This window comes from Mercenaria mercenaria, chromosome 6 (genome assembly GCF_021730395.1).
Source record: "Mercenaria mercenaria strain notata chromosome 6, MADL_Memer_1, whole genome shotgun sequence".
NCBI lineage: Eukaryota > Metazoa > Mollusca > Bivalvia > Venerida > Veneridae > Mercenaria > Mercenaria mercenaria.
This window is the reverse complement of record NC_069366.1, coordinates 45780749-45902644: the sequence shown is the minus strand read 5'-3', so window position 1 is coordinate 45902644 and position 121896 is coordinate 45780749. Positions and strand designations below refer to the sequence as shown.

The 121896-nt window shown below is 34.0% G+C and overlaps 6 protein-coding genes, 1 long non-coding RNA gene and 1 pseudogene across 7 annotated transcripts; 4 read left to right on the top strand and 4 right to left on the bottom strand.

Moving 5' to 3' along the window:
* Positions 1-239: 239 nt before the first annotated feature.
* Positions 240-5021, top strand: LOC123550150 (SLIT and NTRK-like protein 2). Its single transcript, XM_045338588.2, has 7 exons — positions 240-697; positions 1619-1766; positions 2279-2513; positions 2870-3057; positions 3618-3703; positions 4138-4147; positions 4627-5021. Exons 1-7 carry the CDS (start codon positions 551-553, stop codon positions 5019-5021), a joined length of 1209 nt encoding a protein of 402 aa, XP_045194523.1. The 5' UTR covers positions 240-550.
* Positions 5022-5621: 600 nt separating this feature from the next.
* Positions 5622-13035, top strand: LOC123549031 (lysine-specific demethylase 8-like). The gene is made up of 2 exons (XM_045336796.2): positions 5622-5779; positions 7501-13035. Exon 2 carries the CDS (start codon positions 7506-7508, stop codon positions 8802-8804), a length of 1299 nt encoding a protein of 432 aa, XP_045192731.1. The 5' UTR covers positions 5622-5779; positions 7501-7505; the 3' UTR covers positions 8805-13035.
* Positions 12906-18405, bottom strand: LOC123550151 (CD63 antigen-like). Its single transcript, XM_045338589.2, has 7 exons — positions 18311-18405; positions 17831-18061; positions 17449-17523; positions 15218-15325; positions 14571-14771; positions 14137-14220; positions 12906-13180 (listed from the first exon to the last, which is right to left on the bottom strand). The coding sequence occupies exons 1-7, from the start codon at positions 18383-18385 to the stop codon at positions 13043-13045; spliced, it is 912 nt and encodes a 303-aa protein (XP_045194524.2). The 5' UTR covers positions 18386-18405; the 3' UTR covers positions 12906-13042.
* Positions 18406-22013: 3608 nt separating this feature from the next.
* On the top strand, positions 22014-27713 carry LOC123550152 (uncharacterized). Its single transcript, XM_045338590.2, has 7 exons — positions 22014-22139; positions 22336-22560; positions 23738-23899; positions 24119-24231; positions 24711-25391; positions 26038-27266; positions 27456-27713. The coding sequence occupies exons 2-7, from the start codon at positions 22336-22338 to the stop codon at positions 27689-27691; spliced, it is 2646 nt and encodes an 881-aa protein (XP_045194525.2). The 5' UTR covers positions 22014-22139; the 3' UTR covers positions 27692-27713.
* Positions 27714-29598: 1885 nt separating this feature from the next.
* Positions 29599-39542, top strand: LOC123549032 (uncharacterized). Its single transcript, XM_045336800.2, has 6 exons — positions 29599-29696; positions 35439-35567; positions 35891-36032; positions 36446-36596; positions 37329-37438; positions 38120-39542. The coding sequence occupies exons 2-6, from the start codon at positions 35456-35458 to the stop codon at positions 39540-39542; spliced, it is 1938 nt and encodes a 645-aa protein (XP_045192735.2). The 5' UTR covers positions 29599-29696; positions 35439-35455.
* LOC123549033 (uncharacterized) lies at positions 38984-53697 on the bottom strand. The gene is made up of 15 exons (XM_053545719.1): positions 53081-53697; positions 52709-52807; positions 49692-49790; positions 49130-49231; positions 48402-48481; positions 47655-48006; positions 46823-47020; positions 46303-46586; positions 45157-45704; positions 44501-44643; positions 43695-43822; positions 43126-43316; positions 42162-42310; positions 41496-41620; positions 38984-39868 (listed from the first exon to the last, which is right to left on the bottom strand). The coding sequence occupies exons 1-15, from the start codon at positions 53198-53200 to the stop codon at positions 39799-39801; spliced, it is 2688 nt and encodes an 895-aa protein (XP_053401694.1). The 5' UTR covers positions 53201-53697; the 3' UTR covers positions 38984-39798.
* Positions 53698-54155: 458 nt separating this feature from the next.
* LOC128557713 (uncharacterized) lies at positions 54156-54497 on the bottom strand. Its single transcript, XR_008371343.1, has 2 exons — positions 54354-54497; positions 54156-54293 (listed from the first exon to the last, which is right to left on the bottom strand). It is a non-coding gene; the product is annotated as an uncharacterized LOC128557713 (long non-coding RNA).
* Positions 54498-58436: 3939 nt separating this feature from the next.
* LOC123549034 (putative tyrosinase-like protein tyr-1) lies at positions 58437-94811 on the bottom strand (annotated as a pseudogene).
* Between the last annotated feature and the right edge of the window lie 27085 nt (positions 94812-121896).

The window sequence follows — 121896 nt, the reverse complement described above, 5'->3', positions numbered from 1 at the left end:
AAAGATTTTAAAATGTTATTTTGAAAGCTACAGGTGACCTCTTAAGTAAAACTGTACACATTTAAATCTGTCAATCAAATAAATATATAATAATTGACAGGAGTGTTTTGATAATCAAAATATCATATCTCAAAGGATACTTAGAAAGTGTACTGAAAAAAACATTAACTTAAGCCAACAATTAAAGTGTCATATTTGAAAATGAAAATAAATTACAAGTAAAATTGCGACGTAATATCAGTAAAATCTACCTGACTGTATAAGTAGTATCAATAGTTAATTAGTGTATTTATCATGATCGTTTCATATAATTTCTTGTTCTTATTCTAAGATTTGACGGAAGATAAAATCTTTTGGAAGTGTAGAAGGATATTTAAACTCAGTTCTTATGTTTTAAAAGACGATTTCTTTACCGAAAAGAAAAGCTGTTAACAATTTTGTGGTTTTAAATATAAGTTGGATATAAAATTGTATCTATATATAATTTGTATAACACATAATCGGACCTCTGCTGAAATTCATAATTATTAGATATAAATCGGAATAGATAATGTCGGCACCGGCGGGCTGCACGCTATCAAGTTTTGATGCCACTTGCAGTTTCAGTACATGGAGTCCACCGTTAATTGACAACCAGTTCTCGACATCTCCCGGAAATGTAATTGTCAACGATATTGATGGCACCATTCCGAGTGATGTGAGTAGAACCTGTTTTCTTTGTTTTGTTTTTTTATCAAATAAGTTCGTATTTCAGTTAAAAATGAAAACAATGGACGAAACTGATGCACGAAAATGCAATGATTACAAATTGTATTTTCAACGATTAAGCTTAAAGCCCGTTGTCACTATAAACGTTTTATTTGACACGTTTCCAATCATTTTGATCATGGACGAAGAAAACTTTGAAAAGTTTCTTTCTTTTTTCACTTATAGTATCGTCATCTATTGTGAACTTTTCCAGTTTTGTTTTCTATTTTGTATTAATAGTGTATATTGTTTAATTTAAAGTATATTTAATCTGGTATCGTGTCGTCCATTGACAGTTAAAAGTGGGGACAACCTGTGTCCTTTGGACACGTACCTAGCTTTTTTTCTATTACATAGATAGTGACAGTAGGCCTTTAGTAACAATTCTGACAACATAGATAATACGTGCGCATTTTTAGCTCAAACAATCCTAACAAATCTAAAACAGTTATTGACAGCATATAGATAATACATGCACATTTTAAACTTTAATCTGAAACAGCGATTTAAACATTTACTTCACCGTACGATGATTTTAACAAAACAGTTTTTCCCGTCTTTTATGTTTTTCAATATTAAAAGACGACATATGTTATTATAAACATAATTATGTGAAACAATATTCAGGCAAAACAGCGTTTAAGGATCGCCTAATTAGACTTTTGCCAACTTCAGTTGGAATCTTCATCTGAAATTAATCAGATCTACATACAAATCGGTCTTGTACCTTGTTTATAAGGATTGTTTATAAGGATTATTGCCAAACGTCTTTCACTCTGTATTGAAACCATAATTAATCACTTTAAATATGTATACTAAGTAACAACTCACCAAAAATAACACATTCATGTAATGCATGACATTTTTCCAGGCGTTTAGTGGGCTCGCAAACAGTGGAGGCTACACAGGGACCCCGCAGTTAAGCCTGGACTGCGGGTTTGGAAATAATAACCAGATGACTTTACTTAGTGACAGTTTGTCCTCAAATTTGTCCTGGGTAGAAAATATGCTCATAACTGGTAAGATACGCTGCCCTTTATTCTATAAGACATTAAGAAATGTACAGAACATATTTATCTTTATAGATGTTATAGTGATATATGGGACTGTTAATCTTTTTTTTTTTCTTGTTTATTTAGTTGAAGAGCTTCAACGACTTCCATTGTGACATTTTGTGGAAGACAAAGATAAATAAATATTTTATGTATCTTATTAACTACTATTAAACACAGAACTTAAAAATGTCATAAAAGTCTGCGGAAAAATGTAAAAAAATGCTGACATTTTAAAGTGCAAAGTCATGAAATCGACGCTAAGACACCAAAGTAAGTCAGTCATTGCTGATGAAATTAAGTATCGTCAACTATTTAGGAGTTTATATTGTGTAGACAATTTTATTCAAATATGCCTGAACTGATACCAAACTTTCATTTTTTCAAGACTGATATGAAAAGGACAAATATTTATAAGTTAATATGTCAAAAGTACCTGGAACTCCCGAAGCTAATTTAGACTTTTCTTCTATTTGTAGACTGTTATGACATGGAGGTACAGTCCGGAGCCTTTTCCGTATTTACGGGGCTTACTATACTCACAGTAATCGGAGGAAATTTCACTACCATTTCCGGTTCAGCTTTTTCCGGTATGACAAGCTTAACAACATTGTACCTCTATGCTGGGTTTCCAACTTCCGGCATACCGTCAGGATTGCTGGACGGTTTGACGGCACTTACATCAATTGACATGTCTCGAACCGCGCTAAACAGGTATTTTATCATACGACATTCTTAATCGTAACCAACAGATACAAAGTCAGTCATTTCGTCATTATTCACACTATTTGAAGAGCAGAATTATACGAAATGCACTTTCAATGAAACTGTATTTTAATTATTTCTTAAAAAGAAATACAGCAGTTTTAAATATGCATTTAAAACGATTCTGTGATATGACGAAAAATTGCACCAAATACCTGTTTCATTATTTTTATGAATCTAAAAAAAGAAAGCAAATATTGTTAAGTTTTGCGAAAATCTTTGAATATCATGGGCACAGATCTGGTCAAATACTCGATAATTGTAAGTGAATATTTATATATAAAAACTGCGTATTTAATTGTCAGTATACCCAGCGGTCTTTTTGATGGCCTTACAAGTCTGACAAGCCTACAGCTGCTGGACAGCAGTCTGACAACATTGCCAAGCGATTTATTCTACCCTTTGATAAGCCTGACTACCCTTGATATCAGTGAGAATAGTTGGGAGTGTGACTGTCAGCTGCAATGGCTCGGCACCTACCTGACTGCCACAGGTAAGCGTTGTAAAAATTTGAAGAAAAATATTATGATGCATTTTTGCTATGTAGATAGTTAGTTGAAACGCGTTACTAGTACCATAGCTAGTAATCAAAACTGAAAATTATGTTGTAATTTATAGCTGTGCTGATTCTACAGAGCAATGCAGCAGCCATTTTAATGTTTAGTGTAATATCCGATTGTACAGTATAAATGGACTACACAGATAAGTAAATGTACTCGCTTCCTTAAGAAGACTAAGGACAGAACAAATATAAAAGATAATTCATTTCCTGACAAAAGGGTTGCTAATATGCTTGAACTCCAGTACAGGTTGTGTGCTGGGTTTGGGAGGTACATATATATATCTTATGGTTTTGTATCTTACCATTGTTTATGTTGCTTTATATAAGGATAATGGTACATTAACTATTGTCATATAAATCCTCCAGACATAAGGCTTATTGTCCGTTAATTTTCTTGTCATGTGCGCGTAACTTCTAATTACGTTTGTAATATTTGAAATGTAGTTGCTGTCTTTGATTGAACTGTTAATATGTCTCGTGTTCTACTTCAGGATTAACCACCGACAACTGCAGTTCACCAGCCAGTCTGGCGGGATTCGACCTCTCAAGGGCACTTCTGTCACTTTCTTGCTCAACGGTAAAATATTCATATCACAGTTCATGTATACACAAGTGTTTGTTAATCTTTAGCCTGCTGGCTGCAAGTGACTCTGCCATTGCGACTAGTGTAGACCATGATCAGCTTGCACGTCCGTGCAGGCTGATCTTGGTCTGCACTGTCCGCTATTCAATCAGTAAATTTTCAGTGAACACCCCTTTGAATAATGAGTGGTTCTGTTGAAATTGAATGATGGACCAGTCCATTTTAGAAATTTAGCATGGTAGATGGTTAAAATAAGATATAAAAAGATGCTACAGATATTTATGCAATTGCACCTTGTATGACGTTTGTAGCCATACAAATATTGCATGTATTCAGTTTTTTAATTAAGGTCAAATGAGCTATATTCTCATATAAACTCTTTTCCTGAAGCCAGTATATGTTTAATTAGTGATATTACAAACTTTCAGACAAGCACCTGTAAGTATTTATTTTTTTGTTCATGGTGCTGTCAATACAAACTTTGGTCCTGTTCTGTAGTTAATTAACTATTCTAGCTATTCTGTAATAATCCTGTGAACATTCTGAAATGTTCTTCTCTAATTATTATGTATTCCATTTCTCTTGGCATTTTTGGCTGACTTGTACTTATAAAATAACATATACAATATATCATACCTGTTCTTACTCGTATGATCTCTTTAACATCGTCGTACTAACACTTTGAATGTGTTTTATTGCAAATGATTACAATCAAACATTGAACTTAATCGGAAAAAATGGGATTGATGTTATTAGAAAATTAATGCACAAATCTCTAAAATGCTTTTTAAATTAAATTCATTTGATATATTGTTTTATTTTATTTGACCAACTACGGGTACATATTTTGTTTTCTAAAGTAGTTAAGCTGATCTTTGACACGTTACATAATTTATTTTTGTTTATTCTTTACTCAGCTGACGACAATAATGAAAATTGGTACCATTATGGATTAATAGCTGGAACATCCCTTGCTTTCATACTGGCTTTAATTGCGATCATCGGCTGTCTTTACCAACGTATGCAATATGAAGAACTCGTGAAATCCATGCAGAAAAGTCAAACTGCGGAACAAAATGGTACCACGAAGATAACAAATATAAAATCGAATCAAGAAAGTAAGAATGCACATGATCTGTCGACGGAAGATGGCGTGAACAACACGAAAGATAAGAATGTTTGGACTGTTTCCAACGAAGAAATCAACAGACACCAGGGAAGCCCATTTAATAAGCGCTCCCGACAGGTGATGCCATCCCGGTCCAAAGTTCAAAGGGGATGGGCATCACAGCGTGACCCTGACGAATGGTAAAAAGGAAAATGAGAAATAGAAAGTTGCAGATAGCTCTCAGTAATTTTAAAAGTTACAATCGATTCAGTTATTATAACCTATTGCATGCATAATATCTAAATTTGATTAATGAACATAGAAATATGTTTGACCGACAAAGTGGCAATCCTCAGTTTGAGTAAGAGGATAATGTTTTTCAGAAAAACAAAAAGTACTTGTATGTGCATGTTAAAAGACGTAGAAGGATAAACATATGTATGTTGTATTTAAATTGTTGTTTTTCCTGCCAGCACTATATAGTGTACATTCATGTGTTCTTCCTTACTGCATTTAAACCCTTCAAAAATGTTAGAATAACCCTATACAAACGGGTTTTGAACCCGTCGGAAGAAGAACAATTTCTACGCTATTCAGAGTCCATTATTAAGCATAGCTATCGTAATTATTATTATTGTTATAATAATAATAATAATAATTATTATTATTATCATTATTATTATTATTAATTATTATTATCACTCATACCTATGCACTGCAGCAGTATCGGGAGTATTATAATATTACATACCTACAGTAATAATTTATTAGGATATTTTCGTTCAAATGTTACTTCCCTTTAAATACAGAACGCCATTTGTAACGAAGTACATAGGACGTGCGATAGGATGTAGTGCTTTGCGAAATTCATAGGTTGCATCTCATTTTACCGATTTGTCAAATGAGACATTGAAAGCGTTTCGGACGAAAAGAGTCGCCTTGGATATAGACAGCATTGCCAGGTACGATAATCTTCAGTTGTTTTGATCTTATATCTGATTCTTAAGGTTCATCAAAAGTGTTTGGAGACCATCCCACAGGTGAATTTTGTTTTTGGAAATTTATACCTCATAGACCATTACTACATTGTAGTTATAATAAATATACCTGATAGTTTAGAGGAAGTAGGAAATACTTTAAACAAAAGTAAGCTTCTTTGAAAATATAATATAGATCTATTGTGTTTAAAATTACGTGTAGATCTACATTGACTGTCAATCACATATTCTTTTTTTTTATATATAGGAGGGGTCATTTTTATATTTAGCCATTTTGGAGCATTATAGATAGAATTTCAGGCTCCTGTGCTGTCAATGTTCTATATTTGAATTTTTTGTAGAAATTATCAAATTCCTTTTTCGAAAGTATTTGTTCTTTAACTTTGTTTTGGTTGTGTGTGTAACATACTTACCCAGGTACTCCCAGTAATGAAATATGATTAACATATATATTTTCTTAAATATGTATACATGTAGCAGGATTTTGTCATTTTGACAGCTCTACTTTCACTTTCATTTTCCATTTTTGCAATGTTTTGAAAGGAACATGTTTTGTAATACTTTCAACATTGGGAGTATATAGAGATTTATGTTAGACACACAATAATTGTAGATATAATGTCAAAGTATTTTTGAAAAAGAAGTTTGATATTTTCTATATAAACAGCTCGGAGACTTACCCCGGATTGAGAGACATTCTCCCGATCTAAACATTGTCTCTCGTTCGAAAGACAAAATGTATTTCGATCGAAAGACTCAAATTAGCTTAAGCAATGAAAATCGATGAAAGAGTAATTAAAACTCTCTTTTTAGAATGCGCAGATTTATTTCAAATATAGAAAATTATCTTTCTTTTATCAAATTTTCAAAATCAAAATTATTTCGGAATTTTGTTTAAGCATTATAATGCTTAAGCAAACTTCTATGACAATGTGTTTCTTGTAAAGTTTACTTGAAATAACAATTTGTTTCAATGAATAAATAATGCGACTGTAATGAAATGATTGTTTTAATACTTAAGCTAAATACAGTCTTTCGATCGAAAGACATTTTGACTTTCAAACGAGTGGCTATGTTTAGATCTAGAGACTGTCTCTCAATCCAAGGGAAGTCGCCGACCTGATAAATGAATGCGGACAGTTAAAGAACCTGTGATTCAAGAGAACATTTAATATTCTAAATAGAACAACCTGTCTTCAAAGACACTTCTACTTGGTACATATTTTATGAAAAAACTAAGGGGGAGTAAGGCCAATGAGGCGTAAAAACACAAAACAAAAATTCACCCGAGGGGCAGTTTCAAAACACTTTACATGATCTTGAGCACTTTAAGAAATATTAATAAACCTAATTAGAATCACAACTGAAGCTATGTACATTTAAAGGAATCCTGTAATGAAAATACAAGTTAATATTGTATAGAGAATCTACCAGTCAGACTTCCTTTAACATCAGGTTATATTTGGATTATGCTAGAACACAGGGGAGTAAATGTATAGTCTCTATTATTTGTTTTTCTTTGATTGTCGTGCATATACATTAATTAGATTCCGAATATTATAAGATTTCTCACATTGTGTGACATAGTAGTTTAGGGAGTTTCGACCTTGTGAAATATCCGAAACATGTGAATCATGTTTCAAGTAGGCCTATGTTTAACAGATTATTTTTTTTATTTTTTTTAGAGAAAATGAATGCCACCAATAGCGATGTCTTAGTCAGTTTGGAGGCTTTCTACAAAATGGATCTACCAACTTTGTTTGGGGAAATGGTTAATAAGAAGGTCATAGGGAAAGCTGTAGAAGTGCAAGTGTTTTCTGCCCTTGGTAACTTATCATCGAGCAGGTTTAAAGAAAGTTTTGGTGAATGTAAAATAATGCTAGATTTTATATGGGAACAGCTCAATCAAGGACACTGGAAAGATGTAGATATAAGCTGGCGGTATGCATACACAATTGTGTCAGTTGTTAAGGCTTTGAGCGAATATGCACTTCTAAGAAAAGGGGATAATAGTTTTACTTTTGACCAAGTAATGAAGTCATGTGACATGGGCTTACTTATGGGGGCTCCAGTTAAGGACAACATACTAGCAAGGCTATGCTCGAATCTCAGGGAGGATTACCAGAACATGGCTAAATTCAGCTTTGACGAAAACCAACAATATGGTAAGATCAAAGAAAGCAAGCCTACACCGGATTCCAAAATTGACATAGAAATAGCAGTCAAACGACCAAAACTGGTGCAGGAAGAACTTGTTGAATCAATGACAGCGGAAACGAGTATTAACAAAATATCCTGTCCGTCGATTGAAACATTTAGGAGTTTATATTATGCAGCCGAAACTCCAGTCATCATCACAGATGCAATGGAAGGTTGGCCAGCTCTAGACAATAGAAAGTGGACCCTAGATTATATCAAACAGATGGCAGGGTATAGAACAGTTCCGATAGAATTAGGGTCCAAATACACAGACGAATCATGGTCACAAAAGCTCATGACAGTCCGAGAATTTATAGAGACTTACATAGAAGGGAAAACTGGCGAAACTGATACAGGATATTTGGCACAGCACCAGCTGTTTAACCAGATTCCCGAGTTACAGGATGATATATTGATACCAGATTATTGTTACCTTGGTGACAGCGAAGATGTTGATATAAATGCGTGGTTTGGGCCTAAAGGAACAGTGTCACCAGTACATTATGATCCAAAGAATAACTTTTTAGCCCAGGTTATTGGTGAAAAATACATCAGGATTTATCCCTATTCTGAAACGGATAGATTATATCCGCATGATACAACCTTACTGAAAAATACAAGTCAAGTCGATATAGAACACCCTGACCTGGAGCGATTTCCGAGATTTAAAGATGCAAATTATGTCGAATGTGTCCTTAAAAGTGGACAGATGTTGTATATTCCACCAAAGTTCTGGCATTTTGTAAAATCTCTTTCTGTAAGTTTTTCTGTAAGTTTTTGGTGGGAGTGAAGCAGTTCGAGTGGCAGTTGGTTTTACTGCAATCAAAAGATGTGTTAGAAATCTTTAAATATGGATTTGATAGCAAGTTTACACGTCAGACATAGTTGAGTCAGTCATTGTAAACATTTAAAACAACTTAAATATTTAGTGATTGATGTAATAAACCATTCTAAAGGATGATAAAAATAACAGGGCTATGTTTTGTTTGTAACTATTCAGCAGGATTGAAGTATGTAATTCCAGGTAATGCTCTGTTTCTCTGTTGGGCACTTATAGCCACGCTTATAAGACATTCGATATTTTCTTTAGCAGAGACAAACCATGGACATATAAAGATTGAAGGTTATAGAAATCTGGATATGGAACAGTGACTTTCCATAACTCCTTTTGTCAGAAGCAGACATTGTGGCCATTTCAGCAAATCTCTATATGTCGTTCATTTTTGAAATTAATTAAGGAGTTTTTGCTTAGAAGTTTTCAAAAATGTTTACGGTGATCTACATGTTGAATATAACATAAATTCAACTTTGGTCCATATACACAACCAAAGAAATGTACAGTTTTCAGACTTTGCAGACCCGCCGCTTAGCTCTCTAGGGAGGACGCAGGTCTACGGAACGCGGGACCGTAAGTTCGATCCCCGGGCTGGCCGTATGTACTCCGTGACGATTTGTTAAAAGACATTGTGTCTGAAATCATTCGTCCTCTACCTCTGATTCATGTGGGGAAGTTGGCAGTTACTTGCGGAGAACTGTTGAGGTTTGTACTGGTACAGAATCCAGGAACACTGTTAAGCTAACTGCCCGCCGTTGCATATCTGAAATACTGTTGAAAAATGTCGTTAAACCCAAAAGGTTATAACACACTAAATAGTTGTTGTTCTTTATTCTATATAAAATTGACCTATTTCCAATGACCGCAGCACACATCAGGACCCATTTTAAATGTCTGTAACTTACATTTTCTTGAAGAATATTGTCTGCGCTAACTAAAAATCAAAAGAAAAGTGGGGGTCATGTTTGATGCAAGAAAAATAATTTCAGTCAAACACAAACTGCAAAATCAGCTGAAAAATGAGACCCCAAATTATACTGGTGGTGTGGTGGTGTATGATCTAAGTTTCCATGAAAATTTTTGTCATGTTGTTATTTCATTATGAAAATGCTACCTACATGTCAAACATAGATCTGTCATGTGATTTTAGCAAAACAATTGCAAAAAAATAAGGAAAATAGCTCTACAGAGCAAAATAACTGAGGACTATTTGTATCCGCCATTATGCGACTACCATTTTTTTCGCGCCATTTTTAGCTCGACTATTCGAAGAATAAGTAGAGCTATCCTACTCACCACGGCGTCGGCGTCGGCGTCACACTTTGGTTAAGTTTTTCGTACCAGTCCACATTTTGACAAAGTCTTTTGAGATAAAGCTTTGAAACTTTCAACACTTGTTTACCATCATCATGGCCAGTTATAGGCAAGAGCACATAACTCCATCAAGGAAGTTGGCTGAATTATGGTCCCCTTTGACTTAGAAATCATGGTTAAGTTTTTCGTACCAGTTCATATTTTGAAAAAGTCATTTAAGATAAAGCTTTAAAACATTCAGCACTTGTTTACCATCACCATAGCCAGTTATAGGCAAGAGTACATAACTCCATCACGGATTTTGGCTGAATTATGGCCCCTTTCGACTTAGAAATCTTGGTTAAGTTTTTCGTACTAGTTCATATTTAGACAAAGTCTTTTGAGATAAAGCTTTGAAACTTTCAACACTTGATTACCATCACCATATCCAGTTATAAGCAAGAGCACATAACTCCATCAAGGATTTTGGCTGAATTATGGCCCTTTTTGACTTAGAAATCTTGGTTAATATTTCGTACCAGTTCATATTTTGACAAAGTCTTGAGATAAAGCTTTGAAACTTTCAACACCTGTTTACCATCACCATGTCCAGTTATAGGCAAGAGTACATAACTCCATCAAGGATTTTGGCTGAATTATGGCCCCTTTTGACTTAGAAATCTTGGTTAAGTTTTTCGTACCAGTTCATATTTTTTGTAAAGTGTTTGACATATGGCTTTGAAACTTTCATCACTTGTTTAGTATAATAGTCTCTATCTGTAGGAAAGAGAACATATTAACTCTGTCATCTATTTTGGCTGAATTATGGCCCTTTTTGGACTTTGAAATTGGTTCTGTTTTCATACAAGTCTTGTGTTTTGTCAAAACTATTTGACATATGGCTTTTAAACTTTGAACACTTGCTTATCATTATGATTTACATCTGTAGGCAAGAGTACATAACTATTTTGTCTGAATTATGGCCCTTTTAGGACTTTGAAATTGGCTCATATATTGCCATTTAGTGCAAGGCTTATCGAAATCAAAGTAATACAGGAACATCGTTTGTCTAATCTATTTATTTCTTTTGTCTGAATACCCGTGGAAATATTTTGACCCCATTCTTCAATCAGTTCTTCGAATAGTCGAGCGCGCTGTCATCAGACAGCTCTTGTTCTGTTTAGTGTCTGTATGCCAAAACAAACAAACAAAACAGACTTTGCAATAAACGACGAATCCCTCCGGTATATATGTACACGTTCAAAACGAGCCAAAAAGGCATTTATAGCCAAAAGAATTTTAAATTGATATGAATTTCATAATAAACATGTGTTTCGCCTTTTGCATGACACTTTGTTATAAATAGTCCGTCTTTATTTGAAACACACTGTAAAATTTACAACTGATGATACTTGGTTTTAGATAAGATTCCTCTAATTGTTTTATTAACAAATTATCAAAAACTTAATAAATGGAGATTAAATTTTATACGTTAATCAATTCCAATGTCCAGGCGATGACGTCACAAAGCAGTTCGCACTGGCTTTCACGGTTGACTGATTCGACTGTTCAACATCCAGAAAGATGTCTTCTGGTATTGTTATTTAAAAGAAATATTATTTGAAGTGTTGGCTTCGACCATATTTAGGATTTACGACTCGTGATCATTGCGGTTCCATGTCCTTTCTTTTGCAAGCTAAAGGTTAATCATTTGTTTCAGGAAGGTCTAATATCAGTTGTTCAGGTTGTTTCAAAAACTGACTGTCCAACAGAATCTAGGTTTTGGCAGCTTTTTTGTTAACCAGGGCGTCCCGAGTCACTAATACAAATTTATATGATATTTTCACAACGGACTTCTCGAATTATATAACTGTAGGCTTCCTTGACAGTATGTTAGTTCCTTTCCTTGAAATTGCATCATTTACCAGTTTGATTCAAGAAATAAAAAAGTAAAGATGATACGTACATTTTTATTTTTCTTTGAAGGAAACAATGAAATTCAGAACAAGCATTTAACTCATTTGTTAGTAAATCAATTTTAGGCATTCCTTCCCTTGGAAATCATTATATTGGTGTCGTATGTGTTCGTATGGTATATATCTTTCATAGACTTTTGCGACAGGCACTTTTTCTGTTCTGAAGGCTATGTAAATGAAAATTATACAATGAAAAGCTACATGAAGCGAAAGATAATTCTCTCAACAAAATTAAATGAAAGAAGTGGATTTCCATTAATTATATATAAATAAAGACAGTTCCCGATTTTTTGCAGTATTTAAATCTCTTGAAATAATCGGTAGCAGTTTTTGGGGTCATATTTCTACATACCGTATACAAATAGTTTACAACATCTGTGAAAAAGAATTAGCGAAGGTATAAGTACACTTGTCCTTCGTTTTACATACGTAGCAAGAATACAAGAAAAGTCTTATCAATAAACAGAATTTCACAGCATTGTGAGAATTTTTTGTAGTCGGTAGCGGATTATATGCAAGAAATGACGCTTAAAATGGCGGCTAGTGCAGACAGTTTGTGCAATGTGAAAATCATCAGTTGATTTATGTCCCGTATTGTTTTCACAAAATATTTTTAATTGTCGTCGGTACTATTTATGATATCCAATCACTTGGTTTATTCCAGTTTCCAATAAAAGGGGCAAAAACTAGCTAGCAGATTTTTTTTCTCTCCATTAACAATATTTTGTACATATGTATACGATGCTTTCAATGAAGTTCCGCTTCGATTCAAACGGATTTAGTAGAAAATAAATCATATAGAAATTCATAAAGTCCTGCGTTTTTCCTTTTCCACATAAACAATTTTGTAATATTCAAGCCGATTATCACAAAAATTACTGTCGTCTCATTATTTGATAATGTAAATAGTGAGCTGCAACGAAATCATCGTGGTTTCGAGTCTGGAAGCGCTATTTCGTGTGTGCCTTTCCTGTACACATTACTGTTGGTTGTGTCCAAGGAACCGCGTTTCTCTTTATTGATGGCACGGATCATCATGATGGCTGCAATTATCGCTAGTATCTGAAATTATGTGGATAGATATACTAGTAGCAGACTACTTGGGGTGTGTGTGGGGGGGGGGGGGGGGGGGGGGGGGGGGGATTCCTGGGCCGAGTGGTTAAGGTCACTGACTTAGATTGATGTGGGTTCGAAACATCGTTTGTGGCGTCGAATTCTTCATGTGAGGTAGCCATCATGCTGGCTTACAGAAGGTTAGCGCTTCTACCAAGGTGCCCGCCCGTGTTGAAATAATGGCCGGAAGGGCACATAACATCAAAAGCCGGAAAAGACGCCTTAGACCTAAATTGTCTCTGTGTGACTCTTATCCCAACAAAAACAAAAGGTAGTATGTTCGTAATTTTGAACATGCCGGTGTAACATTAAATTTTGACCCCGTTGAAAATTGACCCAATGTTACACCGGCAAATTACAGCGTTCATTATGACTTTTTTGTTTATAGTGGGTTTGACTTCACACTACACAGGTCATATGGCGATTTGTACAGGAAAACCTCAGGTGTCTCTCCGGGCATTATTTCCGGCACGTGCGGGCACCTGGGTAGAACCTCCGACCTTCGTAAGTCAGCTTAATGGCTTCTTAGTATGAAATAATTCAACGCTTTTATGTGAAGTTTCGAACCCGATGCGATGAGCCTGAGGGGCAAGCGATTCAAAGTCAGCTATCTTAACCACCTGGCCAAGGAGCCGATGATGACAAGTAACCTGACTAGTATCAGCAGCTTTTGACAAATTTGACGTTGAATGGTAAATATAATTTGTATGAACTTATCCATATATGATTTGTCTTTTGAAAATAATACCACAGATCATTAAACAACCTCGTGCTAAGAAAAGCTTTAAAGGGAAGTTTACTATGGTGGCATGTTTCTGCCACGAGATAACTAGGTACACAGAGTTTTTGGTAATACATAGACATTTCTACATGTATTCAAATTGGTTTTTTTTAAAATATCATACCTCTGTTATGATGAGTAGCACAGAGAGCGCGATTGCACCAGCAGAAATATTGTTGAGCAGATCCCGGAAGGCACCATAGCATCCCTTAAATAGTAAATATATTGTGAAAGGTTCTTCGAAGATAACAGACAATATGCTTTAAAAGGGTCTTCAGGTAAGCAATGATTTACTGACTGTATTTTTTTTTAACAAATTCATTAATAAAAGACTTTGATGTATTGAACGTTCTAAAGTCAAGTAAATGTTTTTTTGTTGTATAATGCTAACGAGATTTTAATAAATGCATATATACTACAGTTAGCTGTATGGCAATGCTGTACTTATGTCCTCTTTGGAGCCCGGATCGTGACCTCGCCATTGTATCGAACACACGTCCTCTGTGGCGAACGACCGGCAAGATATTTACATTACACATTGATTGTGTATGAATTTACCCTAGGTCTGTAGAGTTGTTGCTGTCCAGCCTGTGTACACAGGGGGTTTCTACTAAACCTGTAGTTCTGTAAAGTTGCCTCCTTACAACACGAAAATGGGATCTGATCCTGTAAACGGGTAGGGTTCGACCACCAGTATGTCTGCAGGGCCACAAAATCGTTCCGGAATGTGGATACCGGAGAAGAACCACAGCAGTCCAGCTAATAAAATGGACAGTAAAAGGTATATTAAAAATGACAACATATTAGGTTAAGGATAGCCGCGTGTATTAAAAATGGCAACATTAACAAGGTTAAGGATAGTTGTAGATGTATCCTGATTAAAACTTAGGTATTCAAAATGCACACAAGATTTGCTACAGAATGCGAAAGTATGGATTTTTGAAATCATTTATCTAAAATGATACAAGGACTTGGGCATGAGCATATCGTGCAAAACTGGCTCTCACGGAAAATGGTACTTTCCCTCCCCGGTGCATTCTGGTCAGTAGTATAGTTGACAGTGGTGGTTTTAATTCAAAATGTCTTGACTTTTACATGCACACAAGTTGTCACTAAAGGCACTCTGTGAAGATGGAGTCACTGTTAAGAATTACACTTTGGATAACTTGCAAACCGTAACAAGAAATCGGAAAGAAATATTTTACCAGAATGAACATCAGATTCCATCCATCTGAGTAGACATCGGTTGCTCCTTGGATGCCATTATAGAAACGCAGCAAATTATCAAACTGCTGCTTTAACCAGTTGTTTGTCTGAAAAAGAAACGAGTCAAGCAAATTTAGAGTACATATGAATTTCAGTTTAAGATGGTGATTTTAAATATATATATATTTATTATCAATAATAACAGCAACAATGACCAGAATATCATGTTCGGTCACAGGTCATTTTCACGTGTGGCCTTCCACACAGGTATAAAATACAAACATAAAGATGTAAATATTAAATATAAAGAAAATGTTTGAAACATGGCACGATTTAAAAGTGTGCGAGTGGTATTTTCGATATATTTGTTTCAAAAATGTGCGAAGTGGTGGCGTTGAGAAATATTTTCGACGCATTTTTATCAAAAAATATGCGAGTAGTGGCGTTGAGAAATATTTTCGACGCATTTTTATCGAAAATGTGCGAAGTGGTGGCGTTGAGAAATATTTTCGACGCATTTTTATCAAAAAATATGCGAGTAGTGGCGTTGAGAAATATTTTCGACGCATTTTTATCGAAAATGTGCGAAGTGGTGTCGTTGAGAAATATTTTCGACGCATTTTTATCAAAAAATATGCGAGTAGTGGCGTTGAGAAATATTTTCGACGCATTTTTATCAAAAATGTTCGAGTGGTGGCGTTGAGAAATACCTTCGACGCATTTTTATCGAGACAATTTCAGCGTATAAATGTTATACAAAGACAGTTATTTTCTGTTTCATGTTATCTAAAATGTTAGACATAATTTCAAACGATATTCCACAAAATCCCTCCACAAAATCCCTCCACAGAAACTAAGTTGAACCTAGTGGGTCAAAATAATTGAAACGTCATTCCTTTTCTATGAATAATCAGTGTTCTGCGCAATTTTGTCACGCATTACGTAAATCAAAAATATTAATTATACATTTTATATCATGTCACGGGGTGACATCAGTGTAACTGGCACGTGCATGTGTACAAAAATTTGTAAACATCAGTGACAGGTCGTCTCTAATTAGCCCCTTTGATAATCAATTACAAATATAGCCCAGAGGCAATAAATATACAAAATTTGACAGACTCATAATATATTAATTTACCAAAATATCCATTTTTAGACTTAGAAAATATTTCGTTCAACTTTTACTTGTGAATCATGCAGGCAATTTCAAAAATTTGCTTTTAATATAAATTTATGTAGAAAAGTCCAAATATATATTGATATAAGATTGCAATTTTAAAAGCAAATTATGAAGTATCAATATATTTTAAGAGCAACTATTGCATACATTTGACTGCTCCAGTAATCTAAGACATATCAGTATAAGATATTCTAGTTTCTGTAAATATTCTAGTATAATTTCATTTAAGTCAATAAGATATTCAAGTATAATCACGCTAATTTGAATGTCGTCTGCACGAGGGTCTGCTAAGAGTCTAACCCTTATCCTGCTAAATTTCTATAATAACGTTGTCCATCTTTCAGTATGGACAGTACCATTAACTGTTAAAAGGGGTGCTTACCAAAACGAAACCGACTGAATGGCGAACAGTGCAGATCATGATCAGACTGCACGGATGTGCAGGCTTATCATGATCTACACTGGTCGCAAAGGCAGAATCAATCGTGGCGAGCATGATAAGATTCTAACACGGGTTACCATTCAGTGTAGCTTTTCATTATATGACAAAAGACATGTGGCCGTTTTGTAATAAAGTGTGCCATATTTTAAGGGTATATTTTTCCAAGTCTGATAAAATACAAATATTTACTATCCTTGTTTATGTCGATGCTTTACTTGTTAGTTTGAAATTTGCATTTATATTATATGATTATTATCGTTGAAGCCAGATGTTACTTCGTCTTAACATAAACAAAATATTTTTTCAGAGTCCTCCGTGAAGATAAGTTCAGACAGGAAGGGGATTGGAGTGGGCGGTGTTTCTATTTTCCATATTTACGACAGTAAAATTAGTTCTTTTAGCTGTTTTATACCTCAACAATAACATCTAAACAATTTATCTAAAACTTTGGTATACTGACGTCATGTATCGAACAAAATAGAAGTTTTTTGATAATTCATATATCCTCATAGAAAAAAAGATCTCTGCAACAATCCATGCATCCTATGTAATAACAACACTTCGTTTTAACTGCCGAAAAATAGAAAAAATAAAGATGCACTTACCCCAAAGTACAGTTTACACCACAGAATGAAAGCAGCTATCTCGATGATCAAGATCAACAAAAGAATCACCACATACTGAAAAAAAAAATACCCATCATCATCATCATCATGATATTGGCAGAGCTAATTGTTAGCATAGTTTTATATTACAAAGTAAGTTCGTAACTTTTTTGTACAATATAACACAAAATCTGTGTGTTATCAACAAGGTTGATTTCGATTTTAATGTTATAATTTATCATAACAGTTTTTGTTGCTTTATAACTGAAGTTTGTTAAATATAACCTTTGGGTAACAGGTCAAAATTTGCTCGTTTGTGTTAATATTTATAAGTAGAATCTATTTCAGAGACATTTTTGTGCCGTATTTTAAATTTAAATACCACTATTAGTAGCCCTTTCTTCCTGAAGCAGGCCCCAAACCCTCCGTCGGCAGACATCAACAAAGTAAACACTCCGACGACAATGATAATTGCCGACAACGCTACGATTATATCACCAAGGTTGAGACCTCCAAGCTCGCCTTGCCGGAGCATCTGTATAATTCTGCTGTCAGCAATGCCGCGGTTCACACGTACGAGAACTCCGATCACGATCATTCCTATACCTAGAAGCTGAAAGAGAAGACAAATAACTTGTTCGATCAAAACTCTGACCCAACTGAAATACTTAATGTCCCAAATCTGAACTTGGATTGGATGGGCGCTACTTCATGTTTTATGTAAGCGTATGACTGAAAAAAATGTCAGCAATGAGCCACTGATATAATAAAACTATTATTATTATTATTATTATTATCAAAAAACCCTTTTCAACAGACTTTCATAACGCACAGTGGTGTTGTGCTGATTCCGTTTACTTACAGCGAACCAGATGTTAACAAAGATGAGGAAACATTGGCCAAATCTGGCCACAGCCCCAAAGTCTCGAATTCCCATACTTTCGTTTTAAGCGCCCTGAAAATAGACGTGAAAAATTATAAAATATTGACATATAAAATGATATTATTCTTAATTTAAAAAAAAACAAAACTGCAATAGATACAAGATCGATGACTGCAAAGTTCCTTTTCATACCGAATATTAAGTTTCAAGTGAACGAAATAGATGCGGAAATTATATGAGAGCTGTTTTTAATCAGTTAAAGAACAAACCTTATATACGGTAGTAATATATTTCCCAAAACAGAAGAACGCTTCCTAGATTATATATATTCCTGTCTCTGAGCAACACTTTTCCTGTATGAATGCGAAGAAAGTAACATTAAAGACGGGTAAATTTGATATGGTAAACCAGATTAAACCGGACCCTGTTTCGGTAATACGCAGAAAGGTATGCTGAAAACGTTGAAATCATTAAGGCCCTTCGAGACATTTGCCATCATTATAAATATAAATATATCCATAATGAGTATGAAATAGAGCATGTTCTCGATGGATCCCTAGCCTGTACCTCATTAAGGGATCGATCATACCTGACACACGGGGGTAGGACAGGGTCAAACCAATCGGTCGCCTTGTATAGTGATTGATGGCGCACGCCCCAAGTTTTCTACAGTTTTAAGTTATGAAGCATCAACTTAATACACTAATATTTGACAGTCGCACCCTTGAAAATTTGCGCTTTTTAAGTACAAAATGGGTTATTACGTGAAATCACGAAACTAATGGTAAGTGTGCAGATGGTTTAAACCATGTCTTAATATATTCATTTTATTGAAAAATGAAATGCTTCGTTCATGGCCAAATTTACCTAATAGCTAAGAATCCAGAAGACATAAAAGTGAACAGTAGCATTCTTTTGATAATACTATTTTTTTCCCAACACGTATTATATACTTTAACTGAGAGCAATGTGTTAATTGAATAACACCGTTAACAAGTATATTGTAGAAATTCAAAGATTCAATTGTTTGACGCCGCCAGAAGGCGGTGTCGAGTATATGGGATACACTTTTATTTTGGACCCTGTAAAGATGGTAATGGATAGTTTCGGAATGATAAACTGAACACAGTGAATAGTTTGTAAAAGGACCCACGATATTGCACTATAGATTTTAGTGAATAAACAAAAAGAAATGGCAAAAAAACATAAGAAATGTATGTAATGCAATTTATTATGTGATATAAAACAATGTTATCTGTCTTTTCTCTCTTTATTTGTAGAGCAGAAAAATTTTTTTTTTATTTATAATTTCGTCAAAATATTGATCCGATTTATTGATAAGGGAGGTTACTCTGTAAGTCAAGTTTTCTATTTCTGACCTTAGCATGACCTACTTACCTATCTATAAATAGAACACACCGCAGATATATCATACTGCAACGCGTGAGGTCTATCGCGGACAAGGGAGCGTTCATGTATAGGTACAGTGATGTAATTTCAGAATGCGCACATTTTTACAGAATCCTTTTGCAGTTGTATATTTATATAATTGTTATGGTTACCTTAACTTTGAAGCATAGAGTTTCCCATTTGTGACCACATGTACAACTGGTCAGAATATTTCTAAATATTTTATAAACTCATCTTGATTCTAACCTTTGACTTTTTTTTTTGTTTATGTGTCAAATGCTTATTGTTTACAGATATTCAATGTCAATTAAGGTGTGCAATAAAGGGCCATCATTTGGCTGAATTTGTCAGTGACAATTTAATACTTCTTTAAAATATGGTTAGATCGAAATATCAAAAGCCATTGGACCATAACTAATCAAAGCATCAGTGACTTTCAAATGGATTTCCTTGTTGAATTTATATTTTCATTAATTTTTTATGACTAGTAAATTGCTCTGGTTGTATTATATCTTTTTTTGTCTTTTTTTTTTACTTTTATAGATAGTTTGTTTTTGTATCTGTCCATTCCTGTCTAACTTAAAAAAAAAGATTTTCATTAAAACATTTTCTACACTTTGGCAGCGGGTTATTATGCTTGCTAAATTTCTTGTAATATTAGATTTGAATCTACACACTGACATATTCCTAGTAACCTTACGGTTCAACGAGGACTTCAAGTTTACCGTTCGTCCAAAAGAAAAAAAGAAAAGAATTCTATGATATTCCAAAAGTATATAAGAAAGATTCATGACATTTGCTTTGTGAATAGGGGCAATTTAGAGATTATTCATGTTATATAATTCTAAACACTGAAATTTACGTTTCCGAAGCATTTGGTTCAATATATTCAACTTTTTTTTTTCATTTTCAACTTCAGTTAAGTACACTTGTAGTAATGAAGCCGTTTTTTAAGACAAGGTTTGTAGCATATTTCCCAGGCTTATGTGTACATATAAAAGACCTTACGATGAAAGCAATTAACTACGCTAATATGAAGCTACATGTTACTAACATGTTTTCAGTGCGGTAACATTTCCTAATATAAAAATTATGCGCAACAGTAAGTTAATGTTTTGATCACACATGTAAATGCGTATATTCAAATGTTATATTTTATTATAATTCAAACGAAGTTTTTCTATAAATAAAAAAGCCTTGTATCTGTATCTCCACCATGTCAAACGCCTATTCACACAATGTTAACACATTTTTAATGACCTCCGCTTTTGTCTCTGACATTCAAAAAATAAGGAAGGACAATAAGAAAATGACCAGAAGATACTGTCAGGTTCGGATTGAAAAGTTTAAGATTTTTAATCTGCAAGCATTATAAATAGATCCAGGCCCGGTTAAAGGGCCGGACCCAGGGACCCAGTTGGCTGAGAAGTGACCTTTACTCATACAAAGTGCACCCAACTAATTTTACAAAGGTATAATATTTCTCAAAATGTAGACCCAAAACTGCACCCGAGGCTATATTTTAAACTTTTTCAGGGGAACCCCCTGACCCACCTAAAATGAAGGGGTTACCCACTCCCGTACCTCAAAATTTAGACCGAATATTGCACCAGATGCCACCATTTCATAACTATATTTAAAAATTTTCCAGGGAGAAACCATGACCTCCCTAACACGAGCAGAGGGCTCCCTCCCGAACCTACCCACACTTCGTTTTAAACTGACCCCCCCCCCCCCCACCACCCCCCAATACACACACACACATTCAAATATTTTTGGATCCGGGCCTAAGATCAGTTAATATATAAAATGTTTGATAATATTTTCATAAAAGAGCCTATTCTATAATCAATTATGTTTTGGCAAAATATGTATTTATTACTTTTATTTTTTATTAAAAGCAAACGGAATTAATTTTGAAAGTTTGATTATGTTTCTCCTGTTTCGTACATACATTTTTACATAGAACTATTCAAACGGAGCAAAAAGATCATGGTTACGGGATAAATAAAATGAATTTATACCATTTTGCTGTGGTACAATATCCCCTGACTAGTATATTAAATTCGTTAAAATTGATATTCTGTTGCTCCGAATATTTAAATGTGTTCTGGAATACATTTAAAATGAGACTATAGTCTGAAGCTGTATTGTACTTTTTTTAAAACACTTAAGAAATGAAGCGGCCTAAATGTTGTGAACCTATTAATACTTTGAATGTGTGAAACATGACACCAAAATAGCAATATCAGCAAAGTAACAACTTCTGAAGGCGCCATCTGGATTAAGTGCGTGACGAATTGTGCGTTCTGCAAAAACAAAATGGCGGACGCAATGACATAGCGTCGGCCTTTTGCACTCTTTACGGCGCGGGACTGTCTCTCCGGTTTAAATAAAGGTAACACTATTTAGAAATAAATCTTTAAAAACATGTTTGTTTACAATTCTGTTCATGTGTTTTTATAAGAAGCATCGTCAATGATTGGAAAGATACCATCTGAAGATATAAATTCAAAATCATTACTTAGGATTTGATATAATTATCTTCAAAAAGATGAGAATTATGAGAATTAGTAAATCATTCCTACTTTCAGATGAAGCTGATCATACTAGCTCTGTTTGCCTCTTTCTGGATATGCAATGGTATGATTGAGCATATTCCACTACCCGGTGGCCTGGTAGATTGTTTTTCCCGATACTCCGAGAAGACAAATGTCGTGGACACCGTGGGAGAGTCGATTGCTTCTTTTTGTTTTGGACAATACATGTGGCAAGCTTCCAGAGAGCTGGGACTTCCAGGATTTAACATAACTCGGGAGGTATGATTCAAAAAAAAAAAATATTAGAATTTTGTTATGTTTTAGAAATGCCTTGCTTAACAATGTCATACATATTTTATTAATTACTGTTAGTTTCACAACAGTTCTTCAATTCTTTTGCTTCAGATGAGGATATTTTAATGACCTGAAAAATGACGTTGACGCCAAATTAAAAAAAGATCTCTAATGAAATTTGCATTGCCTCATTTGCAGCATGATGGAAATTAAGTTAAAATTCTACTGTTATGTTTGTAACAGTCACATTAACTTGTGATCTTGCTTTTAAAAAAATGTATCAAAGCTTCCCAGCTTTTACATTTGTTATACGTGCGACAAAAATATGTTATTATGCTAAAAGACATTATAACGAAAACAAGTTTTTGTATTTTCAAGTGCTTTGGAACTTCTTACAGTATAAATATTGGCACTGCAATTGAGTAATGTTATGTTTGCAACCTTGCGAGTCACAACAAGAAGGCACGTAATTGCTTTTGTCTGTGTTGCAAATAAACAAGGTTTTCGTGATTTAATTGTGTTCTATTTTTGAAGAAAGACACAGCTGTATTCTATAAATTTTTATCTAAACAGTTTAGAACTTTTCGAAACAATGGAGTTCTTTACAACGGAAACAACAAAATCATGTCATGTCCAGGTTGTTAACGTAATGTGTCAGAATAAAAGTATTTCGCACTTTCTTTGACAATACTTGATGACATGTCCTGCAACATAAACTCACATGTTACACCTACCTGTACCACATGTTCACGACACTTATTGCTGCTGTCGTACTTATTTTCACACGGCACTTGGGGAGCATTTTAAGACGTAATGTTGTATATGTTGTCCTCTATCTAGCAAACTCTTTTACTAGCAAAATTATGTAACCTCTCAAGATTTGTCTGTGGGAGAAAAATGTATACAATTGTATATTTGGGTCTGTTGTGATAAAACTGTGCATGATGCCTTTGCCTCTGATAACAAAAAGTGTGTACTATCTGTGTCATAAACGCTTCACACAACCTTAGTGTTTGAACGAAAGACTAAAATGATATCAGATGAGTTTTTTTTAATGAATTCAGGTATGTCTAAACATCCTTATAAAAAAATTAATATCTATCCGTCAAAACTGCCACGAGTCACCCTTTATATGAAATAAGATGATCGTTTGCATTTGTAGGCTTACAACTGGGCACAGAGCCTACTACCAAAACCGATATCACACCGACATACTCGCCAGGCTATTTCCCCTAACCTTAGAATTAGGAAAGAGTACAGGAGACTAACTGACTTTGAACGAGCAAATTTTCATAGAGCCGTACAACTGCTGAAGGCTGATACGGTACGTATTTACTAAATATATTTTTAATTCAAGCACAAAGTTATACAAAATAGATATTTCAAAAAGAAAATATTCTTGCAACATTGACAGTTACTTGTAGTTTCAAACTTTGACCTGTCTAGTCTCTTTAAGGGAGAGAATGATCAAGTTCTGATTAGTTTGATATTCACCAATGATACGTAGATAATGTATTAGAATGTCTTTTATATGTGGTTCCAGTCAGTGGCTCCTACCATGTACGATGCCCTGTCTTCCATACATCAGGGTATGATAACTACATCAGCTCACGGTGGGCCAAACTTCCTAGGATTTCATAGGGTATATCTCATCATGTAAGTATAGGTAAAATAAGAGTATTTGTTTGAAAATGCATCTCTAGCTACTCCAAGAATTACTGCATTTTCAGCTAATAATGATCTGTCTTTTTAGTTTGAATTTCACAAAATATATCTTTCCAATATACATTGTAATTATACTGAAAGAACATTTAACTTTAATATTATCAAAGGGCCTATTTCCGGTTTGGCACAGTTATACTTCATAAGGCTTCTGCATATCTACGTAGCTCAATGTTTCCAAGTCCTCCCGAACGTTGTGAACTACAACATTGATAACGATTATGGTTATACTGTTTTTACTGTTGTTTGTAGTTATACCAGTAATACTGTTGTTACAGCTATTTCTTTTACTGACCTACCGATACCGTCACGCTGGTGGATTTGGTTCAGTTTTCCGAATTGACGATTTATAAATATAACTGTATTTGAGATATAACATTGGAGAAAAAATAAAATTCATTTTTTATTTTCAGGTTTGAGAATGCTCTACGGACTAAAGTTCCTTCTGTGACTGTGCCTTACTGGGACTCGACTTTGGACGAACCTCTAATTAATCCTACCCAGTCAATACTGTTTACAGACTCGTTCCTAGGAAACGGATTTGGTATGGTGAACAGAGGGCCATTTGCTGGTTGGACAACCTTGTCTGGGCCTCTTATCAGAAATATAGGCCAAGCAGGATCACTTTTCAATGCAGATGCTATGGCACGAATTGTATCGAGTATAAGACTCGCCCAAATCACAGAGCCCAACGCTCCTGTTAATTCAAGTTTAGAATTCTTGCACAATCAAGTTCATTTGTGGGTTGACGGTCAGATGGGTTCTCTGGACACTGCAGCCCACGACCCGATATTTTGGCTTCACCATTCGTACGTTGATTATATCTTTGAGCTGTTCAGACAAAACCAGCGACGATTTGGAATAGATCCAACCACTGACTACCCGGTTTTTGTAAATAACTCAATGCATATGGCAATGTACCCTATGGGGTTGGCTGGGTTGAGAAACATTGATGGATTCAACGACAGATTCACAAGTATGATTTACCAGTACGAACCATCTCCTAGATGCTCCCTTAGATTTCCCGACTGCGGTTCGCCTTATCTCAGATGTGTCGTAAATGGTTTTCAACCAAGATGTGTCTCCGTGGATTGGTACGTTTTATTTTAATTATCTTCAAAGATATTCAGTGCCAATGTATCACTAAAATATTATTTCTTTGGATATTTTCCTAAAATTCAGAAAACTCAAGAAATGTGTTTAACGTTCAAATCACTAAAGATAAAAAATATGAATTGTGTATGTAGAGCTACCTTCATAGTTTAATGTCGTGTTGTAAAAATCCAGTTTTTTGTACACATATATATTGTGTTTAGCTATACATTTTTCAAAGTATGTACTGTTGAAAACTTAACGGATGTTATTTTTATGTTTACAGAAAATGCTTGTACATGTAGTAATTGTTAGATATGACATTTTGGTCCTGTACAATCTTTAACCTGTCTGGGAAATTTTACATTTTGCTTTTTTCTTTACTTTTTTAAATCGAATTGAAGAACTGACATCCATGATATTAAATCATTACAAAACATGCATTTCAAATCGTGCTTTACATTCTTATCTATATATCTGTACTGGCCTTTCAAAGGAAATGAACATATGTTTGTGCAATTACTTATACTTTTTAATCAATTTTGTTTTTGTATTTATTAACATGCATTTTTTCCCCGTTTGATCAGTGTTCATTGTTTTATTTGCACTACGACATATTGTTGATTAAGAATATTGCATCCAATACAGGTCGGGAGCTTCCCGTGTTTCAGTCATACGACAACAGTTTGTTAACAACGCCGTGCAAGGACAGCGGATGCAAGCCGCGGTTAGACTGAACATGCTGAATACAGCACGTAGACAACAGGCGCAGGTGACGATTCAAAACCAGATGAGGATGAGTCAGCAACAGAGGATATTGGCGAACATGCAGCGACAACAAATACAGCTCAAAGAAGTTGAAAACGCTGGTTTGGATGATCCGTCGGAGCCATCACAAATGCAGCGCCGCTCCGTACACCGTCGGATGAAACGTTCTTTCAAAAGAAGAGGCTTCACTTACTTACCTTATGATCCCAGGGGCAGTTCGTTTGTCAACAGCAAATTAAATATCAATTCAAATATTCAACTTAAGATGTTACCTCCGATGAACCCTAATGTTCCAAGAAACATTCAAAACGCCAGTGAAGGTACATTTATGCCTCCATCGATGCCATCAGACATGTGTCCCGCAATACCAGTGACACAAGGTTATCAGAATACTTTCAACATAAATGGAAGGAGTGACATAAACCAATGGGTGTATATACCAGTTAAGGTAATCTATCAGAGACCTCCTACTTACAACAACTACGCTTCGTATCCTATAGTCAATGGAGAAATGGAGGCCGAAGACATTTATTTTCCTAACACAGCAATGAAAAATGTAATGCCAACGGGAAAACCCGCATCTTACCCTCATTGTCAAGCGCAGGAAAGCGGCGCTGGAAAAGTTTTTATCAGCTCACAAGGTATTAACTACATGGGAACGTATAAAGAATATGCCGTCGTAGACCATAGACTTGCTATTTCTATAGCTACAGCATACGTTGCAGTAAAATCGCCTAAACTCGGAGCGTCTCAAGTATTCTTGAACGCCTACGATTCATGCGGAAGAATATGTCAACCATTCTGTAAACTTGCTGGGGTAGCAGGGTTCCAAAGATGTTCTGGAGCATTTAGGGTAACCTCGGGTTTTCCAAAACATTACGGAACAAATTATGGCGATGCTGTTACCCATCTTTGGCAGTTTAGCAAAGTTGATAGCTGTCCTATAATGCAGGACAACAACATATATATTCAGTTCCATTGCAATTTTAAGGAATCATGGCCATTTGGCATGCGGCCGGCTGCCTCTGGACAAGGTGGTAATGCAGCTGCTCTAGATGAAATAGAAGAGCCAGAACTATCTGGAGGACAAGCAAATGCTCCTCCAACAGGTAACTTGGATTTAATTGTTTTGTTTTGTACACAAAGGAATGTTAACGTAGATAATCAATTAATGATTAATATCATCTTAATAAAATATTACTCTAAAATTTTATCTCTATTTGCTTGATGTTTTAAGATGTGATCAGTGAGGACAGATTGAAAAAAAAATGTTATAAAAAATTTCATTTCTTTTTCAGCATGTCGTGTTGGAAATGGATGTATTATTTCAAATGGATGTAACAATTGCGTACATGGAACAACGTATCCGTGCATCGGCGCATGCGATATGTATTCTTCCTGTCAGAACGGCTTCCACCATGTTCAGAGATGTCCAGATAATACTATTTTCAATCAAGATGAAGGTCAATGTCTGGCAGGTGCTTGCCCAAATAATTCAAATGCTTGGTGGCATAAAACAATTGATTGGAAATGAAAATAAAGTTTCAAAAACTGAAGTGAAACTTAGGTTTATTTTCAAATACAATGTATAATAAGTGGAATTAATATGTATCAAATCAAATGTTAACATTTTAAAGAATCAAAAGTCAATATGCATGTATATATGCTACATATTAAATATGTTACGAACACAGAAGACTGGAATTACGCGAAATTCGTAACTTAAAACTTCTAAAGTTTTACAGCTAATCATAATTTACATATGTAAGGAATTGCATAACAATAATTTCGAAGCAAGAATCAATCTGTTAATCGAGATCGCGATCATTTTAAAAGATATCAAAGACAGCAGTGTATTGAGATATATTAAACCTTGAAATGCTGTGTAATGTCAATGCTTTTATTTCAAACACGTTTTATTCAAATTTCTTACAACAGTTTAATAATTCGACCAAATAGTCCAGTTTTTGTTTGTAAGTCAAATCGGTTTCATATTTTTGCAACTGAATATGACAATACGGGTATATACAGTTGCAAGTCGATTTCTCGAACTGGCATATCTCAGAATTTCGGCTATCTCGAAGACATTTTCTAGTCCCGCCCAAAAACACGTGCACAAAAGATCATTTCAAGTCGAATTTCGATTGTCTTGAAGTTAAAGGTCGATCCCTCGGAAGTCGAGGTACCGAGTTTCAACTGTATATGCAATAAAACATTTAACAGCAAAAGGAAAACCAGTGACCGTACTCGAACGAAGGTCTTTTACTCTCTGGTCCCACATTTGGACTCCGTGTTGCTAGTACATTTAAGGCTACTTTTTAATAGAATGTATAAGGGGTGTTACACATTTAAATGGCCTCTCTTGAATAAACTCAATCAAAGTGAGTATGGTGTTATTTTGCTTGACTGCGTTTTATGCTTCAAAAGATATTTTTTGAATTTAATTATATTATTTACACCCCACACACTCTTAGTGGATATACTATGTATTATAATGCATGCATAATACTATGCATTCTGGACAGTTAAAAAGACTGTGATACTCAGATTCAACCAGATTAGTTTAACAGATTTTAGTTAATGTCTGAAAAGTCAAAACTGCGGGAGGCAATGATACAAGGAAAATAAATTGTCTTCTATGTTTATACATTTATTTATTATTAATAATAATAATCAATCTATATTTATAGTCCTTTTTTGTCTGTCACACTTAATTGATGTACTGTTACAGTGGTAATGATGATGATGATGATGATGATATATCTTTTCTTACAAACAAAAGAGATATGAAATATATTAAGTAGCATGCCGGGCACGTGCCTGATCTAACTAATAAGGACGTGAAGACTACATCATGGCACTACGTCTAACAAGGCTTGCCAAATATATAAATTATTTCAATTTTGTCTGTTTTAGCAGCAATCAATCTTTTGAAATAGGCTGAAATGAATGTGATTCAGTGAAATATGAGCCGTGCCATGTGAAAACCATTATAATGGGTTTGCGACCAGCATGGATCCAGAGCAGCCTGCGCATTCGCGCAGTCTGGTCAGGATCCATGCTGTTCGCTAACAGTTTCTCCAATTCCAGTAGGCTTTAAAAGTGAACAGCATGGATCCTGACCAGACTGCGCGGATGCGCAGGCTGGTCTGGGTCCATGCTGGTCGCAAACCGACTATGTTGGTTTTCTCATGGCACGGCTCAATTATGTTCTTTTTTTAGCTTAAAATGATTTATAACTTATAAGTTGCTAAACGTGGTAAAAATGCTTACTTAAGAGAAAGGACTTTTTGTCAGTGACATGGCTAAAATTATGTTGTAATCAATTGTCTATGCAAATGTCAATGCAGTCTACAATTTATTTGCGCTCAAGCAATTAATATGTTTTATTTATCGTATTAATTATTTTATAACCGACCTCTGACCCCTTTCGTATTGGTACACAAATTTGTGATAACTGTGCACAGTGCTTGTGGTGGCTTCTCTCGGATAAGTAATTACTTTTCGAAAAAATAAAATGCATCGGAATACTTGATAAAGTGATTAAATTTATTGGATTGAATTAAAGAAGATCAAGTAAAAATGGAATATATCTTTACTAATTTCTATATTCTTATACTCTAATCAAGTTTTAATTGAAGTGCATTATTCTGAAATGTAATGCTTGTATAATCAGATAACACAACATCGGATATGCGTAATTGATTTATAAAACAGTAAGACAATCTCTATATTGAAATATTTTAATTCTAAAGTATATATTCACATCAGATAAAACATTATGTAAGATAAGACCAGTTTTATTTTATCTGACTAAAAAATTATATTTAACCCCAAATATGGATGTATCAATACATATAAAGGCCGTTCACATAATGAGCTTATAGAGACACATAGTAAACTAATAAATTAATTGTTCTTTAAGATCTCTCAACACGTTTATGTCCTTATACATGTCAGAATTCTCCAAAATTTAATAAGAGCAATACAGATCTTCAAAACAGTTTACTTGTAGACACACCGTAAAATAAGTAAGTCAAGTTAATTCACTAGAAGGTCAAATGCATTGTTATTCAAACATTTTGTTAGCGACTAGGACTTGTAAGACTGGACTAATGCCGTGTTATTACATATGTACAAGGGACTCGTACAAGGTTCAGCAATTAGCCTTGTTATATATAGTAACTGTACATATTTTCACTCAATTTATCCAAATGTACATTCTTTGTCGAAAAATATTCTTGTACAAACTTCTAAGTTAAAACAATCTTAAAATCTGAATGTTGCAGTTGTGCTAGGATCATTCAATAGCCTTATTTGTTTTTGTTTTTTTATTTCGCAACATTTATGGGCTTAAAGTTATTGTAGCATAGTTCTTACTACCAACTGTCTTTTAAATGTTTTCTGGTTTATACGTTTGTTCGGTGTGCTTTATAATTCCAGGGGAAAAAATGAACCCTTCAGTGAAAATGCAAGTTTTGAAATGAAATTGTTTTATTAACATGTTTCCCCTCCTTCACAACCTTTTTACAATAGAGTTTATTGCTAGATACAATAATATTTTCATTATTATAAAGGCATACAGATTTTACTACATGTTAACTAGTTATTTTATTGACTAATTACATTGACAACGCCATAAAAATAAATGTCCGCTTTGAGAAATTTCCGCATACGAGACATTTGCAAACTCATGTGATTACATACAATGCTCATAACTTAGAATGACAATATACATGTATTTTAAATTGAATTTAGTTAAAGTGTTGCAAATATTCAACACGATTCCACTACAGTTATGCATATAACGTTAAGACCTTTCGGTCAGCAGCAAAAATTGTATATTATTATGAATCATTAGAATGATCGAACCCTCAAAGCATACGCATAATTTATATAAATCTTATAAACAATGATGTGGTTTGCAATACCGCGACATTGCAATACCGTGACATTAGACACAATATACAAAATGTGTAACATTTCCAATTTGAATTGCAATTTATAACATAAAAATAAGGGTGTACATATTATATTTCGTAAATACATCACATGAAGAATGCGAGAAGTTGGAAGATTGTGGAAAATGCTACATTTTAGTGTATCTTCATAAATAATAGTATTTATATGCAACAAATGTAGTAAGGAATCCCGGTGAGACATGTTTTGCTTTGTAAAACGTTTGTCTTTGCCTATTTCCGATGCTAGTATGTGAATTATATTGAAAACAATTGATTCTATTGCTCAAATTCAAGACACGCTCAATTTGTTTTCTTGACATAAACGTCTCTGCAGCAGAAGAACCAAAAGGAAAACAGCAAAAGAAGGAGTACAAAAACAAACAAAAAAAGAACACACACACACAAAGTCAAATTTGGGAAGGCCGATCGCTAATGTTTTAAAAACTTTGGCCAATTACTTATGCTTTTACTGTATCGTAAAGGTTTTTTTTTTGTTTCTGTATATATATTTATCACATGTTTAACGTTGCAGGAGTGAAATAACATTAAATAAATACAATGACATAAAATTGATAATACATTGTAAGTAAACTTTGGCGTCGGCTTCGTTTATAGTAAAGGAGAACGTTGGTCAAATTGACTTTTTATAATAGTTAAGGTATTAGACCCCTAATAGTAATGTTTAAAAATGGCATTTGCTTGGTATTTTCTTAAAGTTGTCCGTGTTTGGCACTGTGTTGCAATTTTTAAACAAGTTTTACCGTGCCTTTTTTTTTTTTATAAATTTTGTATAATTTATTGTATTTCCTCAAGCTCAAGTAGAGACAAATTTCAAAGTGATGGCCACTATCCAAAAACGTTTGCAGAGAATTCATTATACCATTAATTTTGATAAAAGAAACATCAAACTATTGGTAAACAATTATAAAACACAAAGTAAAACTGTCAATATCTTTTATTTCTATGGTACCTGAAGTAAACGGATTTATTGGGATAGAATTCTAACTCTAACATTGAAAAATTAAGGTCGAATCCTGCGGGTCTGTTTTGAATTTTGCTGATTTCATTCAAAAATAACCTTGAGACAGAAGTAAAACCTTCCTACATTTCTTTCACAATATGTAGTCTAAAGAGTGAAGGCAAAAAAATAACTTTTACCGCATGTAACTCATTATTTTCAATGATGTCTAACTCTATCCCTTCTATTTCAGAAGTAAATTCACTTTGAACAGGAAGAAATCGCTTATCAAATGAAAATTTTCCACTTCTTTACAATAAATCAATAATAAGTCTTGAAAGAAGTAAAAACTTACTAGAAAAAAGAGAAAAATAATGAAAAAAAATTTGATCCCAGTGGGGCTTGAACCTACTACCCCCCACCCCATCCACCCCCTGAAAATAGCAGTCAAAGTAGGTTTATAGTAGGAATTAAATACTCTTCAAAAAGGAGGTACTCTATTACGGGTCTAAGACCTTAAAGAAAGTAGAATTTATTATGTATCGAGGGGGGGGGGGGGGGGGGGGGGGGGGGGGGATGAGGGGAGCTAACATGTGGTAAAAAGAATATTACATTAGTGACTTTCCACATTGAAATTTATCAAACTCGTTTCATACAATTGATAAAATGCTCGGCAGGGCCTCGCATTTTATTATTTTATTCAACTCGTTTAACAGTTTCAAAACGAATAGACACTTCTGTAATATTTTTTCGGCGACGCCGTCTAAATTCGTTTTCGTTACCTATGCCACGTGACTTCAGTTTGCAAATCAAACTGCTTGATAACGCATTATAGATAATTTATCAAAATGGAGGATTTATACAACACTCTGCCTGATTTGACGAGAGTGTCAATTTCTTTCACTCTGTTGATTGTGCTACGCTGAGTGAAATGTAGACAAAGCGTTTATCCTAAACGACGCTGTTCACAGTTTTAAAGCTAACTTTGGCTCAGTATATTTAGCAAGAATATTGATATATCTCAAAATGATAAGTAAGTTTAATAAATATGATAAAAACCTGTTCAAATACCAACATATATCAAATTAAAGAAAGAGCTGAATACGGTCTGCGTATCACATGAATAAGGGTGTGATAAGAGTCTTTTATGTAGAGAAGTGCTTTTCAAAAGATTTTCCTTGTTACAATTGTCGTCTGTATATGAAAAGGTTTCTTGCTTTTGTGACTTATTCAGATTGCATATTAAAATGAGTACTTGTTTGCTTTGATATATTTGTTATAAATTATTTAACTGATTTATTATATATGAATATTTTTCTTTAGTATGGTATGCAAATATTGAACTCAGTTGAAATCTGTTTCATTATATATATGCTATATAATGACTGAATCTCATTACACTGAAATGAAGGTACGCTGCATACAGTTTATCTGTGTGATATGACTACGGTCAAACTTTGCTTATGAAACAGAAATATTGAAATAATTACAATTGTATGTTTTGCTTGACCTTCACTTTTTTATAGGTGTGACGTCATTGTCCAAAGATTCATGAATAGCGAATATGCATTTGTTAAAGCGGGATCAGTTGGCCTATTTTAGAAATAAATAAAAATAATAAATAAAAAAATCCTTTGATTTTTTCTCATGTATTCTAATCAAACTTGATTTGTAGCATCTTTTTTAGGCCCGCAGCCAACTTTGTTCAGCTGGGACATTTGACCCCTTTTAGGGGCTGCTAGAGCTAAAACTAGAAATGCCTTTGACTTCATCTCAGTGTTGTAATATTTTCTGGTTCTTCGGGATCATTGATTTCAATTCATTTAGATTTGAAGATTGAATACCGCTTAAGCCGGTGCTAGGGGGCGTGGGCAGTGTTGCATTTTCCATTACTGCTCATGAACAGACTCAATCAAACCGAGTCTGCAATTTTCACTGTTTGCCTAGTTTTCGGTGCTTCCGAGGGATCTACTTTCCAGATTTTAATTATACAGCGTGTCATGAACAGCTTGGTGGATCTTTGTCATACTTGGTCTGGAGCATCATTGTAAGGTCCTCTTCCAAATTTATAATATAGGAACTTGGGCCCTATTAGGGACCACTATAGCTAAAAGTAGATATGCCTTTCTTCGCATTAACCACTAAAATGTAATGGATTTTTATCAAACTCGATGTGTAACAATATCGTAAGGTCTCCTGCTATTTTGTTACAAATGGGGATAGGGATCAATTTAGCTAAAACTATAAACACGTTTAGTGACCTCTTCTCATGAACCGCTTCATGAATCTTCATCAAACTACTGCTGTAATTATTTGTCTAAGGATAAACGAAACAAAATTGCAACCCTACGAAACCTTTGCGAAAAATTAAAAGAGAACCATTTAAATTGTTAAAGTGCGGTGTTTAGTTTTGCAATTTGAAAAATGTTAAATGAAAGATGAATGTTAGATGAAAAATTCATAAACTTCTTTCCTTATTACAATTCGCCGACTATCATTTTTAAAGATATTTCTTGTTATGTATATATCAGACATGATTAAGCTTAACTAAAAACAAAAGGAAATAGTGAAAGTTAGTTTGCAAAGAGCATGTCGCACCACGATGCCATAAAAGGCAGCTAAGTATATTGCTTAAATAAAATATCTTATAGATTTTATATCATTGTACACCACTTGACACTAACGTAACCGTTCAGCTGTAAGTTGATATGTATTTGAATATAAAAACAATAACAAACACAGCATCAAAAGCAAAATGCAAGTAAAACACGTATATAGTAAAACACAAAACGAAAGAAGCAAACAGAAAAAAACTAAATGCAAATAATTTTTGTAGCAAAGAGCAAACCGAAAGAACACAGAAAAAGAGCAATCTATAAAAAAAGATAGACGATGCAAAATAGATCAATCCATTAAACTTGAAGTTCTGTTAAAAAACTATTATGTTGAGCAAACTACAATTGACTCAAAATGTTTACGATGTCAAGTTACCAAGTTTTAGTAAATTCGGTATTTAGCGAACACAAAGCTTAAGCAAACTAACATGCAAACTTTCGTGCAAACAAGCGCTAATGTTACAACACTCTTACGAAAATAGCAGATTATAGAATTATCCTTATATCTACAGAATGTACAGGTCAGTTAGACAAATCATGACAGTGTCTATTCAATATATATCATCGCTGAGCTCGAGTATGTATCAGATAGGCACGGTCTGTTTTTGTCTCTAGTCTATACGTAGTAAATGAGCAATATCTTCGTGCTAAAAATAAAAAATCTAATACGAGTTTGTAAATCTGTTTGTATACAGCAAATAAATCAAAAGAATTTAAATAATAGAAACTATCATCAATATTCATTAGGTATACGTGTACTTATTATGATTCGGTTTCTCCTCATCACAATTGCTGCTTGTGTAGCACGTGCCAGTATTGAGGAAATCCCGCTTCCGTCAGACATTCAAAATTGCTTCGACAGACAATACAAAAAAGGTATGTATTACAGGTTTTAGTCGAAAAATATCTTAATTGAAGATTTTTTTTTCAAAATGAATGCTTTTATTACGCATATCAGTAAAGGAACTACGTTTTGTATTAAATGTATGTACAACAGCCTGTATTTCTTTACAGTCACTAGTAGGTATCATATTAATGTCTATAGGAAGAAATATGGTAACTTACAGAGATTCTAGTTTATTATTTTAAAGAAAATGTTTATTTTATAAGATTATTTGTTTAAGACTGATAACAAGAAGTAAAAACATTTCTTGCACGTTGTTAATAGGTACACGGTTGTAGCAACGTTTATTCTACAGGTAATCTGACAGTACATGTAGGCGAGAAGTTGATCTGGCATTGCGTGCACGGGTCACTATGGACACGTGTTGGGACCAGCGAGAAACAAATGCCAAAGGTTGCAATGAAGTGGTTTGCCGATCTCATTCACAACAGCTATAGGTAGTACTTAGTTTGGCTCTTAAGCTTCATTTATGGATGCATTTTGTTTAACATTGCTTTATTTCAAAGAGAGGTTTCTGTTGCGCGCGCGTGTGTGTGTGTTTGAATATCTTTTGTATTTCAATTTGTATTAATAATTCGTTACTAATGTGAAATAAGAGGTCACACTATGTCGGTATTATTATATCAAAGTTATCGCTCAAAATATGCCACTGTTTTAAATGTTTTTATGTCTTTGAGAAATTAATGTTAAAAGTTGAACTCCGCAAGTATTTATTGTGGGTTCTAAACTAGTAAAGATGTTCGAGATATTTTCGAACTGTAGGCAAATATTTAATATGTTCTGATAACATACTACGGATAGCATACCTTATTTATTATAATTTTATGCTCAAGTTGAAATAATTTTATAGGGAAGCACAGAATAACCGTCGAATCCGACGTCAGGCTATTCGTCGCCGGCCTCCTCAAAGGCAGCTTAGAATTCGCCGGGAGTATCGGTTACTGAGCGATATTGAACGAAGATTATTCCACAGAGCGATTAATCTGTTGAAAGCTGACAGGGTGATTACTTTAATTGTTCGATATTTGAAAATTTGTTTCTTATACATATAATAACACACAGTATCTACAATATTACTTTTTTTATGCAGTGAACTTTAATGGCAATCGGTCATTTCCGTACAATTACGAACTTCCGTATGTTATTTCGGCATTTTTCGGCAATAAAAATAGCTCAACGAGCACATGGCTTCTTATTAAATCCGGACGCATACGGAGAATTCGTAATGGAACGGAAATGCCGACCACTTCCTTAAGCAATGGTTTTAGGCATTGTGTGTAATGTAATGTTTCATCATCATACCCTTGTTTAATTTATATATACAAAATATATATTTATGCACTGTATTTTTGTTATCGATGTAAATATAGGGGTAAATAAAATACATAATTGCCAAGAACTTTTCCGTATAAACGAGTACACTTGAACTTTTTATAGTTCCGAATGTTGAATAAAATCTGTAAGAAGCACATGATATTACCAAGCAAAAATAAAAAAAAGCTAGTTCATGAGAAGTAATGGAAAGTGTAAAACCCATCCCGCCCAGTAGAACCAGCTTATGCAGAATTCTTTTACACTGATATTGAATGGATTCCATGATCCCAAAGGACCAGAAAATATAAGAACACTGAATGTAAATGCGTATGTATGAACATCATTCTGGATATGCCTTATTTTTTATTCATTATGTGCACAAATGAGAGCGAGTTATTGAGTATATTTCATTATTTCAGACCATACCACCGAACAGATTTGATGCCCTTGGTCGTTTGCACGAACTGTTAGGAGAAAGGGCTCATGATGGTCCAAACTTTCTCGGTTGGCACAGATTGTTTCTAATTCTGTAAGAACGATATCAGTAGTATCTTTTCAATTTATTACAGCATTATTTTAAAAATGTTGTAGTTTTCACATCTTTTCAAGGTAAGCTTTTATCTGCCCATATAGAAACTATTTTCATTTCTAAGAAAAGCAACAAATTTGAAAAAAAACACCTAAAATTATCATCAGCATTTTAGTTTGTTTTACACACTGAAATGAAGTACCTTTTGCCTTACTATTGACCAAATGATTAAATATCGTTGAGTATTTCTTTTAAATATGCATTATTTGCATAATTCAAAGGGGACAAAGTTTCAAGTTCATAAAACTATTACAATGCTAATGCATTATCTTTACAGTGGCAGTTTGATCCCTAGTTTTATTTGATCAGTAAAATAGTTTTACAACATATCTAAAGTTGATTTTTATCGAGCTAATTCATTCAGAATTTCAATATATATTGCTAACTTGTAAGCGTAAAACCGCACCAGACAAAAAAATCTCATTGGAATGTGTAATGATATATCTAAGACCATTTGTATGCATAAAGCCATATCTCAGTTTATATTGCTAATTGGTATGGAATAATTATATCTTTGAACATTGTGCTTTTTTGTATGCGTAATGCCATAACTCAGTAAATATTGCTCATTTGTATATTTCAGTAATTAAAGCTTATGTGTTTGTATATTAACTAATTCAGGGCAGAGAACGCACTCAGAGAGAAGGTCCCATCAGTAACCATACCGTATTGGGACTCGACTCTAGACCTGCATATGGTAGATCAAAGGGCTTCTCTCATCTGGACTCCAGAATTCATGGGAAATGGTAACGGAAGGATTCGAACGGGGGCTTTCGCTGGATGGGTAACACCATATGGTCCGTTAATGCGTAACTTTGGCGACGGTGGCACTATGATGAATTGGACCAGTATCCGTGATACATTTAGTAAAAGTCATATAGCTGAGATAACTCATCCACAAGCAGACCCAAAGGCCAATATTGAGGACCATCACGGTGAACCTCATCTCTGGGTGGGAGGGCATATGTCACCTCAAGCTCTTGCAGGATATGATCCAATTTTTCTCTTACTTCATTCATTCATAGACCTAATTTGGGAACTATTTCGCAGAATTCAGCGGAGACGTGGCATTGATCCGACGATAGATTATCCATTCAGCGATACTGGCCCACCTGGGCATGAATACAATGATCCATCTGGATTTGGTAATTTATTAAACAGGCATGCCCTCAGCGATATTTTCACAACGGAGATGTATACATATCAGCTGCCACCCACTTGTTCTAACGAGATTCCAACGTGCGGCTCCCGGTATATAAGGTGTGACACGTCTGATGCAAGACCAAAATGTGTCGCTGTCTCAATATTTGACACCCCTGCAGACGAGGTATTCAATGTCAGCGACTTAACACCATTAAGAAAGAAACGAAATGTTCCGGCCATTGACAGCCTGTTTATTCACAATGATAAACATGTAACTACGTACATGCAGCAGTTAGAAAACGCTGTTGATATCAAATGTCAAAAGGAAAATATAAACGACCATTACGTCAACAACTTTAATATAGATGGCGTAACCAATACAAATGCATGGTCCTATCTACCATTGAATGTAATTGTAAAAAAGAACAATAAGAATCAAAGCAATGGTAATAAATTGTCGGCTGCAGTATATCCAAAATGCGAAAAAAATAACCTTCCTTTAAGTGTTTATGTTGAGTCAAATGGTCTGAACTATCGCGGTCTTTATAAAGAAATTGCACACGTGAAGAATGATGTTTCAGTTACGTCATCAATTGTGTATATTGCAATTAGAACACCTGACGTAAAACCCTCGGAATTACTACTTTCTGCATACGATTCGTGCGGAAGAATATGTAGAACATTCTGCCAGAGTACTACTCTGGGTGCCTACAGACCATGTCAAGGTGCGTTACGAGTGGACAAAAGGAGTCCCCATTTATTTGGAAGAGATGCGAATACGGTATCAAAAACACACTGGATACAAAGCGAATATGGTGTACCAAAATTAGACGATTCCAAAATTTTTGTACAGGTTGTTTGTGACAGTGGTTTAGAATGGCCGTGGCCAAAAGTTCACTAAAATAGGACTACAATAAGTATTCAATAAAAGTATCTATTGTATGAATTTGCCAGTGAAAAGGGACTGCAATCATTAAGTCCCTTTCCGTTTTTTTCATGTATGTGGTTACGTAATATAAGTTATAAGTACAAATAAATGTTTATAGCAGCGACATGTGGCTTGACCGTATTTCTCAGTGCCGTCTTGTGAAACCTGGCTATTACAACACATCTCAGATATACAAATAATTTGCGGTCATCGCCTTGATATAAATATTTCAATATCTGTCCATAACCTGTTCTAGTTTCCTCACTTGTTTATCCACGGACGACCTATTTATCTTAAACCTGGAAAGAAAATATAAACCTTTTTATCACTACAGCGTCGGAGATGAAGATATCTACTTAGTATATATTCGTATATATTCATTTTTTTTCCATTTTCCAGATATCATACAACATATATGTGTAAGAAAGAAAATTTTGACAGATCTGCTATTTGTAAACAATAAGACTACAGAAAACCCGCAATATTCTCTAAAGATTTATATGAAAAACGTGACTTAAAAGTATTAAAGCATGCCATAATGTTTTCATTTATACACTCATAACGATGACATCAAACGATTTGAAATCGAGAGATGATACCTTATCATCTTGATAGATTAATATGAATAAAAAAGCTTGCGTAACTAAAGAGAGTAAACATGTTAGCACTCGTTCGTTTTTCACTGGAAAATGTACTTAATGTCTACAAAAACAAACAAACAGTAAACATTTTCTACAAAGATATATGGGTTTAAGAGAAATGCGTTGAGAAATGACACAAAGCCCGGTGATACGGAGAGCATGCCACATCAATCTTATATTAGAAATTACGGTTAAATGAATTTTATACTTATGCGTTATCTTGCAAAAAAAGTACGATATCTGATTGACACCAAAAGAGTAGTATCTAAGCAAGTGGTTATTCCGAATATATTACCGCAAGAGTCTGAATGTAACATAATCCATGTCTTTAAAGATTTGGTAAAATGACAAAAACAAGAACAAACGTCAAACAAGAAAGTGGACATCCAAAGAATTCAGCAGCAAGTTGAATTATGGATACGTATTATCGTTTTCTTTATTGAAGAACACTGGTTAAAACAGAGGTGCATAACATAAATTATGATCTTTATCTTTATCTGACGAGGAAAATTATCTCAATGGACAGATCTTTCAAATGCACTAGCGCTTGTAATCTTGCGTTTGTAGCTTATAACGAAGTTTTAGTCAGCATGAATTATCCAATTGGCAGTTTAAACATTCCAGCAAAAATATCGCCGAACTAATGAATTAAAAAGTCCCTGTACGTTTCTGGCAAGACCATCAATCTGTAATTAATAGCGAGCTCAAAGAGCAGGCCGAGAATCGAGCTTTACAGTAACGCAAGTATACTTCCACACTTGGCGATGGATTTGAAAAGTTTCATTGGAAGTTCTTAAAAAGCGCACCCTAACGGATAGGTGCTCACAGGAAGTACTTCTTTCCGGAGTGAATACAGAACTTCATTCAATTGCTAAAAAATATTCATCACTCCACAATAATGAAAGAATGCTTTCCAGTTGTTTGAAAAAAAAAATTATCATTTAAAAGATCAAGCATCGGCCAGAAAATGGAAAAAATGTCATTAATAAGCAGAAAGAAACGGGAACGCGGTAACGACGTCACCGTAACACCGGCTTCCCATAATTTTTGCAACGTATGATATTCACTGTTACATGTATGGTGACACTAATGTAGACTTTTTCAAGTGAATGGGTTCTCCTGAATTCTTGTGAGTAGGGAATAGTTTCTTTGTGACAAATAAATGATGCATAATATTTTTAGCTAAATCCGATTTCTTTGAGCTCGCTTTGAGGCTTTGCCTTATTTCATATTATTGAATATACAAATGTTCATGACATAAACAACGTAAAATTTCAAGTAGTACCAGTTTTTACATTCGTCTTTTATGGCTCGAACTGTCTGTATATTCCCTTGCATCTTTAGTCCCTCCATTAAATCTTTAAAGAATTCTACTATGTCATGGTATCGCCTCTGGGCAAGCAGCAGACACTGAAAATTTTACAAAAGGACAAAAAGGTATCAGATTGTTTTAACGGTGAAAAAGTAATTGAACTGTTCATTTTCTCAAGTCTTCATGTAGCAGTTTCAAATATGAAATGCCATTTTCCCAAAAGATTTTACGCTAAGCTTGACGAAAGTTGACACAGCCGTTCACCGAGAGATATGTTAGGACAAATAGTGATTGTCAAAACACTTACATATACAATCCTTCATTTTTAACAAAGGACCACCGCTTTTCCTAGATATTAAACAGACATTCTTCTCCATTGTTTAAATTATATTTTCCCTCATATCTTCGTTGATGGAACATTTTAATATATCAGACAGTCACACAGAAGTTGAAAACATTCGGACACACATTGTTTGCGAATTGGCATGCAGAACATTTGACCCAACCGGTCGGGGCTGGTTGTCTTATCCATCTTCCAAATAAGTTTGAACGAATTATTTTATATTCATATAATATATAAACCTATTCCAAAAAGGCACTTTGACACCATTTTATCACATACCCCATGTATCAACATACCTTAAACATTGCTGATGTTGGTTCTCGTATAGTGTGTCTGATTTCATTGATAACAGACTGTGGCAAGCCCAGCTGAAGGATCAGTTGTAAGTTCGAACCCATAATTGTAGCTATGTGAACCAAAAATATTTCCGACAGTGGGGATGCAGCTTAAAAATGTAAACGTATATATCCATTTACTCCTTGATCGCAGGATAAGAACATATAACTGTGACAATATTTAAATTAGTAAACTCGTTCTAGGTTAATCCCCTTGCAATGAAAGTATAGGAGATTTTTGAACATTTCATTAACTCAGCTAGTGCGCAAGAAGTTTTTTTGAACAGTTACAATATCAAAGCCTTACATCTGTTATGACAACACAAAATCTTCCCTTCTTTCTAAACAGACATGCTATACTTTTTAATAATATAACTGTATTCAATGCTCAAATGTATTCCAAATATTCCTTGATTGACATTATGGCTGAAGTCACGTTGCAGTAATCATGCCAATGATAAAATACTTTACAGCCTTCACAATGCACAAAACGTTAGCTAAGCATCATTGTTTTATCGTTATATTTCAACGATCATACTGACCGTGTTGGTCACTTACAAAAAAGATGTAACCACAACGATATTATACAGAGTCTTGTTCTAACGCAACAAAATTGCTGGACCAGGTGTCCTGTGTTTGTTTTCTTTATGGTTTAATGTCAAATGGTAACCGATTCTCAAGCATTTTGTGGTAAAGGAATAACCCAGATGCCATCAGGCATTATTTCAGGTATTGGCGAACATATGCATAGAAACAAATCAGCTGGATTGCTTTATCACATAACGAAAAGATTGAGAATGTTATGGAGCGTGTAGCGATAAGGCGAACGTGATACAAAGTCAGTTACCAGTCTCACAGGCCCCATAGCTGATATCAATCTGTTCAGGAATATATAATAATAAAATAATGTTATTTTGAAAAAAACCTTGTTCTGGTTCAGTGAGACAATTGATACAGAACCGATCACTATGTGAATCCTTGCAGTCAGGTTCTTGTTCCTTAAAGGTGCCATCTACATCGTCTAATCCTTCCTCTGTATCTGGTTCCATCTGTTTCGCTTGATCTGATAGTTTTTGAATCCATCTACACACACGTTCACGAGGTTTTGTCGTCAGTCTGTAAAAAAGAAACTTCTTATTTGCCAGACACCATTTTATGTTACATTTTGTAGTGGCTTACGACCACTAGAGCTACATGTATCTCTTTAGATCAAGATTAATTAAAACAATTGTCATCATTTCATACTTTTATGACGCATTGTTTAAGTTATGACAATTGTTTAATAACAAAAACATTTTACTGACCTAAATGGCTTGTGAAAATTTAGTTTAATTTTGTAGAAATAGTCAGTTTTTAACTTTTATTTTTTTCTGGTTGTGTCGAGTCCTGAATATGCACGTGTTATGTAATTTATTTCGAAATATTGCAGGGATATATTAACGAGCTAATGAAGCTGTACATGAAAGAATGAAGTCAAATGTATGAAAAGTTTACAATTCCTGAACTTCTTTGTTGATTTTTGTAACAAGATCTTTTCTTTGTGCCAGAGCTAAGGTGTGAAGCAAAGCTGTCAATCCAAGATCTTCTTTAGGACTTTGATCTGTTCTCCAAGTGTACAGCATCTACAATTTAAACAATATGCAGTTGCATTATTCATATAATTAATGATAATGATGCATTAATTTTTAATAATGACAAAAGAATAAAGAAATAGCTGTGCCTTAATTGAATAATTCATAAATAATTTTGCTAAAATAGAAAATAGCATGATTGACGTATGGTTTAAGTTGACAATTCACGTATGTATAATTTTATTTACCAATTAAAATATCAGGAGAAACATTACGTCTTATTGTTTGCATCATTGGTATTAACTGTTTGGATTTATTTGTGGTGAGTTTTATTTCATCGGTAATGATAAATCTGTGTTAAGAATTTGAATTTGCGTGACCTGCATTTGTTGTGACACGAAATCATATTTTACTACAATATTTAACCCCTCATGATTTCAAAGATTTTAAAACGCATCAATAAATGTTTTATAGCAATATGAAAACGAAAATTTTAAAAACAAGTAGTTATTTTTTGTCTTCACCGTCAGTACTGTCTTCTCTCTTTCAATACTTTAAAACTGCAACTAAATTGTAAAACAAGGCTGATATGAAATGCTTTATTGTTTTTATGCCTTAAGATTGCTTGTCACTTTCAAATGATTTTAACTGTAAACTAAAACTGATACGAAACGCACAACATTTTCTTACCATAAGCGTTAACATATATATATTAAGGCTTTTTCATACCGTAAGATTTGTCTTTGTCGGAGTGTTGTCTCTTTCAATACTCTCAAGATAGCTAAATTTTAGACCGAGGCCAATTCCAATTATCATCCATTCATGACCGATTTCTTGTGCCAACCAGGACAAAAACCTGTTGTCTGGATACTCTGCGATAAAAACATTTATCCATAACAGAAAAAGTTCTTTCAATAATCAATTTGACATTTACATCAGTTCTATATTTCCATGATTTAACATCAAACATGAGGAATCATCAAACATGAGGAATATACAAAACTTCAACACGGCCTACACATACCAGTGTAATGGAAAAAAAATCTACTGACGAAGAAGATGCTGTCTTTTGAAGCGTACATTATACTTAGAAAAGTGGGATATTAAGAAAAGACAGCATCAAAATGAAAAGTACAATTTGCATTAATCTTGTTAACATAATTGTGTGGTTAACCATAAGTGTTTAGAATTAAAGTGTGGCGACAAGACAATGTGTCGACGCAGTTCGGATCCAGGTTTCTGCAAGAATGATAGATGTGATAATATGTCACCAGTATAAATGTTTATGTAAAATACTTCGTGTTCAGATTGATCAAAGAAGAAACAAATTTCTCTTAAATTCTAAAGAACGAGATAAATTTAACACATGTAGTTCAGATCGTTACCTGTAAATAGAAGGCTTGAATAATTTGAATCTTGAACTTTCTCAGCTTGTTTAATGAGAAGTTCAACATTAATTTGAGTAAAAGGGCGCCTCTTTTCATCCTCTTCTCCAACATTTCCATTCTGACGTTTAAATATCGTCACTTGGAGAAAATCATGTTCTTTACCAGTTACAACAAAGTCTTGATGAGACAGTGTTTGTCTCTGGTAAATAAGCGAGACACTTGAAGAACCTTTAGCACTTTCGGTAACAGAGTTCCAGCACGCATCAAATTTCGATCCAGGTGTTATTAAATAATCTGAAGATTTTTGGGAATATTCCCCAATATAGTTTTTTTCCTCCATCGTTTTTAGATGTTCGTTTACCATTATTGCATCACTTATTCCTACTAAAAGTCTATATGTTTCCTCTGAACAGTATTTAGTTACTGCAAAGAAACACACGTTTGCTTTTCTTTTGAAAGCAGTGTCGTACAGCCAGGCAACAAACTCTTTAATTTTGTATAGTATGTTGTTTCCTTTTTTCTTTGGAACTTCAGTGACAATGCATCTGAAGGAGAAAGGGTTCTTATTCAAATACAGATACTATCAAGCTGGCATCGTTAAATGGTCCTTACGATATAAACGTTTCTACAGTCGGAAATCTATACCATGTTCTTAGGTTGCTATTTTCTATGTATCACAACCTATTGATAAAATAATTGTTACTTTTAGTGACAGGAAAAATGTTGTTTTTGAAAATCGGAATTACGTTAAGCTATAAGTGTTTTTAACTATCACAACAGCAATCTTTATTTTATTAACTATTATTTTTAAAAATCTGAATTACGTTAGGCTATAATTTTATTAACTATCACAACAGCAACCGTGAGGCGGCTGTAAAAAGTTTCCCCATACTTGGATTCAGTGTTGTTATATTTTCTGGTCCTTTGAGATCATGGAGTCCATTCAACATATGTGTAATAGAGTTCCGCTGAAGTTGGTGCTATGGGGCGTGAGAGGTGTTGTAATATTTCATTACCTCTCATGAACAGACTCAATCAAACCGAGTCTGCTGTTATTCTTCTTGGTTGCATTCTTTGCTTCCAGTGGATCTGTTTACAGATTTTATTTTTTATAGAAATAGAATTATGTCAGCAATAACTTACGTTCCTCTATTTATTGATTTATCTGTGACTGTAACATGACTTGACCCTGGTCTCCATATAGAGTCTATCTCCTTCCAGTCAGATGGTGTTTGTGTCGCTTCATCACTATGAAAAACTGTCACTTCTGTATCGTCCGCTGTGGAAGTGTGTACTCCAGAAGGTACCGGTAACGTAATAGCAAGTGCTCGTCTATTCTTCTGATTGATTTTGACTTCGCAAAAGTGTGAGGTTGATTTTATAAGCTCTGTGTTTAAAGTAGTTTGGTATTCCGTTGTTGGAATGACCTTTAAACAAAAAAAGGATTAATTTTAACCTACTGTATCAACCATCGAAAATGTAAAATCCCCTGACAAAGAAATTATAAGTGTTTTATGTTTAAATGTGGTTTACTGAATACGTGTCTCAATAATTTTTCAGTCATATAAACGAAGGGCCTTACGTAGAGGTTGTTCTTTGTATGCTTAAGTTTGTAACATGCAAAATTGAATTTGTAGCAATATGTAGTAAAATAAGCACTAACCTTTACAGATACTTCGGAGTTTTTCGGTAAACATCCTTCTGGTAGCTGTACTTTGAATTCGTTTTTTACAGATGAAGTTAATGTCTGAGCCATACCCGTCACCGTGAATGTATCAGATTTTGTTTCCATGACCACAGCAAATGAATAAACTGTATCTTCATATGCCTTTAGCGTCATCCATGCAGAACAGTACAGGGTCTTTCGAAAAAAGTAAATCTGATTATACTAAAATATTTTGAATAGGTCCAGGTAAAATAATGTTTCATTGGTATTTATTTATTTGTTAGGTCCAGATTCACACCGATTATATTTAAGTCCTATTGAGACGTTTCCATCTTTTATTGGAAAAGAAAGACCCACCCTAGGTGCCCCTCCAGGTATTGTTTCAGGCACGCATGGTCGTAAGCCAGATGGATTTCTTCCTCAAATGAAGAATTCCATATCCCAAGTGAAGTTTCTATCTAAATCGGTAGGGCAGAAAATCAGCAAACTTAAACACTATGCAAATTGGCCCCTGATGTTTCAGTTGTCACTATACATTGTTAACCGATACAGGTTAAGGTTGATCCTAAAATGGGATTCTATGCTTATCATTATATATTATTACACAGCTTTCAATCATTTCAAAGTATTCTGAACTGATTTTGGATCTCACTAACTTGTTTTTGAAATAACACATGTTGCCTTTCATGACATAAATAAATATTCATTGAATAAAGACGATTAATTTCCTTTTCAATTGAAATTCCACCATTACACAACTTCCTTTAAAATCTTATTTCAAAAATATACACCAACTGTCTCTTTATAGATCAAAGTTAAATGTTTTTACCTCATTCTCTGACTTCATTTCTGTAAAGATCTTTGAACCCGTACTATCAAGGATATAAACAGTGTCAAAGTCGGTAGATGCTGTATATACCGGCACCGAAATGCAGACCTCCTCAACCGCTTGATTCACAAGATACTCGTAAATGTCACTTACTAATTCTATTCCATCTTTCAGATAGGAACTTACACCAGATTTTGCTTTCACATTCATCACATTGTTGGCGACAAGCATTTTTCGACAGAAAAGCGAGAATTGTTTACATTTCATGCTTGTATTTGAAACCGACATTCCAACAGATTTGAACTTCCATCTTTCGTAGCTGTTAATCATTTTCCCAAATACCTTGATATGTCTGAATAATAAATATATATATATACCGGTATATAATTGTTATATTGTGGCAATTGATTGTAAACCTTTGTCTTTGCTTTTAACAAACCGACAAACAAACCTGGTGCAATATGTATATCTATGTCTTTTCAGTACAGTGTACGTGAATAGCGGGCATAGTGATTCCATTTACTGTATACGGGTTGAAGACTATGCTATTTTTATTGGATGAACATATAAATCGTTTCAGTAAAAATCAAAACTGATTGATCTTTATACACGTGTGTCAGTTGTATGCGCATTATTAACCAAAGACAACCATGGCTGCATGAAGGGTTTACAATTGACACTCTTTATATATATATATATATTAATATCTTTTTTTCCTATATTATGAAAGCTAAAGTGCAATCTTACCCATCTCTGAAGGCAGCTCTCACATGTTCATGATGGTGACGTTCTTCCTTTGAAAGGTCAAGGTCAGCAATATTTCCTGACTTTAAATATGTAAAAAGAAATGGACTGTTAATATTCATTAAAGTACTTATCACAATGTAGCATAAATCGTATAAATTCTGTCAGTACCCTCTGGAAGTTGATACACCATTCACTGTTGAACTGAATGAGGAATACATATTTTTGACCTGAAAGGCGGAATGCATCGAATTCATAAGCTGACCTGAGCGATCGAATTCATCAAATTCGTAAGCATGATGTCCACTTGATTTCGTATTGCAATAGTAATTTATTCAAGGTGCGTATATTCGGTATAATGTTATGTAATCTTTTTTTTTTCAAAGGACACTGTGTCAATTTTTAAACCTGAATCTTATATAGTCGAAATGTCTGTCGTGTAGAAAATGTTTAAGTATGACATTACTATTCACAAATATTAAGCATTATTTCATTTAATCTTTTTTTTTACAAAATTACCGATTTGTTCAAGAAATTGTTAACTTTCTCTCAATTTATTTAGAATCTTTTGTTATTCAATGAAGGAAATAAGACCTGGTTAAAATCGAATATTCTTGCAACAAACTATTTCGCAATCCATTTACATCTTTTATAATTAGAATAACTATTGCATATTTGAATGTAAAACTGCTCACCAAGCTATTAAGACCAATCTTTGATTTTTGTTTTACCTTGTCTGTTCTTTCTGTGTCTGCACCACAGTACAAAAGGAAATTGATTGATCTTGTATTTTTGTTCAGAGAAGCCATATGCAACGGAGTCTGCTTAGTATTCTGTATAGATATAAACCAATCTATGTGAAAAGTAGTCAGTCAATAGGCTTATCTAGTAACATGTTATATTCCACTTAAGAAAAATCATCTCAGATCCATTTTAAAGTTCCTTAATATTCGTCAATAGCTATTTTTATTTGTTCTGCAACTGCATCTATTTAACCATAAGAATAAAATCATACTTATTACCCCAACACACAAATATACTTAAAAAATTGCTTGACGATCAAACGTTAGAACTATTTGCCCAGGGTCCGACGGGCGGAGGGCTTCTAGCTTTGATTGTTGACGCGCTATTCAGTATTTTATCACGAAACATCAGATTTTTTTTAAGTTTTGCTTCCTTCAATCTTGACTTAAGTCCAGCAAATTTTTTATTGAACTAAGACAGGCCAACAGAACAAGTAATGGACCGATGATTTATATAAGGAGTGGTGTAATAATTGTACATAATACATACGACACTCTGAATGTTGACATCAGCTCCGTATGAAACAAGCACCGCCATAGTTTCTATGTAGTCTTTCATTGCAGCGTAGTGGATTGGGGCCATACCAGACTGTATGAAATGAATTTACAAGGCTGTAAGGTTTTTTCCATAATGATTATTTTCTATAAACAGTCATGAAATTTTCGAGAAAGGAAAGTTTTCACAACAAATAACAAAGAATTTTCCGAGAGTATTACTCTCATTGGATCTATACAAATTATCATTAATACAGTAACACAATTACAAAATGTATTCGTCTGGTGTTGCATGGAAACCAACATGCACGCCCTAACACATTCTACATGCAATACGGAGCGTGATATTTTAAGGTTTTTAATTTTGTGCAATGTTGATGTCAAAAGCTACTTCATAACATTCGTATTATTCCTGATTGCAGAGATTATATCTTGCAAAGAAAGTTATTAAAAAAATTTCTAAGCAAACCTAGGGCCATGTTTTGTTGAAATATATATTACAACGATATATCTTTTATTTCCTAGGCGAGATATGCAAAGAAAGGATCAATTGCTTTGGTGGAAACTCTAAGTACAACATACATAATACGTATGTAAACATATAGGCAATAATAATAGAAAGTTGAAAACCCTTTTTCACAGTTTTTTTCTGATATTGCTTTACACGTGTTTTTATGATCCTCAGTGACTGCAGATACTAATTACTAGCAATCATGAAAAGCATTTTTGACAACACCGATGACTAAATTGTGTGTGCGTGTGCATGTGTGTGCATGCGTATATGTGTGTGTGTTTGTCTTTTGTACGCGAGTGTCTGCGCTGCTGTGGTTTACGTTGTAGGGTAACTGTGATTAAGGAACATAGCATTTCCTTTTTAATATTCATCCTTGTTCCACTTTCCCTTTACCCCCCCCCCCCCCCCCCACCACACACCCCCTCCACCCCCTTTCCTCCACCTTTTTACTATATTTTGCATAAAATTAAAATGTACTTGTTGGATTTGTGAAGCAACCCGTCTATAATAGTTTTCCGTTACAGCTTCTTTTTGTTGTGTACCTACTTTGCAAATATGTGGCTCTGTGACTGTGTTTGTGGTGCTCTGTGCTTCCGAGAAATCTACCCTTATATTTTATCTTCTGTTGTTACAGAATACCTACTTTGCAATTATTTCAAACTATAAGGGATTTGATTTTCCAATGATATTTCTTACCTTACTCAACTTATCGATTCTAGTTTCATTAATGTTTTGACTGTCTATAGTTAGAACGACTAGATTATGTCATTTTTATCACGTGTCAGCAAATATACTGATAAAGGATACGAAGGAATTTACATAATTATAAATCTGTATTTGTTTACGAATATAAGATACTGTTACAAATATATGATCATTTAAACGAGTAGTTTAATTCTGTAACGTTTTCCATCATGTGTCAACAAATCCAATCGACCGAACTTCAATTATATAAAAATGTTTTCAAAGATTATGAACTGATTAGTGGATGCTTATTTGTCAAGTTTAGTTTTACGCCCGAACAGCATTTATCATGTCGAATTAGATTACGCCCCAATTTTATACCACTTTTAGAACCTTTGATATGAAAATATGATGACGTACGATACTTGTTGACTGAATGAGATAGGGTCCAGTTTCGATATTTAGTTTAATATTAAAAAAAAAAAACCACTCCAAACACGCCTATTGAAGTCCATTGTTTCACGTCTATCAGACTGTTTTCGTAAATCATTCTACCTCATGCTGAGGTGTCGAAGGTCAGAACATAACAATTTTCACACAATAAAGATTCGATACGTTCACGTGTGCTGTGCACGTACCAGCTAGTATAAATTACAACCTCTCTAAATATTTTTAGAAATAAAATGACCTGTATAAATGTAAATAACAGCTATGTTTATTAATTAAAGTAAAGTTATCCGTCTCTTGTAATTCATTAAGAATGGCGTATCTATTTTAATAAGATTTTATTATCTTTTATTGTCACATATATATGATGAAACGTAAACAAACTATTGAATTCAATTTGAATTGAATATTATAATCAAATTCTTCATTTTAATGAGCACTAGTGGTCTAAAAAATTAAAATACTGAAATTTTAAAAACAATCATAAAACTTAACCCAACTGTCAAAATATGTGTATATATATACTTGCGTGGTGGGACAAGCCACAAAAGCTATGATCAGATGTTACTTTTTGAATATGCAAGACTAAGTAATTAGAAAAAAAAAACCGGTAAAGTTAAGGCTAGACTGTGATATCACAAGAGAAATGAAGGGAAAAAAGAGATATATATCTAGAAACACGACACAGGCAAAATTTCTCTCGTAGACTGGTACGACACAAAAGACCTTTTATGTATATTTCTGAATAAGTCGCAAAGGTCATACGTCTGGTCTTACTTACATTGTAGTAAATCCCGAACATACTCCGAAACTATATAGGTATCGTCTAGACCTTAGGCAGTAACTTCAACTAAGGCGTATTCTGACTTGGAAATTTCCAACTTATTCAAATTTTATAGCATCGGAGTGATAAGACGGAAGTAAACGTTAGAAATGGTTGTTTTTAAGGTCAGCTAAAAGATTGTCACTGAATGAAGATAAACCAAGATAGTGCTTTCACATTTACTTGTGTATTAGAAATTAATGTGTATTCTGCTCGACAGGGGCCTCCGTGGCCGAGTGGTTAAGGTCGCTGACTTCAAATCACTTGCCCCTCATCGATGTGGGTTCGAGCCTCACTCGGGGCGTTGAATTCTTCATGTGAGGAAGCCATCCAGCTGGCTTACGGAAGGTCGGTGGTTCTACCCGGGTGCCCGCCCGTGATGAAATAATGCACGGAGGGGCACCCGGTCTCTTCCTCCACCACTAAAGCTGGAAAGTCGCCATATGACCTTTCATGTGTCGGTGCGACGTTAAATCCAACAACAAAAAAATTCTGCTCGACACTGTGGACATATAAATGACACTTGTAGAAATGAGACACTCACGTTATCGAAAATGTCCGTTCTTGCTCCATGTTCCAACAACAGTGAGAGAGCGACAAGATCAGCTGATTTACAGCACAGATGCACTGCCGTACAACCAACCTACAATAGCATAAATTGAACCATGGACTTAAATAACAACTTTATAGCTTACATCTTTCGCTAAATATCTCATTACATTAAGGAACAAATTAGGCACTCTGGTCTAGCAGACATTTTATGTCAATTTTGTCATTGTTGCCGAGAAAGAATGTCTGCAAAGAAGTTAAATAAAGTATTATATTGAAACATTTAAGCCAGTAATCCAAAAAGCATTTAATTAAATGCGTATGTTCCGTACTAGATCAAAATATAATAAAGTTTCCTTTCATTTACCTTATCCTTAACATTTAGATTGACCTTGCCCTCTTTTACCAAAGCCTCCAAAGTCTTGCCGTCACACCTCCTGGCTGCCTCTATCAGCTTCCCTTCGTTCCCTGACCGGCCCGTAGCCATTCAAAGTTGTTCTCTCCAAATCCTGTTCTCACTTTACATAACTTATTTCTCGTAATTCTGTTTTACTCACGTTATCACAAAGTGTCTGTTTAAAACGTTTAAACCCTATTGATTAAATTATCGAATCTCTTAAATCTCTTTTTTCTCTTTTTTTTTATCTATATTGAAAAATTGTCAATTCCGTTCTTTTTATCAAAATTTATTGAGTTTTATATTTACAAATGATTTGTTGCAGTGAAAGCTTTGAAGTACCTTTATTTTTGTTTTTCTCACATTTAAGAGTTTTATGTACTTCTGAAATACCTCCGTTCCGATGTCAACATATGGGTATGTTTAGTGTCGAATTTTATAACAATAAACAATAGGTAATTTTCAGTCAATATCAATGGGTTATTAAGATATTTAAGAGATTTAAATGACCTGAATTATTTACAAGTATTTAATGGGTGAAAATATGTAATTTCAACATCATGATAAAATGTTCGAATAAATAGTTCGCTTGTTTTCCGTAACAGGGCCATGACAATCTTTACGCTCAATAATTATAGGCTAATGAAGTGAAAGGCAATAAATTTGACTGGACAGTTTAAATTTCTCTTTTTATATTTTATACTCCTCCTCCTCCTCTTCAGGCAAACTAGCTTATATACCTGCATGGAATCGTGTCTACAATATTTTCATTTTTGTTGTGTATGGCGACCTTCGCAGTTTCCAATCTTTAACTCTATTATCGAGGCAGCGCTGTCTGTGCCATGTGGCGGCAGTAAAAAGTATCCCCAGACATTTAATCAGAATTATCATATATAGATATTTTCAGATCGTTCAACACGGCATGTATGTTATGCTAGTGGTACTGTTTTGTAATTCAGCTTTAGCATGTTGGCTTAGGAGGTTCCAATGCACCCGCTTTCATAGTTTCGGTATTGTTTATTCACCCTTTAGATATGGTGTCTGCTTTTTAACTCTTTTTTTTTACAGTTTATGTGATATGCAGGCTCTATAATCCCGGATCTCCTATTAAATGCTATTTGTTTATTTTTGTCATTTGTTTTCTAGTTTACTGCTAGTCCAATATTTTATATGGGGACCATACCTCGCTTTCATGGAACTGCATGCTAGACTGCTAGTCCAATATTTTATATGGGGACCATACCTCGCTTTCATGGAACTGCATGCTAGTGTATTAGTCAAGGTTCCATGTACAATGCCGTATGAACACAACTCGGGCTAGAGGGCGTGAGCGGTAGTATGGATTTCCACTACAGTCCACGAACAGGCTCAATCAAACCGAGTCCGGCAAAATATAGGTATTTTTTTGGTGAAAGAAAACCTGGGCCATTTCAAAAAATAACAAACCAAGTTTAAGCGATAACTGTTAAACAGTTTTACGTAAGCCAAAACCACCATAAATATGTTTTGTCGAGCAGGTCAAGCGAGCAAATTACAAGGCAATTTTAGTAAATATAAGTAAACCACTACTATTTCACAAGTTCATACTTTTATAGCTTATCCCTCATTATTTGATTGATGCTATTTAAATAGAGCCACTGAGCATAGAAAGCTAATTGTTTTGATGAAATTTGATTCAAAATTACAACGTGGTTCTGAAGAAATTGTAAATACTGGAAACAAATCATCAATCTGTTGCTGTTTATGTTTATTTTAGTCAGTCGGATTTTTTTTAATATAATTTTGTTCTTGTCGCTTGTTACGATTATTTTCTATATTATTTAGTCGATATGGAAATTCAGAATTATTGGACTGTTCTTGTAATGTTTTGATAGTCAACTTATTTGATAATGTTACGACTGATCTGATTATTTTATCTTAGGCGACTGATCTGCTTATTTCACAACTGATCTGGTGCTTTGTATTATTTGACTGATCTGATAACTTTATGACTGATCTGGTAATTTAATGTTAGTCGACTGATCTGATAGTTTTACTGACTGATCGGATAATTTTACGACTGATCTGGTAATTTTTCGACTGATGTGATAATTTTGTTAGTCGATTAAGCTGATAACTTCATAACTTTATGACTGATCTGGTAATTTAATGTTAGTCGACTGATCTGATGATTTTATGACTGATCTGATAGAACAGTCGACTAACATAATTTATTGACTGGTCCGGTAATTTATGTTAGTCGACTGTTCTGATAAATTTATGTTGGTCGACTGATCTAGTATATTTATGATAGTCTTATCTGATAATTTTATGTCAGTCGACTGATTTCAGTCGACAGATTTGATAATTCTGTGTTAGTATGGTAATAAATATAAAAGGAAACAACACAACACACTGATTTTGGCAACAAAACATTTTTTATTTGTTTGACACATGTTCTGAAAATGCGGATATATTAAGAACCACATCAACATTAACAATTACTTTGATTTCATCATGTTCAAGGACAACGAATCAATAATTAGACAATACCACATTAAATAAAGCACTTCTTAAGCATTGAATGAGCCTGAAATCTTGTGCACGCCTACCAACAACACCCCCACTGAAAGAGTGTTAACATTATACAACTGATCTTTTTTTTTCTTTCACCATGTTTACCTTAGACTGTTTACTATGATTTGCTATTAGAAGATAGCAGATATTTGCATTCATATCTTTCGCAGTCTTAGTAATACAGAATTCATCTTAATTATAACTGTCCCGTTAAGCAGACTTTTCAATGGTATCCTTCAAAAATGGAAGAAAAGACATTTTATAATTAGCGCTAACTGTAAGGTAAAATTAGATCTAATAACACTAGATGTTTCGTGTCCTTCATAATTCACCATTTACGTGTCCTTGATAATTTACCGTTTACTACGGAAAATAGGACGGTGCGATCGGTAGGCGTGATATATACAGCTGAAAGACAATTGGTACAGATAAATATCTTAGCTACTAAAACATTTGATAACAATATTGAGACATTAAAATTCTTTTCTAAAGTGTTTTATATACAAAAGAAAAGTTTTTTACAAACTTGCATATTTAACATAGCGACAATGTTGTCACAGAGATATTCTGTCATCAGGGTGGTCATGCTGACAGCGTTCATTAAGAGTCTTCTTAATGTTGTGTCAATATCCCAGTGTTAGGAATACCCTTTTGCTGGATGGTATTTGCCGCTTTTCATAATCAGATTCGTTTTCTAATACAACATATTTCAGTTTCGGCCAAAAAGCCTGTACTTACACTATAAAACATCATACAAGGCAGGGATTACAAGAAAGCATCGTAGTATCGCCATCATAGACATGGCGGGTCATCCAAAAAAATATTTCGAATTCATATGCTAAAACATAAGTTTCATATCCCCATTATTCTTGTTCAACAGATGTTTTAACTACATTGTTCAACAGATGTTTTAACTACATTGTTCAACAGATGTTTTAACTACATTTATAGACTATTCTTCGTTAGATTAAATTACGCTTAAATATGGTATGAAACTTTCATAAAATGATACATCTGTTGACCGTAAACGTGTACATGGACACGTGTATATATAATGTACTAACAAATACATCATTATGTCTCTCTTGTTTTTGTTACTCACGATTATTCAGATGAAGGACCATTGCTACACGTCTTTAACCATTTATGTGTCAACTACTACCAGGTACCAAAAGAGCATTAACGTTCATAGTTTTCGTTGTGCGAATACCGTCTTTAAGCTGACAGCGTTCAGTGGGATGCATAGGTTTGGACTGGTATGCCTTAGTATGATTTGTTGATCCTGCTACGAATGAAAGATGTATGCGAACGACTGAGAGCTCTTTGATTGTTCTCAAGAGCTTCGTTCAACATTTGTGTTACACTATGACAATCTTCCAGTCTAACCCTTACCATGCTGGACACGACTGATTCTGCCTTTGCGACCAGTGTAAATCATGATCAGCCTGCACATCCGTTTAACAGTTAATGGTATACTGTTCAAATTGAAAGATGTACAAGTTCATTATAGAAATTGAGCAGGGTAAAGGCTAAAGTTCAAATTTCTTGCACAGTTGAACATAACTATTTGGAACTACATGGTATGCATTCCATCAAAATTTTAAATGACCAACATTCTAACTATATCGCAATAAAATGGCCCAGGAATTCTTAACATGAAATAGGCCATTATCTTGAAAGGATGGAGGGAATGCCTAATTAGGAAATGTAATGGTTTTATGAATCCTAGTAATTGGTATACTATTCTCATTGCAACTGTTTTCAAACTGGGCTTCAAGAACGTACATGTTTTCAATTATTATGAGGGTGTTCACACGTTGATGATTAGTATGATGATTATATATCGCCTGTTTTATGAATTTGAAGTTAAAAATCTTGTGAACGTTTACATCTGTTGGAATCAATAACTGTATAAATGCCGACTGACAAAGATTCTGCTTGTTTTGACATTTGGTCACAAGTCTTACATTAATCAAAAAGGTAACTAAGTTTAAGAAGTATCTTTTTAAAACTGTACATAAACAGTTTGTTGGGAGAAATCTGTAAGGAGAACCGTTTTGGAGCATAGATTATAACTAATCAGAAAATTAGCAAACTATTTTGACTGTCTCCATTCTTTACAGGTCGTGAAGTGTGCAACACAAAACGCTAACACCCCTACCTTAAAACGGAAACCCTAACACACCTACCTTAAAACGGAAATCTTTTATAGAGCAATATTTTAAAGACTTCCTGTTCCCAAACGACCAGAAAAATAACAACACGTAAGGGGCGGCTCTTTTGTAAGATAGGTAGAACGGAGATTTTTACCCGTTTTCTCCGAAGTTTTCACTAGGTATTTATGTTTGATTTCTAGACTTATATGCTGTAAGGTAACGATTATAAATTTATGAATTTGACCGAACTGTTAGTTCGGATACTTAAGTTATGAAGTCGAATATGAGTATGTTACACATGAAAAAGGCTCAACTACTTGCAACTTACTGAGAGAAGCAGTTCACGACTAACAACTGCCATAAACATCTCAAAGTTAATATAAAATAAATACATGCATACACCTGACCTCCTTATAAGGCAAACGCAATCAAATACCACTGAAACTAATGTGGTGTAAGAGCATTAAAATCTCATTATCATGTTATGGTAGTATAAGTATCAAAATTCCAAAATAAGATTCAGATTTTGATGTCGATACTTTCATATTGTTAAACATCCTGACATTTTGGCTGTTGGATGCCGCTATCACAATTTCATAAAATGTATTTTCCACTCAAGAAAATTAAATTTATTTTAGCCAAAAACAAATTGACCGTTTCCAAATGTTGACGCACCCTGTCTTGACCACCATGGTAACCTTTGCACTACAGGTCCTGTCTGAGCCATTGCTGTTGGTGTATTTTGGTTCATTATTAAAGGTACGCAACGTTGTCTATTCCAGTCGCATCTTAAATATTGCGACCCACAATTATTTGAGTTTGGAATACATGTTGGTCGTCTTTCATATCTGTAAATTCGACGGGTAAATATATCATTTTTTCCATCAATTTCAAAAAGTTTTCCCTAGCCCCTTGAAGAATGGTTGGGGGGTCTTTTCCCCTTACAATTCGCGGGTAATCTCGAGGGATAAATACCGCGCTGGCTGGTTTGTTCAAAAATTTCCCCCCAAAAGGTCTAAAATGCGTGGTGAATATAAAAAAGCGGATCTATGACCAGACTCGTTTACTCATTTGTTGCCCGAGAAAAACAGGGACTCGTTATAAAGTTTTCATGTTGGTTGAATCGGGTGCATTGGGATTAGTTTGTCGGCTATAATTGTCTCGCATGATCGTGATATGTCTTTTGGATTCAAAACCTTCTGTCTTTCCCCCGAAAATCTCGCCCAAAGGCCAAAAGGAGTTGACCAAATGAAAAAGGTCCGTAAAACAGAAATGATTAATCGTCAAAACTACACTACAATTTTTTCAAAAGTTCACTACAAAACAAAACAGGGGACCATGATGGTCCTGAATCGCTCACCTCTTCCCCACGACCCGTTTTGAGTATGACGTCGTTTTTTTCTATTATTTGACATAGTGACCTATTTTTTGAGCTATGAAACCCATTTTGGCACGTGCCTAGTATTATCAAGAAAAAAATTCGGGACTAATTTTTCATGAAGATCCATTGAAAAATATGGTCCTAGGGAGGTCACGGGGGTTTTTCTATTTTTTTGATTTTTTGACTATTTTTCAAAGGTACTTACCCTTTTTTAACTTTCCCTAGATATCTCAAGTGAACATTCTCCTAATTTTCATAAGACTCATGAAAAAAAAAGGCCCTCTAGAGGGTAAAAGGTTTTTCTATTTTTATCCCAATGACCTAGTTTTCACCGCATTGACCTTTTTTAAAAACTGAACTACATATCTCAAGGTGAACTAGAAATTTTCATGAAGACCCATTGAAAAATATGGCCTCTAAAGTTTCAGCCCAAATTTTCATACGCCCCCCGAAAAATTGGCTCTAAAGGGGTCAAAAGGGTTTTTATATTATTTGCCCTACTGCCTGTTATTGCGGCCGTGACCCCTTTCAAATTGCCTAATATCATCAAGAAAAAAACATTGACCAACTTTTTACAGACCCCGTTGAAAAAGGGCCCTTTGAGGGCAAAAGGTTTTTTTTGTTTTTGACCTATGACCAGTTTTTGACGGCCACGTGACCCATTTTTCGAATTTGATCTAAATATCATCAAGATGAACATTCAGACCAACTTTCATACATACCCCATGAAAAATATGGCCTCTGAAGAGGTCACAAGGTTTTTCTATTATTCGCCCTACTGACTAGTTTTTAAAGGGAGGATCCATTTTTTTGAACTTGACCTGAAATCATTAAGATGAACATTTGCCCAATTTTCATGAAGATCTCATGAAATATGGCCTCTAGAGAGGTCACAAGGTTATTCTATTTTGACCTACTGCCCTAGTTTGATCGCAGTGACCCAGTTTCTAAACTTGACCAGATATCACAGATGAAATTCAGACCAAATTTCATATAGACCATGAAAAATTTGGCTTTAGAGGGGTAAAAATTTGTTTTTATTTTATTTGACCTATTGCCTAGTTTTTGACGGCACGAATCCAGTTTCGAACTTCACTAGATATCATCAAGGTGAACCCCTTCGGCCAATTTTTATGAAGATCTTGTGAAAAATTGGCCTTCTAAGAGGTCACAAGGTTTTTCTATTTTTAAACCTACTGACCTTGTTTTGGACGGCACGTGACCCATTTTCAAAACTTGACCTAGAAATTATTTAAGATGAACATTCTGACCAATTTTCGAAGATTTTTGAAATTTTATGGCCTCTAGAGGGGTTTCACCAAGGTTTTTCTATTTTAGATCTACTGACCTAGTTTTGGATGGCACGTTTGCCCAGATTCAACTTGACTAGATATCATAAGATAAACATTCTGCCCAAATTTCATAAAGATCCCATGAAATATTGTAAACCTCTAGAGGGGTACAAGCAAAGTTTACGGGGAGGGAAAGGACGCACGCCTCACGCACGGACGACCGGACGAGGACACCGCGCGATCCCCAAAAAAGCCTCCTTGTCACTTTGTGACAGTTGAGCTAACAACTCTTTAAAAGTTGTCAACAGATAGCAATGTAAGTAGCAACTGAGGCATAAAATTTAGTAATTAGTTGCATCAGCTTCTTGATCACATTTACATTGATTCAGGCTTCGTTGGATTTAGGGGTCTTGTTCTTAACTTTTCTTGCTTAAATCGTTTTGGAACATGTTCCACCTTACACAAGAATAGTTAGATACATCTTTCTCCGCTTCAGATGTCATCATATTCTTGAACAAAAATATAACACACACGACATACCTTGGGTAACTTGACCATTTGCTGTGCCCATAAAGAGCGGTGAGAAGAGAATCGATTGTCTAGGGTTTTGTAGTCCTTCGTCAATTGTGTTATCCCAGTAAGGTATTGTCACATTCGCCACCTTCTCACGCATTGCATTTTCGAACCTAAAATGCATAAACAAGGACTTGAACATAATACAAACTTAAATAAATGTCTTATAAATTCTAAACGTTATAACAAGAGAGCAATATCCATTCTAAAGGGCAAATAAAGGTTAAACTAGTATACATTGCAATATATTAATCATTATCTTTAAAATTTTGAATTACTTATGCAAATTACTCTTCTATTGATGAAAGTGTTGAAATTAAATGAAGTAAAATATGATATGTTCTCTGATCAATGCGTTTCGAATTCATTCAATTAATTCGATTAATGATGTTATCTGACTACTTCCATATTAACAATTTTATTGTCTTTTCTTAGCTTTAAGCCTACTGGCGGCAAGTGATTTTGCCTTTGCGGCCAGTGCAGACCAAGATCAATCTGCACATCCGTGCAGACTGATCATAGTCTGCTCTGTCCGCTATCTAGTCAGCTGACTTTCAGTGAACACCCCTTTGAATAATAAGGCCTTATTGCGCAACCAGAATTATGGACCAGTCCATTTTAGAAATTTAGCAGGGCAAGGGTTAAACAAATGGCAATTAGATAGTTACTTACAATACAAGGTAAACTCTGTGCCAGCCTAAAAAGTTTGGGCCTCCATGAGCTGACAGTGCAGTGTTCAAATGGTGTAGAGAAGCTAATGCATCAAATTTGTTTGGGGGAACGCTCTGAAAACAAAAACAACGTACAATTTGTTTCATTCTACATGGTTGTGAGAATATAAAGGAAGGCTAGAAACAAGATTTACGTTATTTAAATAGTGAATTAGTTATAAGGGTTGCCTCAATAGTTTAATAACTATAATTGCTTTTCAAACAGATTTGTAAAGTCGTAAAACATACGCTCGTTTTTCCCATTCGAAGAAGAGGAGGAAAGGAGATATTGATTTGCTAACTGTAGGTCTGTCTATCTGTCGGTTTGTACTCCATTTGGTTTCTGATCATTGACTCACAACAAACTTCACAGGATGATTACCTGTGGTCTGTATATAAACCCTACTTAGGTACTTTGAGGGTGAGTAGAGTAGCTCAAAGGAAAAATCATAATGACTTTAGCACTGAAGAAGTTTCAGCTCAATAACTAAAGAACGCTTTAATTTACAAAATTCACACGATGATTGCCTGTGGACGGTACATTTTCTATTGTTTTGGAGTCAGTAGGTCAAAGGACACGGTTACATCAACCCTTGAGACAAAAGTACGGTTTCCGCTTAAAAACTAAAGAAAGCTTTCGGTTAAAACTTTCAAACTTCACACGGTGATTGCCTGTCGTCACTACATGATCCTGTTTCTTTAGGATCCCTAGGTCAAAGCTCAATGTCACATTGAAATTGAGCCTCTCAATTATTTAAGAACGCTTTGACCTACAGTTATTAAACGCCATAGGATGGTTGTTTTGTTTCAAAGAACAGGTTTACCTAACTAAAGAACTTTTTAGGCGACAGCCGTGACACTTCATATGATGACTGCCTTATATCTGTAGATGATCCAGTTATGTTTTGTGGTCAGTAGGTTAATGGTCAAGGTCACATCGATATTTAGGCTGAAAATGGTTTCCTCTCAATAACTAAAGAACGCTTTGGCCTAATGTTGATTGTTAAATTTCATAGAAAAATTGACTGTGGTCATTTGTTGACAAATATTGTTGTCGGCAGATCAAAAATCAAGGTTACCAGTGACTTCGAGATTGGAAATGGTTTCCGCTGAGAAAGTGACTACCCCCTTAGCTTAATGCCTTCAAACTGCATATGAATATTGCATGTTATCAGTAGATGACCTCTATTGCTAATGGGGTCAATAGTTCAAAGATCAAGGTCACAAAGACTTTGGCACTGAAAGCAGTGTCAGTTCAAACTTAAAAACGCTTTGACCAACAGTCCACAAACTTCATATGGTGATGTGTTGATCGAGGGTCAATAGGTCAAAGGGCAAGGCCGTAATGATCTTGGAACTAAAAATTGGACAGTTCATCATGGCAGAATATTCATGTTTTACTTTAGCTCGTGCTTAAAATTCATATGTCATGAATATGTAATTATTTCTATTTTAAACCCATTTACATACCCTAATACGAGCGTTTCGTGCTTATAAAGACAATAATTAATTTCGTTGTGACCTTTCATTCATAAGTACTAAGAAATGAAATATTTTCTTATTAATTTCGAGGAGAAGATAATTTAGAGACCTGTCCAGAACGTTATGTTTAAAAGTTAAAGAGGTTATAAAAGTGCGTCTATTTTCTTTCTTCCAACGATCTTAGAATTGGGTTCAGTCACAAAAAGCTCCTCAGTGTTTTATAATACCAATTTTACTTACCGTATCTTGTTTTAGAAGTCGAATAGAATTATGAAAATTGTTCCTTTCTGCGTCTGTGAGCATTCGATATTCCTTACGAACCCGAAGTTCCCCTTCCGGCGGTAGAAAAAAGAGTGAGTTGAGCCAGTTTAGGAACCTTGGATCAAGAGATCTGTATAAGGAAAAGAAACTTTATCAATAACAGTGACTTTAAAATTTATTTGTGTTTCAGTCAATATTTGATTGGAATCTTTAAAAATTGTTCTCAGATAAATATTAACTAATATACAATGTTTTAAAAGAAATCCCTGTCATTTACGTTTTGACTGAATCAACTTTATACTGTCGAGCTAAACTAATATTACTGCATGAATTTACTGCGTTTCGTTTTCAGTATGCATGTAGATAATTTCAAAATAACCTGCACATCTAGGCCAATTTCCAGGAACTATAAGTTCAGAAAGAGCATGTATAAATGTTAAAAGCTAAATATGCCTACAAAAGTGATAAATCAAGCTTTTGAAATAATATACTGAATATTTATGTTATTCAAGCTAGTCAAAACTATTTGTTTTCGATGGGCCAAGTTGTGAATTACAATGGCGAGATTACAACCTGTCTTTGATATCCTTTGCACCAGAAAACAATGTTGTGCTCTGCCGAGGCAATGTTCAACTGTATTTGAATGTAGGGACAACGCACTTTTTTTTCGTGTTATAACATCTGCCCGAGCCCGGTAGTGCGAGGGTACCAACATTTCCCGAGGGATTCTGAAGACGTTATAACACGAAACGTACATACGCTAACGCTATTCTGGCATAAAACGCGTAAATGAATATGGTGTCCTTCAACGTCATAAATGTCAATGAAATGCGCGGGAACGTCTGCGTTGTTTTTTTGTGTTGACATAATTTCTTTTTGAATTATCCGTTCTGGGGCCATAATATTTACGTTTTACCACGAAACGCGCATTTATAAAAAGGTGTTTTAACAGGACGTGAGCGCGAGAATCTCTGTGTTAACATACGTTTTCTCTCCTGTTAAAATACCCCCGTAAAGTGACAAGAACAGCAGTTCTATGTTAGAAATAATATGCGCTCCATAAACACAGTTAAACGATATGAGACGTTAAGAAATTTTGGTCATTCAGCAAAACGCTACTTGCTCTACAAGACAGGTGACAGGCATCATTGTCCTATAACTGCTTTTAACTGGTTGATAAATTCTCAACCACGATCATTTGAATTTTAAGTACACATAACGTCCCATAATGTAAATCTCAAATGATTACATAATTTACATATAAAATCCATTTATATATAAATGCCCACTAACCCAAATGTATGAAATTTCAGGCGCAGTTAGAAAATATCTACAGTTGCATAATGTAAATGTCAAATGATTACATAATTTACATATAAAATCCATTTATATATAAATGCCCACTAACCCAAATGTATGAATAATAAAATTTCAGGCGCAGTTAGAAAATATCTACAGTTGCTATGTGATAAATGTCAAAAAATATCGAATACTAATGGTGTTTAAATACTCAAGACTTTATATATTTAGGTGATTTTGATGTTAATTTATATGTACAACTTGAATTAACCTGGGTTAAATTTTACTTTACTGTTGTTGTCGGCAATGTTATTGCCAGAAACAGAAACGAGATCTTACCGATTTATTGCCGTAATAGATGTTGCTTGTTGAGCGTCGATATCGTATGATGGAAACAGTACCAGAAGAAATAAAAGACATACAGCTTGGGACGGCATTTTCTAAAAAAGAAAAGAAAAGATTTCTATTTGAATCTAGGTGCTTATCAAGTATGATTCGCATATCAATTTAGATGCAATTTTTTTAAAGATACTAGGCATTTGTTAGTATGAATGCATGAATTTACGAGGCGCACATGCTACTGCACTTGTGAATGAAGGTGTCCTCGTATTCGATGCGAGATGCACTGCCAGAGAAGTCATTTTGCGTAAAAGCTATTAATATAATTATGTAAATTAGCAAAATGTATGTTATGAATAACATCATTCATGAAAATATTACATTTGTTGTTCACTCAGTGAATGACGGTTCCATCTTGTAATGTAAGATGAGATTCCCTATCTGCTAAAGTTCCCATCTTATCTTATCGTTCCCAACATTTTCAGCAATGTCTACCTTAAAGCTGATTAGTAAGAAAGCCTGTTAAACTTATACATTTACGTTTAAACTAAACATATACACATCTATCTTACATGTATATCAGCAATTTTGTCTTATTGAAAGAGGGACACTATAACGTAAATGCCATGATAATGTCTTTTGAAATTTTATATCACTTTTAAGGTTACAGTTGTAAACTAAGAACTCGTAAACATAGAAAGGAGCCCATATTTTGTGTGTTTAAATAATTTAATTTGACATATAAGAAAAAGACAATTGATTGGTCTAGTTTGCGGTTTTACTGAAACACGTAGACAATATCTACGTATTCTAATTTGACAACAACAACAACAACAACAACAACAGCAAATTAGCGATTAATAAGATTAGATAGGAATAAAACTATTAAAAATCTGCATTTGGATAACTGAATGGACATGATCGGGTCAGTCTACAATTATTTTACAAAAAAACAACAACACACATTAGTTATAGATATTGATATGTGTGAAAGCATATATTATATGACGTATGCAAGTATATGTTGCTGGTTAATTGCATTATTCGTAGGGGAATATACGGACAACAGAACGTAATGTCGGACAAACCAGCCCCGCTGATGCAAGTGTCCGCCCGAAATAACGTTCTCCGATATTCCCATACGCAGTATGGTACTTGTCGGAAACACACAATCTATACTAACTTAATATCTGCTTCAGAAGAGACAAAACGCGATACATTTTTATCGCATAGATACAAAAACCGAAAGTAAGATTAAATTTCATGTGAAACAAAACAACGTAAATATACAGCCTAAGAATAAACACACTTTTAAATTCATATTTAACTTCAAAAATCATGAGACAGTGTTTCTTGCCCGCCAGACTCTGTGTTTGTTCTTTTTGACATAAAACATGACCATTATACATGTCGCTGGTTGTACAGTGCTGTAAACACACATATTAAGTATTTCCTTTCATCTTATAATTACGTATAATTATATATTAACGAGAACGCTAATTTGGTTTAGTGCCCTTTGGTCATTCACTGTATATAATATACCGTAGATAATATGTATATATGATAGAAGGCTTCGTCAACTGTCAAATATCTACTTCATGGAGACAGAGGTCAGGCTGGGTAAGAAAACTTAGCTCGTAGCTAGAAATAAAAAATACATAATAATATTTGAGGGTTATACACCCAACTTGCATACCTTAGGAACGCATTCTTTTAGCCGTTAACTCAAAAAGTGAAATTTACCATAATGTAACAATGCTAAAATTTTGGCACGTTGTATTTTTCATGTTTAATGCGGATTTTACAACAGGGCATAATGGCTGTACTTAAAAACTGTGCAATACTTATGCATAATTGTCTAGTATTGATTCCTTCATGTATCTATCATCTTGATGAAATTGTGTGAACGGACATCATCGCTATGTCATGAATGCACAATAAATGTCATTTGTTAAGTAGCCCGTGGTTATATATGATCGTCCAGCCTTACGTTTATATATTTATATACATGTGGTGCAAAAGAACTGTGAAATGGCCTTTGGGTTTACAAGTACGTTATGAGAAATCGTGTAAATTGATTTTTTTTTACCTCTTCAGTTTCCAAAAATTTAATCTACCAGATGTTTAAATCAAAGATCCTGCTCCAACAAAAACACACACACAAAAAAACAGAAACTCTTTAAAACAATATCTACTATAGAGTAGAAATCTGGTACGAAGCATTAAACAAAATATGAAATAGCCCGAGTGAATAAATATTAGCTTATTCAAATTTTTAAAGAGTTCTCTAAGATATTCATGTCTTAAACATTACATTGCCGCAAACAAAAACAAATCTTACGCAACACTTAGTCTTTTGCCAATATCTTAAACGTTACCAAAAGGACATTTCCTATCTTATATGCGTTTAAACCAATACAAGAAACGTGGAAATTCCACGAAAACCAGGTTTTCAAACTTTGCATCACGCCAACAGGTTCTTTAAAAGAATGGTCATATTCTATTATACATATCTGACTGCATCCATTCATGCCATTCAGAAAAAGTACATGTGTGATAACCCTATGTAATTTATAATTCCTTCATAAAAGCTACCTAAACAAAGTTTCCTGACAATAGGTGCACCCAAACTAAAGATACTAAGCATAAACCATTTTTCTATTTTTAGTAACAGTGACCTAAAATACAATCCAAAGCTAGTTCTTATATTTAAAGTTATAAACTCGAAACAAGCTTTTTGAAGACCAAACTGAAAAAAAAAACAACATTTTTTATTATAACTATGACCATATTTTTTCTATTTTTATTTACCCAATAGCATTAAAATGACCTATTCGGCACCAAAAAAAATTGGATCTCAGTGAGATTTGAACCGACATCCTTCCATTCCACAACACAAAAATCTATTTTTTTATTCAAATATGACCCCAATTTTTCTATTTCTACTTGCACTGGCCATGACCCGGATCCAAGTGACCTCAAATACATTCCCAACCTTTTGTGTTTGATAAAAGCTATCTACATACCAAGTATACTGAAAATAAGTATACCCAAACTAAAGATATTGAGTGGAAGCCTTTTTCTATTTTTAGTAACAGTGACCCCAAATATCATTCAAAGCTAAATTTTCAGATAAGCTTGCTGTACACAAATTTTGATGGCAGTAAGTAAGTCCAAACTAAAATTATAACCTTTTTGATGATCACATTGAGAAAAAAATCTATTTTTAGAGAAAAAAAACTATTTTAGTAACAGTAACCTTGACCTTGGCAAATGGCATTAAAATGACTTTTTTAATCATAAAAAAAAGAAAAAATTTTTTTTAGATCTCAGTAGGATTTGAACCGACGCCCTTCCGTCCCACCGACTAAAAAGTAGCTGTTTGGCCCAACGCTCTAGACCACTGCGCCACCGTAGAATTTTCTAAGTGTGAAGATTAAATAAGTTATCCTGACCTTGAACTTGACCCCAATGGCCCCAAATGCAATCCCAACCTTGGTTTTTCTATAAGCTACCTATAAGCCAAGTTTAATTTCAATACATCAATGCAAACTAAAGTTATTGAGACGAAACCATTTTTTCTATTTTTAGCAACAGCGAACTTGACCTTGACCCAAATGACCCCAATGCAATCCCAACCTTTGTCTCCTTACCATCTATCTACAGGCCAAGTTTGGTGTCTATATATATATATAGCTTGTTCCAAACAAAAGTTATTGTGCGGAAACCAAGTTTGACAAACCACATACCCCAATCTAATAACCGTTTTCCACGATAACCTGGTTAATGAAGAAATTTGATTTAAGTAAATAAAAGCTATCATAATTTACCACCCAAGATCTGTCTACCTTCATGATTTTTAAGGAAGTTTTAACGTTTCATACTTTCTGATATGAATTGAATTTATTATTCAATATAAGCTCCTTGCAATAAATTTAAAACCTGATTTATCCTACCAAGGGCGTGAAGTTGAAATTTCGATCGAAAGCAGACATGTTTGACTGACCTAAATGCCATATTAACTTAGCAAATCAATAATAATTCCTTTGTATTGTATCACTTTTGTAAAAATAGTTCTTTTTAAATAATTTACTTTGTCTCGTTGTAATTGTTATTCGAAAATGGTGGTGTGCAAATTATTTAGAAATACCTATGGGATATACCAATAAGTAAACGCAGGTATAGGTACTAAAAAGCAAGGATAAATATCAAACAGGGAATGCCACGTTCCAAAACTGCAGCCTCCCCAAAACGAACAAATAAGGAACACAATGGAGCACCGCCTTGGAAAGGTCAGTGGCAAACCACCACTGGGGAGCTTAAACCGAATTATGGTGCGCACCCAACCTCACTCTTACCCCACCATGTTCCAAAGTCACGGGACAGTGTAAATAAAAGTAATCCCCGCCAGGTGAATCTCTAACATAAGCAATTGAAACAAAAGGCTTGGCATGTAAAACACAAAAATGCTCCGGTATAATTATATAAAAAGCAAACCTTAAGAACTAAAAACGTATATACTCAATGCCTAGCAGAAGACAGAAGACTAATGCATACTGTTCAAAAATGGGCAATAGAAAAACTATGGGCCCTTTAATCAGATCAAGGAGATCGTGATTAGCAAAAGATATTTCAGTACATGCTTAAAACAAAATGATGTAAAATAAGAAACACGTTTTGTCATAAAGTCATACTAAATCAGAAAAAAACATTTACTTTTCTGACAAGGTGTTAAAATATTTCTATATGAGATAGCTTTTGGAAAGATGTTTTCTAATGTCATAATAGATACTGCAATATAAAACTACATGATATTCATTTTCAACAGCAAAACAGAAAGGGTATTTTCTGAAATATTTGCTTTTACCGCCATAACACCCAGACACTGATGATAGCGCTCAACTTTTTACTCTGCCCTGAAACGTTTATAAAATCTAAGTTTATTTCTCTGTTTTCCAAATAAGCCAATTACACTATTAATTGTGTAAGACTTTTTCTTTACAAACTAATAAAAATACATTCATGTGAGAAAAACACAAGAATTTGTTTCATTTAAATGGTTAACGTGTAAATGATTGCTATTCAAACAGTCTACCCATCCAGTTTTTGCATGAAGCGATGTTTTTGATGAAAACAAGAGTGCTATTCAAGTTATCCTCCTCTTGAAATAATTCGCATTAAGGGGCTTGAATTGCGGTTATTCATGTCGAAATAATTTCTTCGTACTTTCAGAATGCATTTTTAAATAAATGTTTTACGTAATAAAATCGAATTTACCCGTTACATAGTAAGACTTTTGTCCCTGTGTTAAAATGCGTGGTAACAAACTGTACAGCGACAATCAAATCATTACAGGGTTAAAGGGATATGACGCGCCTTTACTTACGGCATGAAATATATAGTAATTGCAAGGAGATACCTTTGCTCATTTTACTCATTTTATAAATATATTATTTATATATAGCATATATCATTTTAAAGACGTTTGTATAAGCCAATCAGCAAAAGCTCTTTTTTGAAGTTATTGTTGTTTTCAGGACATAGTTATTAGACAAAATGTAGCCACACGTACTTCATGCAGAATAAAGTATGTGTTGTTTTAAGTGGTTCAAGGCTACTGAGGTGTGAATAAGATGTATAATTATACCATCTAAAACTTTTCACACTAACCATTTAGAATAAATTTACCTCTTTACTTATTACAATTTATCATCATTCTGTTGTAAGTACCTACAACAGACAAACCTGCTCATCTTAATCACAAATGTCATTTTAGACTGCATTTTTTGTAAGCATTTTTTCAAAGACTTTAGGATCTCAAAGACCACCTGTATACTAGAGTTTCGCTTGAGCCTGTGCTAGAGGTGTGAGTAGTTTTGTACGTTTCATTATCTCTCATGAACGGACAATCAAACCGGGTCTAATCTGCAATTTATTTTCTTGGTTGCATTTTGCGTTCATAAAGGAGCATGGTATATATTTTTGTAGAGTTATTCAAACCAACTTATTAACAGACAAATCAGATTCTGTAAATGAGTAATGACGGAAAGAAAAATGTTTCTATTTTCTTCTTCTGTCTACTGGACAATTTAAAATAAATGTTTGTCACCTCAGTTCAAAAAGTGGATAACTTCACTGACTTAAAGAATGACTTATTAACTGTTTGCGCTAAGGTGACATGTTGTTAATTTTCTGGGAACTATTTCAAACATGACAAGATCTTGATAGTATTAGGAAGAACTGATTTTTTTTCAGTCACATAATTAGCCTGTGCATATTAAAATTATTTCCACCAAAACTTTGGCAGGCGTTTCCTCTCTTTTATTTATTATTTCCGAAACTGACAAGATATTTGCCCGTGCAATCATTAATTATTATCTCACGTATGAAGTTTATAAACTACTCTTTGTCTATTTTTGACAATGTGTTTAGTCAAAGTGAAGAAAAGTAATAATCTCTACATATAAAACCAGTTATACAGTGTAAAATATTAAATTTCAAAATGGCAAAGTTTAGAGCAATTTATCTTCCATGTACCTCATTCCGTTACAAATGTAGCCAAATTAAGTTATTTGCTATTTCTGAAACTGTTAGGAGAAATTCGCCCTGCTGGCAATGTACAAGAAGAGCGTTTACATTGTACTCTGAGCACGAATCTCGTACAAAAGCAAGATTGTCCTAAGAGTGGAAATTGTAAAAATCAACGTAAGAGTTGTGAACTCAAACGTCTGACTACTGAGAAAATCTTCATTATTTTGTTTTTGGATTTAGTGTTGTTACATTTTCTTACCATTTGGACCGTGGAGTTTATTAAATTTCGCTTAAGCAGGTGCTACTAGACGCAAGGGAGGTTGCACATTGCGTACATCTGAACAGAGTCTGCTATTATTTTAGTTGATTGGGGTCTACGCTTCCAAGTGATCTTCTTATATATTTTGTTATATGTTTTCCGAAATAGCGACACATATTCCTCGATGTCAGCGAGTTCTTCTTATGAACCAGTAATGAAAATTTAGTTTCTAGTTTATTACTGAACCTTTTTTATTACAAAATGGTGCAAAGTTGTAAAACCTAGTTTACATTTCAAGTAAAATGACGAAAGACCTCAACAAATTGTTGTTACCTTCAACTTCAATACCTTTTCCATTATTACCGCTCAAGTTAGAAACCGTTACTAATGCTTTTGACGGAAACTTCCTTCGTTCATTCATGCAAACTCAAATGTCTGTGTAACTGTGTCAAGAACGATCATCTACCCACGTCTGATAAATTAGGTGTACTTGACATTAGTTATATATAGATTGTAAAGGTTATTAAATATGAAACGTGACAAAGGATAAACAAAACAAAGAGAACTGTGTCATACCAAAAATAAATCTGTAGCTTCATTAAAACGATAACTGCCTCTTTTTTTATACCCTCATGACAGTTACAGTGAGGCAAATTGTGCCAATGGTGATCAATATAAGATGTAAATCGTGTTTCAAACTTGACCTTAGATAAATAACTATACTTTAAAGAGAGAAAATAAACGGCATTTATGGATATTTCTTCTTGAGCTTTGTTCTTGTTTCCATGTAGTTTGTGTCTTGACCATGTTGGTGAACGTATTGCCAATCATCGCGACATGCACAGATGAAAAACATTCTTCTTATTTTATTGAATGATACATAATTTTATTCATAAAAATGAACGATTTTTGCACTCATATGATTTTCAGCAGTTTTTATTTCGTTACTGTTAAGGTAGGTATGTTACGTAAAATTACTAATACTAGCCGGTCAAACTGGTCAACGATACTTTATTATAATTTCAAAAACAAAACAAACAAGAGGGCCAAGATGGCCCTAGGTCGCTCACCTAAGAAACACACCATAACAGTGTAAAACATGTTTGACCTAGTGATTTCATGGAAACAAATATTCTGACCAATTTTCATTAAGATTGGACCAAAAAATTGGTCTCTTGCAATAAAACAAGCATTTTCTTAGATATGACCTAGTTTTTGACCCTAGATGACCCATGTTCAAACTCGACCTAGATTTTATCAAGGCAATCATTCTGACCAAAATTCATGAAGATCAATTGAAAAATACAGCCTCTATCACATACACAAGTTTTTTCTTTGATTTGACCAAGTGACCTAGTTTTCGACCTCAGATGACCCATATTCAAATTCGACCTAGATTTCATCAAGGCAATCATCCTGACCAAATTTCATAAAAATCAATTGAAAAAAACAGTCTCTATCGCATACACAAGATTTTTTTTAATTTGACCTAGTGACCTAGTTTTTGACCTCAGATAACCCATATTCAAACTCGAACTAGATTTTATCAAGGCAATCACTCTGACCAAATTTCATGAAGATCAATTGAAAAATACATCCTCTATTGCATACACAATGTTTTTCTTCGATTTGACCTAGTGACCTAGTTTTTGACTCCAGATGACCCATTTTCGAACTCGGCCTAGCTTTTATCAAGGTAATCGTTCTGACTAAATTTCCTGAAGATCAGTTGAAAAATACAGCCTCTATCGCATACACAAGAATTTTCTTTGATTTGACCTAGTGACCTAGTTTTTGACCCCAGATAATCCATTTTCGAACTTGGTCTAAATTTCATCAAGGTAATCATTCTGACCACAATTCATGAAGATCAATTGAAAAATACAGCCTCTATTGCATACACAAGGTTTTTCCTTGATCTGACCTAGTGGCCTAGTTTTTGACCCGAGATGACCCATTTTCGAACTCGGCCTAGATTTCATCAAGGCAATCATTCTGACCATTATTCATAAAGATCAATTGAAAAGTACAGCCTCTATCGCATACACAAGGTTTTTCTTTGATTTGACCTAATGACCTAGTTTTTGATCCGAGATGATCCATTTTCAAACTCGGCCTAGATTTCATCAAGGTTATCATTCTGACCAAAATTCATGAAACATAATTGAAAAATATAGCCTCTATCGCATACACAAGGTTTTTCTTTGATTTGACCTAGTAACCTAGTTTTTGACTCGAGATGACCCATTTTCGAACTCGGCTTAGATTTCATCAAGGTTATCATTCTGACCAATATTCATGAAGATTAATTGAAAAATACCACCTCTATTGCATACACAAGGTTTTTCTTTGATTTGACCTAGTGACCTAGTTTTTGAACCGAGATGACCCATTTTCGAACTCGGCCTAGATTTCATCAAGACAATCATTCTGACCAATATACATGAAGATTAATTGAAAAATACAGCCTCTATCGCATACATAAGGTTTTTCTTTGATTTGACCTAGTAACCTAGTTTTTGACCCGAGATAACCAATTTTCGAACTCGGCCTAGATTTCATCAAGGTTATCATTCTGACTAACATTCATGAAGAATAATTCAAAAATACAGCCTCTATCGCATACACAAGGTTTTCCTTTGATTTGACCTAGTGACCTCGTTTTGGACCCGAGATGACCCATTTTCGAACTCGGCCTAGATTTCATCAAGGTTATCATTCTGACTAACATTCATGAAGAATAATTCAAAAATACAGCCTCTATCGCATACACAATGTTTTCCTTTGATTTGACCTAGTGACCTCGTTTTGGACCCGAGATGACCCATTTTCGAACTCGGCCTAGATTTCATCAAGGTTATCATTTTGACCAATATTCATGAAGATTAATTGAAAAATACAGCCTCTATTGCATACACAAGCTAAATGTTGACAGACAGACGACAGACGACGGACGCCGGACATCGAGCGATCAGAAAAACTCACCTGAGCATTGCTCAGGTGAGCTAAAAATACATCAGAACTGTTAAACTGCAATAACTGCGATATTGCACAGTAAAACAAAGTCGGTCAAACCGGCATATGAGAGTTCATTTATTTATACTTTAGAATAACGATTCAGTTGAGCAAAACGATCTAATTTTGCGCTAAAAACACATATATATTAAATATAGTACTAGAGATCAATCGATAACGCAAATGATAATCGTATCTTGTTAAATATGCCAAAATAGCGAAACAATCAAGAATTTTATATTCAATATATATGTCATTCTGTTTGAGCATTAAGCTTAAATTCAAAGGAATGCAAAAGTTGTATATACCAATTAACGTCTGTCTGTCTATACACTGATTCGCTTTTCAATTTGTTTATTTATAGGGCGTGTACGTTGTAATTACGTTCAAACTTAAAATTTGTAGTTATATTATATATTTGAACAAGGCGCATGTGGTGCCTAAAGTCACAGTTTTGATAACAATACGAATATCTCATAAACCATTTTGGAAAATCTACTAGATTAATAACCCTTTAACAACCACATACAAAAATTTTGCATTGTGTTTCGTTAGGAAATACAACCCTTCTGTATAAAATGTGCAATTTTTCCTCACCTTGGCTTTACGTTGGTCGCCCAACAAATCGATTTGGCCCGTTACAGCATGTTCTGTGCGATCAAGTTATGGGGACGTTACAGTTCTTCAATTTCGTTTGGGGATTAAACAGCATGGTTGTTTAAAAACCCCCCAATTTGGCATTTATCAGGGTTTGTGCGCATCTCGATTTGGCGTTACAGTAGTTTGTTCTCCCAATTTTTTATTTAGACAATACAAGGGTCTGTGTTATCAATTCCAAATTTGGACGTTACAGCATGGCCTGTGCTATCAATTTCTTATTTGGACTTTATGCATAGTACATAGCTGAACTGGAATGAAAAGCACAGCCCAAAATATAGACCCTCGAATTTTAGGATGTATGGCTTTAGCAAAAGTAGACAACAAAACAAAACAAGCCGAAAAATAAAAATGGGAGAAAGCAAGTTATTTTGAATGTTCTGTTCTTCCTAGTCATATTTCCCTTAAAATAAGAGTATAATGAGTTATTGGCGGAAAGAAGGAAGGGCAATGATTAAGCGGGAACAAGGCAATAATTTATATCCTCGTGGAAAGTAATGAATCTGAATATACAAACAATGCAGGATCAAATTTGACAGACGCCAAAGTTCACTTTTAAAAGAGTTTTTTAACTTTTCATTTAGAACAAGCGCTTTTCGTCACATATGTTTTTGGGAATTTTCAAATGTTGTTTTAATGGAGTAATTTTATTAATATTATGATTTTTATGAGGTGCCTTCTAATTACTAATCGGGAAAGTACACGGAAACGGATCTTTTTGAATATTTTTTTGATGTAAAATATGAAAAAAACCCTATTAACATTTACATAAAAATATATCTTTTATAAAAATTAAATAGAATGTTTCTGACATTTATTGTAACAAAAATAAAATGTTAAAGTAACATATAAAAATTTTAAAGTGATTCGTTAAAGATAAATTGTATCAATCTTTACGGGTTTTTTGTTCAAAAATTAGTTTAATTTTTCTTTTTTGTGCATTTGCTTTTTCTTTGAAACAATATGGTTTTTATAACAGTGTTTGACTGCAATGTTGTATTGGGTCGATGGATTTTATGTGCGGACCATCGGGCGCAGTCCCGAAAGTGGCCCGGGGAATGGCAAAATTACAGAGCCAAATGCCCCGGTGCAGATAAGACATGTTTTTTTTACCTTTTGCAATTAATATAATTTCTAGTATTATGCCCGCTTCAGTTGTTATAATTTAAATTTTAAATAAGACTGCTAGAAAAGTAAACCCTTTTCCCGATGGAAAGCGAGACCCATAAACCCCTTTACGCCAAAAAGTAAAACAATAGTCGATCTTTTTTATTATGTCCTATTAAATTCTGAAAAAAATACATTTTAAAAAAAAATCAATGACAGGGTTAAGTTACCAAAAATTAATCATTTTATTTTAACATAAAAAAAATTTAAGATTTCTTTTCGATAACAAAACAGCAAAAAAAAAGGGGAGATATATAATAAAAGGGTCATTAAAACAGTAATTTGTTGGGAATTTAAATTGATCTCGGGGATTTTGCAAGGTCGGATCACACTTGGGTTTGCGCGCCTGTACGATCGAATCTGGAAAAATCCACACCAGCCAAAATACAGCTATATTTTTAAAACCCTTTTTTATTCGGGGGATTTGAATACAGGGTTATTATTGGAAAAAATATCTGAAAAAAAAATCGAAAGACAAATAAGAATTTTTTTTTGTAAGTAAAGAACTTTTAAGAAGAAAATAAGTATCGGAATATTAGTTTAGTGGGGACCCTTTTTGATTTTTTTTTTAAAGGGGCATAAGACAAAAGTTTTCATAAAAATTTTCCCTGAAGATTTTCGTTTTATGATAAAATTTTTGTGAAATTTTCCCCCCTTTCCTTTTAAAAAAATTATAGTTAACGGGAGTAGGAGGGAATTTGTGAGAGAAAAGAAAAAAAAGAAAATATTTTTACAAAATAAAGTTTTACCTGTTGTAGAATCTAATGACAGATTTAGTGCTTAGGCATTAAAATCATGACCAAATGAATTCAGACTAGAAAAAAACATTCAAAAGGGTTTTGTTAGGAGTGTACGTGAAACTTTATTGAAAAAACAACTATAAGTGTTCATGCATAACCTTAAATTTCCCCTTTCCCTTTGCTCAAAGTAAAATAATTCATTTGAGATTGAACTGCTATTGTTATACCCGGATTTTTGTTATGTGGAATTTTGAGGTTTAGAGCTGGTCGAGTAACTTTCAACTGTATTTTAAGGTAAACATCCTTGATAAACGTGCCGTCTTTGAAATTAGATGTCATTTCAATTTATCGTGAAAGATTAAACGCACCTGATGCAGAGCCTCAGAAGGTTTTGGCCCCTGTAGCTTTCGTGTAATTTTTTTGTTAAAGTAACCCACAAGGGGAGCCCAAACGGAAATAAAAAAAAACCAAAATGGTTCATGTTTTTTTTGTCTTAGTAATAAAGATAAATTTCAGGTCGACTAAATTTTTACGAAAAAAAACCAAAGATGATTTTAATTGAAAGAAACCCTGTTTATCAAACAAAAACAAACAAAAACAAAACTATAAATAGGGGTTTAAATTAACAATCATCTTTTAAAAATGCAAATTGTGTAAATAAGTGTATATAAGGTTTTGAAAAAACAAATTTTAAAAGCTACAATAATGACAATGCAAAAAAGCAAGGACAAAGGAAAAAAAAAATGCTCTGGGCGGCCCAAAGTTCCGCCCTGTAAAATGGTAGATGTGTAGTCCTTTAAAGGGACAAACTTTTCAGTTTTGGCCAAAATTATTAACTCACCCCAAATTTTACATCCCCACAAAAAAGGGAAAGACAAACAGTCTCAGCTCAGTCGAAAATGTGGCAAACAGTAAATGATGTCCCAACATGCTAAAAGGAAGGAGCCATGAGGGCTTTGAAATTTACAAACTTTGCAGTACTGTCACACATACCTTGGCATTTTACAGTCAGTCAAAAGGGAAAGGTCTTTGAGGATCGGTAAAAGCACTTTGCCAAAACATTTTGGCCCCAAATTTTGGGAAAAACCAAATATAAAACCCAGAAAAACCCAAAAGCTTTGAACTCCAATTTGAAGACATTTTGCGTATTACCCAGAACCTAGAGATAAAATGCGGGTAAATCAACATCTTTTTTTGGGAAAAGTATGGGGAAGTACGGTAGAAAAATTTCCAACAGTATTTGTGGATGAGGACAAAAGAAAGCAGACTCTCTTTTTAGGAACGCAAGTGGAGATGAAGGGCAAATTCGAGGAGATTCCAAACGTCACTGACAAACATGGATTTGAATCCAAAAGGGCCCAAAAGTCGGAAAAAAAAAAGGACCGGGAAAAGCGATTTTTTGGTCAGTCAGATTACCGTTAGGAGAAGCGATCAAAGACAGAGCGAAATGGAGGAAGGGAAAGGTCTATGCCCCCACCCCCCACTTCTCCATGAGCGGAGGGTATGAAAGTTGCGGCGAAAACTTTTTCTGGTGTTTTTTTTTTTTGTGCTTGGTTGCTATTATTCTGACATTGGTTTTTTAAAAAAAAGGGTTTGCTTGGATGGTGCTGGGTGGCGTGGGGGGTTTTTGCATAAACATTTTTAATTGTGTTGATTGCTTTTAAGCTTTTAAAGGTTTTCTTTTGTCTTTTTTGATCAAACTTTGTTGGGAATACTTTTGTTATATATTTTTGTGTTTGGTAAATTTTTCCCTTTTATTTTGTAGAAACCCATTATGTTTACATTATTTTATAAAGACTACGAAGTGATAGAATTAAAGGTTTTTTAACCGTTTAATATTTAACTAAACATTTTTCAAAAGGATTATCTTTTATAAATAATAAAATGCTTTTTAAATTTTTTTATTTTTTGCAGCTGAAAAGATATGAAAAAGGTTTTTCTTTGAAATCGAAAAAAAAATGGAAAAAAAACCCATGATAGGGTTTGGCTTTAAAGGGGAATTTTTCATGAAAGTTAAAATCAAACAGATATTTTCATTTTTAAAAATAAAAAAAAAATTTTAAGCCTTCCTAAGAATCGGTATTATTTCTTAGTTTTAAAATTTAAAAATGGGGGCCCATCATTCAATTTTGGGCAATCCTTTTATTATTCGATGGTTTTTCCCAAAAATTACTGACTAAATAGGAACTGTGTTAAGCCCATGATAGATACCGGACATCGCCTGCAAAACTTGTCGAAAGGGCAGAATCATTTTCCACTAGCGGGCAAAAAGGTTAACAGGATTTAAAATGTTTTTTAGCAGTAAACCCTAAAAAAAATATTTAAATTTTGCGCACACTGAAAATGAACGAGAAATTTATCATGTTACGTGCATTTTGAATGTACATGTCTTTGCTGTTTTACGGCTGAAAAAATTGTACTTGGCTGTATATTTTTTGAAATTTCAATATTTCTATAATAAATTTTTTTTTCGCCAAACCCGATGGTGAAGGGTATTGTACATTCGAGTTGCTTTTTTTGCTTCCAAACTTTGGGAATCTGTTATAGAATTTTTTTGCATTTTGAAGTTCAAAGTTAACCCACAAGTGATTTAAAAAAAAAAATTATAAGCAAAAGAAGCAATTTTGGGCCCTTGGATCTGTCTGAAATCTTTGAAAAAAAACTAAGTATAATACAAACTTGCCATGTTTGTTTCTAAAAAGAATGTATAAAAAAATTTCCATAAATTTGTTTTATCAAAAATGTATAATCAAATTGCCTGTTTTTTTTCTTATAAAGTAATGTTACATACAAACTTGCTAAAAAAAAAAAGAAATGTTACATATAAACTTGCATGAGATGTTTTAAAAAAAATAATGTTAACATATAAATTTGCCATAAATTTTGTTTTTAAAAACAATGTTTAAATAAATCTGCCATGGAAATTTTGTTTCTAAAAAAAAAGGTTTTTACATATAAATTGCAGGGAATTGTTTCTTAAAACAAAGGTATACATAAAAAAATTGCCATGGTTTGTTTCTATAAACTAATTTTAAAATTAAAACTTGCATAGATTGTTTTAAAAAAAAAATGATGTTACAAAAAAATTGCCTGAAATTGTCTTCAAAAATAATTTTTTAAATATAAATCTGCCTGGAATTGTTTCAAAAAACAAAGGTATCTTTAAAAAATTTGCCATGGTTTGTTTTCTTAAAACAAAGGATACATTAAACTTGCCATGAGATTGTTTTTTATAAACAAATGTATACTTTAAAAAACTTGCCAAAATTTTGTCTTTAAAACTAATGTATACATATAATTGCCTAGATTTTTCTTTAAAAAACTGTAAATTTTTAAATTGTATAAGAATGTCTTCTAAAATAAGTCTGGTTGTTTTTGTAAATTTTTCAGTGAAACCCTCTTAGAGCAACACCATTTGGGAGTAAAAATATTGACTGTTTTGAGGGTTTTTGTTCTAAAGGGTAAATTTGATGTAATTTCAGCTTAGGGAATTTTGATGGTGTTGTTAAAGAGAGGTTTTTGCTTAAGAGTGGGCCGCTCTGAAGAGGTTGTACTATATATGCATTTAAAAAGCCAAAAATCCCACTTTTAGTAATTACTTTCCATGTAACTCGAGAAGTTCAATTCATTTTCTTCATAAATTCAACATATTTGTCCAACATAGATGAAATTATTTCTTCTGGGCAAAAAAGACTGTATGCTCGTGTTTGTTAGGTAATGTTTGTTGTTAGTGCTGTCTTGAACATTTTTAATTCGTGTTTGTGGATTTTTGTTTTTTGGGGGCCAGCTTTGCTTGTATTTTTGAAAGTGTAGGGAAAACGCTTTTTTTTGTTTTAAACGTTGCAGAATCCCGAGGGATTGGTGGTACCCAAGCCTTTTGGGCGAGGGCCCAAAAGTATCCCGGGGGTTTTTGCAATGTTATAACACGAAATGAAAGGCCCCTACGTTTTTTTCATTTTTAAAAACCGTAAAAACTGATAAATGGAACAATGCTCTAAAAGTCTTTAATTTTCCACAAAATGCGGGGGAATGCAGAGTTTTTTCTTACGTTGGTCTTTCGTTTTGAGTTATCCTTTTTTGGGGCTAAAGGGGTTTACGCTTTCCCAGGAATGCATATATAAAGATGTTAAAACGGGCACGTGAGCGGGAATCTCTTTTAACACACTTTTTCCTCTGTTAAAAACCCCCGAAAGTGAAAATAACAGCAGTTTTATGTAAAATGTAGGGATAACGTTTTTTTTTGTTTTAAAAACGTTGCAGAACCCCGAAGGATTGGTGGTTTCCCAAGCCGTTGGGGCGAGGGTACCAACGTACCCCGGGGTTTTTGCAAAGTTATACCGAAAAAAACAGCGCTAACGTTTTTAGCTTAAAACGCGTAAAAACTGTAAATGGAACAATGTCTTCAACGTCTTTAAATTTTTTCCCAAAAATCCGGGAATGTAGAGTTTTTTTTACTTTGACGTCATTTGTTTTGAGTTTCCTTTTTAGGGCGGGGAATGACGTTACGCTTTGCTCGGAACGGCTTTTTAAAAGGGTTTTATAACAACACGCGAGCGCGGAATTTCTGTTAACAACGTTTTCTTCCTTTTAAAAAACCCCCCGAAAGTGAAAGACAGCGTTTATGCTAGAATGGTGGTTTCATTTTGTTTTTGTTTTGTTTTTTTATAACTACGACGTCAAGTCTAAAATAAAGTCTTGTATAATTAAGATATTGATGGTGATATACCCAAAAAGAATTTCGAAATACGGGGGCAATTTGATCTTTGCATGATTATCTAGCCTGACAGAAACAGGGATCTCTTCATCTTTAGCAAAGCTTCCAGAAAAAACAAACTCATTTCTTTTTATTTTTAATGAAATATTCGCAACCCGCGGGGGTTCAAAGTTCAGATTCAAAAACTTGTCTTTTGAAAAGTTTTTTGTAGAACAGCCCCATTTTTTTGATTTTTTGGTTTAGGTAACAAGCATGTAGGCAAAAAAATTTTTTTTTCTTTTCGTGCTTGTTTACAGATTTGCTAAAAGCCTTCTCGCCTCTATATATCTTAAAAAACGATGAGCTTTTTAATTTGATATACAGGAGTAAAATAAGAAATGTATGATGCATTATGAATTTTCCCTTTTTTTTTTCATTAACGTAAAATACATTCAGGTCTAAAAATATAAAAAAGCCGGATGTTCGGACGAATCACAGAAAAACCCTATTTTCCTATAAGATATTTAGCAAAAAAGTGGCGTTTTAAAAAAAATTTGTTTAAAAAGGAATTTTTCAATGGCAATGTTTAAAAAGATATTTGTTTATAAAAAAATTAAGTCATTGCAATGTTAAAGTATAATGGCATTTTCCGTTTGTGGTGGGGCGTCTCGTTTCGAGGTCCGCAACAAATTTATCTTTATATATCTATTCAGTGAAAATTTATGATGATGTAAGTAGAAGGTTGTGAAAACATGGGGAATTTTGCATAATATAAATTTGCAGAGGTTTTGTATCCTTTAAAAGACAAATTCCCCATCCTCAAAAGACGTAACTGCCCCCTTCCCCGCCTCAGAAAATGATTAAACTGCCTCCTTCCCAACCTCAGAAAAAAGAATGATTGCTTTCCTTCCCGCCTCAGACCATGACATGATTGCCCCCTTCCAGCCCAGAAAAAATGAATGCTCTCCCCCCTTTCCGCCCCAGAAAAATTTACAGTCTCCTCCTTCCAGCCTAAACAACTGAAAATTTACTCCCTTTCCCCAAACCCCAACAAAAAAGAAGCTTCCATTCCCACCTCAGACAAATGCTGCTCTCTCCTTCCCGCCTCAAACAACATGAAGCTCTCCCCCCTTCCCCGCCCCAAACAAATGACATGTCTCTCCTTCCCGCCTCAGAAACAGACTTTCTCTCCCTCCTTCCCGCCCCAGACAACTGCTTCCCCTTCCCAGCCCCAGACAAATTTACTGCTCTCCTCCTTCCCCGCCTCAAACAAAATGACATGCTCCCCTTCCCCCCTCAGACAACATGCATGCTCTCCCCCTGTCAGAAAAAATGCATGCTCTCCCCCTTCCCTCCCACAGATGTGCCCCTTTCCCAGAAGACAAAAGACAATTCCTCCTTCCCCGCTCAGACAAAAGACATGCCTCCCCCTTTCCCGCCTCAGACAAAATGACATGCTCCCCTCCTTCCCGCTCAGAAAAAATGACAGCCCCCCCTCCCTTTTCCGCCTCAGACAACAGAATGCTCTCCCCTTCCAGCCTCAGAAAATGCATCTCCCCCTTTCCCGCCTAGACAAAAGAATGCTTCCTCCCCTTTCCAGCCTAGACAACAGGGAAATGTCTCCCTTTCCAGCTCGACAACATGACATGTTCCCCCTTTCCCGCCCCGACAACTGACTGATTCCCCCCCTTTCCCGCCCCGACAAAATGACATGATCTCCCCCATTCCTATCCATCCCCCAAAATCACCACAAATTGCCTACATACCTCCAGTTCCTGGTGCTTGTAATGTCTTTTTTTGTGTTAAAATTTTTTGCTGAAGAAAAATTTTAGAACTTATTGCTTTAAAATTTTCCCTAAGTAAAAGCAGTTTTTTTTAGAAAAAACTGTGTGGATGGTTTTTAAACCGACGCTGTAATGGTGAGGGGAAAATTTTCCCTGAAATTCCCCCTTGTCTTATAATGGCTGATTCAGACTCATCTGTTCAAATTTCTTTAATATTTTAAAATTCCTTTTTTCCCAAAGCTTAGGCTATATTTTTTTTTCTCTTTTAATCAAATGTTTTTGTTTGGCGTAATATTTTTTGGAAAAAAAAAAAATGGTGAGATATTGTATTTTATTTGACAACCCCCTTTAAATTTGGGTGTTTGGCAGGTTCCAGTTTTGAAAAGATTTTAAACAATGTGTCTTTTAAAGGTTAAAAATTTCAAGATATCAATTTGTCCAAAAACAAAAAATTTATTTTTAGTATTTTAAAAAAAAGGCAAAAGATTGCATCAGCGGTATTTTGCTTTCCCCTTGAACAAAAGAATATGGGTTTTATTTTTTACAAAGAATTTTGAAAAAATTCAAGACGATCCTTTTACGATCTTTCCGTTTAATAATAAACCAATTCCTTGCAATTTATGAGACATGCTGTATAAATGTTGCTGATCATCTTGTTAAAGAAGTATAAAACTAACCCGAAGACATTTAAGGTTATCATTTGTGTTTACTAAAATTCTTCACGTTGAATTTTTGTGATAGAGGAAAAATTTTGTTTACTTTTTTATTTCAAGGGGGCGCAACATGTAAATCGGTTTTCAATGTTATAATGTTTCCTGTTGTTAGATTAACCTTACAGGGGGACACATGTAAATGCGATTTCCCGCTTTTGAAATTTTAAAGAACTTCATTTACTTGTAGAATGTGGATTTAAGATATAAATAAAGGATTCAGAGAGTTAGGGCAATTTTAGGAAGTAAAATATCTACAAATTTCAATAAAAAAGTCAAAATTTGAAAGATTTTACATTTACTTGATATCAGACGCATAAAATCTCGATTTAATGGTAAAGATTTAAGACATTTTAAACATAGCCAAGCCTAATTAAACAGTCAGCATAGGGAGCGAAACAATATGGCTGTTTAATGCAGGTGGCCGCTTAAAACAGGTTAAAATTAGGAAAAACGAGTCAATTTTTCTAACTTTGGGTTTTTTTTTTTTGGTTTTTTTTTTGTTTTTTTTTGAAATTGTTCCAGGTATATTTTTTCCGCAAAACAAAAAAAAATGGAAATGAGGGGGGGTTTGCCCCAAAGAAAAACTTGCTCGATTTTAAATTTTGAGACAACCTTATAAAATGATGTAAAAAAAAGTGTTTAAAAAAGGTAAAAAAGGAAAATTTATTTTTATTATTACACACGTATTTAAGTCAACTTATTAACTACAAAAATAAGAATTACCTTTATGTATTTCCTCAAAACACTTCGTTTTACTTTAAAAGCGAAAACTTTTTTTAACTAAGTGAAAATTTTAAAAATCCCCACAGTGAATAAGTTTAATCCCCTTTTTGTTTTTTAGTAAAATCCCTTTTAAATACAATAATATAAACCCCCGTATTTTTTGAACAAAAAGCATGCTTTCTAAACTGTCAACTGCCGAAAAATTTTATATACTGCATCGACTGTTACCATTCGCCAAATCGTAGTAACGGTTCTCCGTGACGGAAAATTTACGTAGTTAGACAGAGTCCCTCAAAGCAGTTAAATGTTGGTGAAGTTTGTATTTTTATTAATGTTTTTTTTATGACAGATTTTAAAAATTTTTTGCTCATTGATGGCTTTTTTATTTTTCAAACTGAGTGAGGATTGTGATATTTTGCCCGTCCGCCTTGGAAATGGTATGCTCTTTATAGCCATGACATGTCCTAAATAGTCCCAGATTGTGTTTTTTCTTTATTAGGTCAAAGACTAAAGGGAAATTTAAAAGGGTTTCCAAAATTTTAGCAAGTCGAGTTTTGATAAAAAATATAATTAAGTTAGTTCAGTTTAAAATGAAAATGTATGACTCATAAGTTGAAAATGACTGTATATAATAGTTCTGCCTGTACATTTTGTGGGGAAAAAATAGTCAAAGGCAAGTTCAACTTCCTGCCACTGAGACAACCAAACATGCCCAAAAATGTCCTAAAAATTTCAGTTTTAAAACCGAACGAACCATAAAAATTTAAATTTTTCAAATGAAAAAAAAAATTTTTTTTATTCTGATTTAAAGCTAACAAATAGCTATCATTAAAATTGGAAATCAGAGAAATTTTGGGATGAAAAGTTTTATTTTTTTTGCATGTACGTGCATTTAACTATCGATATTAAACTATGTGCGAAGTTTGTGTCAAGAAAAGTAAACTTTAAAATAACATAAAAAGAAAATGTTTAAAATTATTGCTAGCTTTACTTTAAAATGAAAGAATCTAACTTTTCTACGGGACTTTTTTTTTCACTTTTGATTCAGGCTAATGCAGGGCCCCAAAAAAACGCCACGATATTCAGGTGCTTGCTTTTAAAGTAAGTAATTAATTTGTTTTTTTCTGTTGTTTTTATTGTATAACAGACCCAGGGCATAAATAACCATTTTTTTGGGGTCAGTTTGGATTTAGAAAAACGCGATCATGAAATTTGGGTTCAAGTCTATTTTAAAGCATCCCTGACAAGAACTGAAAACACATTTAAAAAAAACCCTTTTTTGTCTGTCTAGAAAAGGGTTTATTTGTACATAACATAAAACTTTTCCCACTTAAAACAAACGGAATTTAAAATTTTTGGGTTACTGAAAGATGTCCAAGCAAACAAAAAATAACTAAATATATTTTGTTTTTTCTTTACGTACGTAATGACGGCATAATAAAATCGGATTTGATCACAAACACGTGCACATGCCATGCATGTACGTTATACAAAAATGAGTATGTTATGTTTTGGCTATTTTTTTCATGTACTTTCACGAGTTTGAAATTCGATTTTCTATTTTAGTGACAATGTTAAAGTAATATTTCGTGATAACGCAGAAAGCGTACACAATGACGGCGTTTCAAAAAAGGCTTTTTTTAGCAGATAATGACATATGACTTGGTGAGTTGGGGAACTTGTTTTTATGTTTTACGCACTTTTGGATTTTAACTATAACGAGAATATGCAAACTTCTATTTGATATCAAGTATCTAAGCAACAAAGTTACAGGATTAACATGAAAATTTATTTTCCATATGTTGTCATGAACCATGGTTAAGACCCCCAATTCAAAACTACGAAAATTTGTTTTCCCCTTTTATTTCGGGAAAATTTTAGCTTGGGAAAGTAAAATTATTTCAACGCGACGGTCGAAAGATCGGTGGTTTAACCAGATCCCTGCTGTGCCATCATTGCCGAAGGGAAGGTGGTTTCCCCCGCCACAAAAGCCGGCAAGTGCCATATGACCTATAAATTTTGTTAGCCCAACAAAAAAAAAAACATCTAATTTTTTTAAAAAATTAAAGTAACAAAATATTTTAAAACTTTTGCTTTTTTAAAAGGATGCAATTTCTGTGTTTCTGTACATCAGATAAACAACTAGTTTTTTAAACTGTCAGTTTGCTGGAAAAATTTACATGAGCTAGTTTCAGAAGTCCTGAGCTACCATTTCTTTAAAACTATTTAAAAATTAAGTATCTTGGAAGATAAAATCAGGTTTCTAAGTATTCATAACTCGGTATTAATACCGCCCGTTGTATGATACCCAAAAAAGATTTCTTTTAAACCAATGAAAAAAATCACTCACCCCTGACAAAAAATGTAAATTGTGTTCTCTGTTCTCAGTACGTGAAAATGTTGGTCTGACTTTTGAAACTGTCAGCCGGCCTGTCTGTCTGTCTGCCTTTTATAAATGTTTGATAACTTGGTTTGTCTGCCCTCCAAACGACCTACTTTTCAAGATAAGACATTTAAACTTGTAAAAACGCCCTTTCAGTAATTACAGGAGATTTACAGTTATGTTTATACGTAAGCGTTGGGTTTTACTTTTTGTGAAAAGATGAATGAAAAAATGGTCCTTTTACGTGTTGAAATGCAAATTTAAAATGTTTTATTTTCATAGTAAAAATGCACGGTACTGTTTTTAATCCTGACATTTCGATTGAAGTTCCATGTCAAAAAGTTTATTGCTATTAAATATTCCCTTAAATTTTGTGAAAAAAAATGCTTTCATATGAGTTTATTGTTTATTGCAGAGCAGATGACAAAAAATAAATGAGCCGCCCATGAGAAAACCAACATAGTGCGTTTGCGCCCGCATCCTCGCGTTTGGTAGGGTCCCTGTTGTTGTTTCAAAGCCTTTGCAATTTTGGGAAACCGTTAGCGAACAGCATGGATCCTGACCAGACTGCGCGAATGCGTTATCGCAAACGCATTATGTTGGTTTTCTCATGGCGCCGCTCAATTGTTTTTGTAACAAATTTAAAGATCTCATTGACATGTTTCGTGTCTGGTTAGTTATCTTCTACTTTTTATATGTTTTTTAATTAACACGCGTATTGCATTATGGTTCTGACATTGTCCTGTCATCTCAATGGGGTCTCCACCCCAGAGTGGTTACGGTCCGTGACTCTGAATAATTTGCTCTACACCTCTATTGGTTCGAGCCTAGGTTATGCCGTCATGTACCAAGGAGTGCGATCGTGCCTAACGTGCCGGTTCGAGTCTTCGATCCACAAGCATAACTGCAGGAAGGCCGCCATATGACCTTTATTGTGTATATGTGTTTCAACACGCACGCACACACGCATGCGTACACATACAATGATACTTCAATCACACAATATCCTGCAATGTCATGTTTACCAGTTCATAAAGCTATTAGGTATGGCCTCGTTTATGAAACGTGCGAAAGTATTAATGAACAAAGTGACATATTAGATGTCGTTTGAGGGACATATGTAAGTCACACCTTTATTCTAAAATGGCTTACTAAGTAACTGTTTGATAACTAATTCAGACTTTTTTTCTTATGAGAATTCCCTTGAAGTTTTGGTGCAATTGTTTTGTTTTATTTTTTGTATGTATGTATCTGAAATCATATAACAATTAAACACATTGTTCATAACATTTTCATCCGGAAATAGTTATACGTCATGACATACAAAGTATATTACCTATTAGTATTGCTGTGTGATAAAAATAGTGTTCTTATATAAAATATTTATCGAGTTCTTGCTCTTATAGAATTATACAATTGCAATAGGTCTGCACTAGATTAGTCTTGGAAGGAAGGTTATTTGACTTCGCCTTTACATTTTAGTTACTGTTAACAATCCTCATCCTGGTCATTTCGATGACCTCATGATGTAAAACATATACAATATGAAAGAGGTCACAATGAAACAATTTAACAAGATACTTTCAAGTTATTGCGAGTTCAGTTTTGGTAAAAACACCTCATTCTTTTACAATTCATATTCATTACATATCATATTTTAACACATTTGTCTTTTATCATCTTTGGACTAATACGAGTAAAACCTGTTCTAACTGACGAAAAAGAAATGCATGTTTCTTAGAAATGATATTCACACCCAATTCAATTTAATACACATAAGACACATAGTCTATCATCTAAAACTCTTGTCCTGTTTTATTTGATTCAATTCTGATCTGCTCCCAGTGGATCATTGGCATACACAGAAGAATGTTTTGGTGTACGTAAGTGCAAAAATAACTATTAAAGATGGCTAAAACTAGAAACCCCATATTTTACCTTATTTTATAATGTCCACTGCTGGATATTTTTGTTCAAAAAAATTTGATATGTATTAGTACAGATTGCTCAAGATAGACAGAAATAAGGTAGGTTTGGTCGCGGAAATTGTGATCTACAGTTTGTGGCCATTATTAAGATCACAACATTTGTTTCATTTTTTTTTTAGTAAATGACCATTTCAGTTTTATAATTTCATGAGTCAAACATAGGAAACTACCACTCTATGAATTTATTAAAATGACAAAAATTTAAAGGGAGACATAAATTAAATATGTTATGTTTTAGTGTTTCAAATATTTACAGTTCCACGGAAGATTTATGAGAATTGTTAGTAAAATCAAATTGCAGACAAACTGTATACGATGGCTACAATTACATTGACAAGTTACGAGGATTGTTAATATAATTAAGAATTCAGACAAAATGTAATAGATCCCAGTTTCATTGAAAAGTTATGAAGATTATTAATAGAAATAAACTTGTAGACAAAGTATAATAATAGATCGCTACAGTTACATTGACAAGTTACGAGGATTGATTGTTAATATAAAAGCTTGCAGACATAGTGTAGTAGACCACAGTTACGGGGATTGTTTTTAAACTTGCAGACATAGTGTAGTAGACCACTACAATTACATTGACAAGTTACGAGGATTGTTCATTATTTAAACTTGCAGATATAGTGTAGTAGACCACTAATAATTCTACAATTGAAACTCCACGATGATGGTCATATTGACAACTTGCAGCATAGTGGTAGGTAGACCCCAAATGCCTCCTTGCAATTCATCACGAGGACTGTAGACATTCTTAACTTGCAGGCACATGATGTAGAGTGATCCCACATGATAGGTCATTGATCAAGTTACGAGGAACTTTAATGGGGTTTTTAATTAACTTGCTGACATAGTGTATAAGATGGCTACAGCTGAAAAGATATAACCTAAAACAAAAACAGAAAATGGTAGATAGAGCAATGTAACAAATTTTCATAATTGTTATTTATACATAATAGGTAAATATGAAAACATGAAAATAATATTATAGCGAACTACACATTAAATATATAGAGAAAAAAATGTCGCCTAAAATATCATATTTCTCATGTGTGTAGAATTGTGTGTGATAAACGAAAAAATGATTAAAAGGAAGTCTTTAATTATAGACAGACAGTTGCGTGGTGCTGTAAACCTATTTTGATATGCAGTAAAACAAGGTCCATCCGGTATGGCTCAGGATGTTATCCTCAAAAAGCACATTTTCAACATTTTGTGTGACATTTTAACTTTAATTATTCACCAAGTAAGCTGTAAATAATTATAACAGATAATGTATCAGAGTAATTGCAATAAAAATAAAATACTGAGCATGACTATAAATGCAAAACGTAACTATATCAGTCATTTAAATTCTATCAGATATATAATATATAAGTATATAAGTAAGTTTTATAACCAAATGTACCTCAAACAAAATCTCTGTTATATAAGATAATTAAGGAAATAAACGTGTTTTTGTTATCTTTCTCCTAACAAAGGTTATTAATAGGAAATATTCTGACTGCTTTATTGTCTTCAAATATTCCATTATCATTAACATTGTATGTCTTTTTGACCTTGTCTGTGTGGTTTGTTATTATCTAAAAAGCATGCATTCCAGCTGTTTCCCAACGTTTCATATTTATACGCCACTAATATCGTGATATGTTAACACCAACTTTGCACCATTTATCCAATATTATATAAATTAAGATCGTTAGGTAACACAGACCGTAACCATGTAAACTAAAAGCAGACTCGATTTAACTGCCATCGGGGTGGGGGTTTGGAGGGAAGGGGATTGTAATGAAATTTTAATACTCGTAATTCTGTTGCACAAAAACATTGAATGGATTTTGACTAGGAATAAATAATGTTCGCTTGATGAAAAGTCATATTTCATTTTTTTTTATAAAACATATTTCCATTGATAAACAAATATATATATTACCTTAATAAGTTATTAAGACATTAAAAAAAGCTCAACATTAGTAGAAACTATTAGTAGATATAGTGCACTAGTACTCGGGCAAGTTTTCAATAAATTAAAAGGGCTCTAATGATTCAGCATATATTATGACGGCATATATGATTTGGTTTTAATATATTCATGAATAGATCATTAAATGTCATTGAAAGCGCACTGACTATATAATTCTTGCATTCATGAGAGGATGACATGAAAAATATTTGAATACCGTCCATTGTGCTGGTTCACAAGGAGACATGCAGAGTATGCCTCACCAACTTTGGAAGCGTTAAGAAAGTGGGCTATGCACACATGCAATTGAAGAAGCAAATAAACGAGGATATCTGAAGAATTTGTTGGCAGAGTGTCGGTCTATGAAAAAGCGAATTTATTGTTAAATACAGTTGGGAATAATTTCAGACCTATATAATATATCATTTATATCTGTCTTTTGTGTTTTAGTATAATATTTTGTATTCGCTGGATCTAAATTTGTTTTGGGTTTTCAATTTTTGTTGGAGAGAGAGATTCATTCAATGGTTTCGGTTTTTTTTTTTTTTTTTTTTTTTTTTGTTTTTAGTATAAATATCTTCTTAAATTCGGCAAATTTTATATTTTATTGCTCTGTTCTACATAATTTTATACATAGAGGGGTTAATGCGTAAGAAGTCTTAGAGCTTTTTTATTTATATTAACTAGTGCCTCTTTCGTATTCACCCCTAGACATGCATATGAACATGAAAAACATCCACTTTATTTTGTAGTGCCCGTGTGAAATTGCAAAAGTTGCATACGTGAATTTATTTTAATATACATGGATGTGTGTAATTGATATTAATCATATCATGATACAGAAAAAGATGTCTTCCTTTCTTGGCTTAAACAATCGTGAAAACTCTTTTACACGTTGGACTCCGTCAAAACAACTAGCCAGATATCTCTCTTTATGAGGGGTTTAAACACCTACGTTGAAGTGTAAGCTATTTGAGCCGTGCCATGGGAAAACCAACATAGTGGGTTTGCGACCAGCATGGATCCAGACCAGCCTGCGCATCCGCGCAGTCTGGTCAGGCTCCATGCTGTTCGCTTTTAAAGCCTATTGGAATTGGAGAAACTGTTAGCGACATACGTCTTTATTCAAAAAATATATTATAGGGCATTTCGCTAAAGTGGTCACAACGGCATATCTGACTTCAAATTTGTAATGACAGGATATTCTGAAATGACTCTAATGCACTATATCATACCAATGTCAATATCACGAATCCCATGTCAGTCATTCTTTATTCCCCAAATAACCTTGCATGATACCTTTAACGCGGAAGTGGTCAAGATTCACGTACGCTCGCTGTATAAACGTTTATGACCGTTTACTGAGGCGGTGATGATAACTACGGTCATTAAACCTGGACAAATGCACGTTTTAGGACAACTTTATTTCGTACTGGTAACTTACAGGGTTCATTAGCAATGCTTACGTGATTATTTTCAACTTGTTTGCGGACACAGTGAAACATGCCTATATCAACAACGATTTAGTTGATAGTCATTAGTAAATCTCAAAGCATTCCTTATTCTTTAAACTTTATATTTTTATTATACTTATTCCATTATGATTAAGATTCAATATCTCTGTCTCTCTGTGCCATGCAATCAATACCATATTGTAGAGTACATTCACTTTTTACTAGTGATCCAGTGATGCACATTTCATGGTAATTGATTTATTTATTTGTTGCATTTAATTGCATGCATGTTGTCTTTGCTTTATATTTCTAGTAACATGTACGTCAGTGCCAAAATGTAAATATTTGTGGTCATATCTATGCTTAAGACGACATGAGAATAGAGGCATTCTGTTTTATAAAAGACTTCCAGCAAATAAACAAACACCATTTTTGACTCCCCAAGCTTGTTCCAGATTTTACTTTTGAAACCTACCCATTTCATTGGTTTGAAGTAATAAGTGATGGCACCAATAACCGGGGTCTATGCTCAGCCCGTCTGGGCGTACCTTTATAGGTAAGATAGCTTCAAGGTGAAGGGTTCGTGTCATTATTTCCTGATTTGTGCATTCCATTCTTACTGACCACCACCATCCACAATGTCATCCACAATATCATTGCATTTTTGTGCACTGTTCATACTTTCGATTCGTGATTTTTCGAACATTGCAGGTTCCATAAAAATTCATTATTATCTACATTTTAAATAATGTATTCGTTATTATCTACAAATTTTCTTTGGATTTGTTATCAATAAATTGTACTTAATGACATTGTTTTCGTATTTTTCTAGCTGTTCACAATTCGCATGGCAATACTTTTATATTTTTTCATAATGTTTCCCATCCTTATGTCTTATCATTAAGTGTGATTGTCTTTGCAGAATTTACATTTATATATAATATGTTGTTAGGTTTTCCTTTATCTAGTTTTTTTTTGGTAAAATACACACATAGTTACAATATTTTTTTTAAATATAGTCCAACTCTTCACATAAAATAGTGTTTAGGGCTTGGTGCTAATCAATATTTATTCTTTAATTCATTGTAAATACCTTTAGCTTCTGATGTTGCCAAAAAATTAAATTACTTTCATCCTACTACATACTGTTTATGTAATTACGGATTAGTTTATTTTAATGTACATACTAAGGGCAAAATCTTTAAATCTATATGTAAAACTGGCTTTAGCCCACTATGCTATTCTCGTTATTATCATTATCATATTGTATTTATAAGTATACTATGCTGTGTCGCATTTCTTATATATCTATTCTTACCTTTTTATTGTTCGCCATTCTTTGTTTTCATAAAAAATCTGTCAGAATAGATATATCCATTTTATTATTTTCACATTTTAAAGAGTTTTTGTTATTTCATTAGTTATTTTATTAAAAAGGAAGGTTAAACATTTCTAAATGTGGACGATCATAGCGGCCATGGCAAACGCGTCACGTGACCAATGTGTCTGTCACACACACCTCCGGCAATAGCTGAACGGTAATAACCGGAAATAGCCGTACATATTTCCGTTTAAACGTCACTCACGTACTATATCGTGAAAGGTGGGTAAACGTTAAACCTCTAAGTTACTAATTAACTGTTTAGTGATGCAATTTGTTGCTTCAAATAAGTGTTTGTTTTAGGCAATATAAGTACACAGAGAGTGTCACGTTTACCACATTTTGTATAATGATTCAGCTGGAATAAAGTGCACATGATCGAAGGTCAACAAATAAAACTGCAATATTTAATGGTTGAAGTAAAAGAAAAAGATCCACCTACACAAATTTTAAAATTTATTACATTTTCTGTGAAAAATAGAGAACAAAATGGTTACATTTAATTCAATATCAGTTGATGTATAAACGTTAACCAGGGAAAATATCGTATTTAAAAAATAGATTATGTTTATATATATATATATATATATATATGTATATAACAGGTATCGCCGTTATATAACATCCAATGTCATAAAGGGGAATATTACATGACGGGGGCCTCCTTGGCCGAGTGGTTAAAGTCGCTGACTTCAAATTACTTGCCCCTCATCGATGTGGGCATGAGCCTCGCTCGGGGCGTTGAATTCTTCACGTGAGAAAGCTGGCTTACGGAAGGCCGGTGGTTCTATCCAGGTGCCCGTCCATGGTGACATTATGCACGGAGGAGCAACCGGGGTCATTCTCCACGGCCATCAAAAGCTGGAAAAGTCGTCATATGACCTATAACTGTGTCGATATATAAAAAAAGCAAAAAAACAACAACATGACTTTACTTTTTTAATGGGTCTTGTGTAAAGTGTTGTCGCTCTTATGATTGTGTAAAGTCGTATGATTAAGGTAGTGAAAATCCCACTTGCTCATGTTGACCAAGATGGACAAATCCCCCCACCACCCCTTGATTTTGTTGAATAATAACTTTAACATTAAACAAAAACAGAAATGAAAAATACCATTATTAAGATGATAATTATCGATAACGGAATGAAGTGAAAATCATGGGTATAATTGAAAATAAAAACTGACACGTATGGTGGTATGATGGTGTCAGTTCAGAGCAAATATAACTTTGCTTCCATGAAAACAAAAGTTTCTTAACAACATTCTTTAAATGGTGTCAACTAGCATTATTTCGTGTTAAGATATTTAACTAGTCTCCATGATATGTTTCTGTTTTCATGAAATCCTCCATTTAGTCCTGGCGAGACCAAGTGGGACCTTGTTTTCGGGTAGATAGAAAATGTTTTTACTTTTTTCAGTTGCCCTGGTGGTGTAGAAGTTGAATCCGTTTGATGACACCCTGTCATCATTGGGAACATTTTTTTATGGAGGATTAAAGATGGCGACCACAATGGCGTCTTAAGCAAATGAGAAGTTTATGCCACTTTCAAATAACATATATTTAATGAAACAATATTGCCCGTTCCATTTATAAGTAGATATTCTCAAAAATGATGTGGACAACAAATGCAACACATGCTTTCATAAAAATGAAGTCTACAATACATTACCAGTATGTTACCAATAAAGTTAATAAAGTCTAACAGTAAGTCTTCAGTCAGATATTATGTGCATTTTCAAAGCTTGCGACAATTATATCTTACTGAACAACAACTTTGAAGGAAAATGTATATCATAAGAGTTCGCCATTTATAAGAGAAAGTTTCGTTACTATCATGTATTGTTAGAGACAAAAGCAAAGACTTAGTATTCATAGAATTATTTGCCAAAATTGGTTATTTGCATTTTTTCTATTTACAAGTTAAAAAATTCAGCGTAATTATAATTACATATTAATTAATTCTGTTTTATAATAATTCATTCATATTTACATTACGCAACGTTACCATTAAAAACGTGAATAGCATTTGTATTAAAACATGTAGAGAAAAACAGTTTGACTAGTGAGTAGTCTAATGCATGTATTTGAACTAGAAGTTGTGAATTGTAATCAGCATAGTTTCAATTGCATACATATATAAACATAAATTCAGTTAAACATTAACATTTACAATGTTTAAAGTACCATATGATTATAACATATTATACAGAACATGTATAATAAAATAAAAAAAATGGACTAGGTAAATGACTGCAATGGTGTGACTAAATGCGGGTCATATTATCAATAACACGATATTCGATTATAGCAAAATGCTATAATTCGGAATATCAAAAAAGTACTGACTACGTAGTGATCATAAAACTGTACTGAGATTAGATTTGAAATGCTGAATGCTTTGTTGTGCTATACGCCACCTACCTACATTTGTTTCCCATGCATGCACAAAAATATCGTACATGACAGAGGCGCACTGTTACATCTACATCTTGTAGATGAGCAAGTCTGCTGACTTTCAAGATCACATTTGATCGTTTGAAGTGTTTCGGGTGTCGCAGGCGCTATGCTGTCTTTTACCATAACGGGACTAAGTGATTTTGTCGCTTTAACTTTTTCCTATCCAAATAATATTGGGTCGAGATTAGGAGGGTTTGGTTCTAGAGCGATTCTCCCTATGCGTGTTTGCAGATGAGCCTGTTTTACATTCTGTTCAAACGCCTCGGTTGTTGGAGGCAATGAAGATATTTACGGTGCCGCAAAAGGTGATTTTCCTACTTTTGAAGCCCACACACGTTGACGTACATCTAACTTGCTTTCAGGGTCCGTATGATAATCATAGCACTTTGCAATATCTTCACAATAGTTCCTTTCCCAACTCCGAAATAACTTGCACTGCTATCACAACCGGACAAAGCATGTGCTGCCAAAAGGTCAGGTATTATAGCTAAATGCTCGGACTCTGTTACCTAATTGTCCACTGATACACGATCTCTTACAGGTGTCTCCATTATGAGGTTCTGTTCTGTGAGCCCTTGTTGTACATAGTGGTACAGGAGTAGTGCAAATACATCAATTTAATCGGATATTACGAACACACCTTGCACGCTTTCTTTGACTACAGAAACCATTTGTTGTACCAAAATATTATCAGTCTCTTTGTGTACTGTATTTAAATCTTCTTCACGTCGTATTCTAACGTTCCAATTAATCTCTGTTGGTGTTTTTATTTGTCCATTTATAACTAGCTTTCGCCTAACAGTTGTACAAGCAAGTATGTACGATTCCAAGTCATCTTCTATCAGCTATATTATTTGCTTCTTGTTGCTATCAACTGACATGATTTCTTCTGTGGTGGGAACTGCATTGTAAGCGACATTTGGTGTCCTCCCCTGTCCGCACATGTAACTCCTCGTATCGATCGAATACTAGATAAACATCTTGCGTCAATGTACTTTCAGAAACTTTTCACATAAACACCTATTGTCCAAATAGCAGGCCAACGTATTATATAGAATAAGGCAGAACCATCAATGATGACTGTTGAAACCTGTTTGTCAACATGCGTCCATAATATCCGATGATACTGATGTATTTGCACTAATCCTGTACTACTATGTACAACAAGGGATCACACAGAACGTCATAATGGAGACGTCTGTAAGAGATCGTGTATCAATCGACATTAAGGCAACAGTGTCCGAGCATTCAGCTATAATGCCTGACCATCTGGCAGCACATGCTTTGTCCAGTTGTGATAGCACTACAAGTCATTTCGGAGTTGGAAAAGGAACTGTTGTGAAGATATTGCAGTCAGGTCTGCGCCTTTGGCTTGTGTCGCCGATCCGACGTCAGATTTCGAAACTGCTATGAAAGTCTGTACAAAGTTTATTGCAAAGTGCTATGGTTACCTAACGGACCTTGAAAGCATGTCAGATGTACGTTAACGTGTGTGGGCTTCAAAAGTAGGAAAATCACCTTTTGCGGCACCGAAAATCTCTTCATTACCTCCCATAACCGAGGCGTTTGGACAGAATGCAAAACGGGCTCATCTGCAAACATGCATATGGAAGAAAAACGCTCTAGAACCAACCCCTCCTAATCCCGACCGTGCACGCCTGTCATGTACGGTATTTTTATGCATGCATGCATGGGAAGTGTAGTTTGTAACAACCCTCAAACAAAACAAATGTAGGTAGGTGGAGTAAAGCATTCAGCATTTCAAATCTAGTCTCAGTACAGTTTTGTGTTCATTACGTAGTCAGTACTTTGTTTATATTCCGGATGATAGCATTTAGCTATAATGGAAATTCGTGTTATTGATAATGTGACCCGCGTTTATTGCAAAGAACATTTAGTCACACCATTGCAGTCATTAACCTTTTCAAGACAAACGTTTTGTATAATTTATTATACATTTTCCGTATAATATGTAATAATGATATGGTACTTAAAACCTTGTATATGTTACTGTTTAGGGGCCTCCGTGGCCGAGTGGTTAAGGTCGCTGACTTCAAATCACTTGCCCCTCATAGAGGTGGGTTCCAGCCTCACCCGGGGCGTTGAATTCTTCATGTGAGGAAGTCATCCATCTGGCTTACGAAAGGTCGATGGTTCTACCCAGGTGCCCGCTCGTGATGAAATAATGCTCGGAGGGGCAACTGGGGTCTTCCTCCACCATCAAAGCTGGAAAGTCGCAATATGACTGATAATTGTGTCGGTGCGACGTCAAACCCAACAAAATAGATAAATAAATATGTTACTGTTTAACTGAATTCATGTAAATTATATATATGTGCAACTGACACTATGCTGATTACAATTCACAACTTCTAGTTCAAATACATGCATTAGACTACTTACTAGTCAAACTGTTTTGCTGTATATGTTTTAATACAAATGCTCACGTTTTAATGGTAACGTTGCGTAATGTAAATTATGAATGAGTTATTATAAAACAGAAGTAATTAATATGTAACTATAAATACGCTGATTTTTTTTAACTTGTAAATAGTATATTCAAATAACCAATTTTGGCAAATAATTCTATGAATACTAAGTCTTTGCTTTTGTCTCTAACAATACATGATGGTAACGAAACTGTCTGTTATAAATGGCGAAATCTCATGATATACATTTTCTTTCAAAGTTGTTGTTCAGTATAATATAATTGTCGGGAGCATTGAAAATTTGAACGTGCACATAATGTCTGACTGAAGACTTACTGTTAGACTTTATTAACTTTATTGGTGACAAATTGGTAACATATTGTAACGTAGACTTCAATTTTATGAAAATATGTGTTACATTTATTGACCACATCATTTTTGAGAATATCTGCTTATAAATGGAACTATCTGAAGGCAATATTGTTTGATTAATTAAGTATTATATGAATTTGGCGTAAACTTATCCCATTTTGGCCGCCATCTTTAATCCTCCATAAAATGATTTGCCCAATGATGACATAGTGTCATCAAATGGATTCAACTTCTCCAACAGCAAGACAACTGAAAACCGTTAAAACGTTTTCTATCTACTCCAAAACAAGGTCCAGCAAGAAGCCAGCTTTCCTCGTCAGGACTAATTATTAACGTGAAAACTTCATTCATTTTCACGAAAGTTTTCATGAAAACTATTAGAAAAGTGGTGGCAGTTTTATGCCACTATACTAGTGATTTTCACTCCCAAAAAAAACCCTGCAAAAATAACAGTTTTCGGCTGTGGTGTTTCATATGGGTTTTTAGTTTAGAATAATGATTTTTATGTAATAATTACCATTTCCTTACACACAAAAATTGCTTTACATTTCTTTTATTATTATTATTATTTTGTAAATAACTAGCTTTTAAATATGGCCTACAGCAGAAGAAGAAAACCCCACAATTTAAGAAAATAATTTTCAGACCCATGTGCAATGTATAAATCACTTTGTTTTCTGAAACGTAATATAGTAATATTATTAACACTAACATTGTCAGAAAAGACATTTATTTGTCATTTAGTATGATCGGTCGCTGCATTGTTCTTTTTATATACAATTGACCAATAAGATTGTTTCTTGCACAACCGCACGACAAAGAAAACGCACTATTTATATGTTTAACCTCGTGACATCTTTGCGGCTGAAGGTTCAAGATAGATATAGGTCACTTAAAACCACATGATAACCTTTTTAACGCTTACCCTGCTAAATTTCTATAATGAACTTGTCCATCTTTCAATTTGGACAGTAACATTGAGTGTTAAAAGGGGTACTTACCAAAAAGGTACTGACTGAATGGCGAACAGTGCAGATCTTGATCAGACTGCACGGATGTGCAGGCCATCATGATCTACACTGGTCGCAAAGGCAGACTCAGTCGTGTCTAGCGTGATAAGGGATAACATATAAGTATAAAATTTATTCTACCGCTCAGAACATGATATTAACAATTCGCGGTTAACACAAAAAAAGCTGAATTGCTTTAAAAATGTCTCAGACCCTTTTCATTTGTATTTTTCTCGATTTATATACACGAGTAGAAGGAAGCAAACGATGAACACAGTAATATACAACTCGCTTCACCGAAAAAAAATCATTTACAAACGATATTAAATAATTAATGAGCGCAGATAATATTCATAACATAGATATATCTGCACACTATACGGAAACACCTGAAAGGTTGTATCAATTGAAAAGTTGTTCTGAAAAAAATGTAATGGGGAATGATAAACAAGGAGTGAACGTAAGGCAAAGAAATACATTTTTTTTGTTATGGCTCTCGTTTAACTAACGAAAAAATTAATTTAATATAGAAAGGAGAAAACATTCGTACGTTTTGGTACGTGCATAAAGAGCGGGTGAAAAAAGTAAAATAACACTGGCATATAGTGTTATCATATAATACATATATTACATATGCATTACCTTAAAAACAATAATGATGGCATATGCATATGACCAGAATATTAACTGTATAACGTTAAATGGCTACTAAGAACAATCTAGCATTTTTCTTTAGTGATTAAATCATTTTGACGAAAGAAAAGCCCCAACTGAGATTTGAAATGGTGATTAACTTGCATTTATATTATTCTTAGCAGGTATTTGAAAATCTGAATATCCAAACTTGCCAAAAGAAAACTTGTAAATTCCTTACCCCACCCTCATTCGTATACCAACCCTAAAAAATTGAAAAAGAAGAGCACGTAAAAAGAAAAGTGACATGCTTTTAAAACGTATTACACCTTACTAAGAAAGAGTGATGTTACAAAATTAATTAGTAAATTTATTCATCTTTGTTTCAATGATATAAATCCGACTTTGCAAAAAATCAGTGGTAAAAAATTCTAAGAAAATGGTATAACTGAATAATGGGAAATTACTTTATGCAATTTAATATAAGTATCATTATGTAAAGTAGACAATATTTTATCGTGATTTAAGACATCTAAAACCAATTTGAGACTGGAAGTATATTCATTTCTACATTATAAAAGTAGCACACTTAAAAACAGTATTGACCAGATTCTTTTCAATGGTTCGAGCGCAAGCCAACAAAAACAAAAGATGTCAAAATTCTGTCTTATCTCATATCTTTGTCTTACTCGTTAACTGATTTGTGCTACCAAATTTGTACGTCTAAATGTGAAACTAAAGTAAAAAGCACTATGGCACTGAAAAGTGGAATAAAAGAATAAATATATTAAGCAGAAACAATCAATTAATCAAATCAGCACAAGAAAAGCACTTAAGTTTTATTTTATTTGTAGTAGATAATCATGCTATTTCATGTTTCATTTAATGGCATTGTCGAATATACAAAAATAAATACCACATAAGATCTACATATATTGACATGCAACGATTTTACTAAAGAAGCATGAACACATAAAAGATTAAACGGCTTTATAAATAATAATCAAATGAAAAATTCATATTTATGCGACGATTCTACATCATTTGGATGCTAATACGTACTTATTCAAACATAAAAGAGACATTTTCGTATAGTCAGAAATCGACATAAAACAAAACCTTACATAACAAAACAAAAATAACAGAGGTAAAACAATGTATCAAATGTATAGATTACTGACCTGTTCATAACACAATCAAGAAATATTTTTTAGAAGATGGTCGGTGCAGTGTTGTCGCAAATTACGTGTAAATTTGGTAACTGTTTGCGCTTTGAAGGTCTGTTATTACGAAAGGGAACCATAAATATACATAAAAATATGTCTTAAACTGGTTAACATGGTGTTTAAAGGTCAAGGTGAAATGTCTATATATCAATATGAATGACTTGTGACTAGGTATAGTGCCTTTGATTTTCAAGGCGATCCATCAATGCATGAGTTAAAAGCATGGTTAAACTTTGCGATACCGCGTGGGGAGTGGGAGTGGGTGGGGGATAAAAATACTGGTAAAAAGAAAAGTCTTCTGAAAATCATAAAACTTAATTGAATGAAACAGTTCCAAGGCAAGTGCCAACAGTCTGTGATTTCTAATTTAATTTTATCATTGCCAATATGACCAACACAGTCTAAACATATTATTTATTTAAGAGTTCAAGAAGTAGTTCAATATAAAATTGTAAGCCAATGTCAGAGGCACTAGATTCTTTTACATGCAGGGAGTATAACAGGGTTGATGCATGCATGCTATCTCGGTTTAAAGTTTCAATCAAAGGACCATTAGTTATATCAGTGAAAGGTCAGTGGATGGGAACCTGTGACACCTGCATTGCAAGTTTAGTGACTACCTACTGGACCAAGAAACCGCTCATTATCGTCAAGCCAAATAATGGCCGACATTTTCCTGTTTAAATCAAGTCTATACAATAAGACAAATATCTTCAGAAAAGATGAAACTAGTAGTCTACTGAAGTTGAAATTAAGTTGTTTTTCATTTCTTTTATTAATTGAATACTTTTAGTTGCTAGCAATAAAAAGTATTAACTATACAATGATTCATTAAACCTTACCCTGCTTCATGTCCATAGTGACTTTGTCCATCATTCAAAATTTAGATTCTGTCACTGAAAGCTTTGTCGTGTCACTCAGCGTTGCACAAGACACAGAGAGGAATTAGATGTGTGTCCAAATAGATTTAAGATGTATGCAAGTACACGAATTGGGAGGCACTTATTGTGTAGCTGGTACTGTCGCCCTTTGCCATCGTACTGTCGTCGTGTTATCGCTATCGTACTGTCACGCTTCGCCAACGTGCTCTCGCGCTTCGCAATCGTACCATCGTACCTTCGCGCTTCACGTTCACAGAGATGAGGCGCTGGCCCTAACGAAACATCATAACTTCGTTTTAGTGTCTTGCATTTCAGAACACTACGGACGTAACACACTGCAAATTCTCCCATGTAACTACATTATTTACATACGCAAAATATATCACTGTGATGAGAAACTAGAACAAAACATTTTTGTAAACATGTTTCAAGGTAACGAAGATGCAAAATTAGAAACAGCTGCAAATTAACTAATTAATTATCACAGTACAAAAAAGTAGTTACGATCTCTTTGTATATCGAAACAAAATGACTACAAATATTATAATGACCACGCCAAATTAAACAATATCATTTTCAAAACGTATACATAATAATTTTGCACCAACATTACTATTCATGAAACCTTTAAAAAAAATTAATATATCTCTTTCCCTTTCGTAAATTAGGTTGCCTAAACATTATGGTATATTTGCAGAAATACCTTATGTTACCAACGTATATTAGCACGCAAATGAAAGAATTTTTTGTTTAAAATGTTTATAAAGATAGATGATACGTTCCAAGAACAGTTATCAACCCTTACTTGGTTTTTATTTCTGATCCTTTTATATAATAGAGTTCCGATTTATTCATTGGCTCTAATGGGCGCGGGACGTGTACCTTTCATGAACTGACTCAGCTATTGTTTAGCTAAGGTGTGCTCTATTTTCATATTTATTACAAATATCACATCAGTCTTTTGGTACTTGTGACGGTCGTAAAATTTCTCCAAACACCTTGACTTGTTGCTGTTATTGTTTTCGGAACTATCGTCTACTGTTCCGATAAGGGGAAATAACACTGTGTCAGAGTGATCGGAATAAGTCAAACCGAGTATGTCATTATTTTGCTATATAATACTGCCAGAGGCTCTCCTTAGGATTTGTTTTACTAAAAGTCATGACATACGACTTTTTATAAAAAAAAAAAGGAGATAATTTCAATTTTATATAAAAACCATGAACGAGTTACTAAAATGTTTTCGCATCTTGCATTGGCTCTAGTGGGCGTGGGAGGTGTTACACTTTTCATACCTCTCATGAACTGACAGTCAACTCGAATCAGCAGAAGCTGCTATTGGTTAGCTTAGGTACACTCTACTTTCATATTTACTACATCTGTCATAACATCAGTCTTTCAGTACTTGTGATGGTCGTAAAATGTTTCCAAATACCTCGACTTATTGCTGTTATCATTTTGGTTCTTCTCCATCCAGGACTATTGTACTGTTCCGATAAAGGGAAATAACACTGTGTCGGAGTGCAAGGGAGGCCGTGATCTGAATAAGTCAAACCGAGTCTGTTATATCTTCGCTATATAATACTGTCAGAGGATCTCCTTACGGATTTGTTTTACAAAAAGTCATGATATACGACATTTTATATAAAAAAAGAGCATTTTAATTTTATATAAAAATCATGAACGTTGCTGAAATGTTTACGCGTCTTGCATTGTAATTTGTCTAGGTTTTCTTATTTTTTGTTGATGTTACAGCTGCATGTCCTTGCATTAACATGTCCTTTCCTGTTGTATAACAATATGAGTCATTTTGAACATCTACAAAACTGCACTTTAGTTGCTGATTTAACAATGTTTTTTTACTAAATTTTGGATGTTAAAGTGTAGTAACATTGCGAAATTGTTGTGTCTTCTATTCTGATGTTTTCACCTCAAAGTTTGTCAGCTGGGGTGTGATTCAGCAGCGAAAACATGTGTAATATGTAAATCCACTCTGTTCCCACTTATTTATAGAAGTTTTTTTTTCTTTTTGTGGGTTTTTGGTGCGCATGGCAAAGTCAAGATTTTAAGATTTTAGGAACTACTACATACTTTTTATTTCCGCTTTTTAGCGATAACAACATATATAACAAGAATTTATTTATTTATTTATTTATTTTGGTTTAACGACGCACCAACACGGTATAGGTTATATGGCGCCAAACAGGAATACAAATGTTGGTTCCACATCTCATTTACATCGAAATAAAAGCATGAGGTATGGAATCAAAATTTGCATACCTGCTGGAATCACAGAGTTACTGCAAAACCAAGTGTTAAGACCCTATAGGTCGCCTCATGCAAGGGTAAGGCAGTGGTTCCAATTCTTTTCATACATAGATCGTCCCAGAACCACATGGGGCTATATAACAAGAAACATGTATAATGTATGATAGTTAATAATAAGAAATATACATACATCTATTTTTAACAAATATCATGGATAGTTGACTGTAAAGTAAAGTGTTTATTTACATGTACGATGAATTGTTGAAGTATCGTTTTACGCAGTCATATCTCAGAACAAAATGATGGATTCTTAAAGTAAAGTCACAAAGTACACATATTTTCAACTCAGCAAAAGCTTACTACAATTGATAGACAAGAAAATAAAGGTAGTATTGTTTTCCACAATAAACACATGAATAAAGAAAACATTAATTATCAGAACATCTTTCCACGTGATGTATACAATGAAGATACTTCAATATTAAAGGTTATCGAAACGAAATATAAGCTTTTAGAGGAGGTAGTACTAATAATGTTAACTTGCACTTATATTTTTGAAAATCTGAATATCCAAATTGGCCTAAAGAAAACTTGTAGGACAAAATTACCCCACTCCATTCGTAAACTGAAATGGAAGAGCACGTACAGTACACAGAAAAGTGACATGCATTAAAACGTATTACACCTTACTAAGATAGACTGATGTTACAAAATTAATTAGTAAATTTATTTATCTTTGTTTCAATGATATAAATCTGACTTTGCACGGTAACTGAATAATGGGAAACAACTTTATTCAACTTAATATAAGTATCAATTTTTTCTGTACGTAATATATTTTATTGTGATTTAAGACATCTAAAAACTTGAGACTGGAAGTATATTCATTTCTTCATTATAAAAGTAGCGCACCCAAAAATAGTATTGACCAGATTCTTTTCAATGGTGCGAGCGCAAGCCAACAAAAACAAAACAAAAACAAATGATATGGATTATAAACAAAACGTCTGCATTATGTAAAAGCCCTGTCTTATCTCATATCTTTGTCTTTTTGTCTTACTCGTTAACTGATTTTTGTTCCAAAACCTAGTCTATCAAATTGGTACGTCTAAACATATCGCTGTTTGGGGAAACTAAAGTACAAAGCACTTTTGCAACAAGTGTCAAGGTAACTAAGATACAAAATTAGAAACAAGCAGAAACAATCCATTAATCAAATCAGCACAAGAAAAGCACTTAAGTTCTATTTGTAGTAAATAATCATGTTCTTTCATATCTAATTTAATGATATCCTAACAAAATTTATATACAAATAAATCACGCATAAGATCTACATATATTGACATGCAACGATTTCACTAAAGAAGCATGAACACATAAAAGATCAAACGGCTTTATCAATAATAACCAAATGAAAATTCATATTTATGCGGCGATTCTACATCAGTTGGATGCTAATACGTATGTTCACAGAAAAAAGGGACATTTTTATATAGTCACAAATCGACAAAAATAAGAACAAACCCTTACATAACAAAAACAAAAATAACAAAGGTAAAACATTGTACCAAATGTATAGATTACTGACCTGTTCATAACACAATCAAGAAATATCTTTTAGAAGATGGTCGGCGCAGTGTTGATGCAAATTATGTGTAAATTTGGTAACATCTCTGTTATTACGAGTTTTACAAGATTCATGAAAAGGAACCATAAATATACGGAAAAATATGTCTAAAACTGAAAAATGATTATGGTGTTTGAAGGTCAAGATAAAATGTCAATATATCAATATGAATGACTTATGACTAGGTAAAATGTCTATGATTTTCACTTGATAGATAGTCAGGGCATAAACAATATAGCCCCAGATCATTTGATCATGGGGGCATAAAAATACTGGTAAATAGAAAAATCTTCTGAAAATCATAAAACTCAATTGAATGAAACAATTTCAAGGCAAGTGACAACAGTCTATGATTTCTAGTTTAATTTTATCATTGCCACTGTGACCAACACAGTCTAAACATACAGTTGAACTTCAATGGCTCGAACTCGGATCTTTCGAACACCCGGGATCGCTCGAAATCTTCGCCCGGTCCTGAATTTATTCCTTCTTTATTCTATGTAGTTCTACCTCGGATCGCTCGAACTTCGAAAATTCGAACTCTCGAACTCATTTTGTGGTCCCCTTGGCTTAATTACAGTGATAATTACACCTTTTCAGTCGAACAGACAATTTATCGCCGGAATGGCTTGTGTTTACAAAGTTTTTCACACCTTTGCCTGACATTCGCCAAGCTTCCCCTTTAAAAGATCCGTGCGTAATTTTCACACGCTTATGTAATTAGCTTCGGTATGCGACAAACAAATTAAACAAAGTGACTTTCGTTCACTGCAATGCTTTAATGAGCTTTGATTTATACGAATAAAATTATTTAAAATAATTGATCAGTGTCGGTCTTTATTTTTTTCTGCATAAAATCGGGAGATCCGATGTCGGCTTTCATATACTGCTTTAGCATTGCTGAACAACTTAGTAAAGGACCCGGAAACGGGAGGATAGCAAAGTCGGCTACTGGAAAGCAATATATTGGATTATATTTGTACTGAACTATGATTCATAAAGGTTTGCTATTCATGACTTTCTATTTGACGCTGTCTTCACCAAAATTCTTATAATTATATTAGTGTTTTATCTGTGTTTTATTTTCGTATCTATGTCATGTTTGAAAATAAATAATAAGGCTTATTTCAGCGTTCGGTTTTTTTATCATCTTATCGTACACACATTTAGGTACAATATGACAATATATTACGATGTAAGGTTTGTAACACATCATGCCCTCGAATTCCCAAATTCAAGATGGCCGCCAACTGGATGGCTCGAACAACGGAAAACTCGAAGTAATTTCCACAGGACCCTCGAGTTCGAGCCATCGAAGTTCGACTGTATTATTTTTTAAGAGTTCTAGAAGTAGTGCAATATAAAGTTGTAACGCCAGTGTCAGAGGCACTCGTTTCTTTTACATGCAGGGAGTATAACAGGGTAGATGGATACATATTATCTCATCAAAGGACCATTAGTTATATCAGTGAAAGGTCAAAGAATGGAACCGGAACCCGTGACACCTGCATTACAAGTCTAGTACCTACTGGACCAAGAAACCACTCCTTATTTCGCCAAATAATGGCCAACTTTTTCCTGTTTAAATCAAGTCTATACAATAAGACAAATATCTTCAGAAAGGATGAAACTAGCAGTCAACAGAAGTTGAAATTAGGTGGTTTTTCATTTCTTTTATTAATTGAATACTTTTAGTTGCCAGCAACAAAAAGTATTAACTATACAATGTCTCATTAACCCTTACCCCGCTTCATTTTCATAGTGACTTTGTCCATCATTCTTAATTTAGATATTGAAACTTATTCTTTGTAGGGTTGTAGTTTATTACACAAAAGAGAAAAAATGTCAGAAACCCTCTATAATGTAAAATTCAGTGTGTACTAGTTATAAGATGAAATAGTATTTTAACGGTATTTCTTATCGTATTTATTAAAAATACTTATTATATTCATTTAGACATACCAATATACTTGCTAAATATACTGACCGATACATACCTTTAAAACTCTAAGCAATGTGATTCAGGATAAATGCATTGTCATGTAACTTAGCGTTGCACAAGACACAGAGTGGAACTAGATGTGTGTCCATAGAACACTGATGTCCGGACTTTCTGTCACTGTACATGGTTTCATGACTCTAGGAAGATATATGCAGTACTTAATATGTTTTCTAACCAAGTCAGTGACCATAAAACTGGTAAGGCGGAATGAAATCCCAAGCAAAACACCATGTGCAAATCTTCACATGCTATATAGCCATCCTCAAACGTTTATGACTCTAGGGCAAATATGTTTTTAGATGAATGGGGCACACACTTTTATGCTCTAAATCCAAAACAATTCCGACTCCCGGCGGAATATTTTAAGATGTATGCAACACGAACTGTGAGCCTTTTCACCCGGTGTAGGACCATAAGGCTGGTCTGGCTGAGTGAAATCCCACAAAAATATCAGGTGCATAACTCCAACAAGCTATACAACAATCCCCAAATGTGTATGACTCTAGGTCAAATGTTCTTATCTTGTATTATTTCTTGTGCATTTGTAAGGGTGTAAACCTCATATGGGCCTCTGGCAAATTCGTGAGTCGCGCTAGCGAATCCTGGATGATTTAAGTTTATACTCATATAAACGCACAAGAAATAAAATTTAGTCTTTATATTTACATTTTTACAGTACAGTAGTTAATATGTTATCAGAAAATATTGGGGTTCTTTCTGTTAATATTAGAAAATCATATTAAAGACCCTGCACTATCTTTCTTTAAAAAATAGAAAAGCCCAAAAGACCCGTCCACATTAAATCGTAATACGTCTTCCTGATAAAAAAAACAACATTTCTTGATTTCAAATCAAAATATTTTTAAATCAAATGAGCCTCGCAGTCGGTTTTGATCTTTACGGTGAAAAAAAGTTTAGCTACTATTGTACGTTGGTGTCTAAATATGAATTGCCGATTTTTCAAAGAATTTTGAGAACGAAGTTTTCTTTTCAGATGGCACGTACAATCTCGCTGAGAGAATCCGCTTTGATAGTACTGCACCATTGTTGCTTGCATGAAAATAATCGTTATTTTGATTTTTATAGAAAGTACTTGGAGAATGTTAATATTTTCATATAAACAAACTGATTGATGCAATAATATCAAAGGCGGCCATTCCCTCGAGACTGCTCGCGCGATCTAACTTCATTCATCGGCAAAAGAATATCACGACTATGTGATTTTCATCGAATCTGAGGATATGTAGAACTAAAATCAGGAACTGTATCATTATCGGAAGGTGAAATATAGTTTAACGTGGGCGGGCCTTTTTTCGCTGTCCTATCTAGATGTTGTAAAGATCGATAGCCTGACATTAATTTCGATTGAAAAAGTGCCTAGTTTCAAGGTACTTTGAAAATATTAATGTAAAGACTGGATGTATTTTTTTTTTTTTTTTTTTTGCATTCAAACAGTATAAACTACATTGTGCATCGTCCAAGTATCTTTAGTGCGATCATGTCCCAGTGTTATTTATAGCGCGAATGTAAAATAGTACGATGGTGAAGCGCGACAGTACGACGAACTGCCACCATGGTACTGTCGCCCTTTGCCATTGTACTGTTGCGTTATCGCTATTGTACTGCCGCGCTTCGCCAACCGCAATCGTACCATCGTACATTCGCGTTTCGCGTTTATAGGGAGCAGGCACTAGCCCTAACGGAACGCCATAACTTTCAGTGTCTTGCATTTCAGAACACTACGGACGTAACACACTGCACATTCTCCCCTGTAACTCCATTGTTTACACACGCAAGATATGTCACTGTGATGAGAAACTAGGGTAAACATGGTTCAAGGTAATGAAGATGCAAAATTAGAAACATCTGCACATTAACTAATTAATTATCACAGTACAAAAATGTAGTTGCAATCTTTTTGTATATCGAAACAAACTGACTACGAACATTTAAAAGACCTTGTTGCTTTAAGCATTGTGATTTTCAAAACTTATACATAATAATTTTGCACCAACACTATTAAGCTTGAAATCTTTTTAAATTATTAATTTTAATGTATCTCTTTTAAATGAGGTTGCCAAAATATAACGGTATATCTGCAGAAATAATTTGTATTACCAACGTATATTAGCACGCAAATGAAAGAATTATACTGTTTAAGATGTTTTTCAAGATAGCTGTTACCACTCGTTAACTGTTATCAACACTTACTTGGTTTCTATTTCTGATTCTTTTAGATCATAGAGTTTACTCTAGTGAGCATGGGTGGTGTTACACTTTTCATATCTCTCACGAACTGACTCAATCAATTCGAATCAGCTATTGTTTAGCTTAGGTGCACTCTACTTTCATACTTACTACAACTACTAGTATCATAACATCAGTCTTTCAGTACTTGTGATGGTCGTAAAATGTTTCCAAACACCTCGACTTATTGCCGTTATCATTTTGGTCCTTCTCCATCAGGGACTATTTTCTACTTTTCCGATAAGGGGAAATAACACTGTCGGAGTGCAAGGGAGGCCGTGATCGGAATAAGTCAAACCGAGTATGTCATTATTTTGCTATATAATACTGCCAGAGGCTCTCCTTAGGATTTGTTTTACAAGAAGTCATGACATACGGCTTTTTATAAAAAAAAAAAGGAGATAATTTCAATATTATATAAAATTCATGAACGAGTTGCTGAAATGTTTTCGCATCTTGCATTGTAATATGTCTAGGTCTTCTTATTTTTTGTTGATGTTTCAGCTGCATGTCTTTGCATTAACATGTCCTTTCCTGTTGTATAACAATATGAGTCATTCTGAACATCTACAAAACTGCACTTTAGTTGCTGATTTAACAATGTTTTCCCCTAGAGTCTGGATGTTCAAGTGTAGTAACATTGCGAAATTGCTGTGTCTTCTATTCTGATGTTTTCGCCTCAAAGTTTGTCAGCTGGGGTGTGTTTCAGCAGCGAAAACATGTGTTATGTGTAAATCCACACTGTTCCCACTTATTTATAGAAGTTCCTTTTTCTTTTTGTGGGATTTTGGTGCGCATGGCAAAGTCAAGATTTTAAAATTTTAGGAACTACTATATACTCTCTATTTCTGCTTTTTAGCGATTACAACATCTATAACAAGAATTTATTTATTTATTTATTTATTTATTTATTTGGGTTTAACCGCGCACCAACACAGTATAGGTTATATGGCGCCAAACAGGACTACAAATTTTGGTTCCACATCTCATTTACATCGAAATAAAAACATGAGGTATGGAACCAAAATTTGCATACCTGCTGGAATAACAGATTTACTGCAAAACCAAGTGTTATGACCCTATTAGCCGCCTCTTACGATCATGCAAGGATAAGGCAGTGGTTCCAATTCTTTTCATACATAGATCGTCCCAGAACCACATGGGCTATATAACAAGAAACATGTATAACGTATGATAGTTAATAATAAGAAATATACATACATCTATTTTTTTAACAAATATAATGGATAGTTGACTATAAAGTAAAGTGTTTATATGCATGTACAATTAATTGTTAAAGTATCGTTTTACGCAGTCATATCTCAGAACAAAATGATGGATTCTTAGCGACATAAAGTAAAATTATTTTCAACTAGGTAAATAACCCAGGAAAGGCTTACTATATATACAGTTGATGGGCAAGAAAATAAAGGTAGTATTGTTTTCCTAAATAGACATATGAATAATGAAAACATTAATTATCAGAACATCTTTCCACGTGTCGTATACAATGAAGATGCTTCAGTATTAAACCTGGAATCTTAAAGGTTATCGTAACAAAATATAAGCTTGTAGAGCAGGTAGTACTGATAATGTTAACTTGCATTTATATTATCCTTAGCAGGTAGTTGAAAATCTGAATATCCAAATTGGCCTAAAGAAAACTTGTAGGACAAAATTCCTTACCCCACCCACATTCGTAAACTGAAAAGGAAGAGCACGTAAACAGAAAAGTGACATGCATTAAAACGTATTACACTCTACTAAGATATACTGATGTTACAAAATCAATTGGTAAATTTATTCATCTTTGTTTCAATGATATAAATCTGACTTTGCAAAAAATCAGTGGTAAACAATTCTAGGAAAATGGTGTAACTGAATAATGGGAAACAACTTTATGCAACTTACTATAAGTACAATTTATGTAAAGTAGACAATTTCTGTACGTAATATATTTTATTGTGATTTAAGACATCTAAAAACAATTTGAGACTGGAAGTATGTTCATTTCTACATTATAAAAGTAGCGCACCCAAAAATAGTATTGACCAGATTCTTTTCAATGGTTCGAGCGCAAGCCAACAAAAACAAAACAAAAACAAATGATACGGATTTTAAACAAAACGTCTGCATTATGTAAAAGCCCTGTCTTATCTCATATCTTTGTCTTTTTGTCTTGCTCGTTAACTGATTTTTGTTCCAAAACCTAGATTATCAAAATGGTACGTCTAAACATGTCGCTGTTGGGGAAAACTATATAAAGTACAAAAGCACTTTTGCAACAAGTGTCAAGGTAACTAAGATACAAATTTAGAAACAAGCAGAAACAATCCATTAATCAAATCAGCACAAGAAAAGCACTTAAGTTCTATTTGTAGTAAATAATCATGTTCTTTCATATCTAATTTAATGATATTCTAACAAAATTATATACAAATAAATCACACATAAGATTTACATATATTAAAGAAGCATGAACACATAGAAGATCAAACGGCTTTATAAATAATAATCAAATGAAAATTCATATTTATGCGGCAATTCTACATCAGTTGGATGCTAATACGTATGTTCACAGATAAAAGGGACGTTTTCATATTGTCACAAATGGACAAAAATAATAACAAACCCTCACATAACAAAAACAAAAATAACAGAGGTAAAACATTGTACCAAATGTATAGATTACTGACCTGTTCATAACACAATCAAGAAATATCTTTTAGAAGATGGTCGGCGTAGTGTTGATGCAAATTATGTGTAAATTTGGTAACATCTCTGTTATTACGCTTTTTACAAGATTCATGAAAAGTTATAAGATGTACACAGTTTATAAAAATAGTATTTTAACGGCATTTCTTATTGTATTTATTAAAAATACTTACTATATTCATTTAGACATACCAATATACTTGCTAAATATACTAACCGACACATACCTTTAAAACTCTAAGCAATGTCATTCAGAATGAAAGCATTGTCATGTAACTCAGCGTTGCACAAGACACAGAGTGGAACTAGATGTGTGTCGATAGAACACTGATGTCCGGACATTCTGTCACTGTACATGGTTTCATGACTCTAGGAAGATATATGCAGTACTTAATATGTTTTCTAACCAAGTCAATGACCATAAAACTGGTAAGGCGGAATGAAATCCCAAGCAAAACACCATGTGCAAATCTTCACATGCTATATAGCCATCCTCAAACGTTTATGACTCTTGGGCAAATATGTTTTTAGGTGAATGGGGCACAAACTTTTATGCTCTAAATCCAAAACAATTCCGACTCCTGGCGAAATATTTTAAGATGTGTGGAACACAAACTGTGAGGCTTTTCACCGGGTGTGTACCATAAGGCTGGTCTGGCTGAGTGAAATCCCACAAAAATATCAGGTTTATAACTCCACATGCTATACAACAATCCCCAAATGTGTATGACTCTAGGTCAAATGTTCTTATCTTGTATTATTTCTTGTGTATGTGTAAGAGTGTAAACCTCATATGGGCCTCTGGCAAATTTATGAGTCGCGCTAGCGAATTCTGGATGATTTGCAACTTTATACTCATATAAATGCACAAGAAATAAAATTTAGTCTTAATATTTACATTTTTACAGTAGTTAATATTTAACCATAAAATATTGGGGTTCTTCCCGTTAATATTAGAACCTTGGACTATTTTACATTAAAAAATAGAACATCCCAGAAGACCCGTAATACGTATTCCTGATTAAAAAAACAACATTTCTTGATTTCAAATCAAATTTTTTTTAAATCAAATGAAACTCGCAGTCGGTTTTGATCTTTACCGTGAAAAAAGGAGTTTTAGCTACTATTGTACGTTCGTTTCTAAATATGAATTGCCGAATTTTCAAAGAATTTTGTGAACGAAGTTTTCTTTTCAGATAGCACGTACAATCTCGCTGAAAGAATCACCTTTGATAGTACTGCACCGTTGTTGTTTGTATGAAAATAATAGTTTTTAGTTTTTTCCTTTTTGGTTGCGGGTTTATCCCGCTACCAAAGTTAAGTGTATTTCTGACAATCATGTAGCATCTTTATTTGATTCCAAATCACACCCAAAGGATGATCATGTGCTACACAAAGTAGTCCCATTCATGAACAATGCGGATGAATTATCAATGATCAAGCAGTTCTTATTCATCCCCTATCCATTCACCCTGGCCATTTAGATTATATAAGATCTGTATGGCGTACCGTTAGGGTCGAAAATGCCGATTTAGCTTTAAGACAATTCGATTTAGTACGACCCAGGGTCGGACATATTCCAATTAGTATGACCCTGGTTGAGAATTAGCTTAAAGCTATTTCATTTAGTACGACCCTGGGTCAGATAATTTCAATTTGTATGATACTAAATCGAATTAGTACGACCCTGAATTAAGACAAATCTATTTAGCTTTAAGACAATTCGAATTAGTACGACCCTGGGTCGGACATATTCCAATTAGTATGACCCTGGGTCAGACATATTCCAATTAGCTTTAAGCTAATTCCGAAATAGTATGACCCTGAATTAAGATAAATCTATTTAGCTTTAAGACAATTCGAATTAGTATGACCCTGGGTCAGACATATTCCAATTAGCTTTAAGATAATTCGGAATTAGTATGACCCTGAATTAAGATAAATCTATTTAGCTTTAAGACAATTCGAATTAGTACGACGCTGGGTCGGACATATTCCAATTAGTATGACCCTGGGTCGGACATATTCCAATTAGCTTTAAGACAATTCGCAATTCGGAATTAGTATGACCCTCAATTACAGCAGCCATCTTTAGTACGACCCTGGGTCGGACATATTCCAATTAGTATGACCCTGGGTCGGACATATTCCAATTAGCTTTAAGCTAATTCCGAAATAGTATGACCCTCAATTACGGCAGCCATCTTTAGTACGACCCTGGGTCGGACATAGTTACAATTAGTATGACCCTGGGTCGGACATATTTACAATTAGTATGACCCTGGGTCGGACATATTCCGATATGTCTGACCCTGGGTCGTACTAAATATGAAATAGCTTTAAGCTAATTCCGAACCTGGGTCATACTAAATATGATATGTCCGACCTTGGGTCGTACTAAATGAAATAGCTTTAAGCTAATTTTCAACCAGGGTCATACTAATTGGAATATGTCCGACCCTGGGTCATACTAAATCGAATTGTCTTAAAGCTAAATCGGCATTTTCGACCCTAACGGTACGCCATAGATCTGTCAATGATTAGGTATTCCAACCCATGGTTACATCACTGACTTCCAGCTGTTCATGTTAGGTCAGGCAGAGTTTATCTTAGATATGAGGCACATTAGTATTTGTTTCTTATACATGTATATTTATAGATTGGCATTTAAAATGAAAATAAATCTAGCAAAACCTCGCAACCACCAGACATCTCAAGGCTTTGATTATAGAAAGTACTTGGAGAATGTTAATATTTATATTAACCAGTTATAAGATTTTTTCTATTTTGCTCATGATCTGCAGATTCAAAATTAAGTTCTCAACTTGGAATTCCAACTCGAAACTCAATCTTACTCGAAACTTGAACTTCCCAGCTATATAGTACCTCGAAATTCGAATAGAATTCGAAGTTTTTAATTCGAGACTGTATGAAATGAAAATACCATTAAACTGAACATTCTTGTACACCGTTTCGAAGTGAAAATAAAAGCAAAATTAATATGAGGGTTTAAAAAAACGAGTTCTAACCAGTAGTTCCTCAGATCTTAAAATCTGGACTTTGCAATGCGCACCCAAAAAAAAACAAGTAAATTTATGTTCTCTTATGAAATAAATTGTTTTAATTTTGGTGGGTATCGTCTTGTCTAACATAACGCCTCACTGCTAATCCGCACCTGTATTTGTATTTATAGTCGTATCAGTTCAAATACTAGTCTGACAAGTTTTAATCCCACGGGATTTTCATGGGCAAATTTAGTGCAGTGACAAGTACATTCTTTATCGGAAATCCGTAGAGGACAGATCGTTTACAAAAATTTAAAGAAGATTACGACGGAAAACTGCAGCGCTACTATTTTGAGAATTCACAACTGAGATGAGTATACATTATATATTTTCTTTAGATGTCTGCGCTTATAATTTTGATTGCTGAACTTTCTGTTTATACGGCATATTGAATATGTCCCCTGGAAAGTAATGGAGACACGTGTTCATCGTACAATCAGCAAGATATTGGTTATTTGGTTTTATTCAATCACTGACTGAATCAGTCTGAAGTGGATTTTAGTTATAAAAATAAATAAATAAATAAATAAATAAAATTAACAGACATAGTGAGCTGACAAATACTCACAGGTAAAACATGGGCGTGGTCGAGCGTTTTTGTTTTTTTTTTGTTTGCATGTACATGCGCAAAAATGCAGTACGTAAGTTTCTGTACATTATTCTCGGTCATTATTATTTATGGACTTTAATCATATGTACAATATGCATGTACTGGTTTCACCCGAGGTGTTTTGAGGTTTATGCATTTCTAATGTACATTGTTGCGGAAATATTTTGTAACATGATTTAGTATCGCTGGGATTAAGGCATCGCCTACAGTGGCAGCCATTTGACTCAAAATTTTACATGCAAATTTTCATAAAAATAAAAGATGACTAAGTGGTAACTATAAAGTCAATAAATTTGTCATAATTATGTTTTAAATATCTATGTGAACATATGCAAGTAGAAGGATGTGCATTTCACTACCTGTATTATGCCTTTATTCGATATTTTTATGACAAAATTTTGCAATTTTATCTGCAGTCAAACTCAATATATATTCAATACATTTCAAAGATAATTACAGCCAATTGTAAAGCAGACCGTGAAGAATAAAGCCTTCAGAAATTATTTTGAAATTTTACCTGATTACTGAATTATACACAAAAATCCCAACACCATCAATTTATCCAATTTGTGTTATCTATTCACACATACTTTACATGTATATAAACAGGTGATATTATAGGATTATGTATAGGTTTACCTGGCTACCTGTGGTCAGTAATGCATGTACAAACAACATTTTAAATTAAATTTACATGGGGTTGTCTTTTCGTGTCTAATGCAATAACCAGGAACAATTTCGACAAAAATCCGTAGGAGTTTGCAGTATACATATTGTACTATGAAATTAACTAAATTTTGTCTTTGTAATATTTTTTATATTGGAGTTCTACTGCACATAAAATTTCAATATTTTGGGGTAAATTTTCGGTCTAAACAATACTCAGATATTTTACAAGCGGCATATGTACTATAAATCATCATATGCTTCTTATGTTGATGATAATTTGACCAGCTGTTAAGGCTTTAGTGCAATTTTCAAGAGAAAAATACTCGGCCTGAAAATATGAACTGATACTGAGTTGTGACTGTGGCGATGCCTTAATCAAAGAATTTTGCTTTGTAGCCTAATATAATTTCAAAAAAAAAAAAAAAAAAAAAAAAAAAAAATACAAACTATTATGTCATTAAATCAAATAGAAATATACATTTGGTTGTTTCTTACCAATTGTCAAAATTATACTTTAAATATCTTGCTTCAAATGATAAAAAGCATGCTGCATAGTCTAGTTACAGCTTAACAGATCCGATGAGAAAGGAGCGACATACAATTAATTGGTTCCATGCCGTTTTTAGACTGGCATCAGTCGTTAGAGTCATTGAATGTAAAGCACCTGGCCATAAAATCAATCCTCTCTGATACCACTTTCTAAAAAAATTTACAATATCTCTTGCCTCTGTCTCTGAGCCTAGAGAGAAAATGTTTTTCTGAGAAAATAATTTAGTGTCAGTGTGAAGAAATTAATATTATTACAGACTTTGATCTCAACAGACTTTGTAAGTCTATGCCGTTTTCAACAGTATTTCAGTCAGATGGTTGAAGTGTTCGTAGAGACTGCACATAGGAAACTTGGTATGTAATAAGGTAATGTAAGCTTACGCTTTTTACGTGTCCAGGAACGAAATTGGCTATATTAACTTGATTAGCTATACTGGCAAGAGAGCGTTCCAGTTGGGTTCGTACCATGGCATGAAACATTAACAGCTGACAAGAAAGATACGTGTATATTGGATGTTTTCATAATGTAACATATTGGTTAGCTGCTGTTTGTTAGATATCGAAAGAAATGTAAGATATATTTTCATTTTATACATCAGAAGGGTAACCTATATCTCAACTATTGTAATGTATAACAGTAAATGGTAAGTGATGCTTATGAAAATTAATAACATATTGTCACAATTCTAAGTCGTAGAAATATTTCTTAAAGCACGAAAGCGTCATGTTTAAATCAAATAATTCACGGATTTATAGATATATTATTAATCCATTGTAATGAAATTACAAAGCTCTTTCAGAACTGTTAAACAATATAATGCGGACATGTTCGAAGTAAGGTAAGATGTGTTTTTCATACTTAAGTCTGGTTACTGTTTCTGAGAGTATATCCAGCAAAACAACGAAACTTATGGAGAACGGTGCTATAGAAATAAAAACACAAACATTCTGAGCTAAATGGAATAAGCCACACTATACTTGGGAGTGCCACGAGTGATTTCCCATGAACCAAGTTAATCGAACCGAATCTGCTAATACTTTGCATGGTTCCGTTCTGCAAAAGATTATCATATACAAGGACTTATATAAATTAATACAGATTATTGTTATATTTTGAACAATATTCAGCTTTAAATGTATTTCTTAATGACTAAAATATGGATTTGGGTTATCAATTTTGTTACACGCTAATGAAATGCATACACATTATTTTTAGACGCAGTTCTAGCCTGTACGCTTTGATGCGGATAATCCATTACGTCAGCAACTGTAACACCAGCGTTAACACAGTCAATCTCTGGTAAAAGGGCTGCAGAAAACTAATGTCGTCAACCGGCTATTCTCCTAATGTCTTTAAACAGTTTAGCTATAGGAGCGGCGTGGCATGGTCGGGATCGGCAGCTATTGGGGCACCTTGTGTTGAAAGGTAACTGCTGTACCTGGTTAATTTTATTAGATCCGATTTATCTAGGTCCGTTGCATGCATTACTTAACTGCCTGCATGTAAAAGAATAAGTTATAAAAATGCATTGATATGGAAAACGAGATAATCAAGAAATATCGAAAATAGGTGTAAAACTGAATTGAATCAATTATGAGAATAATGTTAATAATAATAATTATTATAATAACAATAATGATATGAATAATAATTTCAATAATATGAATGCAAAGAAGACGTCACAGGAAACTGTTCAAGCATATTCTGTTTATGACGTAACAAGTCAGTGGCAGTAAGACTCTTCTAATTGAAAGTCTTATGGCTATTGGTTTCCTATTCGTCCGCCCGTCCGCCCGTTCGTCTGATGTTCGTTCAAAATAAATAGATAATACATTTTGACTGAAACCTCAGCAAAAGGTTTCATGATGACCCTGGTTTATAGTAATCGAACTATTGGATAATATGTACATGTACCTGAATGACATTGTAACATTTAAAGATATACAATATGTAAAATATGCAGCGAGTTCCATAGATTTTGATACATCTTAAAAATTAAAAATAAAATAGCAAAAGGTAATTTCTAGCTCTAGACTTTAACTGTTTGTCAATGACCTGCTGTACCTATTGAGTAAACGTGTATTCACTGCATACCTCGTTTTGGCGAATTTTATTTTCATAAAATGTTGAGTGGCCCTCAATACACGTAATGTGCATTTCGGTATGGCATATTGTAAATCTGATTAGTACTAAAATCTAAAATGCATTACATTCGTTGAAATCTATAGTTATCATCTTATATCATAGAGATCGGTGAGAGTATCTTTGCCTCGTTTCTCATTAGCGCGAAGTACTAGAACCTATAATTTCCTATTAGGTCTGGTATGTTCTGCGCTTATTTTCATAGTTTTCTGCACCTTCGCGCTGCTAAATTGCTTCCAGGCATTTTAGCTGGAGCTTTCTCATCATTCTCATATATACCATGCTATATATTTACAATATACCATAATTTTCATTTGAAAATTTACAATAAAGTCACGGCCTTATCCCACATAATTATGTCTCCCCCAGAAGA

Bases quoted from the DNA above. Each gene is read 5' to 3' on its own strand.
- LOC123550152 (XM_045338590.2), top strand. From the start codon at position 22,336: ATGAAGCTGATCATACTAGCTCTGTTTGCCTCTTTCTGGATATGCAAT. The intron at 22,561-23,737 runs GTATGATTCAAA...TTGCATTTGTAG, and splicing joins GATTTAACATAACTCGGGAG to GCTTACAACTGGGCACAGAG. The intron at 27,267-27,455 runs GTAACTTGGATT...TTTCTTTTTCAG, and splicing joins AGCAAATGCTCCTCCAACAG to CATGTCGTGTTGGAAATGGA.
- LOC123549033 (XM_053545719.1), bottom strand. From the start codon at position 53,200: ATGGCTACGGGCCGGTCAGGGAACGAAGGGAAGCTGATAGAGGCAGCC. The intron at 49,232-49,691 runs GTATGTATTATG...ATATCTATACAG, and splicing joins ATGTCAACATTCAGAGTGTC to AATACTAAGCAGACTCCGTT. The intron at 42,311-43,125 runs GTTTTTTTCAAA...TACATTTTTAAG, and splicing joins TCTCACTGAACCAGAACAAG to CTGCATCCCCACTGTCGGAA.
- LOC123550151 (XM_045338589.2), bottom strand. From the start codon at position 18,385: ATGGGAATTCGAGACTTTGGGGCTGTGGCCAGATTTGGCCAATGTTTC. The intron at 15,326-17,448 runs GTAAGTGCATCT...TTTCTTTTTCAG, and splicing joins GGTGTAAACTGTACTTTGGG to ACAAACAACTGGTTAAAGCA. The intron at 14,221-14,570 runs GTAAATTCATAC...TTACTATTTAAG, and splicing joins AACAACTCTACAGACCTAGG to GGATGCTATGGTGCCTTCCG.
- LOC123549031 (XM_045336796.2), top strand. From the start codon at position 7,506: ATGAATGCCACCAATAGCGATGTCTTAGTCAGTTTGGAGGCTTTCTAC.
- LOC123550150 (XM_045338588.2), top strand. From the start codon at position 551: ATGTCGGCACCGGCGGGCTGCACGCTATCAAGTTTTGATGCCACTTGC. The intron at 1,767-2,278 runs GTAAGATACGCT...TTCTATTTGTAG, and splicing joins AGAAAATATGCTCATAACTG to ACTGTTATGACATGGAGGTA. The intron at 3,058-3,617 runs GTAAGCGTTGTA...GTTCTACTTCAG, and splicing joins CACCTACCTGACTGCCACAG to GATTAACCACCGACAACTGC.
- LOC123549032 (XM_045336800.2), top strand. From the start codon at position 35,456: ATGATTCGGTTTCTCCTCATCACAATTGCTGCTTGTGTAGCACGTGCC. The intron at 35,568-35,890 runs GTATGTATTACA...TTTATTCTACAG, and splicing joins CGACAGACAATACAAAAAAG to GTAATCTGACAGTACATGTA. The intron at 36,597-37,328 runs GTGATTACTTTA...TCATTATTTCAG, and splicing joins ATCTGTTGAAAGCTGACAGG to ACCATACCACCGAACAGATT.